The following is a 144179-nucleotide window of genomic DNA, read 5'->3' on the forward strand; positions in this document are numbered from 1 at the left end:
ATTTGGCCTTTAAAATGCCTTGGACTGAGCCTTTGTATTTATTAGTATAATGATTATAATTATGATGATAGTCCAGTATGAATGAATCTGCTAATAAGCTACAGGCCATATAACAAATCAAACTGACTGTTCATGAAAAAGCTTTTTTTTCCCCCTAAACCTTAATGTACCCAAAGCCATTAAATCATCAATTAAATTATGTGACATAAAATAATATAAACTAACAGAATACTGAAGTTTTAAATCTCAAATGATCAAACGTTTAACATGCCTCACACACAAATATAACTGAGGTCTTTGGTATTTAATGGTAAAATCTCAATGACTAAAATGCAGGTGTCCTGATTCTAAGCGGGAGCAGGTCAGTTAACACCTATAACATGCAAAAGGCCACAGAGGGGATTACTGGTAGTTTAGCTCCGTATCCACATGAGATTAAAAATTGATTGCCTGCTAGGATAATACTGTGAGAGTGTTACTGTAAATGCAATTTCCATTCACTTTTATAAATCAAGGGAGAAGTCAAAAAGATTTTCTGGGGAAATCAATGCCATGCCACAGAGGTGATCTGCAGGCAAGCTGAAAATAACTTTAATTAACACTACAAAGAATGAAGAATGTTACTGGCATCAAAAGCAACGATAGCTACCATGTTATAATTAATTGTATAATACCAGAAATTCATTATGCACTGTCAGTAGCTAGCTTGCACTGGGTGCTTATTGTCAATTTTAGATAATGTGTTTATGTGTCTTAATGAGGCTTCTGATTAATTTAGAAGATCAAACATGAATATGACTGTGAAGAATAAATAAACAGCCTAAATCTGATTTTTTTTTTTTTTTTTACGGTAGCCAAACTTTAAACATTGTACATATAATGCATTTATGTAATGCTCCATTCGATCACGAGCATGTACCAGTTCTTAGAAAGTCAACAGAATGGTCTCTTCAGACTATCGTACCTTTGTGAGTTAACAGATCAAAAAAAGTGCCATTTCATTCTCATGCCCTGATGCAGCACTGTTGGATATGTACTTCATCTTCTTGAAGATGCAGAAGGACTTTCCTTCTCCAGCTCTTATTCAAGACTCTCTTGGACAACAGATTCTCATCACTGGCCCCTCAGGAGACGTGTCCTCCATGCTGGCAATCTTGCTTACTTTCTCCACCAAAACCTCAGGACTGATTTTTGGTAGGCCATTGTCTAATGGACACCCCTCCACCAGACTGTTTCATTGGCGTTGGAGGAAATTGGGTATCGTCCTCAATCCCATCGTCCTCAGACATTGTTGTGATTTCACTTCTGTCCTGATTGTGAATCCACATCATCCCAGATCTAGTTCCTCTCGTAGTTTGCCACTTCTTGATATGCTTTCTTTTCCCTCGCCTTCAGGAAGTCCTTGTGAAAATTATGGAGATTACCTTCTTGCTTGCGGGATACTAATGTGTTACCCTGTATAAAGGCCTTCACATCCGTATATGGACTGCTCCATTGGCTTCAGGTCCAGACTGTTGTTTTTTGGCTTTTTCTAGTGCTTTACTCATCTATGAAAAAAGGAAATACAGATATCAATTAGTAAAGTGAGAAAAATCTTTAATTCAACAGGAAGTGTCATTCACAATTTATTTTATTTCATTTTTTACCATTTCAACATTAAAAGACAAACTGGGTTAGAAAGATCTTTTTTCTGATTGGTTAATTCTTGCTGGGAGCGTTTTACCATAAAATACTTTTGATAAACAGACATGTATGAATTCGTTAACGTGAAGAATGTGCTTTGTGTTTCAAAATTATTTTTTCTAGATTTTTTCCTTCCTAATCCGCCAAATATGCCGAGTCATTATAGGTAAGCCATTTGAACTATCGTTCTCAGATAGGTATAAATCAACTGGAGTACCTCTTCCCGGTAGACAGTGCGGGAGCTGTAGACTGCTATCTTTTCGGCAGGTCTCCTTGTTGTCATTGAAAGAGATTGTCCTGCAAACCCCCAAGGTTGGAGCTGTGATTTTGTGGCAGAACTCACAGAGGTCCTGCTGTAGTCCACGCCTCTGAAGAAAAGCCTAAATATTAATAAAAATGATCAGTTGCAAGGTATTTACCACCTGAAAAATGATATCTTAAAATACACACAGATCAATATTCATTTTATGACATCTCTGATCTCTTCTGAATCATTTTTGAAACAATATATCTTTCTGATTAACTTCTTTGGTAATTTGACAGCTTAAATTATTATGTAAAAACATTAAATTTAGTGGCATTATTACGTTGAAGTAATAATTGAGATTCTGTGGGTAATATCATGTTATTATTTTTTTAAAGATATCGTGGACCTTATTTTTTTTTTACTTATCAATGTAAAAAATAAAAAATAAATCTATAAATTTTCCCCAGTCCTCCTTTAGTGTCTTAATATTGTGTGTGTACTAACAAGAGAAGAGTAGAGTCTGTCACGGAGGTTAACGTCTGGTGTAAATCAGTGGTGTGCAAGACGGGCCGCCCAGCCCTGCGGTGAGTCTCTGGTGATGTGTCTGACTTGGAATCAGTTGTGCTTCGGTATTATGAGGAGTCACGAGGATGGACACATGAGCACACTTTGTGCCCACAACAGTAGCTCCTTACATTACAGAATCTACATTTCCTTTCTTCTCTTTGTGAACCAAGTACTGAGGCTAAATGCAGAGCCCAAACACAAGATTCACTTCATTTAGGAGAAAACAGGTCATTTGCATGTGATCTTTCTAAATTAAATTAACATCAGAAATAGTCCGGCTAGAGTGTTTTAGAAATGCTGCAAGTTTGCAATGAGAATTCCATAACATAACTTATTAGGTTATAGAGAGGCACCAATACATCACCTATAATATATATATATAGATATATATATATATATATATATATATATATATACATACATACCGACAATGTATTAATTGTTGGATATCATTTAATTTATTGTAATCATGTTTTTTATTCCTAATAATTACTCTTCATTTTATTGCTTACCTACACCTACCTGCCCAAATATGTATATATAAAATACACACACACACACCACACACGTAAAATGTCTTAAATAAGCGACATGTATGTGTGTATATTTACATTATATATAAATATACACATCCACCACGACATATATTTTGTAAAACAACAAACTTTTATAGTTTGGATGTGATTAATCCGTTTGACAGCCCTCTTTATATTAAGATATATATATAATATATATATATATCAGTATATATATATAATAGATGATATATATATATATATATATATATATATATGACAATATAACAATGTTTTGAAAGTTATTCATTAAATCTTCTCTTAAATACTACCTGCCCAAATGATAAAACCTGATATTCAGCACTGATCAAAACAGGTTGGATGCCTCTTTCACACATATATAAAACAAAGCATCTTTTGTTTACCATGCATAACATTGCTGCTTATTCAGCAACTTGCACTATAAGTATTAGATAATTTCAAGACTAAAAATCCAAAGTTACTTTTAAGAAACAAGATAACATTCTGCATGTACTAGCAAACAATTATTCAGTACTGAATCTACATTTAATAATTAATAAAATTGACTGAGGTGTGAGTAATTTGTAATATTCCATCAAAAAAAGTGAGTTTTATTGTTTAAAACCTCTATCGAAATGATCATATTAGTATTATATAATACTTATTTCATTGTTCCTATGTAGTATTGCAATTAAAAAAACATACACTGTGTCTGTTTGAAAGGGCAAAAGCAATGAAAGGAAAAAAGACGTCCATAGAATTTTGCAACGTCCGATTACAAAAAAGTACTTTAAGAGTAAAGAGTGTGATTAAATCCTTTTAAACAATTCAAACACAAAACACTGATCAGGTGACAAAAAAACATGCAATAATGAGTGACAAAATATCAGCATTGTATATATCTGCATAAATTATGTTTTTTTTGTTTAAAGCGGTATCAGCCAAAAACAATCAAATCAAGACACTGCAAGCTTCAGAGATTGAAGAAGCTATAAGAGGTCAAGTGTAATATGTCAAATACAGCACTGACCTCTAGTGTCATGTAAATGAACACTGACCAGCTAATTTTAGATCCCCACCAGATGCTGCTTTCATGTGTTTGTCAAACGCAGCTGTTCTGTGGAGAGGCCTGAAATACAAAAAGCGTGCCATGAAATTACTTGTGATGATTGCATGCTTTCAAATTATACTGTTTTATTATGTCTACATCAAAGTGGTTTGTGTTCATTAACCTACACAGTAAAAAGACCCTCTCACCTGACACATCAAACGTGGCATTCTGTAGGCGACTGAAAGAGAGCACCCCTCTGAGGCAGTTTGGGAAAACGTTTTTCCAGAAAGACGGCGTACTGGCTGTCCTTAGGGGTGACTTGGCCTGCCTCAGGTGCCATGTTACTACAGTCTTGGATAATGGCACCTGTCAACACATACATTATGCAAGTTAACAAGATTTTATCTTTCTGCTGACATCTCACATCTCTATCAAGTCAAATCTAGAGGGTACCATGAACAAAACTGACTATCTCCTCCGACTAAATGCCACTGAAGACCATGCTGAGCCCATCTGATGTCTAACAGATTGAATAGCAGTCATGCTGCGAGAGCTCACATTCCTCTCTGTGTTTATCACATCGCCATGACACTCACCATATAAAAGCTGAGCCACTTGTTGGTCGAGCACCTCAGGTGCTTTTTGGGCAATGCGCTCTGTCACCAAGGTGGCACAGGAGCCCACGGGCTCCACAGTGACAGGGCAGGAGGGGGATGTGGGCCTCTGTAGGAGGTGATGGTCAATCACTTCCACAACAGCGTCTTCCAGTTCACTGTCAGCACTACAGAATAACACAGATTTAGTATAAAACAACTGACCAAATCTACTGATATTCACTTCAGAACTTTACTGGCATTTCACAGATTTAATAATAATAATAATAATAATAATAATATATATTATTGGCATATTCTAATATTTATTAATATTAGAATATGAATATATTTATAGAATGTATTTATTTTATGAGTTTATTTATTTATATTAATATATCAAAAAATGTCTCACATTTCAGCACGTATCCTGCTTCTGTGGTCACAGGTTCAGTACATAAAACACTTTATATGGTCGCTATTAATGGTGCACTTATCAGATTAATATATAATAACTGTTGTAACAATATACTGATATTTATTTTTTGTTGCCATTAATTTTTAAAGAGACCCTTTTAGCACACATTTACGTACATCCAGGCATATGGTGCAGTAAAATGCTTCATAATTCTATTGCAATTAATTGCTATTATTATAAATGTGTTATATTTAAATATATAACTACTACTGTTTAAAAGTTGGCAGATGAGAATTAGGTAATTTTCTGAAAGTCTCTCATATGCTCAGCAATTTAAAAAAATGACAATATAATTACAATTTGAAAGAACCAGAAGTGTAATTTATGCCTGTGATTGCAGAGCTAAATTTTCAACAGTCCCATTACTCCCAGTCTCTGTGTCACATGATCCTTCAGAAATCATTTAAAATACAATGACTTGGGTGCATAAGAAACTTTTCTGATTATTATCAATGACCAACAGTTGTGCTGGTGCTTAATATTTTTGGTTTTTCAACATCCTTGATGAAATGAATGCTCAATTGATGAATTGAAAGCACAAAGAATGGCATTAATTTAAAACGATAAAAGTCTTTACTGTCACTTTTGATGAATTGAATCCATTCTTGCTGAATATTGCATATGTGCTACAGAACAGAAGACTGACCTGGGCAGAATATTGTGGTCGACCAGCGTCAGCATCCAGTTGTTTATTCTTGTGCAGGCCGTGGAGGTCCACCTCGTCCCTGAACAGCAGGCAGTCCTGCGACAGACCGGTTTCTCTCAGCCAGAAAGGTGCAGTCAGAGCGCAAGGGGAACTCAGCCCGTGGATGTTGAGTACAGGGACCGGCATCTTCTTACAATCAAGACTCTACGAGAGGACAACAATAATAAACAAAACAATCATCCAGAATTATCACCTCTATTACCTCTGCCACAATTCTCAAGTTTTCCAAGAACACCACAGCTAAAGTGGTTTATTAGGTTGGGGATTGCATACCTTTGAAAGGAAAGTAGGCGAAGGTCAGGCTGATACCATGGAGTCCATATCACACAGCCGCATTTCCCAATACAACATGCAGCCCTGTGCTGTTCTTACTACAACCCTGAGAATGAAAGAGAACAATGTCACAGGCTGCTGGACTAATATAGGACATGAATTCATAACTGCAAACCCAGTTCTTCATAATAAGGCTTTGGTGGCCTCTATTAATCCAGGCTGAAATACAAAACTAGAATATCGGTTTGTGGTTTCGGTGACATTACCTACGCATAAATATTTACTGCAAAAGCAGCAAGGTACATGACAATCTGTAAATGCATCCAACAGACTGTGAAGACTTCCATCTCCATAAAGAGCTTCATCTGCGAAATAATGTTGAACTTATGATCACCCGGGTCGCTTCTAATATTACTACACGTGTCAGAGATAAACACACATTTTGTGGCTTCTTCTCACCAGATTTAGTACAGCAGTGTATTCCTTTAACAGATGATAATCATGAATGACAACAAAATTAATACAAATAAACTAATTTTCTGTTAAGGTTTAATATTTGTTCTTAACCCAAAAATGAAAATTCTGTCATCATTTTCGCAACTTCCAAGCCTTTTTTTCTGTTCAACATAAAAGGAGATGTTCTGATGAATGCTGACACTGCTCTTGTTCATACAACAAAACAATACAGTAGCCAGGGGTTATCAAAAAAAAAACAAAAAAAAAACGCTCCATAAAATTAGGCCACATTAACTTATGCACTATATCAGATCAGGGTTATTCAAATCTTACCCTTGAGAGCCAGTGCACTGCAGAGTTTAGCTCCAACCCTGATCAAACACACCTGAGCATGCTAATCAGTGTCTTCAGGATCATTAGAAAATCACAGGTAGGTGAGTTTGATCAGGGTTGGAGCTAAATTCTGCAGTGCACTGGCCCTCGAGGGTAAGATTTGAATAAACCCTGCACTATATAGTCAAATTATGTATTTGTGTGGAACAGATCTGTTTTTATTAGCTGAAAATCTTCCTCTCTGCCACAGCTCAAATCTCATCCACACTTCCACATATTCAATATTGTGAGAAAACATTTAATGCTAAACAATAATGTCTTGGGAAACTATTTTTACAGTAAGTAACAATATGCCTAAGCGAAAATGAATTTTAGAGAAGCTATGATGAAGGGCACCTCAGATTTTCAGAGAGTAAAATAACTTAAATTTCAGTGTTGTTTCCGAACATGATGAAATAATAGCACAGCTTCAGAAGACTTGGAAATATACACTACTGTTAACAAAAAATAAAAATAAAAAGTCTGGAGTCTGTAAGATTGTTTAATGTTTCTGATTATTTTTTTTGCTCACCAAGGCTGCATTATTTAACTTAATTAGTATAAACATTAACATTGTGAAATATTTATTACAATTTAAAACAAAAGAAACTCTCTCTTTTTAAATATATTATTATTGTGAAAAACATTGATTTTATCGATTTTGGAAACAGATGCTGCTGAATAATTTTTTGATTTTCTGGATTATTTGATGAACAGAAATTTAAAAAGAACAGCATTTATTTGAAAAAGAAATCTTTTGTAACGTTATAAATGTCTTTACTGACATTTTTGGTCAATTTAATGGATCCTTGCTGAATAAAAGTATTACTTTATTTAAAAAAAAAAAAGATAGACCAACACTTTTAAACAGTAATGCAGTTATGGACTATATGTTTATTAAAATGTGCTTTTCCTCTCTCTCTCTCTCTCTCTTTCTTTTTTTTTAACCTTAAGAACCCACAACTCTATTTCGAAGCCTATTTGCTGGACCACTTACGAGATGAAGAACACTTTTAATAGAATAACACCAAACGCCATCGCCCTGGATTCAGTAAAACCTTTCATCCCTCCACGCGATAACTCCTCATCCAGCGTTAATTAGCATTTGGCCTGCTCCATTACTCCAGCCGAATTCAGAAGCCATCTGTGACGTCAGCATTAAATGATGTACTCTGATCTGGACTGCCAGCTGGGGTTTGTTTGAAAATGCTGGATGACGGACTGTCAACACAGAGTGACTGAGCTCAAACTGGCAACAGACCGGGGTGAGGCTTGTTTCGGGTGGAGGTTTTTTTTTTTTGGCAAGAATCCCTCTTTCTCATGTGATAATCATCACCAAAATCTCTGTTAGATGGGGAAGTTAAGGAAAAACATGCTTATTCATGTCCATATGTGCATGGCCTGAGGACGGCGCAGGAAGTTAGTCACTGCAATGTGAAATGGACCACGGGATGGTGAGTAAACAGTACAGAACCCTGCGGCTCTTGGGTCAGGGTGGAAAGAGCTCTAGTGTGCACTCTATTTGCAAGCTCACGCTTCGATGCAGACAAAAAGCACTTTGACCACAAGTGCAACCGATAATTTCTTCAATCATTGACTGAATTAGTTAAAGAACCCATCTCTGCTTGCTTCTATGAGATGAGAGTCTCAAAGTAAACATGGGGCTTCAGTATATCTGCCCGGCCGTGGGTGAGTGCAGGTGTCAGGGTGTTTGGGTTTTAAACAACAGTGTTTTGGGTAGAGAGATGCACTGCTGTTGGACAGATGCTGTCAGGATGATGTGCAGCAGGTGTTATTGTCTCTGCAAAAAACAGGGCTACCTTCAGTTTGAAACTGAGTGCATTAAGCTGAAAAATCTAGAAAAGTTGGAATTGTTCTTATTGACTAAACCTACTGACAGCACCTTTAGAAAATAGTCTCCAAAAGATGGATGCATTGGCACCAAACGCTCATTAAATTTTTTTAAACCATTTTTAATAGCACACGTATACAATTATAAAATTGTGTACATTAACATAATATATATATATATATATATATATATATATATATATATATATATATATGAACATTTACTCGATTATACAGTTAAGCCATACTTGTGCCAAATTATTTGAATGTCATTTGATTGTACTTCATATACTTTTTTTTAAAATAAATGATACACGTATAAATAATACGATAAAAGTACTGTAAAAACACATAAACAAGCATGCTTGCGTAGTTTCTTTCAATGCATGTAGCGTTAGTTGTTTCTATCATTGGCGCATGCGGCCAGAGTCTCTACACGCGCGTCATACCATATGACTTGTGTCAATTTCAAGTGTATATCAACACAAAAGCATACATTCTTTATCACACCAAGCCATCATACACAGCAAAACATACTCATGCTTACAAACATTGGACACATTTTAAGTGGGTAAAATGGTAGAAGCAAACATACCACGCGCAACCCTCTTTTAGCGTACAGTAACGTCAGGGGCGGATTTAGTGAATTGGGGGCCCCAGGCAAATATAGGAATGGGGCCCTATACATTTGCACACATTTACCTAGATCAACCCTCGAGGTCCTTTTTTGGTCGTGATGCTTGCTGCTGCACAATGGTGCCACATGTTTGTGTCCAATGTTTCTCTACATTTTTTATGTAACATGTTCTAATGGGATTCTTTAATTTACATTTATGCATTAGTCAGATACTTTAATTGATATTTCAGGTTGGTAGACCACGAAATAGCAATTGAGTTTACCGTTTTGTTTTAGCTTTTACCATAAACAAAATAAATTATAAAATGATAAACCTCACAACTGAAACTTTATATTTCTGGGATTAGTCAGAAGTATCAATTATTCTATATATTTAAAAACAGATTTATGTGATTACATATTCTCATTGGGCTGACACAAAAAACTGCAGACTGGATTATTGAAAATGCACATTCATTCGCTCGCCAGGAGGAGGGGCTTTTTTGAGTCAGAAATATAGTGTGTTTCCCCGTTAACATCTCTAAAACAAAACAGCTCAGCTCATAATGGACGTTATCACGGTACAAATGCAAATGTTAGTTACCAGCGTAAGCCTACATTTTATTTTAGAGTCATGTTAACTTAGGGCTGTCCACAATCCATTAAAAGATAAATCAATGATTAATGGCATGATTGTCATTAGTTTAACTTGTGAATAATCGCAACGTAATGGCACATTTTTATCTGTTCACAATAACTGTACCTTAACATGCATCTTTTCCCATGGTTTTCACACGACACGGCCTTAATCTAGTCGCAGACTAAAAGCATGTTTGAGCTGTGTCAACTGAAAATATCTTGCTCTGACATATGCTTAAAACTCAAGTTTCTGTGTCCAATATGCACACCTGTAACACTTTCATTTTACGGCATTTTTGTAATACAAAAATTACTTATGCAGTAAAGTGTTTTAGTATTAGTGAATACCAGTTAACAGGAGCATGAATAGTAGACATTTTCAATAGGTCATGGATTGGTTTTTTCGCAAAGATACTTCAGGTCTATGTAGACCCATGATAAAAAAGAACAACGAAAATAGCGATCTTCCTATTACTTCTCTTTCTTTGCACTGAGCACTTTAACAAACGGCGAGCAAACCTGTTTGCAGTTCGGCACTCATGACAGGGCAGCTCACTTCGAACTTCAAATGTAGAACTAGTTTATTATTTATTATTACATTTGTTTGCCTGTCGCTGTCCACATACTGTATTTTGATGCAGCAAAAGTCTCAAAACTTTTTTCATTGATAACATTTGACTAGCGTTTTGTTGTCATACAACGGGATGAATATGTGAAAGTGTGACTGAAACGCGACCCATTACATACCTAACCTCTCCCTTCCGAGAAAGTTAATTCTGCACACATAATCTATAAGTCGTTCCGTCGTCTGATATAAATCAAATAGAGCTACAGAAATAGGCTTGAACGACAATATCTGTGCTGTGATTTTCAGCTATACTTATTATAGAAAATTAGATGAAGGCAACCATATCAGTGTTTTAAGAACTGACGCCGCAGGTCCTTTTCAGCCGCGCGCTTGAACTGCAGAGAGAGAAGTGTGCGCGCCGCTGGGTAAAGAGGGACTTCGCGCTCGTAGTCGGAAGTCAGCTTTATAATGCATACAATTTTATTTTGCCTACAGAGCTGGATACAACACGAAGCACGTTCAACTCGGGACGCGCAGAACGATTGGTCGGTGCATAAACACCGTAACACAGCAACCGTTCGCGTGTTCCGCTCTTAATGCGCATCTCCTACTATGAAAAAGCATTATGGGGCCCCTTGGCTTTTGGGGGCCCAATGCAGGCGCTACCTTTGCCTAATGGGTAAGTTTCCGCCCCTGAATAACGTTCCCAATAGTCTTTACCCGTAAGTCACGTCCACTGACAGCTCCGTAAATATGCCTCGCATTGTTTACACGGACCCGAGTTCTTCACGTAACGGACTATCACTAAGGGAGTAGAAAATGCCCTTCAATGGCCTCAGTAACATGTGTGTAATGGTCTCAGACAGTGGGTCTCTCACTGTTTAAGTTTGAGTCCACTCTGCATTCAGTGGGTTTGCGGAAAGCGCACACGTGACCTACGTCACACGTCACACGTGTGTCGGAAAATGTAGTATGTTGTGGACTCACGAAAGCCCCTAAAATAATAGGGCCACGTGTTACCTTGGAGAATCATCATCTCTATGCTAGTGCTCTCCTAATGGTGACTAAATTAAATTACCCGTATATACACGTTGGAAAAAATAAAAATATTTTCTCTTTGAGAGACAAATGAAACAAAACCATGATGACTCCTGCACCGCACAGATGTTTTTTATTAGTTTTTTTTGCCAATCACTGCTAATTAGAATGAAAAGTCCCTCAGTGAACCCTTTAAGTATGTCTCACCCTGTTTTGTTGCGAGTTTCATTAGGAATTTGTCCTTTAAGGAAAGACACGTGCTTGTCAAATGAATTAACAGACATTATTTTTAAAATGTTTATATATTAAAAATGAACCAAAATTGTTTCCAATTGGTTGCCTGAGTATCTGAAAACAGCTTCTCTTGATTTTAATACAATTGTAACATTATCAAGTAAAAAGTAGAAAGGCATATCTTTAAAAAAACACTTTAGTATAAATATACAGTACATTAAAAGTATTGGACGTATCCATTCTATCCCTACTCCAAAAACACATTTAAAAAAAACCTAGTGTTTTACACTGGGGAACATTTTTCTTCCTACATTTTACCGCTAACATTAATTTCTAAGTGAAAAAAAAAAAACATCCTAAAATTTCATCTGATTTATGTAGGTGGTTGGGTGGGTGGTAATTGTAGGAAGGATCCTACTGGAATATTAACGGACATTTTTGTCCCACGTGGTGGCGCCACCTTTGTGTAGTAACATCAGTGTCAGTCTTGAGGATTTGATTCGGCGCGCTAAGTGTCTCTGATATAATGCTGATGCTTTGTTCTTTCTTGACCTGCATTTCTGCTATGAATCACATTTTGTCCAAGTAGCATGTCGGTTTAAGATCTTCTCATCGTAGTTTGCCAGGTAAACATGCCTTCCTTCTCCTCGAAGACGGCCTTGCCACCCCAACCTGAGGGATCTGGGGTGTCAGACAGCCATCTAAACGTCCGTGGTTTAGTGTGCAGCTGATTTCGACTGAACGTCCAATATCATCTGTATAAAGTACATTTTAATATTATAAAAATAGATTAACCTTCAAATAGGATTTCTATGATTTCATCTGGCTTGAAAGCTGAGCTCCATCTGTGTCCTGAGCATCGTAAGCGAGACTGCTCTGCATTGTGGGACCTGTCGGGGTCTGGGGTTGGGTTTGGGTTTGCGGGATTTGGGACGCTCTATAGAGGCCCTTGAAGCGCGCGGAAGAAGGCTTGTAACTCTTTCGGAACGTCTGCAGGTGCATTCTGGAGAGAAAAACACAGAATATTTCCTTTGAAAGACTAAAATCAAACTTAAATAATAGATTGAAATTAAAATAAAAACTAACATATTCTGGTAAAAACTGTGAACTAAATTTCTTTCTATCACTGTATAAATGAACTAAACTAATTGAATAGAAACATTGACATTATTTTTAGTTTTAGTATCTGCATGAAAAAAACTAAGAATGATTCAAATTAAATTCAGACATGACATCAAAAACAAAATACTATAATAAGACCTGAATGAGAGTATTAATTTCTTAATTTCTGAAAGTGCACAATAAATAAAGTTATTGTCTCCCTAAAAGAAGGAATCAACCACAAGAACTCTAGAAAAATAAAAAAACACAGGAAAGAAAAAAAAAAAAAAAAACCAGCAGTGAGCCGCAACATAAACACACCGAGTTGTCAATAATTTCGAATCCCACTTTCCGTGACGGCTTGCACATCATGAGGTAACACATCAAGGATGCAAAGCATCGAGTTGTTTCAAATTAATTTTTTTCACGCGTGCCAAAGTAAGTTACAACCCCAATCTTTTTTTTTTGTTCACCGTAATTTTTTACATGATGACGTGCTTATGTAAATCTCGGGGGTTCAACATGGGATTCACAAAATGTTTGCTCTTGACAAATGGCTCAGTAAGCCAAGCTTTAGTTTGCTTGACGCTAGCTGGCATCACACTGAATTCACAGCCTGTAAAGATGATCAATATAGTATGTTTGTATTTTTTATAGAGCGTTTTCAGAATAACCGGGAAACTATGGCAATGAGCCCTATCGTTTGAACTCTGCGCTAAGCCGTCTGGTTACTGAAGCCACTAAGGTCGTGAGGGTTTGAATCCAGGGTGGTTAATGTTGGGGAAGGTCGTGGCCTAATGGTTATGAGAGTTTGACTCCTAACCCTTAAGGTTGTGGTGTTCAAAGTCTCGGGCTGGCAATAACCACGACTGAGTATGCCCTTGAGCTCTCCAAGCTGCTCCCCGGATCCACTTTGCAGCATAAATGGCTGCCCTTGCTCAGGGTGTGTGTGTGTTTCACTGCTGTGTGTGGCACGTTTGGTATGGGTTAAATGCAGAGGCACCGTGATTCTGAGTATAGGTCAATCACAGACTTGGCTGTATGTCACGTATTAACAGCACTTTCACCAATCAGCTTTTTTTTCTTCGTTAATAAATAAAATAACTTTTTCTTTTTTTTTCCCAACATGCCCTGTATGCAATAAGACCAACTCACCACACAGGTCATTCTCAACCAATCAGAGGCAGTCTCGTAGATCGGCCTAAGACAGCAGCTAGGGGTCCTGGAAAATGGAGGGGTTTAAGGAGACTGAATCTTAGAACTGCTTCAAACACAATTCATTTGAGAAGCGTTGGAAAATTAGGTGATATTAAATGAATATTTGTGATAAAAAATCACGCATTTTTTTGAGGCTTGCATGCTTGGAAAACCATATCGTAGGAGGCTCCCAAAACTATATGTAGAGAAATCTTAAAAATGGCACAATAGGGCAACTTTAAAAATTTGTGTCCATCAGTTCTTAACATACTGATCTGGTGATCTAGTTTTCAGTCAAGCTCATATAAACAGGTTTTTAAGATTGTAGAGGGGGGGGGATTCTTCAAGTCGAGTATGGTCTTGGAGGATATAATACATTTAATTGCATTCATAGCTGGGATTCTGTCATATATTCCATCATCTCACGCCTGCCTACGCCCTGATCAGGGAAACATTCATGAAGCACCATAATCAGGAGTAGGTAATCTGGCTCTCGTGTTGACTGGGGCGGGGTGAGATCCCCTGGAGTCCTGGGAACAGGGGTAGGCTGATCCATACTGGACTGCTGACGGAGCAGAGAGTTCCTAACGGCAGGCTGCCCTTAGGGTTCCTCTTCCTCGACTATCAGACTTCAGGAGGTTCTGAAGATCACAGGCCATAGGAACGTTTCAAACTATTTCTAAAACTGCTGATTGGCAAATTTTGTGAAATATGTAAAATTGTGGTCTTACCACGTGAATACTGGCCTAGACATTGCGCATTTTTGGTATTTCCGGCATGTACCTACCTGCTTTTTTTGTTTCGGGAGAATTGGTGCTACGGCTAGGTATGGTGTCTCTACGTGAAATGATAGTTGTGACAATATTGATTTATATATATATGATATATATATAATAGATATATGATCTATAATTATATATATATATATATATAGTCAATATATAATAGATAGATAGATAGATAGATAGCATAGAAGATAAAACAACAAACACACACACCACGTTATACGCTATCATTGAAATGTTTGACGCTTAATACACGGTCTTTTAAAATAAGCAATGATGCATTACATTGAATTTAAAGAGGAAACACCAGCATTTTTAAATAGGTGCAAAAGGGTCCATTTTTGTACTCAACCGATAACCTGCTATCAAACACTGATAAATAATGTATGTATTGAAATGTATTATATGTTAAAATGGACGTATATTTATATTTCTTCCAAATGATCATCTTGAGAGATGATTTCTGCTGGGGGGAACTTCAGGGCTTTGACACATGGAATAAATTACATTTCCGATATTGTAGGAAAAAAACAAAACAAACAGCTCGATTAAAATTGAAATTGTCATTAAAATAGTTAGATCTGATAAACAATTATGCGTATCAATAAACGATTAATCCAAAAAGGTGCAGGGATAATCACATGTCGGAAAATAAAAGTGTTGTGTTTACATAGAGATGGTGTGTGTGGTGTGTGTGAAATGTGTGTGTGATGTAAGGTGTGTGTGTGTATGGGAATAAGATGCGAAGGTGTGACATTTATTCTGTATCTATAATATCCACACACCATACCATGTAAAACATAATTTAAAAATATTTTATTTATTTTGGATGTGATTAACTTACGATTAATCCCTTGACAGGCCCTACAGAATGATTTCGACAATGATTACTGTTTTTGATCAAACAAATGGCATCCTTTGGTGAGCATATAAGGGGAAAGCATGCACTTTAAGCAAAAATCTTAAACCCGCAGACCCAAAACTTTTGAATGGGGCAAGATAAATGTATAGTCCTGCCATGAATCTCAAAAATCATGACAACATTGGCACAAGAGCACTAAAATAGTGATGTATATAGCCCATAAAGTGTATTAAACACAAAAAAAGTATTTATAAATGATCGACTGTAGAATACAATGCTATCATAGTATGGGCGAGAGAGTAAGAACACTGTATTGATAAGAACATATTAAAAATATTAATTTTCTTAAAACTCAAAGACTTTCAAGAGGAACTCACAGTTAGCGGTTTTATAGGTCGACCGTGGTCCAACACTGTGACAGTCACGGAACCTTGCTGTCTGGGGAACTAATAAAAAACATATGCTGGGACGATACATATCACACCTGACCCCAGTCTGAAACTGGATCTGTCATGAGAGCCAGTCAGATGAAAATGGCCCATCATCGACGTCCTCCTGTGGACTTACACCGTTAAATTCAAGCCTGTTAGAGAAAAATATTGACAATGACAAGACCGCACCATAGTCATACTACTTTTCTGAATAATAGCATGCACATTGTAAATTTCTCAGTGAAGGGGAAACATTGCCTCATCAGGTTGTTTAAACTCAACTTCAGAAAGGCAAGCTTTTGTTATCCCGTGTTTTTTGCTATTTTCCTCTGTAACGCTTGTAGAGTAAGACTGGAGGAACTCGGTTTTAAACAAAGACAGACTGCAGCACTATCTGTCATACTGATCCTCGGGTAAAGATAGCACTATGAGAGAGATAACATCCAACTGTAGTGTGCGTGAGGAATAGAGAGGTAACAATAAGCTGATCATGCCCACCATACCCATATGCAATTTAGAAAATTATGAAAACCTGCTTAAATACTGGTTTAAAAGGCTCATCATTCACATCACGTCGGCCGCACAAAGTTGTTCCAAACCTGTATGAGGTTCTTTCTTCTCTTGAGTAATCATAAAAGAAGCATATTGTAAAAGAATGTGGTGGCAAGCAGGGTTAGGCCAAAGGCTCGTAGCAACTCTGACGTATGCATAAAAAATCAAAAAAGTCTAACAAAATATTTTCTTTTGGTTTCAGCAGAAGAGAAGAACATATTCATATAAGGTGATTGGGATGGTGAACAAGACTTGAGGGTAACAAATGATGACAGAGACTGGTTAATTTTTAAAAAGGAGGCTTAACGGCATCGAGGGGGCCTTTGGGAAAATAAAAGAACTTGGGAGTTAGAAAACATAAAAACCCTTTATTTATCATGGGTCTTATTTAAATGTATTATTATTAATTATGTATATAGAAGCGCTTTAAACTAAGTAGGGAGTAACTAAATTCAATATCCTAAAGTGTTATCATCATGAAAGCAAATATTATAAGATAGGAGAGTACCAAATGAAGAGAGACAGACTGGATACTTTTCCACCTCGAATCATGTCCTCTTCAAGAACCTGGGGGCGCACGAAAAAAAAAAAAAAACTGGGCGCGTTGGAAAGGGTTCTAACATGACCAGTTGTTTCACCTTCCTCACGTCCAATCAAATAGAAGGAACTCTAGGGGTGAGAATGAGTCCACGGCTTGACAGTCATGTTGGTGTTGAAACAGCATGATGAGTATTGTGGTCACATGATATTATGTCAGATGAACTACTATGTGGCAGAAATGAAACATCTGGTGGTTCAGTAAACTAGCACAAAATACTACTAAACAGTCGTTGTCTGCTCCAGTAACTATGAAGTTTCAGAATGTTAAAATGGGACTTGTGAGTGCACGGAGACGGAGTACTTAATCTGTTCGGTCATATTTGACACACGCACTCAGCTAACAGCAACCAAACACCCCTCTCCGGCTACAGAAACCCACCCGAACTGCCGAAATCTTTCGCTGGATGGTTGGTCACGAAATGAGAAGCAATGTAGTCTCCCATGAAAATTGCGGTTACAGACTGTTCTTGCGTTTCTTATCTGCGTCGTAAGCTCTCCTTCTTGGTTCATTCAGCAGCGACGTCAGAGGCTTGAAGTCATTACAGAATCAATGTGATTGAAAATGAAGTAACATTTCGCATTGGTATTCTCAAACCCTATTTATTAACTTTGTAAATTTTCATTGCATTGATACAGAAGAAAAAAGGGGGTCCAATAAGAGACCCTTTATTATACGTAGTATAAACCAAAAAAATATATATATTTCTAAATTCTTTTTATCTGCAACGTAGCAAAGAGAGGAATCTGAATGCTAAGTCCTTCACCTTCCTCTCGCATTTGGACATACTTGCGGCACAGCAATGTGTTTGCGCCAGGGCTTGCTGGATTAACCGGCTAGCATATCCGTTGTATTTTCTTTCCCCTCATCTCCCTCCAGCAGGAACAACTAAAGATTGACATAACATCATACTTATGTTTCCATATTTCATCACTGTTGCATAGCAACCAAAATATTTCAGAATAATCAACAAAAAATGCAATCAGAAAAGAATGAACCAAAAGCACTTTGGAAGTGGGTATCAATCATTAAAAAAGTTCACAAGACAAAAAACAGCCTGCAAAAAACATATAAGGGGTGTAGTAACAATTGATGCACTATACACTTTTCGCCTTCTATGCACAGATAGTACAAATGTACTTCAATCATCTGGGTATATCACATTTTATATATTTATAACTAAATTTAATTCAATTCCAACAGGAGTCTGGTAGCACAACTCGCAGCGCCCATCCCTCCATGGACCAGTACATAACTGTAGTTGAGTGTCAGCGCAGTGTCCCAAAATCCACATTTGCGATATTTTTCGTGTTACTGAAGTGCACCATCCGGGACGACGCCATCTTAAATGCACTTTGTTCACACTACCTTATAATACTAAACTGAATATTTTATTATAGCAAACAAAATTTTTAAAAAACATAGCTATAGCCAGAATCCTATGTGGACACACAGCTGAGCAGAATCCATTCGCGTTAATATCACACACAGAGTTGCTTTTAATGCTCTTCTGCAACCACACCAGCAGGAATAGCATTATAAAAACTGCAAAGCCAATTCAATTTGTTCCATCGACTAAATTAAAATGGTCGCCACCTACAACAGGCAGGAAGATGACCTGGTCCCAAATGTTCAGTTATTCCAGAGTTTATTAATATGAGAAAACCCTCACATTACATCACAACTGTAATATATCTGTTCACATTTACTACCTTCACATTGTTACCACAAAACGTACATAAGATTCTTCTGGGGCCTTGATGAAGATTTTTGGGCTTTGGCCGGCATCTTGGTACTGGTCTGAGTCGCAATATTGACAGATTAAAATAAACAAGGGTGCAGATCCACCCAAGTGTTTCGGCATCTCCATTTCCTCATCGTCGCAGCGAAGGGAGAGCAACTGAAGAGGCAGCCTGTTTCTTTGTCTTAGTCAAGATAGCATATCTGAGCAAATATAGTAGAAGAGTTTCTTAAATATGTCTGTCATCATTATGTAAGTATTTTGCAATTTCTATCAAATCAACTTAGCCAAACAGTCCATATATCAGGCATGTTAGGTTCTTGACCGGCATTAAAGGAAGTGGTGATTGTACCTTTGCAGGGAAATTTTTCTTGCAAGACCGCGTCGGAAGGCGTAGGCAGGCCCTACGAACACGGATTGCTCGCTCACTCCCTCGACCGTCATAAAAAAAACGTAATAATCCGAATGAATCTTCTACTTGTTGTTGTGAATGGCGGCGGCTTTCCGGTGCCCATGTCGTCCGAGGCGTTTTTCCTCGTTCTTGGGCTTGATTTGCGATCGAATGATGAGTGAGGTGTGCAATTTCCATACAAAATTCGAACCCGATTATTTGCCCTTATTTTTCTTCTGTTAAGGGGAAGGGGGAGTAGAAAAAGACAGGAGAATGAACATGAAAAAAAAAAAAAACCAAAAAAAAAAAAAACCTAAATTTAGCAAGTAAGCACACCACATCTCACATATCAATAGGTATCATAGGGTAATACACTGAAACTGTACTTTACACCAGCTATCCACCACACTTCACTAAAAGGCGGCTAAATGGGTCAGTAACTTTGTTAGGGTAACAATTGAATGTAATACATTGTTTTAATCAAATTGTAAAATTTTGTGGGTTTCATTTAAGTGTGCATTTCTATGTTCGTGTAAATCTTATATTTTACCCTTAACTCCTTTGACACCTGCAGTTGGGAGCGAAGCCCGGGACTCTTCTCAGCCTCCACGATTCCTCTGGGAACAAATCTATTGATGAAGGCGCTGTGGTATATGACCAGTAAAAAGAGATCAATGATGTTGTGATTCTATTATTTCATTTAAAGAATTACAGCTAGAATGCAGATGTTTGTGCATCCGTGCATGCTTGCATTATAGGGGACTGTTTGAAGAAAGCTTTGGTGCTACAAACAGCATGGACAATCGCCAAATAACTCGACTTACAACTCACTGCTCTCATGCAAACTCCCCGCAGGAGCTTCGATGATGTCAGTAACAGTCGATGCAGCACATCGCCGGTTGTCTCTCACAGAAGCCGCTCACATCAGTTTCGTTGACCACCTAGAACTAAGGTCTCGTGTATACTCTCGACTAATGAACGTCAATCAATTATCAGAATATGAGTCTAACTACAAATATTGCTGAAAGCAGACTAAAACACTCAGAAGGCAACCTAAATTCAGATTATTAATTTCAAGTATAATTACTGCATGTTACGCAAATGAGGGTTCTAGTCGCGCACCTGACCATCTCAGCTTAACTGAACTCTAGATTAAGAATTAATACACCCTCATTTACAAGAGTTGTGTTTGTTTTAGTCATATATTTTGGCAGTTATCTCGAGTTTTGTTGCTACTAAGGATCTTGTGAGTACTCTTTTATGCCTGTTTAAAAGTTATGTTTAAGTCCATTTTGAAATATACTCCCCCAAATTCAGTACAAAAGATGTGAAAATTTTCGCACATATTGCCATGCCGCGGCCTACTGCCTGAACCAGCCAGGTGCACTTTCTATAAAAATTCACTCTTGCTGATTTGTTTAAACCATTTAATTCCTATTTTTACTTTTTCTTTTTTTATAAGTGCCTCTTACCTTGCCGTGCATAGTTGGTGCAGTTCTATGAAACCTCTCTTTTTTGTTTGCCAGCATGCTGAAGGTGTGCTCATGAGTGCCAATTTGCGACTGGCAGTTTTTCTGCAGCATCGCAGTCTGGTCTGCACCCTCTTCACTTCCTTGGTGCATGCATGGTGGCGCACCACATCATCCAGGATGCTCGATGATGCCAGAGGATTCTGGGTAATTAAGGTGTCCCATTAGAAGGATGCCATTAGTTAAACGGTTCTTATGTCATGCATAATAACACACCTTTTTTGATGCAGAATATCTACAAAGTGTAAACTCACCTCCCCACTTTGGGACTTCGATTAAATTCACAAACAACTTTGTTTGTTAAGTACGTCGCAATGGGGGTCCATTTGAATCCCCGCCTGTACGTACTCTTACCTGGCAAATGAGATGGAGAACAACATCAGCAAACCCTTTCCTAGAGACCTCTGTGTGTAATATGTTTTTGATAAAATTAATTCTGCATTTCCTTTCTGCTCATAATTATTTCATTGATTATCACTCTGCTCTGTCTTTTAGTGTGAGGCTCATATAAACTATCTGCTTGGTCATGTTTTTCATTCACAAGTTAATGCAGAATTTTGCTCAAATGCCATTTTTCGTCAGAGCGGTAAAAGGCAATGTGGTTCCTTATAAAATTGATATAACCGAATAAAAAGCAAGAGGATGCATGTAGAAAACATAACCTTTCCCAATTCAGCTTTAAATTACACCGACTGACCTGAAGATTTCCAAACGCATAGTATGTCCCAGAACATCTCCGCTGTTTAAGTAACTCTTCGGCGGTCTTTTCTGCAATTTTGCCTCTGTTTTATGGCCTTCAAATACAAGCACAACACCTAATTCAAGCTATTGTACTTTTCTTTTGCTTTTTTGAGACATAATACTCAGCACATCTATAAGTTTGGGGTCAGTCAGAAGACTTTAGTACCCTCACCAATGCTGCCATTATTTAATCAAAATACAGTAAATATTGTGTAAATATCATTACAGTTCTATATTGTAAAATGTAATTTATTCCTGTGATGTTAAACTGATTCGATATTAATTTCTTCTAATATTCTAATTGGTCACCATGAAAATGGCCACGTGATGGAACATTATTTTTTATTTTTTCTGCTCCAAGTGCTAACATTATCTTCATTATTCTATCCATGAATGTGGACAACAGATGTGGCTAGGCCGCTTTATGAATTTTTGTCAGGCCTTTCTGGGTTTTTGTGAGTTACTTAGGATGTTTCCAACATTAACAACGGATTGTTATTTAGAATAGAAGTCTAATTTGTTACATTTAGAAGATTTCCTTTATTTGCCACTGTATTGAATCAATTTCAAATGCTCTAAAAAAATCCTATTCAAAATGGAACGATACTGACGCCAAAGCGTTTGAATGCTACGATACAATAACACCATGGGAGACACAAAAAAACATATTTTTTTTTTAGACAATTCCAAGTTGCGAAAAAAAATTCTAATTGAACTCACATCAACCAAGGAGTCAAAGAGTCTAGAATACGAGGGCTTTGGACAGGGAGCGTCTCGGGTGGAAGGAGGCCTGCTCTCTTGGTCAAGGTGACAGAAAATAGTCTCGGTTTTTGCTCACCCCACTTGCGGTGTCGCATTATTGCGACTGGTTAGTTTTGCTCTTTAGACCGTCCTGATTGATTCCCAACAGGTAGGAAACGGGAATGCCAGGACTCGTCAGCATAGTGAGAAAGGGAATGTCATTATGTATCTACGTATAAATCTCCTTATCACACGCGCCTCAAACGGATGTATTGCGACTTTTGAAAACTGGTAACGGGGATAATAACAACGTAAAGGCATAAACTCACAGTCTTCCGTTCTTCCATTCCCCAGGCATAGGTTTCCCTCCTCCTCTGAAAGCAATGTTGCCAAGATTGATTATGGGTCCGTCTATTCCACAATCTGCAGCACAGTGTCCTTGCATTCCAAAGACAACAGGCGGACCCACAGACATCTATACAATGGCTTTTACGCTAAACCTAAATCAATCGCAATATTTATCTTTTTTTTTTATTCAGTGATGTAGATTGTATACTGAACCTTGGCTGAACACAATACAACCAGTAGGTTTCTATTATGGGATTTCAATGCTATCAACAACCCACAATTGTGTCTTTCAATAACTCTTTTTTGGTCATTAACATCCCTCCACGGTGTGGAGGTGTCGGCTATTGTTTAAGTACAAGTAGGTAATCAGGGGGTTTGTGATGGCCTAATATTCTGCAACTTTTGCTCCTTGGTGGGGCCTCCTTGTGCAAGAAGCTGATACTAGAAACAGGTTGGGAAGAAAAACAGTGAGTAATCAAAAAAGAACAACGCATGCACGACTTTTATTCCTAATTGCAATACCCTATCCTCTTCAGAATCACTGACTCTGATTTAGTAATCTAACTATATGACACAATACAATCACAAGCAAATGTCCTTAAACTCAGATTAATCACTACTGCTGAACATGACACAAGACAGTACACAACCATTTGCCAGTTTAGTACACGAACACGACATCACACTACCCTGAAATGGACCTTTTCTTGGACGTGTTTTTCCCTATGAGGTTTTAAACAGCTTTACACTGGTAAGAATATATTAAGTATGGTAAACTTCCTTATCCCCATAGAGATTGGCTGAGACCCCCTCAAGTCTCTGGAGATGTATTCGCCAAAAGGAAGGATTGAGATCTCATGTCCACACGCAATCAAGTTCGCCCCCCTCAGGCTGAAACATACTGAATTGGCAAAGGTTTTGTGCCCTGAGTTTCTGAAAGTAAACTAAATATGGAGCATGCAGTAGAACTTAAAAGCATGTGGGCATGCTGCAAAATTACGGACTCGCATTGGCATGTGTTGGCATACTGGCTGCAGAAAGGAAGATGTAAGCAGTACCGCCCTAGGTGCGTAGAGAAGTAGACAACCACACGAGCCTACACAGCACAAACTAAAACTGCAATCCGATACATCAAATGCCTGTCAGCCAACACGCTAGAAGCATGCTAAGAACCAGCAATACTCCAAATGACATTCTTAGAACTTAGGAAAAAAAGTAGAGACACAAGCGAGATTCCATCAGAGACTACAAACAGCAGAGAGACTTACATGTTGTCTTTAAAAATAGATAATACTAATAATAAAAATATAACTTTAATTAAAATGTCCAATATTATTTTATCATTTACATAATATCAATATGCCTGTTAAAATGATTAATTTTAAAATAATCATCATTCTTTCTGACTCTAAAGACAATTATCACAAAAATAGGGCGTAGATGAGCGAAGGAGGATCTAAATACGGTGCGGTTGTGTAAAACAAATCATTGGCAGGACGCGAGAAGACTGACAAAGGGGGGGGCGGCCTGGAGTTTTTTTGCGGACAGTTTTTTTGCATTCCCAAAAGCTTCTAATGGGTGACTGGAGAATGAGTCTTTAAAACCTGCTAAAGGGAGAGGGAAAGGGGGAAGGAACAAAAACACAATCCCATCAACAGACAATCAAGTTTGCCATTGTAAGATAATGTACGATGTTGCTTCTCTTTATAAACACTTGTTTACCCCTAAACACTCTTCATTGGTTTTTTTTTATTGTATTTTTAAACTACAAAAAATTGACACAAAAAAAAAAAAAAATCAGTTTTTAAATTAGAATATTCATTAAATGTTTATTTGTAATAGATTACTGATGTTGCTGACTTGGGGCATGCATTTGGTGTTCCAGTGGTCACAGACGCGGGAACAAAGAGAATCATTGTCAGGATATATTGTCCTCTCGTGAATCAAGGCAACTACATTTCACGATACAAAGAGAACAGAATGTGGGCAATATTAACAAAAGAAACAGGCATCACAACCCCCCCACGACCGGTTGTTGGGGGGTTTTTTAACATGGATCTTTTTTTTTTGAGTTGAGGGGTTCAATCACACTCTCATTTTTGGTAAGCAAATGGCGCCTTCTAACGAAACGGGAAAGTCAGTCTCTTCCCAAAAAACCTGTTTGTTATGCCAAACCTTCGGTCTATTGGGGTTGACCTAAAATAATTTTACTTGAAAGCACCCCCTAAGTTTTTTTTCTTTTTTACTCCTTTCCCTCCCCCCCCTTTACTAAAGGTATTTTTAAGATTTTTTAAGTTTTTTTTTTATTTTTTTTTTTTTTTAGATATTAAGTTAATTATTTCGAAATTTTATGCAACAACTTTGCATTCCCTGTTTTTCAATTGTTATTTTTTGTTTTCCGTTTGTTGTGTTGTTTTATTTTTTAATTTTATTTTTTGTATTTTTAATATTTTTTTATTTTTTACATAAGTTACCCAGTAACATCCAAGTCAACAACTAAAAGATAATATTCATCTTCTTTTTTTTTAAAGTAATTTAATTATGTTGACTCTTGTTTTTAGGTTGTTATATTTACATTTATATTCTATTAAGTAATTATATTTACGATATTTAAATTACTATTATTTAATGTATTGGTAAATTGTAATAAATTATATTTTCTTAATATAAGTTTAATACATTGTTTTTTTATTTAATACGATGTCTTCTATTTATGTATTATTATTTTAGTATATATATTTATATTTAATTTTGAATGAATAGACTATATATTAAATCCATTACTAAGCTTTTTTCTGAAAACCCTCCTTTCATGAACCCCCCAGGAGCATTTGCAAAACCACCATTAAGGAAACCCTGATCTAGCAGATTATAAACCCCACCTGAAACTTTTAGTGTTGCAACCTCCTGAGACTTTTGGAGATGTTGAGCTCATAATGTACTTGGCTGCCACTGTTCTTTCCTGCTCGCACTCTCTCCCTGTATTATAAAACACATTCCAGAATCACATTATAAATGCAAATGCTTTGTATGAGATACAAACGTAGCTTTAAGGTTGTCTCAGGTCCTTGATCCCTGAGCGGGGGGGGCGGTGATAATGACACCACTGGGTCTCTCCTATTATCAATCATCGGATGTTTCTGGGGGTCACATATGGGGTGGGGGGGGGGGGGTCGGGGCCAGAGCGTAGATGTGGGGGGGATTCTCATACTGCGCCTGTGAATGACAGAATACACACACATCGCAGGGTCTAATACAACTGTCCTGGAAAATTAAACATCACATTTGCATGAAATCGAGGTAGAGGCATTATACACATCCTGATTTGCATATAGCATCTTTCTATGAATAGTGGGGACGACATACTAGGGGGGAAGATGTTAAACAAATATAGATTCGTAGACAGTCTCTTGGAAGGCACAACAGCAAGACCGGACTGCTGCTCTGCTAGGGCCGATCGGCCATGTCTAAAGACTTATTATCCTGCAGGAATGATTAGTTCATCTGAACATTAACTCCATTTATTAGTATCCATGTATTTAGGGCATTGCACGTAAAGCATTATGTACTGGACACTAATAGAAAAAAGGCTATAGATTGTACTTACAGCTCCCTGATAAGAGTTCAAATCTCACGGTCTGTGAAATACGCAGCTGTTTTAAAGGGTAAAAAGGTTCACGTGAGATCAGCACAGGACCAATGTATGTCTGAAGAGTTGTGGGGTTATGGCAAAAACAATGCTGGTAGGTGGACAAAAAGCTCTTAAACAGGTTAATGATATCTGGAGAGCCGGGAAAAGAGGGACAGACTGCTCTAAATCAGATATTAGCACCCACATATTTGCATGTAATACTAGATTTTAAATAAATGTTTTTCCTTTTAAATATATTTTAAAATGTTCTCTTTCTGGTCCAAGTCAAATCAGCCCACGACTCCAACTATCTGTAATATGATAATAGCTGGCCGAAGGTCTCTTATTGCTCAACATTATGAATTGGGTATATTGAATAAACAAAAATAAAAAACAGTTAATATTGTGTGAAATATTTTATTAAGATGTGTTTTATTCTTGGTGAGTGTCTTCATGTTTCACAGATCGCAATCCTTCAAAAAGCCGGATCTATTATGATGATTAGTTTAGTCAAGAACGACTTCAAATTATTTCAAATGTTGAAAACAGTTGGTGCTAAGCTTAATGTTTCTGTGGAAACAAAATATATGTCTTAAAAAAGTAAAAATAAAAAAGTTAACATTTCTTTCATAACATTATGTCTTCACTGTCACTTTTGAAATCACTGTAATGCATCACTTCTGAATAAAAAAGCTTCATTCCTTTAAAAAAAGATTTACCGACCCCAAACTTTTCAACTGTAGTGTATATTCAAGTATGCCAGACCAAATAACCAAATCCTTATTGTTCCATTACAGACATAAGGATACGAAAATGAAAAGTCACCATGTATCTTTTCTTGAGGTTCATCTGTGTGGCATCTTCACTGATCTTGGTGAGAGGAGGACCATGTCATCCACACCACTGACCTTCACATTCTGGGTCTCCAATTTATATCTCTCTTCTCCCCCCTATAAGAGAGAAAAAAAATACACATAAAAACATATCTATGATCACCACCTAATAAAGAACTCACACACAATATTGTTAAATAAATATTATTTAAATGCATTTGACTACTATTTTATTAATACAGTTGGACGGCACTGTGTTAGACAAGAGGGCTGGTGAGTTCATACAGAGTTAATACGTTTCACAAGTTGATTAAAGTGTTAATAAGTGTAAGAAATATATGGATTAATGAAGAGCCAGGGACTATGCACAGAGGAGGATGCACACAACATTTATAAAATACTCTCTGTTATGAGCACTATCATAAGATTTGTGAAGCGTTAAAACCTCTTTGACAGGACTGGACTATGACAATACACAAAACTACTCCTGTACCTTAAAGCTGCACAGCTTTACAACGCGTGCCAGTGCAGGTGTACAACAAACAAAGAAATGTTGATCCATATATTTCTCACCCTCAAGCCTATAAACAATGCAAATGCTTAGTTGGGTGATTAAGAATTGAGTATGGCCAATTAAATCTTTGATTAAATATAATAATAGTATGTTCGTCCTTGCATAAGTCATTAACAATAATTCTGAGGAAAACTTGGGGTTCCCCCTCCCAGATCCTAAATAGAAGGGGAAAACGACTTTGAATTCAAATTACTATTATTATTATAATGTGCTTAAAAAGTGATTACACTAAAAATACAAAATTGGTGACGATTTCCATTGTCCTCTAGTCGTACATAAATTCTCTAAGAATTTCCAACAGGTTATTGTGCTTTACATTTTCTTTGTCAGATTTCTTCTTTATATAATGCCATAAAAACTATTTATATTTTTTTTACATTTGACAGGCACGGCAAACACCTAAATATCAACGTTTTTGTGTTCAGAAGTTATTGCTGATACTAATGATTTGGGATAACTTGCTTAAAAAGGTAAAACATGATTTCTAAAAAGCTAAAATTCTAAATATTCTTCCGATACATTATTTTTTTGTCTACAGTGAAAATGCAGCTTGTCTATGTTGTAGTAGTACTGTAGTAGACAGGTCCATAGAGGAACAATACTAGCGTTGTGAGCAGGATTTAGTCGGCTGCAACTCTTAATTTTTTTACTCAACTTAAAATGTTATTTTAATAGTTTATTTCAGGGTTTTAAAAAGCCATATACCATGATGGATTAAAGGCACTTCCTGTATCACACCCTTGGGTACCTTTCAGGGTCCCGTTGTGGACCATCTTCGAGGAAATCTTGCAATGCTTCAGTTGAAACTACAGCATTTATCTAGGCGTCCATTTGATATTCCACCTATAACCTCCCAAACGATTTCTTAATTCTATCCAAAGACGTAAACAACCCTGAATATAGAGTTGCATGTATCGGGAACACTTGAGAAAAAATTAAATAATTGGTTTTACGGGTGTTGTCCATGCATCGGCAAGTGTAGGCAGGTAGCCTCCAAGAGCCTACTGGAGTTTTCCTTCTTTCTGTTGCGGAAGGAAACGCAATTACTTGCACAATAACGGGCGCCCACCCCCCACGATCCTGAACGGATAATTACCTGTTCTACAGGAAGCACAGCACACGGATCCAGCGGGGACTACACTAACAGGACGGAAAGGCTGACAACAAAAACCGGACGGGTCACAACACAAACAAACAAGAAAAAAACAGACACCACAAAACAACACAAAGACAGTAAAAAAAAACACAAAACAAACGCAGGAAAAAGTGCCTCTGGCCCTCGGCTAGAGATAGTGTGGTGAAACCATTTTAGTGCCTCACAACAATGTTCTACTATTTATAAATGTAGAAATAAAATAAATGTTATTTGGAAAATTTCTAACCACTACTCTGCTCGGTGCAAATAATTTTTTTTATTCGCTTCAAACCAGCTTAGTACACATAAAAGTGTATTTGTGTACATAGTATAAGTGTTAATAAATATTTATAGGCATTTTGAAAATGTATTATTTTAACTAAATACCCATTACTTTATCAATCATAACATTTTTCTAAGTGTATCCAACCCAGACATACACTACAACTAGAAATTCAATAGGGGATATGTAGGATTGTGATATTTCTGATGGATAAAATAAAAATAAGGAAAAAGATATCAATTACAGGGTCTCAAAAGACTTTTTAAAATATAAATTTGTGGCAAACCCGGGGGCGGGGAAAAAAAACATTTAATTTATTATACCAAAGCAACATTCAATCACAGGAAAGGTTAATTCATCATGATCGTAAGAGATGGTCCGTTTTAACAAGTTTCAAAAAAAAGTTTTTATGGCTGAAACAGTAGAGGTAGTAACATAGTAAAGAGAAAAGATAAGCTTGTTGAAAACGAGACACAGTCGTTCTAAACTTGCCCTCGCACAGGCAAACAAATTACAAGGGAAAATTGTGTGCCTCCCGCTAAGAGAATCAATAAAACTTTTAATTATCACAGGGAAATAAGACGAGGGCTAACCACAACTTCTAACGAAAAAAAAAAGAAAAAAAAAAAAAAAGAAAAAAACTAGAAATTTTAGGCAGGGGAATTTTAACACCTGTACATGTGTAGGAAATAAAACAAAAGAAAGACTGTGTTGAGTTGAATGTGGCTGAGTTTCTTCCCTTCGCGTTTTTCATAGCCCTTTCCACATTCTCCTGTGCAACATATTCTGAGAACAAACCTATGTTTTATTAAAAAAAAACAAAAAACACATTAAATCCAGTGGTGCCTCACAGTCACACATTTATAAACGGCTGCCCACCTCAGATTGAGACAAGCTGTAAAAAATGCACATTATTAAAATTCAGGTTAGCAGTACAAAACTAGCACACTAGGCTTATAACATGCTAACCAAAATACAAAATGAAATGAAATCCACAGAGAACGTTGAGAAAGTGTAATTCCATAAGTGTCATTATATGAAAAAATCCAATAAATAGTGTTTATATCTCTCAGTCCACCATATTTCAGTCCAGACCTTTGGAAACTCAAAATAGTTTCTTTATACATTTGTTTTGACCTAGAAAACAGACCAGGTTATTTTAATTAAGTCCTAATCATTTTGTGTCATCTTCTATATATATTAAAGATTAAATCTCTCATATGTTAGTGGAAGTCACTGATCTGTGTCTTTGGTGTTTTGGGGCCGTTTAACACATTCCATATTGTATTAAAAAGCTTCATTAACCCTATCAAGGTTCAACTGCTTCACACACAATCAAATGAGAGCACTTTAAGCAAACGTTCCATGGGCTTTACGGTCTCTTACTTGTGCGGCACTGAGCTGAAGGTCTCTTGAATCAGTCCATGTAACACTGACTTCACAAAGCTGAACAATACAGCAATGTTTACCATCCGATTCCCTAATTACACAATGCAATTTACCGGCATACAGGCGTCTAGATGATTTCACCCTACTGTATGAGTGTGTGTTGAAATTCTGATATCATTAGTGGTTTAGCAACATTAGCAACTCATGATGATGATAAATATGGGTGGTGTTTGAAGTCAGTCAGTACACACCGGGTGAGTCACAGAGCAGCATAGTGTTTAAATGAGGGCACTGGAAAGCTGGATTAAAACTCAACTCTGGGTGATCCAGAGTACTGCAAGCCGTCTTGACAAAAAAAGGGAGGGTTTAAACGAAAGGAAAGGATGTTGAAAAAAGACGCCAAACAGTTACTTCACAGCTCAAAGACTCTTCAGTCAGGTAAAAAAAAAAAAAAAAAAAAAAGGACAACAAAAAAAAATCATCCATCTTAAAAGTTAATCAGTCTGAAGGGTGGTTTTGGGAAGTGGGCATTAGGAGTGGTTTTTAAAGCGGTTGCAGCCTTTTTTCCAGTTTTAGCGCTCTAGTCCATGTGCACCCCGGCCACCGCTCACATGATGCCATTGGTGAGATACTGAAAGCCATCGTACAGCTTGGTAGTGATGGAGCGCATGGAGCCGTCCACCATCTGCTCCACCAACCCCTGCAGCTGCTCCTCCGTCAGGTTCATGTGGAAAACGCTCCTTCAGGTTACGGACATGGTGCTGGAGCCGTGGAAGCAGGGAATCTGAGAACCTTCACAAACATATAAAAAAAGGAATGATAAAGTGTCCTTCAGATGAATATAGAAAGACAAAGATGCTCATCCCCTAAAGCTTCAGCCAAAATCAATACCTTGATGCATGCTTCTACAATCTGGATGACCTTCTCCCCCATGTGCTTGCGTGCAGCGCATGAGGCCTTGGAGCATAAGGCTCCGATATCATAATTGAAACTGGTCTCCATCCAGACCTCCCATTACATAAACAAGAGCTGCACCGCTTTTAAAATTCTAGCGCGATGCTTAGAAGCTGGTCATTATTTTTACACCCTTCTCTTCATACCAATATAAACATAGTTTACATACATCAACAAATTCACTGGTTAGTTTAAAAGCAGATGTCTCGAAGCCCAGGTTACGCGGAGAGCTGGAAAGATGAAGCCAACAGTCGATGTGAATGATGTGGCCCCAGAGTCTAGCAGGATATTTCCATTGTGCCTGAAAAAACAAGAGAAAAATGGTGGTTATAAACTTTTCAAAATTATTTTTCTTCCGACATGATTCAATGCTTGTTCTCAATCACCTGTCTTTGACCTGCAGCAGATAGCAGATGACGTACGTAGCCAGCACAGCTCTGAACAAAGTTGCGCTGAGCGTAAGGTAGGAATTCCTCTGTATGGTAGTTCCCCCCCATGCTCTTGCCGGAAGTAGTCGAGCACGAAAGTTTGACTCCGTGTTTTCTTCACCTGGTGAATGGACACAGCGTTGACCACCGGCTCAATCATACCACTGTCTGAGGAGATGACCAGGATTCTTGTAGGGCTTGATCCACAAGGGAACACCCGTTCTTGTTCCCAGATCAATCTGGAAGGACCACAGTATGGTGAGAAGATACAGTATAGCAACAATGCCTGAGGGTGGAGGCCTCGCTTCAAAAAAACAATCGTAAACCTACTGTTCAAAAGCTAAGGGGTCAGTAGAATAAAAAACCCCACCCCAAAACATTTCAACAGTAAATATCCATTAATATTTTTTAAAACATAACATCCTCACTGTAATTTATACATATTTAATTGAAATCTACATTTAAAAAATGCTGATAATTAAACTAAAAATAAAAGCAGAAAACCTAAAACATCAATCATTATAAAGCCACATGTGATATTGGTATCATGAACAATTATAATGACATAGTGTGAAAGAAATAGGGGAAATGAGCAAGCACAATGAAATCATATGAATAAACTGAGTCTCAATATCTCCACTATGGTACCGATATATTATGCCATCCCTACAGATTACCCCCCTTTGAAAAGACAAAATTATAAAGAGTGTAACCTGCTAGCTAGTTTCAGCACTTGATAGGCAAGAAGCTCCTGTCTCAGGTTCATGTCGCCACATTTCACATACAGACAGTAGAGACACCAGTTGGGCAGGTGACCATAGGGGGTTGCCCTCCCTTATTCGTCTATTCAACAAAACCCAGGGATAATTAAATCAGACTAAAACAAATGAATGAAAAAAACCAACCATGGTGAAGAATGTCGTACACATACCTCACTTTCTCCTGCCATGGTGTTCCTTTAAGGCTACGGCGGCTGAGGGATCCTCTGGGTCGCTCTTAAATGTGTGGTGGGGGTGTGGGCGAGTTGCTCGGACAGGCGTCGTCTGAATAACAAAAAACATTCCAGTTAAAATTAGTATTCTCTTTCTCTTTCGTTTGCAATTATTAATGCGTTAGACTCCAAGTCTACCTGATATCTCCAGCTGCAATAAAAATAGGTTCCTTGCTCTCCTGGCTGGTGATGCTATCTACTGAGAACTGGGAAATGTTGTCACAACTGTTGGTGTGGATCTCTGGAAGCTTAAGAACAAAGAAAACTAAGGTCAGCTCTCTAACAACAGCAAATTTGTAGATGTTGCCCTTACAGACGCTCGTGTCCGAGTACCTCAAACTTGCACGCTCTCACGTATGTCGTCTAAAGACCATGCCGTCATCATCGTTGTCATAATTGGGAAAACGTGTGAGAAGCTGCTGGCACGCTGGTCTTTTCTTTTTTCTTTTTTGCTTTTCCTTTTCGGTTTTTTTTTTTTTTTTTTGTTTTTTTTTTTGTTTTTTGTTTTAGGGCGTGATGCCACAATCAGGAAGATTCTCTACGGATCGCGTGTTGCGAATCCGTGTTTCCCCGGGATTCTCACTGGCACACTTGACGTCTCAAAGTTTCGTCTCTCACATTCCAGAACTTCTACGTAGATTAAGTAAGGTGCCGGAAAAGCACAAAAAAGGCAGTTTAACAATGATTGTGAAATCGGGAAAGGAAGTGTCTTTCAAACCCCATTAGAAAGAAACTAAATAATTCCTTGCCACTTCAAAAGTCTGGATTCTTATCTCAGCATGACCTTACCTTATCCTTCGGTTGAGCACTCTGACGGCCTGCGTGTGGGGCACGCGCACCACGTGGTGGTCAAAACCAGCCGTGGGCAGCCAGACACTTGCAGGCAGCTTGTGGGTTGGAGTAGGGAACAGCTCCGAGATGAGCCTCTGGGTCTTCTGTTCTTTAGTGGGCCAGAGTGGCTAGTCTCTTTTCCGATCCCCATTAGAAGACTTAATGAACTCCCCTCTGAGGGGTCAGACGCAAGGCTGAGAGCAAAATGAAGATTGAGCGAGGGAAATGAAAGATGAGTGGGAAAAGAGAGACAACGTCAAAGTCATTTTAACACACCATTTCGAAGCGTATGCAAACAGATTAGGTATTTGCAGAGGAATCATTCTAACAAAAAGGGTTGCGATGATATACAAAATACAAAAAAGTATTGAAAAAAGTACCACACTGATTTTAAATGTGTACGATACCAATATATTGCAAATTTGTTACCTGATAACAATGTGTGATATTTCAGCACAGTTCAGATATTCAGGCAGTGTGAGCATGAAGCATAAAAAGCAAGTTAAAGGCTCCTATCCCAGCTAAAAGGGCAATTACGTATATATAATATCAATTATATTATTGGTTTTGCATGTTTACATGTTTAATCTATCACTGTCTGATTTAATATTGATATTAGTCAGATAGTAATAGCGAGTAGTATCAAAGGCTGGTATCGTTACCGAAGCACTAAACTTCTGGAGCCAACTTAAATCCAAACTAAAACCAATCACTGAATTTCAATGGGATGTATGAGTAATTGCACATGATTGTTTTATTATTCAGCATAGGAATATATGTAGCAGTGCTCAAAACCGCTAAAAATTGGCATGCATGATCGGCACAGCATGCTAAACTACAAAGTGAAGCATGGACAAAAAGAAATGGTGAGAGAGAGAGAGGAGAGAGAGTGTTTTAGCAAACAGCCTGACCCACGGGGGAGAGGCATGTGAGTCATGAATGAATAGCATTCACACCTGAAATGGAGGAAAAAGTATTAGTATAACACAACTACAAAAAGTTAATCCAAGGACAAGGGAAATGTGGAGAAAAGAAAGACTCATCAAACTCCTCCACATGTGCAAACCTACGGTTCATAGATGTCAAAGGATACATGGATATCTGTAATCCATGTAGAAAAGGGTGTTACAGAAACAGTGACAAAAAAATTACATTTTTTAACTATACTCTAAACCCATTCTCTCCACCCATAGAACTTAGAGTACCCAGAAAACCATTAATCCTTTGCAAATATGAAAAAGAAACACCCAAAACACCAATGAAAAGAATTCATTCCACCAAATTAACACACTTTCAGAGAAATTCTCCTTTGCCAAAGATTTGCAAAACTCTCTGTAAGAAAAGGTCTTGATCACCAAACCCAAAACAAATCTGCCCCCACTTAGAAATGAATGATGATAAACAAGAGAATGAGAGGAAAAACGACACATTCAAATAATTAGGCTCTATACAGCTAAAAACTGAAAAAGAACAACCACACAAGAACAAGTGTTTGCAAGCATGCCATCAGTTCATGATGAAGATATATTCAAGGTATATTCATATCAGATATGCAACACGCGATAGGCATTTTTCACAAATAAGGTACAAATTGGTGTCTCATTACTTAAAAAAATAAAAATAAAGGCCCAAATCCTGCATCCACTGGAGGACTATTAGATATGCTACATAAAATACAAAACTAAAAGTAGTTAATTTTTTATTATTATTACTAAATTATAGGGCTGTGCAAAAAATCGAATACGATTTTTCATGCGCATCTCTTCAGTAAAGACGCTCCTTGTGATTAGTAGTATATCTCCAGCAAGTGCGTTTTCAAAATCAGGTGTGCCAGGTTTCACAACAAATCCTGCCCAGTTGCTAATCTCAAAAAAAACTAGATGTCCAAAACTAGCCCAATCGCGTTTCCAGGAGGTTCCCCCGATAAAAATTGCATCCCGGGGTTAAAATATAAGTTTTTGGCGCAGGGTTGCCTTGGTAATATATCACATTTTAGGGCTTAAATATCACGTTATTGGTATTGGGGTCGCTTCAACCCATGAACATGAAAAAACAACCACAGACTTGGCAACACTGGTTGGATTTACTACACAGAGCCGTAATTCACTGACAATCTACACAAAAAACGATTTTAAAATCGCAGGCGATTTTGTGTAGCTTGTCGGTGGACTATGGCTCTGGTGTAGTTAATGCGCTTCACCTGAACCAGTGTTGCCACGTCTGTGGTTGTTTCTTCATGTTCATGGGTTTGAAGCGACCCCAATACCAATAACGTGATATTTAGCCCCTAAAATGAGAATTTTACCAAGGCAACCCTGCCAAAAAACTTTTAACCCCGGGATGCAATTTTATCGGGGAAACCTCCTGGAAAACGCGATTGGGCTAGTTTTGGGAACTAGTTTTGAGAAGCAACTGGGCAGGATTTGTTGTGAAAACAACCTGGCAACCCTGATCTTAACCCACGTGCTAGAGATATACTACTAACCACAGGAGCGGGTTCTTTACTGAAGAGATTGCGCATGAAAATCGTTATTCGATTTTTGCACAGCCCTACTTAATTATAGTGATGAATGCAATGAATGCTATGATGACTATCATTCAAACCCTATTCCCAAAGGTTTTGTAAATAATTAGTAAGTTTGTAAAACAATTAAATAAATATTTTTCTCAAAAAGAAAAAAAATAAATAAATAAAACTGGGGTTTTTAAACTGTACTTAAGACACCAAACAGGGATGCAAAAAAACAATTATTAAAATTTTCTTTAAAAATCCCTGTAAACGATACAATAAATAGAAAATAAATAATTAACAATTGAAATATCTAGTTTTATCTCTAGAAGTTGACAAAATAAACCTTACTGAAAAAAGACATTTAAGACATTTTCAGATTAAGCCTTTCTTACCCTATTTGTGTGATGGAAATACCCTATCAAACCCTATTTTCATGTGTGAAGTGCCAATGTTATGCCCCCATTTGTGACATTTGATAGCATGATTGCAAATCTTGAAGGAACACATTTGAAGGAATCTGTGGAGGTCGTCACCCCCGCCTGCAAACAGACACAGCCACTCATCCCACTACGCACAGAGGAGCGTTATTAGATGGTGAGAGAGACTTAATGTACCAGCCTCTCGCTCGAGACTGTCGGAGGAGCTGGAGCTCAGATCCTGGGAAAATGAAGATGAGGGAGGGGGGGGGGAGTTAGTTAGTATAGTTTTGCAAGAGCAGGGGAGGGTGGAGGGGGTCAGAACAAGACAAAAACACATCTCAAGGTTACACTCATCCCATCTGTTTGAGCAGCAGGGGGCCACTGGCCATGACTCCACAGGCCTGAAAAATTTACTGTGTCATGTTTATCTCTGGCTGCTGATGGTTGTACATGGGCCTAATCTCTGAGAGCTGCTCTGATCAATAACCATGTAAAAGCAGTGTGATGGTGGTGAGATGAGGGGATTAAAGGAGGACACACACACACACACATCTACACAAACTCCTTCGTCAAGGCCACGGCTCACGATTGTGATTAGTTTATCATCATCTACATATTAAAGTAAAATGGCTATGATTTAGAAGTCCAAACATAACCCTTATCAGGAAAATGGTTTACAGCATTAGCCATCATTGGGGATCTGCCAAACACATACCCCAAAGATTCTTGATCATACCAATTATGGTACTATACACAAAAAAACCTGCTGATCAGCAAATCAACGCAGCACAAAGCATGAAAACTTATACTAACATTAAAACTACCTATTATCCTATTGTAAATTATCCAAATAATAATAGTACTATGTTATCACAACATACATAATAGCACTAGATATTGTTTTTATTGCAGAAAAAAATAATGTTACGCTGGAGTGTGTGGACATGAGACACATATACACGTTATGCTAGCGCCACTATTCATTATTGCAGTGGTTCCCAATCCTGGTCCTGGAGAACCCCCAACACTGCACATTTGAGATGTCTCCCTATTCAAACACACCTGATTCAACTCTTCAGCTCATTAGTGAAGACTCCGAGACCTCAAATGTCAGATGGTCAGATGAGGGAGACACCAAAAAGAGTGCAGTGTTGGGGGTTCTCCAGGACCAGGATTCGGAACCACTACATTATTGCATTAATCTCCAGACTGCGTGAATTAATCATGCTTCTACTCACATGTCACAGATCGTGTGTTCCTGCTCACTAACACATGGGAAAGAACAAAGAGGCCAATGGATTACTTCCTGCTAGACACTAAAGCAGTAAGCGAGAAAAGTCTGCATTACAGTGCTTTTGCCATTGTTAAGGAGTGTTGACAAAAACAATGGGCCTATAATTGTTTCTGCAAGGGCCAAAAAAAAAAAAAAACTGAAACTATGGAAACATCCTGATTGTTGAGCCCATGCCCTGGTCTATTGTGCACTAGCTTGTTTATGCAAATAAACAAATCCACACACAGCCCAGCTGGCTGCATGAAATAAAGTGCAAGCACAGTGACTTAGCCCTAAATCAGAAAGCTGCACCTTAACATCCTGCAACTGAGAAAGGCAAGACTCTACCCTTCCCCTCTGCCATCTGGAAAAAATATCAGCGGATCCAAGTCAGTTTTTGCCAGGCTTATTCCCCCACAGCGTATGATCATTGGCCACCTAAGCTGCTTGCTACCCACCTGAAACTCAACAGACTGGCACTCGTAATTACAACCCTGCATTGGCCACTAATAAACATGCTTTGTGCATTCAACTTGCATGGACCTCTCCATGCAACTCTGCTCTCCAGGGCCGTGTAACAGCTGTCATGTCTCAATTCTCAGGGAGTGTCATACAGCGGTCTTGCTTCAATTTTCAGGGAGTATCAAGCAGCTGTCATGTTTACTTGTACCTCATCCAGCAAACAGTCACTTTACAATTCAGTCTTGTTTACAAGATCGTGGTCATATGTGTCCTGTGGAGGCAATTTTGTATAAAAAAAAGGCAAGAATCAAGGGTTACAGTGTCTTTTATAATGGGTCCCTTTTTGTGGATTAAAAAGTGTATATTTTACATAAAAGCACATACTCATTATTTTGTTTAAAACTTTTATTATTGAGTTGTAAAGTTGTTCTTTATATGGTCATTTTAGGGTTTTAGACATTACATTGTCATGGCAACAAAGTTATAAAAACTGGATTTTTTTTATTTTTTATTTTTTATTTATTTACCATATTTTAATATGATCACAAAATTGACCCCATTCATTTCCATTTTATGCTCTTATTGAATTTGGCATGATTGGGTTGAAAATTGTCAGTCCTTATAGCCAAACAGGGGTCCAAATTCTGCATAACAACACAGTGGACTTTCTCTCATGGCAAACCCTCTATCCTGACAAGCTTTCAAAAAAGAGGGAGAAGATAAACCTTGTTTTATTTTTCTAGAATAAATCTCCAATCTTCACTGTTTGGAGGAAGAAAATCCAACACGCTGAAATATTTACATGATTAGGTTGGAAAAAAACTGCAGCTTAAATGTGTAAAATAAGTGGAATGGTTAATTTATCAGTGCAGTTTGTGTGGGATATAAGATATGGCTCCACTCCTGTTTCACCCAATAGAAAAGTGAGCACGACACAATGCTCAAAGCTATGTGACCAAGAAAAGCTATATATATATTTTTTTTAAATGCATTCGTGCCCAACATAAAATTTATGGATTTTCATTTACATTATACAGGTCCCTCTCAAAAAATTAGCATATTGTGATAAAAGTTCATTATTTTCCATAATGTAATGATAAAAATTAAACTTTCATATATTTTAGATTCATTGCACACCAACAGAAATATTTCAGGTCTTTTATTGTTTTAATACTGATGATTTTGGCATACAGCTCATGAAAACCCAAAATTCCTATCTCAAAAAATTAGCATATTTCATCCGACCAATAAAAAAGTGTTTTTAATACAAAAAAGTCAACCTTCAAATAATTATGTTCAGTTATGCACTCAATACTTGGTCGGGAATCCTTTTGCAGAAATGACTGCTTCAATGCGGCGTGGCATGGAGGCAATCAGCCTGTGGCACTGCTGAGGAGTTATGGAGGCCCAGGATGCTTCGATAGCAGCCTTAAGCTCATTCAGAGTGTTGGGTCTTGCGTCTCTCATACTTTCTCTTCACAATATCCCACAGATTCTCTATGGGGTTCAGGTCAGGAGAGTTGGCAGGCCAATTGAGCACAGTAATACCATGGTCATTAAAACCATTTACCAGTGGTTTTGGCACTGTGAGCAGGTGCCAGGTCGTGCTGAAAAACGAAATCTTCAATCTCCATAAAGCTTTTCAGCAGATGGAAGCATGAAGTGCTCCAAAAATCTCCTGATAGCTAGCTGCATTGACCCTGCCCTTGATAAAACACAGTGGACCAACACCAGCGAGCTGACATGGAACCCCAGACCATCACTGACTGTGGGTACTTGACACTGGACTTCAGGCATTTTGGCATTTCCTTCTCCCCAGTCTTCCTCCAGACTCTGGCACCTTGATTTCCCGAATGACATGCAAAATTTGCTTTCATCTGAAAAAAAGTACTTTGGACCACTGAGCAACAGTCCCAGTGCTGCTTCTCTGTAGCCCAGGTCAGGCGCTTCTGCCGGCTGTTTCTGGTTCAAAAGCACACGCCTGTGCACGGTGGCTCTGGATGTTTCTACTCCAGACTCAGTCCACTGCTTCCCGCAGGTCCCCCAAGGTCTGGAATCGGTCCTTCTCCACAATCTTCCTCAGGGTCCGGTCACCTCTTCTCGTTGTGCAGCGTTTTTTGCCACACTTTTTCCTTCCCACAGACTTCCCACTAAGGTGCCTTGATACAGCACTCTGGGAACAGCCTATTCGTTCAGAAAGTTTCTTTCTGTGTCTTACCCTCTCGCTTGAGGGTGTCAATGATGGCCTTCTGGACAGCAGTCAGGTCGGCAGTCTTACCCATGATTGCGGTTTTGAGTAATGAACCAGGCTGGGAGTTTTTAAAAGCCTCACAAATCTTTTGCAGGTGTTTAGAGTTAATTTAGTTGATTCAGATGATTAGGTTAATAGCTCGTTTAGAGAACCTTTTCATGATATGCTAATTTTTTGAGATAGGAATTTTGGGTTTTCATGAGCTGTATGCCAAAATCATCAGTATTAAAAACAATAAAAGACCGAAATATTTCAGTTGGTGTGCAATGAATCTAAAATATATGAAAGTTTAATTTTATCATTACATTATGGAAAATAATGAACTTTTATCACAATATGCTAATTTTTTGAGAAGGACCTGTACAACTGTTCTTCCTCAAATAATGGCCATCAAGGCTTTGAGAAAACCTATACAGACTAATGTTTGTTCAGGCTTAATGCAGTTCACATTAGACACCTACACTGTACTTCACAAGGTGGAGAAAGTGGTATATTCCTACGTTACCAGCTTCGGTTCTCAAAAGAAGTTCGCTGAAGTGTGTAAATGGCGTGGAGGGGTTGTGGAACAACGCATTTCATAATAGCTGATCTTTACTTCATTTACCAATGGAGTGGTTCACTGCCATGTGAATGGCGACATCACTGTTGCCATAACAGCACAATGCTGCACCAAGATCACGTTCGGAGGAAGGGAAGAAACTATGCTGCAGGAAGATAAAAGAGTAAGGCAAGTGATCATGTCCACATGCCTGAATGTCAGAACAGAGGGTGTGTGCTGTGCAACGAGGTTAAAATGAAGAAAATCTGAAGGTAGATAAAGCTAAAGTACCACATCATAGTAGAATTGTGTTATTGCATAACGTTCTGCCCTGCAGCTTCACTGATACGCTATAATGGTCTGAACACACAAAAGGCAATGGCCAGGTCAATATGCTCTATACTAACATCTAGGCTGGTGAAAAGCTGTTACATAAACTGTAAGCTTAATATAAATTAGGAGACATTGGCGTGGCCAATTAAATTAACTGGATCAGACAAGCTGTGGACCACACATCTGTAAAAATCACACTGATACCCACAAATGAATTAATTTTTTCTTATCAACATATTTACTTAAAACTGTCATGACATTTGATTCCAAACCATAAAGCCTTATCAAAAAATAAATACAGCATGTATTATGGTGTATTGCTAAATTGTAACTACTCTCCAATCCCCTTGACCACACAGATTAGCCTGCTATGAAGGGGAACAAAGATAAATGGACAATTTGAAGTTCAAAGTGATTGCCAATCCTTATGTTTGAACAGAGAAAATCTACTTTTATTAATTGTTACATTAGGGTAAAAACCACATACTATACTAATACTAGTGACCAATACACTTCCGTTTGGGGGTCAGTTATTATTTCAATTAAATTAAAGCTTTTATTCAGAAAGGGTGCATTAAATTGAACAAAAAAAGACAGTAAAGACATTTATAGTCTTCTTATACACAAAAAAAAAAAAAAAAAAAAACTTTACTTTTTATACTTTTGAACTCTCTAATCTGGGAAAAAAGTATACTGAAAAAACTATCATGGCTTCCACCGAAATATTAAGAAACACTGTTTTTTTTTTCTTCTTTTTTTAAATAAACATAATATAAAAAAATCTCTTGAGCACCAACTCAGCATATCTGAAGGATTTCTGAAGGATCATGTGATCCTGAAGACTGGAGTAATAATTGTCTTCTGAAAATTTGATTTTGCCTTTAGAGGAATAAATTACATTGTAAAATATATTACAATGAAACAGTAACAGTAAATTGTAAAAATAGCTTTTGTTCATACAATTGCAGCCTTGGTTGAGCATAAAAGCATTTTAAAAAAACATTTAAAAAAAAATCTTACCATTCTAAAGCTCACTTCTAAATGGTGTATACGTACATTGGTCAATATTTGTTCATTTAGTCCAATGAAAGTGCTTGTTAAGTCAATTAACAGTTCCAAATTAACTGAATAAATAATTGTTAAAATTCTGCAAATAAATTGTGTATGTCTCATCTGCTGTCATTTAAACGTTTAATGTCGGCCACCAGGAAATTCCTGAGATGAAAAGAATAATCTGATTGATGTGGTACAAACAGGATCTGATCTGTCTGTCACACTGACCTCGGATCTAATCCTGGAACTGTGAATCACAAAGTGCCACTTATTAGAAGCATGAGAGGTGACTTAGTGGCATGACAATTAGCCCTGAGTATTATCATCATGACTGTGCAAATGAACAGAGAAAGAAGAGAGGGGCTGTCTTAACAGAAGAGCTGCAGAGCATCTTGCTTCTGGGAATCAGTCAGCAGTGGTAGTTAATTATTTTCTGAAAGCACAACAACAATCTGTTCATCCCCCTGCTGACTTCTGCCTTCACTGTGATTAAAGATGAAAAATTTACATTCATAGGTGACATGTGGCAGACCAACTCAAACACACAAGACGACACATCTCTGTTCCAAAACCTAGTGAGCTAACCCATCTAGACAGCATTTTAAAATCTTGATGAAAAGGAATCAGCGACAGATGTTTTCTTCCATACGAGTGAAACTTATAGTGGAAAAAGAAAAAAAAAATGTAGGGTGGGTACTTGGATCTATCCACTGGTTGTTGATTGGATGAAGACAGATTTTAACATGAGCTTTAAATCGACTGTGTAAAAAAAAAAAGGGGGGTAGCACCATCTCAATCTTTTTCGGATTTCTTTCTCGGAGCAGCCCTAAATAATTATAATGCTTAAGGTGAAATACAATTCATATTTCTTTATTGAAATAACTTACAAAGTCATTTGAAAACTTTCTGTAAGATGTAATTTCACAAACAGTGTGAGTGAATCACCGTGCGTTCTCTCTTTATCTCTCAAAATGCACAAATGGCTTCAAATCACTACATCGCGTCTACACTATAAGCGAACTGCACACTGCACAGTTGAAAAAGGAATTGTCACTTGCACAACTGAGGCAGTGTCGCATTGTCACTAAAGTTTATAATTTGCATTTCTTTTTGTCTTGCCAGTGTTTAAACCATTCAGCACTCACGCGCTCTTCAGAGACACATGCACACTTAAAGCACGCACACATAAGGCTGCCTCACATACAGCTCAAAAATCAGGCTTGTGCTGTGTGTAAGCTATTGTGCAGCAATTTCCCCATTGAAAAACAAAAATGCACTGCATAATCAAACTTTTAGGTGAGATCATTTTTTTTTTTAAATGTCTAAAAAAATGTCCCTCCCATCCTCACATTAACAAATCCCCCCCACAAGAGTCACCTAAGAGGGGAATTCCCCCCACTTTCAAAAATGAAATTCTGGCCCTGAATGAATTTCTGTAAAAATCCTGATTGGAGCATCACTATAAATAAATCTACATCATAAAAAGAAAGCTTTAAAAAGATCTGTATTGGTGATCGTATCGGCAGATACTGCTTCCTGTGATCAGCTCCAAAAATCGAAGCACCCTTACTTTTTCCGTAAAAAAGCACTATTTTATGTAGTTGTTACATATGGAAAATCAGTCACTTTTTAGATTCGATTTCAGTTAGGATGCTGCCTAGGAAAGAAGTTCCCATTGCTCACTGCACATCCCATCTGCCATTAAAGTAACTACATGAATATTTATTTTACAGAGCTTGTCTGAGTGTCAGCGCCACATCAAGTGGAACATCGACAGGCCTTTTCCAGCGCAGCCATAGAAACCACACAAATCTGAGTTGTTTGCCTTCCGCATTTGCATTGAACAGCTGAGAAACAACATCCATGGGAGGTGGAAGCGATGGCCAGAAACGTTTAATCTAAAAGCAGCTTTCATGTAACTAACTAGGTAAGCAAGCATGTGAGTAACAAGTGTCTCACCTCATCCTGGCTGGTCTCTACTTTGGGGTTGCTGGCAGTTCTCTTCAGGTTGCTGCTGAGGCTGATGCTGACGGTGGCATCGGATTTGGAGCGTTGGTGAGTACGTTTGGAGGGTGAGAGGCTGTGTTCGCTCATGCCCTGACTGTGATGAAGGGTTGGGGGGCAGGAAGGGGGAGGCTGCGGCATCTCCCTGCGGATGCGCTGGCTGGAGGGCTTGAGTTCGTCTGACAGGATGAGTTTACGCAGTTTGGTGCCACGGGAGTGGCGCTGCGTAGAGATGTGCATGTCAGAAGAGTAGGCCCCCAGCAGCCAGGCGCACTGCAGGGAGAAATTGATGCTTTGCCGGCAGCGGCAGCACCACATAGGGCTTGATGGCATCACCCACATCCTCATCCATGTGGATGTACATATTGAGCAACTGGGGCAAATAGAAGTCCACGTCTTCGTTTCGGAAGCTAAAGAGTCGATTGCCAATGTAGGCTTGCACGCCGGGCTCCTTGGAATTATAAAGATAGGAGATGGCCATGGAGATGTCAAACAGCTTGGACTCAAAGAGCCGCAGGAGCCAGGACTGCTTGGATGAGTTGTTCTTTTGACGGCGCCGCACATTCTTCACAGGCTCTGCTTCTCCTCCTCACTGATCTTGGTACGTTTTCCTCCATCGGTGGACTCGGGGTGTGCTGTACCATTCACCAAAACTGGCTCTGAGTTGGCTGAAGATACCTCTCCATCGGCCTTCAGGAACTTCACCTTTTGAAGCACCTTCTGGCAGGCTTTTTTAGCCACCTCAGTATCGATGACCAGGCTGAGTTCACCCACCTCCCTCGGATATGACATCTAGAGGGGGGCTGGAGGTGGGCAGGCCTTCACTGGTGTGCTCGGGCTGGAGCTGGTGAGGGGACGAGGGCCAGAGGAAGGAGACGAGGGCAGGGACAGTGAGGAGGTGGTGGAGGTGGAGGAAGCAGATGGGCTCTTCTGTAGCTCCTCAAGCCGGGCGGGGGAGAGCTCCAACTCTGTGTCACCCATGGCCACACACTCCTAGGCCACTGCAAAACACAGAGAGACAACAAAACACAGCTTTAGTAAAGACAACAGAACAGGATGGCAATCACAATGCATATAAAATGCTGTAATGTGAAATTTATGAGTGAATTAGACAATTTAACAGGAAAAAAGCGGGGTGGGACTTTTCAGTGGTAGAGGAATTACCTACATTACCATTCAAAAGTTTATTTTTTTTTAAAGAAATTAATACTTTTATTCAGCAAGGTCACATTAAATGAATCAAAAGTGACAGTAAAGACATTTATAGTGTTACAAAAGATTTCGATTTCAAAATAAATCCTTTTCTTTTGAACTTTCTGTTCATCAAAGAATCATATTAAGCAGCACAATTGCTTTCAACATTGATAATAATAAGAAATATATATTGATTGGCAATCAGCATATTAAAATGATTTCTGAAGGATCATGTGACACTGAAGACTTGAGTAATGGCTGATTAAAATGTTGCTTTGCAATCACAGAAATAAATGATATTTTTATTTCTATTCTAAGTGTATTAAACTTTGAAATCATTGTAATATTGTAATAATGTTTTACTGTATTTATGATTAAATAAATCATGCTTGGTGAGCATAAGATCCTTTTTTTTTTTTTTTACATTTTTTATAAATCTATGTGATCCCCAACTTTTTGAATGGTGATGATAAAAGTAAAAACTTTTTCTTTAGAAAACTCTGATGAGTTATGCACAATAAGACCAGGTACAGTCATTAGGACAGTAAATAGGGTCAGTTCGATTTCATTTTGCCTTTAAAATATCAACTTACATATAAGAGACTGAGAAATCAGAGAACAAAAAGAAGTTTTGACCAACATTGTAACCAGCCATTCAATTATAAAAATCACAATAACCCAGAGGAACAGGCTTTATTAAGAGCCACTTCCCCAGGGTTACGCCATCCCACTGATCCACAGCTATACAGGACAGTGCCGTAATCTGCCTCCAGCAGATTACCTCACCATTACCAGCAGGCCAATATCAGATAAAGCAAAGCATCAGTGTCAGATTCCACAAAGCTGCTACATTAAAAACCCATTGTACATTAAAACAGATCGTGTTGTCAGAAAGAGGCAGTTCACCACATAAAGCTCAGTCACTTCTAGAAGTACCCGTGGTTCTACTGTGATGAAAAGTCCTCAAGTTACAATGGAAAGTCAGATAAGTTAGACCGATTAGTTTAGTTTGTGTTTGTTCTTAGATCACTGAAATTTAAGAGCAGGAACAGAAACTGTAACAGACGAAATCAAAACTGATTCTGAAAGTGATAAGATTAAAGCAGCACATGTCAAATTATGGAGACTGTGTCAGCTTTGACGAAGATGCCAGCTCTCCTCTTACATATCACATGCTGAACGCATCTCTGGTGGATGGTTTAATCTAAACTGGCAGTTTGTATGTTGTCCAAGCTTGCCAGCTCTTTCTTCAAGTTAAATCCTGTGAAACTGGAAAAACACTGCTCTGCAACAAGCCTAAACTGATAACAGTAAGAGTTGCAACACTGATTCACACTATCTAACCACAAGCACAGGCCTATTTCTATTGTTTGGTATAAAAATGTTTCACCAAACTTCTCCGATTGCAATGGAAAGAGTAAATTCAATCAGCCTTTACCCTGAAATGTGAGAGGAAGACAGTGATCTAGAGGAACACAAAACATGTAGACCATGAATGATCAGTCTCTCCTCCTGCCAACACCCACAGCACTTTCCACAATCCAAAACCATTATTATCTAACTATTTGATGAAACCCTTGAGTAACTAGATTACAAGACTGCCACATTATATATAAACCACGAAATCCAATAATCTTGAGATCAAACACACTGAAACAAAATCAACAACCTTAAAGCCAGGTCTATAAGGTTAATGGCTATCGGTAGCTATAATTTGGATTTGTGTGATGCGTCAGCTGGTTTGATCAGGACATAATGATATAGATTAATTAACAATACAATGCTGAACTCGTTAATCAACTCGCCATAAAAACACACTGCCAGCGTTATTTCTTTTTATATCAGTAACATTAACGTTAGTTGAAAGTCTACAGACAACTGACAGTACAAGAACATCAAGCTAAATATTTGCAGTTATGGCTTCCAAAACTCGTAATAACATCCATATTTCTTCTCTAAACTGCTTTATGATCAAAACATTACTTGTTTTATCCTACTTCAGACGTTAAAAATCAGCGGTCTATCAGTCAGATGACTTTTGCACTCGTTAGCATCTGAGCATGTTTAGCTGAGACCTTTAAGAGACACGTCGACTACTTTTCTCTCTTGACGGGCTCAAAAAGATTTTTGCCTTAAAACAGTATAATAGTATGTGTGCTGAAAAATGTATAATTTAATTAACATTAGTTATTATTAAATGTGCAACTGTTATGAAGGCCGAAAGGATAAGCCTCGTAAAAACACAAACGAATGCTATACTTAGCCAAGCCGCTAACGCAACGTCTCTACTTTATAACGTACTTTTGAACCGACCCAGGGAAACATCTAAACATATGACTTACCTCAAAATAAACCGGGTGAAGGCTTAAATAACCGGTTTATCTGTGTTTTAACTGCCCCATTTGGGAGCCGGGGTTCTCCTGTTGCTGAATAGCCGGTGAGGTTCGCTAAGAAAGTGAATGGAGAGATGACACCGAGGCTGCCCACATCAACTGCCTGATTCCGGCATACAACACGAACAGCCCGGGTCTCAAAACACAAGAGAGCTGCCTACCAAGACAGCATTCGTAGGCGTTTAGGCAATGGCTACAAATGCTGTCTAGATAGGAAGCTCGCTAGGCTTTCAGACACAGCTAAAGAGGGTGATAAACATTAGGTTATGAAAGGTTAAAAACATTAGCTGTTGAAAACAAGTCGTTTTGCTTCTCATTTACATAATAAGAATAATAGAAATAAATATTAGTAGTAATAATAAAAGTATAATAACAATTTCTGTTCATTTTTTATATTCCATATAACTTTTTACAATTATGATTTTATTACACACACACACACACACACACACACACACACACACACAAGCACAATCATTACGACTACCGATTTAATAAGTCAATAGATGACATTTAATTTGATGCATGTTAATTTTTATTAACCATTTGACATTCCTATTTATAGTTGTACTGTAGTTATTTATTATTACAGGGGAAAAAATAAAAACCTTTTTATTAATACTTCTTATAAAATAATATTTGTCCCTGTCTTCAGACTTGGAGAGACAACTTTTCATACTTGTGAACTACAATGGCAATAAACAAAACTACCTTAAGTAGTGGTGTAACTCCTGGAAGTGTTTGTTTTTTGTTCTTTGAAGGGTTCTAAGCACTGTAATACAACATAACTGATTGCTTTATTTTAGAACGTATTCCTAATAGGATACTTTAAAATATGTGCACTCACTCGGTGCACTTGCACACGTGTTTAAAATCTACTTTGCAATTCTAATGATTCAGAAAGCCCTTACAACAACAAATGAGAAAGCCTTTGAGTTCACTGGGATACAAAATATTTATAAAAAAAAAAAAAATGCAGAAAGCATATAAAGACAACAAAAATATATTTTTACATTTGAGAAGTGATTTACTCTTTTAATCACTAATAGACATGATATGATTAAGGATTTAGTCCATATGTAGATTATACATGATACTGATGATATATTGTATCTCCACTCAGTTGTGAAAATATGGGAATATTAGCTCTGCTCCTTGGAACGTAATAGCTTGGCCCCAATTTCATAACCAGATATCAGAAGTGCAGTCTCCACCAGGATATCTGAGCTCATGGGCAAGTGCAGGACCATCTGGTTCTGCTCCGAAATCCACAAGGAAATTCTTGTTGAGCTTCAGCCCGCCTTTATCTGTGTCCACGTCAATCTGCATCATGACTGACCCCTCCCTCAAGAGAAATAAGAGACATGTTACAGCATAGCAAACAAATCAAGAGGTTACTTCTCAAATCATTTAAACAGCCTCATGTCTTAATCTTTGATTAACAAAACTCAAGTAACATTACAAACAAAGATTTTTTTTTGTCTCACTTGACAAGGTCAGGGTAGAACTGCTTGTCCCAGGCACTGTATAAAGAGGTGGTGACGTACAGTCGTCTTCCATCCAAGCTTAGCTGGAGCATCTGAGGGCCTCCCTGCACTCGCTTTCCCTGATGAGGAAAGGAACATTTTAACCCCCAACGAATGATGTGCTCTAATTGCTCTGTTTAGGTCTGCATGACCTAATGATTTGGAGGACAGTAAGCTGGGTCATCTGTCAATTAGTTAGTTACCAACAACTTTAGGCTGTTTTCCTCTACATAAATGGCTAACTCAAATGTGTACACAGAGCTCACATGAAGCACACTTGGAAGTAAAAAAGTACCTTCAGTATCCGTGGGGTTGGCTGGCTATCCAGTTCTTTGTCCTCCAATACTTTCACTGGTCCATCTTTCAAAATGCTGCCCCCAAGGAAGATCAAAATATTAAATGTAAGTCCTACTGTACTGACACTTTATTTGTCTTTGACATGATCATAGAAATGTAGACAAAAGTGTCTTGATCCTGCTAATCCAAGCTGTCTTACCTGACCAACCATACGTGGATTCCTCCTGTCAGTGATGTCATACTGTCGAATGTCTCCATGCAACCAGTTACTGAAGTACAGGAAGCGATCATCCAGTGAGATCAAGATATCAGTAATGAGACCTATGGCAAAAATACACGAGTAAATGAGTGTATAATTTCTTTTAAAAATATATAATTTCATTATAGCAGATTGTCAAACTGGAGTCCAGGAAAAAATTGAAAGGGGAAAAATGAGAGAAAAAAAAACTTATTATTCAGACTTTTTTTTTTTTTTTTTTTTTTTTTTTTTTTTTTTTTTTTTTGCAGATTGTTAAATTTGAAAAAAAATGAGAGAACAGCACCCCCCCCCCAAAAAAAAAAAAATCACTAAATGTATTTTTAAGGGCTGTAGATATCAAATATTTAACACAATATTTTGTAAAAAATTACATACATAACAGTTTATATTACTTAAAAAAATTGTCAGAAATAAACTAAAAATAATCATTATTCATAACCATTTCATTCTATTAACAGTCCTAGTTTTCATATACAGGTGCATCTCAATAAATTAGAATGTCGTGGAAAAGTTCATTTATTTCAGTAATTCAACTCAAATTGTAATTTATTAAATAAATTCAATGCACACAGACTGAAGTAGTTTAAGTCTTTGGTTCTTTAATTGTGATGATTTTGGCTCACATTTAACAAAAACCCACCAGTTCACTATCTCAAAAAATTAGAATACTTCATAAGACCAAACAAAAATTTAAAAATAAAAACATTTTTAGTGAACTTTTGACCTTCTGGAAAGTATGTTCATTTACTGTACATGTACTCAATAATGGTGGGGGCTCCTTTTACTTTAATTACTGCCTCAATTCAGCGTGGCATGGAGGTGATCAGTTTGTGGCACTGCTGAGGTGGTATGGAAGCCCGGGTTTCTTTGACAGTGGCCTTCAGCTCATCTGCATTTTTTGGTCTCTTGTTTCTCATTTTCCTCTTGACAATACTCCATAGATTCTCTATGGGTTTCAGGTCTGGTGAGTTTGCTGGCCAGTCAAGCACACCAACACCATGGTCATTTAACCAACTGTTGGTGCTTTTGGCAGTGTGGGCAGGTGCCAAATCCTGCTGGAAAATGAAATCAGCATCTTCAAAAATCTGGTCAGCAGAAGGAAGCATGAAGTGCTCCAAAATTTCTTGGTAAACGGGTACAGTGACTTTGGTTTTCAAAAAACACAATGGACCAATACCAGCAGATGACATTGCACCCCAAATCATCACAGACTGTGGAAACTTAACACTGGACTTCAAGCAACTTGGGCTATGAGCTTCTCCACCTTTCCTCCAGACACTAGGACCTTGGTTTCCAAATGAAATACAAAACTTGCTCTCATCTGAAAAGAGGACTTTGGACCCCTGGGCAATAGTCCAGTTCTTCTTCGCCTTAGCCCAGGTAAGACGCCTCTGAAATTGTCTGTGATTCAGGAGAAGAGTACGACAACTGTAGCCATATGCCTTGACACGTCTGTGTGTGGTGGCTCTTGATGCCTTGACCCCAGCCTCAGTCCATTCCTTGTGAAGTTCACTCAAATTCTTGAATTGATTTTGCTTGACAATCCTCATAAGGCTGCGGTTCTCTCAGTTAGTTGTGCATCTTTTTCTTCTACACTTTTTCCTTCCACTCAACTTTCTGTTAACATGCTTGGATACAGCACTCTGTGAACAGCCAGCTTCTTTGGCAATGAATGTTTGTGGCTTACCCTCCTTGTGAAGGGTGTCAATGATTGTCTTCTGGACAACTGTCAGATCAGCAGTCTTGATTGTGTAGCCTAGTGAACCAAACTGAGAGACCATTTTGAAGGCTCAGGAAACCTTTGCAGGTGTTTTGAGTTCATTAGCTGATCGGCATGTCACCATATTCTAATTTGTTAAGATAGTGAATTGGTGGGTTTTTGTTAAATGTGACCCAAAATCATCACAATTAGAAGAACCAAAGACTTAAACTACTTCAGTCTGTGTGCATTGCATTTATTTAATACACAAGTTTCACAATTTGAGTTGAATTACTGAAATAAATGAACTTTTCCACAACATTCTAATTTATTGAGATGCGCCTGTATATATAACACTAACAGTATGTAGAAAAAACATTTAGCAACCTTTATGTTTTAGAAAATGGGTCCTTTGCTAAGGGGATCATTGTATTTAGTGGTTTACTGTTGTAAAAAAGTCTCAAACCTATTCTATAGTGCTTTTTTCCATTTGTTTTGGAAATTACATTGTACACTGTACATAATGATTAATGTTTGTTAATTTCCCTGAGTTTTTCCATTAGAGGGGATGTCTAATACTATTTCATGCATTTTGACTTATTTACACTGTTAAAGAGTTGGATTCTCATGCTAAACATGGCCAAAGTTTCAAAAAATTAGTTTGGATGTATGACAAGAGTATTTCTGTGCCCAATACTCTCCTTCAGGGTTCTTATAAGTTTCAGAAAGTTTTTTTTTTTTAATTTTTGTAAGACATCATAAAGGGCGGAATTACCTGTATGGGCACTCGCACGTGCACACATCAACCAGAGTCAGTGCAAGAGCACGCCCATCAACATGCATTGTTCAGGTGCACAGCTGCACAGGACTTGCTCAAGAAGGATTTGCCATTTTGATTTTAGACCAAGAAACAAAAAATATCACCAAAGAAGTGTGTATTTGGTTGTGAGGGAAAGATAACCTCATTCAGAACCCAGCATTAAGGGAACAGTGGATGCAATTTGTTTCTCTGGGGCAGCACGGAGTTGTACAAGTGTGTTTGTCATTTCGGTGACAAATGTTTTATAACAAATTAAAATTTAACTCAAAATTTTGGTTCCTGTTTTATTTATGTTAATGTCACAGCTTGAAGATGATCACTATGCAAAAGCTTTGCATGCTCGTGACTCTTTAGCTCCACCCACGGCACACCTCCAGGAGCTCGACTGTTTTTGGAGAGAAGTGGTACAGCTTTATCGGTCTTTTATAAATCTGATAAATCTGAAGACACTTCAGAGATATGAAGGATGCAATACTTTTCTGTAGGTACTCAAGATTAACATGAGATTGCCAGAAACTGTGTTTTTTTATCCCTTTAATATAAAAAAATAAAAACATTAAAAAAAAATTAAACTTAAATAAAAAAATATACTATAGAACATTACTTAAAGTACTCACCTGGCATTTCAGGAAGAGCCCAACCTTCCACCTTTTTGCTTGGAATTTGGATCACTTTCTCTCTGCTGCCCAGTCCCGTTTCTGTAAAATACAAAATCTGAAGTTAAAAACATGCATTGTTTAAAAACTGTGGGGGTTGTTGGCATAAAACTGTCCTTTAAATCATTTTTTAAGGCTTTAAAAAAAGGTTAGAGAAGATTTTAATACAAGCGCTTTTTATGTACTTGCCGGAGTCTTGTAGAAGCGGAAGATGGTGCTCTGAAGTGCACAGCCCACAAATCCTTCAGCCGCAGCAGGGTTGTGCAGGAATCGGATCTCCAGAGGAATAGCACCCTCTTCCCCTAGATCCAGAGTCTGTATCCGCTTGTGCGTGGTCCAGTCCCACACATGGAGGCGCTGTCCATAATGACCTACAGACAGATCTGATCATCACTGCCAGTCGGCTACAACGACTCTTGAACACACTCTTGAACATGAACATACCAGTTTTGACATCTGCAGGGTTGAAGCCATTTCCCAATGCTTTTGGAGCTCCCCACTCAGTGCTGATCATGACGTTGTGGCGAGGCTGGTACCAGAAGTCATAACCAAACGGTGCTGCTTCACCTGGCTTCTCCCAGTTGCCAATGACTTCGAAAGTTTTGCCATCCAACAACACAAAACCACCAAATGAATATAAATAAAAGGTAAGTATAAATGTGTACTGAAAATACAGAGCTGTGAACACAGCATCTTACCCTTGCCATTGCCAGAGGGATCGCCCATGGTACTGATCATGATTTGGCCACTGCCTAAGCAGTGAGAAGTGTGGGGGTTGGCAAGGCCGCATTTCCAGAACAGATCTATGGGCTCGACTATCTGGGGGAGGAGAGAGATGAAAAGAATTCATGGGCTTGGCAAGAACGAAACATTCTTAAAGTCAACAGTCATGTATTAAGGGGCGGTCACACTTGATGTTCAGCATTATGTTGTAGATGTTAAACAAAATCAATTATCAATATGGGTAACAGGGCATGATGTCATGCTTCTGGGCTTTTAAAATAAATTCAAACTGCTAAAATAAATCAGGTTCTCTGTGTGGCTTTTCTTAACAAAAACTGAAACAAATATTTGGGGCACATGACAAAAATATATTTATCGTGGCCACAAATTAAGAATTTGTTCCCACAATTTATTAATTTGTTCCCTTATTCTAGTAAATTGTTGTTAAAACAAGGGTATGAATTTGTAATACGTGGCCAGTATGAAGTACTATAGCATGCAGTTAAAATTAAAAATCGTATGCATATAAGTAGGAAAAGCCCTTTTGGAGCAACTTGATCAAGTCATTTAAGCAACTCTATAGTTCATGAATTGCTCCTGGGTTTTTAAACCTTCCTCAGATTACTAATCCAGATGTTCATCCACAAAATAACACCATTACAGTAAGGTTATTCATACAGACAGGCACTTGTATAACTGAGTGTTTACTAAAATGAACCTTATGAAGCCGTGGGGCCCGTGGATCCGTCCCTACATCAACGACATAGATACGGGAGGACATCAGGGAAGGCAGAATGAGACGATTGCGTCTTTTGGAGGGATCATCATAACAACTGCTACAGGCATTCCAACCAGAATGGTGTAGCTCATCCTTTAGATTAGGCATGGGCAGCCTATGAATCACCTAGACAAGAGGGTGTAAATAGAAAAAATGCTTCTAAAGAAATATGAAAAAAGAAAATGTTGCTGCCACATTCTAATTTTAAATAGTTTTAAGTGTATATTTCATATTTGCTATTACCTTGCAAAAATTAGGAGATTGTGGATTGATATCAACAGTTGCAAGATAGTCAGGTTTCTGAATGTCGGTGTTGCGGTAAATGCATGGCAGGTAGACTATCTCTTCTCGAGGCCCTGTAGGAAGAATTTATGTTTAAGTTTAAAGATTAAATCTATGAATCTTTGTTTCCTATAATTTATCAATAAATTCCATAAAAGGTGTACCATTTGTGTCCGCAACATTGGATAAAATGCACTAAACATGCTATAAAGTACGGAGCCCCGCACATGACATGAAAGAAAAAATAAATAAATTGTGCGCACGATTTACTAATTCGTTCCCTCAAAAAGCCAGTATAAGCCTATAAAAGCCAGTTAAACAGATTTTTTTCATATAAAAACAACTAATAAAAAAAAATAATTTTACAAAGACAACATATATACTGGTTTTTCCATTAGATATTCATTCATATTTATAAAAAAAAAATCATTATAATTTTATACATATAATAATTTCTAAGAATTTCTAAGGTATAATGCAATTTATCATGTTAAAAGTATTTTAGGTTTAGGTTTAAAATCACATAGAAATTTACTTGCTTTTACCAAATTACAAAAAATTTGTACAGTGAAGCTTGAGGTAAGTTTATGGTGTATGGGTGGGATTCTTTTCTTTTTTCAGGGAAAAACAAGTAAGCAAACCAAACGATGCAGAGCAATGCCAATTCACAAGTGAGGAGGACCTCTGCTGATGGGGAGGAGGAGCTAAGATCATGTTCAGTGAGCACAGTTTGACAGTGAGTCTCCAGTGCAGAGGTCACTGCTCCCTTGTAGTGACTTGCAACTATGTATTACCAACTCACATGTTAATATATACTACCACCTTATTGTTTAGACAATATGCTGTCTTATGTTTTAAAAGCAACTCAACTTTCATGGCATCCAGAGGGGTTTTATATCCTGGTCCACATCCTGAACAGGTAGAAGCTGCAAGCAATGAGAGAGAGCATATGTCACATCTCAAATATTTCTATGTGAGCTATAGTCAGTTATTCAGTTATTGAAGTACGTAGGCCATCAGATGCAGTCATATAAAGACATAGTTAAATCTGGGAAGTATCCTATCATAAACTCAATTTTGCTTGTTATGCATTTCATCCATAATAAAAATCTGAGAGATTAAATGAAGGCATAAAGTTTTTGCATATTATTTAAATGTGTGGGTTAGTTAATCTTTTGAACTACAACGTGCACCATGTAGTGCGTTCACTCTTGAAAGGCAAGAATGATGAGTGAACTACTGGATATTACTAGAAAACACATTTTTACTGCCTTGTAAATATTTGGAAATAAGGAAAAACACGCATACAAGCACATAAACCCCAACTACAACACAAGGGCAAATGTCACTATCTAGGAGACACTGTGTCTTGCCAAGAATTGTTCAACATCCTTCCCTTGACAGCCACATGTTTATGGGTTACGTGAAGGTCAGCCCCCTCATTGACCCAAATAAAAACGGTTGTGTAATCAAAGTCTGCGTTCAATGATGTCAGTAAAACTAAATCTACAAGCTAATGAGCCATATTGACATATTGAGGTCAATAAGAAAAAAATTAAATCTATAAGCTTTTTATCACTATTATCAGGGCTCAAGTCTCACGCATTCGCCGTGAGACACACATTTCAACCCGTTCACACGTTTTCACGCCACACCTTGTATTCTCACGCTGAGAAATAAGGGATAACTTGTTTTGTTATAATTAAAGGTGCTGTATGTAGGATTGACACCGAGTGGTTGAACTAGGTATTGCAGTATAAATTCAAAATATTGGAGAGACATGGAAGTTGCCAGATTGAAGACACAAACAGGAACGAGTGCACTTGATGATGAATGAAATAAAATACTCTGTGTTTTCCGCCAACTGGCAACCCAGGGTGCCAAAACAAAACAAAGATCGACATTCTGGCCAGGAACGCACATTTTCAAAGGAGAATAAATGTAGCATTGTTTTTCAGATAAATAAGTATGTTTACTTAGCATGTTTCTTAAATATCTGCAAACATATTATGGTATAATAATACTTAAGAAGAATCAAAATCTTACATACAGCATCTTTAATGGACGAATTCGGAGGGAAGTTCTCTGCCGAGTTTACCTACCAGCCAATCAGAAATTAAAATGTTGTTGTTTCTGCGTAAATTTCGTGACCCCGCTGCAAGAGCGTTCGTTACTAAGCAACATAGATGCGCGCACACACACGTAGTGTAAGTTGAGAGACCAAGACCCGATGAATGCTGTAGGTAACCTTTTTTTAAGGATTTTGATTTTACGATTCCTGGACGAAATCACTTGTCTGTGATTAAAGATAGTGAGATCTGATGTTGGGGAATATAGCTAAATTTGTGCTAAATTATTAATGATGGAGTCAAAAACTCTCCAGCTGCTTTGCAACCAGAAGCTTTAACTTGGCTTTGGTTACCAGAAACTAAGTAGTAGAGATGTTACAACAATTGGTAAATATAATAAAAGACAGACAAATTTGTCCAAATAAAATAAATTGTTTTATATATTTATTTTTTTAAAAAGTGCCCTTTCCCTGAGCATGTGTGTCAAGCTGTGTGTGTGGAGTGAGAGTGAGAGAGAGAGAGAGAGAGAGAGAGAGAGACAGATAGAGAGTTTTTGTAAGTCTGTTTGAAGTGTTTGATTCATATTTTGATGCCTGGATGACAGGGGTAGGGGTTCCCCCTTAAAGGGTTAGTTCACCCAAAAATGAAAATTCTGTAATTAATTACTCACCCTCATGATGAACCTTCGTTCATCTTCGAAACACAAATTAAGATATTTTTGATGGAATCTGAGAGGTGTCTGACCCTTCATAGACAGCAATGCAACTGAAATGTTCCCAAGTCCAGAAACGTAGCAAGGAGATCTGTAAAATAATCCATGTGACATCAGTGGTTCATCTGCAATTATACGAAGCTACAAGAATAATTTTTGGAGCATTTCAGTTGCATTGCTGTCTATGCAGGGTCAGACACCTCTCAGATTCCATCAAAAATATCTTAATTTGTGTTCTGAAGATGAAAGAAGGCCTTACGGGTTTGAAACGACATGAGGGTGAGTCATTAATGACAGAATTTTCATTTTTGGGTGAACTAACCCTTTAAAGCACTGTGGCTTCCCCATTCAAATGCAGATGCAGAGAGAGTGTTCTCCATGGTGGGTTGGAACAAAGCCAAAACTAGAAACAGTTTGGTTTGGACAGAATGCTATCATCTATCATGACAGTGAAAATGGCTGGCCTTGAGCCACAGTGCTTTAAGTGGGAGCCCCCTACCCCTGTCATCAAGACATGAAAATGTGCAACAAACACAACAGGGAAAAAAAACAAAAAACATTCATAAGCCAAAATGTGCTCTCTCTCTCTCTCTCTATCTCACACACACACACACACACACACACACAAAACACAGCTTGACATACATCCGCAGGGCAAGTTCTGCAATCCTACTTTATGTGTACAGTATGAACATTGAGCACTGCTCTTCTTCAGTTGGCTCGCTTGTGGAGAAATGTATTTTTTTATTTTTGATACATTTGCATTTTTAAAATACATAAACCTACCTATTTTATTTGGAGGGTTTTTTTGTTGTTGTTGTTTTTTTTTTTTTGCTTTTTATCATATTTACCAGTTGTGATTTACCAGTTGTTATCATTTCTATTTGTTCAGGTCAATTATGAACAATACGTAAAATTGAACTGCTAGGGAAAACTGCTGCAAATATTTGAATGGCTCCTCACCTTTTTGTGAATCCTCCCCTTTAAGTGGCCCCTCCCCTAAGCTCACTCCAAATTTTTGCTATAACTTGAGAGCCCTGCTATTATTATGTGTTAACATAATTACTGTATTGCACGAGATTAATATATAATAAAACGGTTTAAAATGTTAGGATAGCTGCAATAACAGCGTTTTTTTTTCTTTGATGTAAATCAAATTTGATTACATGTAGACTTTGAATGCTTCAATATGCCTCAGAAAACATAAAAAAGCTAATTTAGTGCACTCCGAAGGAAAGCAACATTAACTTCAACTTCAACTTCAATTTATTTGTAAAGCACATTTATACACAATTTATACTTCACATTTATACTTCACAGTGTAAAATAAAAACACAGTAGACATACAAATTTACAAGTACAGAAATTAAACAAGAACTACTTAAAAAGCCAAGCTAAACAGATAAGTCTTCAGCTGAGACCTAAACACTGATGGAGCTTGTCGAATAGAAAGAGGGAGATTGTTCCACAGTTTAGGGCCTGCTACTGAGAAAGCACGATCACCTTTTGACTTCTTTTTGGACTGAGGAGTAACTAGCAACAGTTGATTTAACGATCTTAAAGACCTAACTGAAATGTAGGGCTCTATAAGATATAATTTGGAGACAAATTATGTAAAGCTTTAAAAACAACCAGTAAAATCTTGAAATCAATCCTAAACTTGACTGGTAACCAATGAAGAGAACGCAGCACTGGAGTGATGTGCTCTCTTTTTTTGGTGCCCGTCAAAAGTCTAGCTTTAGCATTCTGTACAAGCTGCAGACGTGATAGTTGTCGTGGCTGATCCCTACATAGAGGTAGTTACAGTAGTCCAGTCGCGAAGAAATAAAAGCATGTACAACAGTCTCCAAATCATTAAAACTACGAAAAGGTTTAAGCTTAGCAATAATTTTAAGATGATAAAAACTACTTCTTACAACTGAGTTAATCTGTTTATCAAAGCTAAGCGATGAATCAATAATGACCCCAAGATTTCTCACATTGTCCTTCACAGTCATCTCCAAAGGAGCAAAAATACTGACTACGCGCTCTTTAAAATTTGATGGCCCAAATATTATGATTTCAGATTTTCTTTCATTAAGCTGAAGAAAATTATTAGAGAGCCAAATTTTAATTTCATTCAGACAGAGTAACAAAGATTGCAAAGACTGTTCATCTCCAGCTTTAAGGGGAAAATAAATCTGTGTGTCATCTGCGTACATATGGTATGAGATGTCATAACGACGACAGATGGATCCCAAGGGGTGCATACACAAAGAAAACAATATAGAGCCCTGAGGGAGACCATATTTTAAAGGAACCACAGAAGAGGAGACATTTGCCAAAATTAACAGAGAATGTTCTATCCTTAAGGTATGAATGAAACCATTTCAGAGCAGTACCCCTAAACCCAACCTCACACTCCAACCTTTTTAAAAGAATTGAATGATCCACAGTGTCAAATGTGGCACTGAGATCTAACATGATTAAAACCTAAGCCCTCCCAGAGTCAGATGCTAAAAACAAATCATTCAGAACTTTAACACAGCAGTCTCTGTACTGTGACCAGCTCTGAAACCAGATTGAAATTCATCTAAAAGAGCATTAATAGATAAAAAAGGAGTAATTTGTGAAAAACATTTTTTTCTATGACTTTAGATAGGAACGGTAGTTTAGAAATGGGACGGAAGTTAATCAATTCTGTAGCTGCTAGGCTTGGTTTTTTAAGTAAAGGAGAAACCACTGCGTGTTTAAGACAAGATGGGACAGAACCATTAGATGGAGAGAAAGTAGAATTACACGAATTCTATTTTAACAGACCTAGATCTCATGTCTAAATGAAAATAATCTGTTATGAATAAATTCTTTCTTCCAAATTGGAGCTATGGCGTACTAAAAAAATTCGGATGAAAATGTCGATTGCTTAAAAAAAAAACTCTGAGCAACAATGTTCAAAAGTACGGAGCCCCACACATGACCTGCAAGAAAAAAATAAATTGTGCGCACAATTTACTAATTCGTTCCCTCAATGTACTAAAACGTGCACACGATTACTTATGCGTTCCCTCGATTTGCTAAATCGTTCCCTTGATTTATAAATCATGTGCACGATTTAGCAAATCGAGGGAACGAATTAGTAAATCGTGCGCACAATTTATAAATCAAGTGAACGAAATAGTAAATCGAGGGAACGCAATAGTAATCGTGTGCACGTTTTAGTACACTGAGGGAACGAATTAGTAAATCATGCGCACGATTTAGCCTACTATTTTTTCCTGCATGCCATGTACGGGGCTCTCCGTACTAAAGTGCATTAGAAGTGACACTCACCCATAATGCCGCTGATGCTGCTGCTTTCACGGGCGGAAACTCACTGACCCAATAACCCGTTGGGGACTTGCATAAATATTTTATGTGCCTTTGGGATTAACTCTTTCATAGACAGTACCACATGGGACTGTGAGATGCTCCTTATAAACCACATACAGGTATTCAGCTGGAGAATAAAAAACGCCGCCTCGGTCCCAGCAAATCGAGAAGGGTCTGCATCCCGGACTAATGTAGTTCGGTAAAATTGGCAAGATATTCACAGATTCGACTTTTGTGATCAATAACTCGCGAGCAAAACGTTTTTAGTACACGAATTATGCCTCTTTTCACTCGTAGTGACGTAGTAAACGAGCTACAAGCGATTTTGCCTGAAAACAAGCTTTCCTCCTCTCTGTACAAAATACGATGATCTCAATGCGCTGGCGTCTGAGAGACACGTCCGAAGGGACCGTCTGCAAAGTGTGAAACGCGAAAAAGGTTACTAACAAAATACTCAATAACTTCACAGTAACACACTGTTGTGTCACCAAATTCAATTCACGCACTGCTCTCCTGCTGGTTATACTACAACATTGATTTTAAAAATAGTTGCTTTTGCACAATTTTTATGATTTTTTTTTATTATGAAAACGTTAATAACGTTACTGTAACACCATACTTTCACCAAATCCAGGTTACACATCACTGCTCTCCTGCAGGTTATACTACAACACTTATATTGAAAATAGTTGCTTTGGCACATTTTTTATGATTTTATTATGAAAAATAGTTAATAACTTTACTGTAACACACTGTACTTTCACCAAATTCAGTTCACACGTCACTGCTGTCCTGCTGGTTGGATGAAATTAATTGCTTTTGCACATTTCTTAGGATTTTTTATTATGAAATAATAAACCTTTGTTTTTATCAACAGTAAATCATGACACCACATTTCATTTATTGTAGGCTATATACTTTAAATTCGCTTATTGAAAGAACAACAGCAGCAGCAGCAGTATGGTGTAACATTTATTTGAATTTTGTTTGAAATGGAGGTCCAAGTTTTTAGTAATCTAAATGCAGGTGCTGGTCTCTGGCAGGCAGTGTGGGAAACTTCCTGTCCACATCAAAACAAAGCACGGAAGAATGGGAAAAAAAGAGTTTACGCACAAACTGAGTTTATTTACATTTTAATCATGAGGAATAGTCAAAAATGCCAAAAACACACACCACAACACATTTACCTCTTAAATCATTATATATAATATTTTTAGTCCTCTTTACATTTTCATCAAAAAAATAACATCCAAAAGACCCCCAGTGATATCAACTCCCACTTACCTTCATAATCACACTGTTTACATAAAGCCCCAGTATTTAGTTCATATAAATTATATACAAAATTGTTGCAGCAAAAAGAAATTAAATCAATGTAAGCACCTTTTTATAAACATGTTTAAGGGCACCAATAATGTGCTACAGAAAGTCTTTGAATTGAATGTCAATGAATGGCACCTGGAGTGTAGTTATACCATCCTGTGGTTGCTACAGTAATTTCAGATGCTGAAATCAATAATGAATATTCATACTGATCCCACTCCATTCACTGCTGCTTCTGCAATACCAATACTATGACTTTTCAAAGTGTCACATTGTTTTTTTTTCAGTCTGTAAGTAGATAAAAATAACCGAAATGGAAGAATTTCAAGAAAGTCTGAGTCTGTTGCCAGCCATAATGCTGAACTTTAGCACAGCCATGTAAATGTAATAACAGACTATGTTAAGACATGGAATAAAAGTTATATTGTTCAGTAATGCCCTATTCAACCGCAAGAGAGTAAATTAAAGGGGTCATATGACGTTGCTAAAAAAACATTATTTTGTGTATTTGGTGTTCAGTAGTACAGTTGTGTGTAGAAGCAAACAAAAAAACGAAGCAAACCATTGTAAGCTTCAATCTGGCTTGATGAAAATGTTCTCATTACAGCTTTAGAATGGCGCAAAAATGCTGATTTACTTTCTGAGGATATACAATGCGTTTATGTGGTTTTAGGTTAAAAAAAACCACATTATTTTCCACATAATATACATTATTGTTGTCCCATTATGCCCCGCTTTTCTGAAACGCAACGATTTTTAAAAAGCTCATCGTTCTGAAAAGTGAGGTGTACACTGATTGGCCAGATATCAAATGCATTGTGATTGGCCAAATTCCTCAAGAGTGTGTGTCAGAAATGTCACGCCCCTTACCATACTGTGATGCCGTGTCCCGGTCAGAACACTGGCTCGACAACCCAAAAACAATAAAATCATAAATGAGGCTTTTGTTGCATCCAGTGGGGACATAATTACTGATTATAATGACTTATACTGTGTTTTTACGCCTTGCGTTGTGTATCACGCTGCGTAAACATAAAACCATGTCTGCATTTGTGATCTGAGAAACGGCAAACAACATGCGTTACTCTACACTCCTCAAAACTCGCGTTTTAATCATAAGTGGCAAATTCTTTAAATATGAAAACGTACTTACAGACTGTGAGTCAGAAGTGCCAGACTGTCCTTGCAAAAGTTGGAACTGCCCCACTTTATAGAAACAGACACCGGCATTGTAGGTTACTCTCACAAGACAACAGTCCTCGTCCTCTGTTAAAATGCACTGCACACATCTGAATATTTGGGTTGAACTGTTTTGGAACAGTGTTGTAATTACAAACTAACTACTGATTTCTAGTTGTGTTCTCTTTTGGAAGGCCAAACAAAGTAGTTTCGCTTTCACAACGAAACACACAGCATCTCCACAACATGGTGGCGGCAGCAACAGCAACGAGAATAAAAGTTACGCATTCTTTCTTTGCATGAACATTTGGGCGGCATTATGCAAATACTCCCACATCGTGACATAGACGTGGGGGGGGGTGTTAGGATGAGCCGTTTTAGGTAGGAATGGTTGACTCTTAACTTTTATAAAGAATACCTCTTTGGGTTTTGAGACTTTAGTCTTTGCAACTTTACAGATCTTCTTTATGCATGAAGACCTTGTAACACTCCAAAGAGAAAGGAAAATTTAAATTGCATCATATGACCTCTTTAAACAATTTTAAAAAGCATGTATCGAAATAGCATTTGAGTGATTCTTCATTTCAAGTGTTAGATTATTCTTCTGCCTTCTGCTATGTCTCGCACTTTGTCGACACATGCTTTGTGAATACCCATCCTCCAGTCAGCCGTGGAAAACTGAAGCCACACAAACTGTGAGAGTAGTACAGTTGTGTAGAGGCAAACAAAAAAATGAAGCGAACCACTGTAAGCTTCAATCTGGCTTGATGAAAATGTTCTCATTACAGCTTTAGAATGGCACAAAAATGCTGATTTACTTTCTGAGGATATAGAATTTAAATAATATCTGTCCATAGACAAAAAAATCTAACATTGTGGGAACTATTGGATTGTTTTATGCTAGTGAATAAACAGAAAGAACGAACAGTAGAAAACCTTGCAAAAGTCAATAATGCAATGTCTATCCTGTAAATCTATACATTATTTAGGATTAAAAAAATATTTTAAAATTCAGGGGATGAATGTGAGAAATCTGTGGATTCACTTGCAATTTCCAAACATTCATCAGTTTTTTCCTTTTGTTGCATTGTCTTTTTTATTTCAATTGGCATTGCATCTTCATCTTTTGTTTCACTGACTTCTTCATTTTCGGCGTCCTCTGGCTCCTGTGTCAAATCAATTTTCTCAGTTACTTGGACTCACTTTGTCTACAGTATGTGTGTCCATTGGCTCTTCTTCTTCTGCTGCTGACTCTAGATCTACAACTTCAGGTTCAAGTGTGGCCTCAGACAGTTTATTAACAGCTCCAAAGGGTGTACCAGGCAAATTTGCATGTGCTTCCTGATCAGGAAGCAGGCGAGCCAAAGCAGAACGAGTTGTGAATAAATTCAGGCCTACAAGAGAAGCAAGACATGGCCTCTTCCAACCAGGATACGAAAAAGCTCCACCAGATCTTCACGCTGAACCCCAGAGCCACCATCGCTGGGTTGTTGTGCCCAATGAGCTAGAAATAACCTTGCAGCACAGGGCGTACACACATCTCTAGAGGTTGATGTCTGGCCGTACAGCCAGCTGGAACTAAGGCGGGGAAGGTTTTGGTACTACTGACTGTAGATATGATGCTCTCATAAGTTTGGCTATGATGGACTATCCATAAAACCAGTAGGGCATCAGTTTCATTCTCGGAGTCGAGATGCTGCTTCCACACTTTGGTGGCCCAAATTTCTAGCTCTTCCGCTGTGCTGAAACCTTCCTCTTTGGCCATAAGCAGGATTGAGTCTGGTGGGCTTCTGCTCAGCATGCTTGGGGAGTGAGTTGTGAAGAGCACTGCAGGTAGCATTGTACCATTTGCGAGCATTGAAAGGTAAATTTTTATGAAAGGCTTCCCAAAAAACCCCGTAAATTGGAAAGCAGACTCTCTGCTTATTCTGGTATTCTCATTCAGCATTTTTGAAGTCCACAAAAAACAGAAAGCTGGTCCATAGCACCAAAGACACACTGTTGAATGTTGTTTGCCTTTATTTTACTGTGCACCAAACTCTGTGAAGTGATGGCAGTTTTGCTCCATGGCATTAGGGAGTTCCCGATATACTGTGAAAGGGGTATCCAAGCCCAACTGGTGCAGCATCATGAAGCTCACGGCCCACTCGTATGAAATACGGAAAGAATTGTTCTCGTTGGTTTGGCTTTGGAGCTCCGAAGCTTTTTCAAATAGTTTCGCCTCACTGATAGGACGCTGCTGTTCCCGTTGAGTCAAAAACCCACTCCACTAGAACGATCAATGGCCTCTCCACAGCTCCTGCTGCTGCATTCATTTAATTGATTCTCTTTGTCCTGAAGCCAGGTTTTGATGAGCTGAGGTTTGGTGGTCCATTTCTTTACCCGCTTTCTGGACCCCGGAGCACAGTGCAAGGAGTAGTATTCGACGTTGATGTATAGACATAGTCTCCTCTCTGTTTTTCACAGGTTGTGAAAGTGTATTGGTTACTGTTACCTCAGCCTTCTTTCTAGCCACTGTTTCACGTGGCATGTCTTCATCACTTTCAGTCATCTCAGAGTCAGTGTCTTCATCTTCCAGAGGGGCCATTTCTTGGTCTACGTCTTCAACCAGACCAGCATCGGCGCTGCATGAGTTTTTGACATCCACTGAAGACCTGTGCAGCCCTCTTTCCAACATTTCAGTTCTATATTAAGTCCAGGCTCTGTGCCTTCCCTGAAAGGGAAATAGTGCGTCACTTTCCAGAATCTGTATAACATGAAAAATGTGGCAACCTTTGCCTAACTTAACTGCTAGCTGCATAGTTTTTCATAACTTTTACATTTAAATTTATTTTTTAAAAAAGTGCATGCAATAACTCTGAAATTAAATGTTAAATTAGGTGTAACTAAAATGTTTGTACAACACATTTTTGAATTTATCTATCACAGATTGCAAATTTCTATCATACAATTGTCTGAGTTATAAAGTATTTCTGAAACCAACTTTGATTTCTAAAATATGTACCTCTTGGTGTCAATGAATCCAACTTTTGGGTTACCTGTAGAGGAAAAAATGAACAAATTATAATAATCTGGGACAATGTAAACAATGTGTTGATGTTATATCTTTCCTGTTAAAAATATATAATAGAAATGCATTATCACTTCAAATGAATACATGCCAATTAAAAAAGCTGTTTGAAAACAGTAAATTCTTTCATTTTATGCAACATCTGAACAGAGAGCAAGCATTCAGAAATATATTGATTAATATTTAATGTCAGTATTTGAGCTTTATAACCTTGGAAATTGGGTGAGAAACCATGGTAGTCCCAGAAGCAGCAAGAACGGTTTGCACAGATTCACTAGGCAGGCTGTGCAGCCATATACACTCTCACGAACGCATGTTTTTGTCTGGTTGCAAACTTTACATCTCCTTGTCCTACGAGTAATTTTGGCTAATCGATGTCTGACCCCTTCTTGTGTCTCCGGATTTTCTTTTTTTACAATCTGCTGCTCAAGCATGCTATCATGGACTTGGTTCTGGCGAGCATATCTTTCGCCACACTTGGCCAGCTGGTACCCCAGACGTTTTACGGTAGATGGCCTGTGAGAAATGCCCCCTCGGAAACCACCCGGGTGGGTTGTCTTTGCGGGTTTCCCTTAGGACAATGAAAGAGTTGATGATGCTCAAGTTGACAAGGAACCAAAAGAGACGCTGCCAATTGGTGTCGAGAACCAACCCGCCGAGTTGGTTGCACGTCAGCAGCTGATTACAGATGTCCCCACACGCATGTTGTCCTGGAGGAGCTTGAAGGCCTGGGGTCTTTCAACGGGCACAAAGCTCGCCTATCTTAGTGGAGATCTCCTCCACACCACGTCTGGATGGCCTGCATCAGCATTTGTGGAGAGACATACCAGCTGCTTGTTATCTCTCCCATCTGGTGGCGAGAAGCGGGGTGAATTCATACTGTTGGAAATCACCTTGATTGTTCAGCGGAGGTTCATTCCAAAACTCCTTGGGCAAAATTGGACTTTGAGGGAGGACGGAGCTGGAGCTATATATTCCAATGGTCATACAGCTCCTTCATGAGTGGCACAGACACAAGTGAGCTGGACAAGAAAATGTGGTGATGTTTACCTTCAAAGTCCCTCTATGAGTTGAGGTACATAACTGATTTTCCCAAGTCTTTGTGTTTCTCCTGTCGCGTTTAAGACCAGCAGTTTATGGCAGTAGCCTGACTTTGAGTACACAGTAGCCAATATCCTCGGTTGGGAATTTTTACTCTTCTCCTGAGCTATTTCCCTTGTCGTTGTTTTGGTAGAAAAAGCTTGATCAAACTGTCAGACATTTATTGGTTTGTAGGCCTCTTGCATACTTGTCTGCAGGATGCTCAGCATTGGTTGAAAAAAGGACAACTTGTCAGCACGCTGGATATCGTTCTCCACAAGCATGCTGCTCATTCGGATGTGAGCGCCAATCTGCTTGAAGCGTTTGACTGACATGGTCCTGTAAAAGAGCTCCCATGTCCTGGAGCCATAGCGGCCATGGTGATGGTCCCAGGACCAGTATAACTCTGGCTCCCCCAAGCCCTGAATTCCCATGAGGATATAGAGAGACCAAAGAAGCCTTTTGACTTCCTCTATGGACACAGGTTTCCAGGAAGGGTCCCCCTGCCCCCAAAGAGCAGCAGTAAGGGGCCTAGGCATTGGTCTCAAAAAACGATCTGCCTCAAAAAGGATGTTGGGAAAAAAGAAGCTGGAAGTATTCGAGGACATCATTATTCTGGTCATTATATGCTGTGGGCCACAACTGTCCATAAATTCTGGCACAGTTCCTTTCCTCTTTGGGCACACTCCACTGCTTCATGGACAACCAGTCAGGCTGTGTCCCAACATCAACTAGCTTCATCCCCTTTGTGGACCCTCCACCTCCTCCTCAACCTGGCAGAACTCAATATCTGTCTCCAAAAACACTCTGTAGGGGAGGGGAGGGATTACAGGAACACAGAGTTAGTCTCCTCCTTGGAGTCTCTACTATCACCAATAAATCCATTTTATAACACCATGCTCAATGTATATGTGGTTCTGATAGGTCAGTTAGCTTTTTGAAAACAGAAAACAATAAGCAGCTCAGAAGCAGCAGATAATTCCTCGATGGATAGTCCTTGTCGTTATTGTCATGTTTCTAAATTACTCCATTTAGGTTTTTTTTTGTATTTCTTCTGACAATCTCCAGTTCAGGTGGTGTGCAGTAGGTTTTGTGTATACTCATTTACTCATCCAGAGTGCTCTCGCAAAAACACATGCCAGTAAATCCTGTAGAGTCACACCAAGTTCAAAAGGCCCACGTTTGTCAATTTTGACAATGGACATCTTGAGCTCATACCCAAGACCTGTGAGTGTTGTGTATCACATGTGGGCTATTACTCAAGAACTGGCCACTTTGAAAATGTTGTAAGCAATCTGTAATGTTTGAGTGTAGCTAAGAATGCATAGAAAAAATATTTATTAAAAAAATTCTTCTTTATTGTAGGTGTCTATCATCACAATAAATAACATCATGCTGTGAAAATACATATATACAGTGTGTAAATCAAGCCTTAAGATTAACAGTTTGCACATGTACAATGTTAAGATGCTCTGATGTTAGAAATCTACTGTCAAAAGAGTTTAATCCAACAAAGATCTGAACTGACACAATTACTACACACTGTTTAAATTAAGCCTGTAAATATTGATTAAAAACAAAAAGTTATTGAATGGGTCAATAGCAGATGCCTTACATTTACTGAAAAAAGGTAATCCGGCAGTTATACAGTAACAGGTGTAACATTGCGAATTAAACTGTAAAAAATTGTAAATTGTATTTCTTCAGTATTTCAAAAAAAGAACATTTTTTATTTATTTCCCCAAAACGGTTTTACATCATCCATTGGCACTTCAAGTCATTTTGGACCCTTGTTGTTAAGTAAATGTAATTTACAGTGATATTTTGTACTGATAAGTTTTACAGTAGCAGTTTAGTTTGAACTAGGGCTTGGGCGATATATCGCATGCGATTGTCACGCGCATTTTGTCAGTAAAGCCGGTTCCCTGATTGCCGCTAAATTGCCATCACCTGCTTTCAAATGGAGCGGCATTTAATAGACAGAGCCGTAGATCACTGACAAGCTATGCAATATCGCGTTCATTATCGCACATGAATCGCCTTCGATAATGAACGCGATATTGCGTAGCTTGTCAGTGATCTACGGCTCTATCTATTAAATGCTGCTCCATTTGAAAGCAGGTGATGGCAATTTAGCGCTAATCAGGGAACCGGCTTTACTGATGAAATGCGCGTGACAATCGCATGCGATATATCGCCCCCAGCCCTAGTTTGAAGGTATTGTTACTTTGTGTCTACACTATATTATTACTATAATCATGCAAATAATGACACCTACAATAGAGTTGAATGCACTGTAACTACAGGGGAAAGGAAGCAGAGAGAGAAATTTGAGCATGCAGGTTAGGGGACCATGCAGTAAGACAATTTTTTCATAATGAGTTTTAAAGACTCAGTAAAACACACACATGCGTTAATGTTCTGTTGAGTTGGAGAACACCCACCTTTACGAGTGAAGATACAGTAGGAGTGAGTAGGGAACTTAATGAGATGTTTGGCCATCAAGTTCCCTAGAGCAGTGGAGTATTCACAACCTGCACAGCTCAGCTTCACACCACTACAAAAGAGCAACAAAACAGCCATAAGCAACAGTTTCAGATTGTATAAAAAAATACAACTCAAAATTGAAAATATATTACCTTGGTGGCCCCTTTTTAGATGCTTTTTTCTTTTTTTTTTTGGGACTCTTCCAGGAACGTGACTGCTGAAATAAATGAACTGCAATCAGTATGTTGTCACACTGATTATCTGCCATACCAAACTAAAATTTACCACACTAAACTTTATCTTCCAGTTTCAAGTGGCACAATTTTTTCATTTAGAGATTGATCATTTTAGTGTAAGAGGATATAAAGAAAGACATATGACTTCACTTACTTGATCATGTGGTTTGCATAAGCACGAGAACAGCAAGTGCTATAGAAGCAGAGTGAGCAGTGAACATAAGTAGGGTAGTGATTTGCAAAGTCTGGGATGTCAAAAGTGCACTCCACACACTTATGTCTGTCCAAAAGTGTCCTGGAGAGAGGAAGACCAAAAAGTACATACTTCAAATTTCTGATTTCCATTTGAAATGGATCAACATATCTGTTAAAATGCAGAATGGGCTTACCTCTGCTCTTGGAACTTGGACAAGAAGTCAAACATCTTGCTGACCTGTTTCTTCCCAGGTCCATGTCGTTGTGATTGCTGGTCACCACTACAAGTTTGTGAACTGCTATTACTATTCTTCTGAAAGTTAGTGGATGTTTTTGAAGATGCCTGACCTGGTGACTTCTTAAGCCCAACATATGCCCTAATCGTCACCTGGGAATAAGGAGATGACATAAAACATTCATAAAACACATTGTTGCACCTGTTGAACTTGCTTTCAAACAAACAAACAGACAAATATTTTACTTTTGTCCCAGGCTGGAGCCCCTCCAATTCACAAGGTTTTCGGAAAGTCCTGTGGTGATTGATTTTATGCTCAACTTTGTCTTTCGTGAACAGGAACTGAAGACGGCATTTGTTACAGTGGTAAACTGTGGACTTCTGGAGAACAAAAAATATCTGTTTATGTCTATTGGGTCAAGCAATAAGAAATACAGGAGCACAACTTTTTTTTGTCTCTATTTATCTTTCATGACCTTATGATTTATGCTCACCTGGTGACGAACATAGTGCTGCTGGTAACTTGTGGAATGCTTGAAAACCTTAAGGCAGTACTGGCACAGGAGGTGGCGGGTATCCTCATGCCATGTACGAAAGTGGTTAAACACATCCGAGTAGAAGGAGGACCGATATTCACACACCTGAAAGTGTCAAGACATTATAGACTCTGAGACACTATTATACAATGAAAATCTGCTTTTCCACTGTTGGGCCGAACAGTTCTACAAACAGTTAGGACTGGTTCCAGTTATATTTCCACTCGAGCTTGGTCCTCCATCGCATACTTTATGTAAACATTTACGTTACCAAGACATCGATTGGCACATCTGTATTACAAGCTCTGTTATCACCGCCACAGTGGATAATGATACTATATATGTACCGGCTGAGCTGGATAGGCATGGAATAAGAAAGACTTGGCACAATGGTGGAAAAGCGGCTATAGATGGAGACTGGTAATAACATGATTTGCTCTCAATGTACCTGGCACACATAAGGCATCTCTCCAGGTTTGTGGGTGTTCTTCATGTGCTGCAGGAACACTGGCTCACTCTCAAAGGACCACTCACATATCTTACACTTTGCTGAACAGAAAAACATAACCACTAAATCAAATAACAAATGAATTACTGCAGTTTTACAGTCATAGAGGCATTGTATGGCACTAAGAGCCTTGTGAAAAAAAAAGATATGAAAGTTGGCTGTTACAAAACGTTGGCCCAGTGGCCCTTTCAAGTTTGAATTTAGTCAAATAAACTGGTGCACATAGCAAGAGTGTTGTATCTGTTGAAGATGCTATCTGCATATGCTCTTACCAGCATAACCAGTCTTGCAAGCTCACTGTTTTTTCTTGTTGTTTTTTTTTTTTTTAATCTGACACCAACCGGTTGCTAACAAAATACTGCACAATTTACTTTTTTTTTTGGGACAAAGAGTGGATTGATGAACATTACAACCTCTAGAAAGCTAAATGTAGAACTTTATTTGTGCATGTATGACCTGATTCTCTGGGAGGAAAGCTGCTAGTGTTGCTTGAGCATAAGAATATTACGGTATAGGGAAAACAGAAAAGTGCTTTACAGAAATACTGGTTGGCAACTCCATTGTGGGAAGTACTACTGCAAAATCCAATGATTTGAGAGCAGTTGAATAAAGTTAAATTGATTAAACAGGAATAATCTTGATTAAAATATATCACAGCCCATCTATAACTGGATTAATATATTGATTAAACATAATATGTAGTATACATCTTTGTATAATTCTGGTTAACAAACAAATACAGTACATCTGTACACTACCATTCAAAATACATTAAATTAGAGAATAGTTATTATAAAATTGTAATAATATTTTACAATACTACTGTTTTTAAATGCAGACTTGGTGAGCATAAGATACTTCTTTCAAAATCATACAAATAAATAAATACATAAATAAAATAAAAAAAGTATAGACCCCTTACTTTTGACCGGAAGTGTATGCTTCAAAGATTAAAGATTGAACTGGAAATTTGCTCTTACTAGATGTCTCAATAGAGGTGTGAAGCACTCTCCAGGTGGCATTGTAGACGAAATGGTGTGGGAAAGCGGCGGAAACAGTGCAGCAGGCAGGACGTGTGTGTGTCCATCTCCCCATTTTGCTGCTCCAGCTCAACATGGTACCTCATATGGTTCATAAGTCTGCAAGCACAACAAACACTTAATAATGAATCCTATCAACTGCAACTAGACATATATACCAATAATTCCCATCCTAACTTGCCTCTCCATCAACGTACCTAATATTATTCTTCAGTCTCTTGTGGCAGGTGAGGCATTTGAATGATAACGGTTCTTTTGAGTTGTCCATTGGTGCATAGACTCGATTCCCCTCAAATGTACCATAGTAGAAATCATCGACCAGCATGACAAGTCTGTTCTGGGTATCTCCAGTCTTTTGTAGGTGGGCTATCCAGCTTGATAATGGGCACAACAGAGACGCTTTTAGGTGGTGTGGCTGGGGTGTTCACACAGCAGTTGCAGTGCTGCTTGTGTCAGTCTGGACCAGACCTGGGCAGCAGAACTAAAGGGGAGAAGGAGATTAATTGACCACTTTTAATCACCAAAACACAAACACATGTAAATAGGATCTTCAAAAAAAAAGTGTATACTTACACACATATGACTCCGTAGAGCCTCAATCATTTTGAACTGAGCTCCACAACGAGGACACAAATGAGAGGTTGTTGATGGTGTTGTATGTGTAATAGGGATTGCTACAAAGAAAAGAGAGAAAACAAGACAGTGTGGCTGTACTCTAGTTTGACAGTAACTATCAAAAATGCACTGTAAGAACAACCTACTTACTCTGGACAGCACTTTGTGTCATGACAGGTACAGCAGTCGAAAAAATAGGGCTGTTGTTGGTCTTTTGATTGCTCATGACAACAAATGTCTGTGCTTGAGCCCCACCAGGAAGGTTCACGGATTTCACAAGGCTCATTATATTTTGCATGTCCAAGGGTCCATTTCCTGGCTTTATTGTCACTGTAAATAGAAATTAACACAATTTTAATACTGATAATTGCAGTTATTGATGCTGATTGGTCAATACAGTGTTCAAGCTGTGATAAATACATGATATAGTAACAGTTATAATAGGAAATACCTGTTTACATGATTTTATCTTGTGAACAATGAATGTGCAAAACATTTTTAAATGCAATTTTAATATAATTCATATTTAAATCATTTCCCGATAACTTCACTGTTTCTTAAAAATACAAACCATTATCTAAAAAAGAGATTTCTGTAATAATTTTATTTCTGTAATAATTGAATTATTTTAATAACAGTAAGATAACTGTTCTCAACAGGAGCATCTTACCAATTTTAGTTGTGGTTCGTGCTGTGGAGGGCTGGGAAAGGGTTGTAGAGGACACGGTAGGCGGGGTGACTGCTGTTGTGGTACGAATAGTGAGAGTAGCAGGGATCTGCACAGTGCTAAAAGTGCTGGGTGTTTGGACCCTGTTTGCAACCGGAGCTCCAGTCCTTTTTTGAGCTGGCTGGGTAATTATTTGGGTTGCTCCAACAGCTGGTTTGAAAATGTGTGTGCCAGGTGCTGAAAATAGATCAAAAGAAAACATTGTTTATCAATAAGCAAAAAAATCCTGCAAAATAAGCTAGTCCAGAGCAAGTGTAAGTAGTACATTAACATACCCTTGGACTAGTGTAATGGGTCGAACAGTCTGGCCTTGTTGGACATTCAGCACCAAACTCATTGGGCTCTGGCCAGGCCGGACAGGATGGATATTCTGGACAGGAAGACCACAAATCATACACAATAGGAAGCACTTTGATTAATAGAAGAAAAGTTGAAAGTGACCAGAAATGAGCAGGGAAATGAGGGGGGATGGCAGCACCTGTGTAGTAAAGTAAATGGGCTGGCTGTTGGTGCCATTGGCAATATGAGTTGTGCCAGGCAGGAGAACCTGTGACAGAGCCACAGTGCCAAGCCCTCCTCCTCCCGGAGCCAAGAAGACCTGCTGCCCTTGCACTGCTTTAGGAATATCCGCCGGCACAGCAGCAGGAACTACACGTTGAGTCACTGAAAGAATAAAATTACCGATTAAAGGAATAGTGCAGAAAAAAAATGTAAGATGGTGGCGTTGGCACTGATGTACCTTTTTTGTAGTTAATAGTACTTTTGGTGCTCCCTTTCGGAGTTTCGATGTGGATTATGTGATATAGCGAGTTGAATTTCAGTCTGTCACTTACACAAAGCATTTAGCAGACGCTTATATCCAAAGCGACTTACAGTGCATTCAGGCTAACATTTTTTACCTAACATGTGTTCCCTGGGAATCGAACCCACAACCTTTTGCGCTGCTAACGCAATACTCTACCGCTGAGCCACAGGAACACTTGAAATTTATAGTGCACAATTCATGAACTATTTGATACTTTTATATGTTTTTGTCATTTTAGAGCTTGACAACCCCAGTCCTGATTCACTTTCATTAAACGAAAAAAGAGCAGCCGAGACATTATTTTCTCATTTGTTTGTGTTCAACAAAAGGAGGATGTCATTGGAACAACATGAGGATGAGTTAATAATCACAGAATATTCCTTAAATAGCCAAAATAACTGATAGTCACTCAACAGTGCTATAAGGAACAAATACTTACATGCGTTTGTGATCAGCGGAACCGTGTTTGCTGTGTTTACTACAGGTGGTAAGTTTGGGATCACCACGGTTTTAGGCTCAGCTGGAATATCAACCACCGTTGAGGGAGTGGAAGACACTAAACAGCGGAGAAGAACAGGTTTTATTCAGTATAATGGTATTAAAATAAAGAATAATTATTAAAAGAAAATGTTTATTAGATACATTAGGTATCTACATATGCATAAATAAATATAAATCTATCTACAAATGAAATGTTACAGAAAAATCTATAAAATTGCACACCAGTGGGAGCACTGCTTTCAGCATTTCCCACTGAATCATCCATTGAATGTTGCTGTTGCCATGGTTCCAGCTCCTCCTCCTCACACTCCATAAACAAATCCGCATCCATGTTTCTGAAATACAAAATGTTTATTGAGCTACGCATTTGTGTAGTGAACATGTGAAACAGTAAACATGCCTTTACAGTCAACGTGGAAAAAATACAATAATGGCATTTTATTGCACAGGTGAATTCATGTTTGAAATGAAGACCCTCACAATATTCACCGCGCTCTGACAGCATTCAGCTCGGACCGGTTTCAATGTCAAGGCTGGCGTTTACAAAACCACCTCATCCTGCAAATGACATAAATACATTAACGTGTGAGTAAAACCACATTTTGTCTTTACATACATTTGTAGAAAATTGTTAAATATATGCTGCATTAAAATGGGTTTGATATTCAGTGCGCCGCCGTATCACTACAGAAGAGCCCTCAATATATTGTGTAAGTACGCGCAATGTGGTTTCATTGCAAAGAGAAAAGTAGTTCCTGTGCCATTACATCCAGCGCGTCAGACTGGACGATTTGACAGATCTAAACAAAAGCACAAGCCTTAGATACGTGTACAATAACAATAACTGAGGATGAAAATCCAAAGTGGGTCGGAACGAGAGCCAGCGCGATGTTTATTACAAATACTCGGTCACAAATTATGCAGCAGCAACCCCCTCGCACGGCGCCTACTAAGTGCGCACTCCGCATACTGTCCTCTGCGCACATAATAAATGACGATCATCTAATGCTTGAATTAAAGCGCGAATACAACGAATATGGGCGAATTTATAAATAATACTTACCGGATTATAGTCTATATGGAAATATACTCAATGTGATATATTGAAAGAACACAAAGCCTGCCGGTACGTCACAGACGAGACGAATAAGTGCGCTAAATGGGCAGAGGTTCTGCTCTTTCTGCGGCAGCGATTGGTTGATGCGCTCAAAACGCCACTTCCTGTTATGGATTCTGAGCTCTGATTGGTTGTAATCTCTGAAATAAGGAGGAGTGGTTACTGGAACAAGAAAATGGCTTCCTTCCTTGAAACGACAACATTTTGCATTGTTTAACCAACTGCTGGATTACTAGTAGAAAGCAGCTAGTGTTGGCATTTTGCTGGTGTTTTGCAGATAAACTATCAAGACCATCATAGATTGGTCTTTTTTTAACACAATTCTTGATGATCAGTTATTGATTATTACTCAAAATATCTCCTATATGAAAATATTGGCAAAAAACAAACAAAAAAAAAACACATGCACAAAGCACTGATATGGTTAGGAAACAAAAACCCGTACTTTTTCACAATAGGTACTACAACATACCGGAAACCAATGATTTTAAAGACCTTCTGTTCCATTACCCGGTTCTCGAACGTGCGGTCTTCCGCCAATGTGGACAGAACCGATTATTTTTCGAAAGTCAGAAGGAGTGGTTATCGACTTCACCAAGAACTGTACAATGTTTGACTTAAATCAATACAGTTTCTGAATGGTTCTTCATATGGTCTTCATATTTTGTTTGTCTAACATTTTACTTAATTTATAGTTAAATAAAAATATTTAATTATTGTATTGCACTTTTGTCGCCTCTTAAAACTGTGAAACCACATTACAAAATAAACACCTTTTGCAAATTTTTTTTTTTTTTTTTTAAATAATACATTTATTTCTGATCTATGATATATGTTCTGGTTAAATCATTATGCAACAGATCACTGCTGATTTTATTACATGCGATAAAAAAAGAAAGAAGCATCGGAATCGTAACGATAACTCACGGTTGCAATAATAATAATAATAATAATAATAATAATAATAATAATAATAATAATAATAATAATAATAATAAAACAATTCTTTACAGTTTTACAGAGTGCGTGTGCGTTACTTACGCCCATTGTTAATGCGCCACCAATATGTGTGCATTATTTGTCAACATTCCCATTTTCATTACAAGGCTGTAGTCTAAACTCTGGATATTAATACATATACCATCTGATCTGACCACTTATATTCATGCGATAAACTTATTTTCTTATTGTGATTCTGAGATAAACGTCGCTTCATATCATGGAGCATTTAGAAATCTGTTGTAAATGTTTATGAGGCGCGCATAATCAGCCTTTGGCGAAGTGTACAACAGGTACTAAGCTGTTAAGTTGCTTAAGCCTTATATATATAGCAATCTGCACAGAGAGGATTTTAATGTGACATTCATCCAGATTTATTCTGTATTTTGTAGACGTTCACGAGAGATGAGTGATCAAGTCACATCAGCTGATCGAGGGAATTATTATGGCGTTGTCATCGCGCTGGCGGCAATCAGTAAGTTACATGTATTGTTTACCATCTTTAGAATCTTTATTATAAATCTTTAACCTTCATTTAAAATAAAAATTAAAGCCTCTTAAGGTGGTGAAACAATTATTATGAATGAAAAAATTAGTTTAATTTAGCAATGAAAGCTTTAAAAAAATACATTTATTATGTTATTAAAAGATTTAAGCTACATTTAAAATAATGTTGTTCTTTCGAAACATTCTATTACGCGATTGTACTCACAGTTTCTAAAAATTGCAGGCATCAAATCAGCATATTAGAATTATTTCTGAAAGATCACGTGACATTGAGGACTTGAGTAATGGCTGCTGCTGCTTATAGCCATCACAGGAATACATTACATTTGAAAATATATTAAAATAGAAAACAGTTTTATTTACAATGTAATAAATGTACCATATTTAGTATTACTATGCAGCCTTAGAGACCAAGCCTGAACATGAACAGTAGTGTGTGTAGCTATAGGATACACATATGCCTGTATCAATATTACCAGTAAAAGAAAAAAATGCTAATTTTTTTTTTTTAAGATTCTAGAACTGAGTATATATTTTAAAATCTTTTAAGCATTGGGTATGTAGCTTTAATTCCATCTCCCATACAGGCTTTCATGCTGCTGCGGAATGGATAGCTGGTGGTGTCTGCAAAAAGCTGTGCTCGTCTAGATTGGAAGGACAGTTGTGATTGACTGGTGCTAACACTGGGATTGGCAAGGAAACTGCAAAAGATATGGCCTCGTAGAGGTACGGCATATTATTTAGGTCCTCATCTTTTAATTCCCTTACTTTTTACATGGAAGTGTGAATGTGTGTGCATTTAGGGGCTCGGGTAGTGATGGCCTGCCGGGACCTGACTCGTGCCGAGAATTCTGCGGAGTATATCCGCCGCTCCACAGGAAAATGGCAATGTAGTCAGCAAACACTTAAATCTGGCCTCTCTCTATTCGGTTCTGTTTCAGAATTTGCCAAAGAGTTCATAGCAACAGAAGAACGACTGGACTATACTATACAACAATGCAGGTGAGTCACACTGTGGGTCATCATAGTTTGCTTTCATTTTTAAAAACAAGGGGTACAGAGACAGATCTTAAAATTTATTTTATTTTATTTCTTTCTGACAGGTGTGCTGATGGTCCAAAGTGTATTACAGAGGATGGCTTTGAGACACAGCTGGCTGTCAATCACTGGGGGGACACTTTCTTATGACCGATCTACTGTTAGGAATGCTAAAGAGATCCTCCCCCAGCCGTGTAGTGAATGGGTCCATTATTGCACACGTTGGTGGGTAATTTCTTTTGATTTAAAAATCAGAAAATATTTTTAAACCTGTTTTCCGACCAGACTATATTATTTCTTTGCTTGTATTTATGGAAAAATTACGCTACTATTTCAAAAGAGTTGGTAGTCTGTAATTTTGATCAAAAATACAGTAAAACAGTTAATACTTTAAAAATATCATTAAAATAACTGTTTATCTCAATATAATTAAATATAATTGGGCAAGGCTTAATTTTCAGCAGCCTTTTTTTTCAGTATTCAGGGTCACATGATCCTTCAGAAATCACTCTAATATACTGTTTTGGAGCACAAGAAACATTTCTTATTATTATTATTATTAATGTTCAAAACAGTTGTGCTGCTTAGTATTTTTTTTTTTTTTTTTTTTTTTTTGTGGAAACGTTGAAACCTTTTTCCAGGATTATTTTAATAACTAGTAAATTCATTTTATTGCATTAATTTCAGAAGTATTCTCTTACAAAATAATCTTTTCTGATCCATAAACTATTGAACAGGACGTGAACTTTTTGAGGTCAATATATTACCATATTTTTCTCTGTTTTCCTACAGGAAAGATTGAATTTGATGACCTGTTCTTTGACAAAAGGCCTTACAGTTCTTTGCTCAGCTATAAACAGAGTAAGCTGGCCAATGTGCTTTTCTCTAGAGAACTTGCACGGAGAAATGAAAGGTAAGATTTATACTGCAAGTTTTGATATAGTATAGCAAACAATTAATAAACTAACAAAGTTTCTTTGTTTATTTTGAGCAAAAAAGTAAACAATATCTCATACTGTGTCATTGTCCATGTGTAATCCAGTTTTTACAAGATCATATACAAATAAAGCATTTACATGAATACATTTTGTTTGTGTGTGTTTATATTTCAATGGATGCTTCCACAGGTACAGGAGTCTTACGTGTACGCCTGCATCAGGAGTGATTCGAACAGAGCTGAATCGCCATGTTCTGGCATGGTACCCAATACTGAAGACTATACTGTCTCTGCCCTGTATGCTGCTGATGAAAACTCCCTGGCAGGGTGCACAGACCTCTATCTACTGCGCTGTCACTGAGGGCTTAGAGAGGAAGTCTGGCTGCTACTTCAGGTAAATGCAATCATTTGACACTTTGTCAATAATTTATAAACTCAGACTGTCTTGTGTATGTGTTTTATGCAGTGATTGCACTGAAAAAGACCCTTCACCAGAAGGAAAAGATGATGAAGTGGCAAGAAGGTTGGGGGACGAAAAGTGTTCGGCTGGTTGGACTAAACAACCGCCACTTACTATGTCAAACCTCCTACACTCTTCCTGATTGTAAGCACTCCACCTAGTGGTGATACCTGCGGCCCCAAACTCTCACCAGTGCAGAGGCCGCAGATGTGAAGTCATGTCAGAGCTATTGTCAAGGCAAATTACATGATTTGCATCAGAAGATTTATTTACCAGCCGTTTTGTGTTCTTGGAAAAGGAATTATCAAGAAAAACAGTCTCAGAGGATATACATTGCTGTGTTTTTCTAAGAAATTGATCACATTCTTATCATCTGTATATATGTCAGATGTATTAAACATGGACAGATTTAGGGATAGAACGAAAAGCAAATAGTGGTTTGTTTATTAACCCATCCAACAATAAAGTAGTTTTTTCAGAAGCTTTGCTCTCAGGATAATTCTTGATTATGTGATCGTAAACATTCTAGCACATTTCACCTTGTGCCTATATCTTATTACAACTAGCACATGTAGGAATCTAAAAGAAGCTAGAGCTACAGTGTGTCCAGTGTGCGCATACCTATAGATTATATTTGTTAGCATTTATATATAATTTAACCGCTAGATGGCGGTGAAGATGTGTTTTTGGAAGCACTTGTCATGCTATGCATTTTCCCCTAAATTATCTAAATTATCTAAATTATGATACTGTATCCTTCCACAGTGCAGCATTGCAGGACAATTGAAAGGAAATATATGATGTGATGGAAAGAAGCAGGCAGAATGAATCACACGATCACCTTGTGATGTGGTTGTACATTTGCAGTTATGTAACAGTGACTCTAAAATCAATATAAAAACAGTTCCACCTCCTATTTTTTTGTTGAATTTTTGCATTTGTCATTGTCACTAAATTCCATAATTGTAAATTTTTTTCTATTTAAAAAAATACATTTGAAGCCATTTCATGGTTATTCACTTTTATTCATAGTCTTTTATTGTTATGATTGAATTCATTTTTAAGAGAATTAATGTAATATTTGCGATCACAGGAATAAATTAAATTTTAAAATAATATTCAAAACAGAAAACAGTTATTTGTAATTTGTAATAATATTTCACAATATTACTGTTTTAACTGCATTTTTGATCAAATAAATGCATACTTGGTGAGCATAAGAGACTTTTATATTACAGACCAGTATTAAAATATTACAGACCTGTACTTTAATGCTGCATAATGTTAGGCCAACAGTTTTTGAAAATAACTGTCTGATTTAAGACTGAAGATTTTTTGCTTATGAGTTCGCTGCCGGCAAACAACAAATCTATTCAATGAAGCCTTTGTCCCTATGAGTTTTCCTCCAGGGAATAATTTAATGTGTGTGAAAATTGGCTTCTAAACAGCTGAGTCATTTTCTTGTTTTCATTTCTTTGTATGCCAGTTACTGATAATAAGTGACTGGTAATAAATGTGCATTTTCGCGGTAGTGTCACAAATATCGGGCAAAGGACAAAGATTTCACGTAAACATGATTAGTAAAAAAAAGTGATTAATCAAAAGACTTTCACCAGAGAATAAAGATGAAATCCAATTAGAAAACCTATTGGCTGGGCCAATCAAACCATGAGACTCTCAACGCCAATTTAGGTTTTGTAGCATTAGCACCCATCATTTATGGTCGACAGAGACATAATACACAAAACTCATTCCATTGATATTCAGCACCGTAATGCTCGTGAAGGGGCTGTGAAACTCATTCAATGATGCGCTCTGAATGTTTGGCCCCTGTGGGCAATGTCCACGGCGCTGCTGCCTTGTCTCCGCCGGCTTCACACAAGAGGAAAGAGCATTAAACAGAGACGTGCTGTTTCTCTCTTGCACAGTTTTACAAGAAAAAATTAGCAGCATAAACACAAAAATCTACTGTTCATATAAACAAAATAACTAATGTTTTACAAAATCGAATAGATTTGCATCTTCTTCAGTATCCATAATGTGCTAATATGATCAGAGATGGGCATGTGGATTGTAGTACAAACGTGACGTTTGTGCAGGTTTCTCTGAGTATAATTTGCATTGTAACCAATATGAATTTTGCATTCAAATGTGTGGTCTGACGTTGACCTTATTTTTTAGGGGAATTTAAGGATGGCTGGCTCGCGGCATCTGAAATCAGCTTATTTTATATCACAGAATAAAAATATAAAAAGTAAATTGCAACTTTATTTTGACACAATTCTGACTTTAATTCAGAATTCTTCTATTCCGAGTTAACATTTTTGCAATTCGACTTTTTTCTCTGGGTTCTGAGTTTACATCTCACAAATCTTATTATTATAATTTTTTATTTTTTTTTTACACCTGACTTGACTGCATGCACATGCAAATTTCAGAGAAATAATAAAAACAGAATCGCAAGATTTATGCTTAGATTCAGACAAGAAGAAAAAAAAAAAGTCAGAATCACAAAATGTACACTCAGAAATTCTGAGAATAAAGTCAGAATAGTGAAATATAAACTCAGAATTTGGGTGGGAACCAAAGTCAGAATATGAGATAATTGCTGTAAACTTGCAATTTAAAAAAAAAAAAAAAAACATTGGCAACTACTTTTTTTAGTTTTTATTCCGTAACTGAAATAAGCTTCCATAATACTGGTCATCGAAACACAAAATACAAATTAACATCTTAAAGGCATAGTTCACCCTCACAATGTTTCAACACTGTTTGGACTGTCCCTTTAAAAGTGAATCCACACTATGATGCCACTTCATCAACAAACTTGAGCAAGTCTTTAAGTATGAATTGTTTTTATAAAACAACGTCATTATGGCCATATCGTTCGTTTGCCCCAGGGGGTTAATGTTGTGCATAACCACCCTGTATCCATTATATCTTGATGAGGCTTTTGGGAGGATTTGTTGGGAAAGCGAGGGCCATAGTAAAACCTCAGCGGAGACCAGCTGAGCTCTGAAAGCATCATAAAAAAGCTTCATGTTCCTGAGTCCCCAGTCGGTTGGCTCCAAGAGCCGAGGGGTCAAGACAACTGCTGACCCGTTCGGTTGACTTCACTGTTAGGGGCCCCATTAAAGTCAGCCCTTCACTAGCTCTGAGGGAATTTGATTCAGGCTTAAACTGTCGTGTTTTTCTGGCCAACCTAAAGTGCTGGAATGCAACAGACCCGATAATAATTGTACATGGAAAGGGCTTTCATTTGAAAGAATGGACTAGTGTACAGGACTTCATTCCAGGAAAGCCAGTCTGATTTTTCACTGCCTTAGGGGTCATCAGCGGTCTCTCTGTTATGCATGAGTTTCCCCTGTACACACACACACACACACACACACACACATACTACCTCTAAAGCTATCTGAACTGTGCGGGTGCTGGCACAAAGGAGAAGTACTAATAAAAATAGCCTCTGGACAAGCTGAGGGAGTCATAACATGAAGAATATCTCACTCTGTTACTCACAAAGGAATGTTTTTATCTCGGGAGATAATCAGTTTGGCGAGAATACAGTCCATAACAGTCCATGCATAACAGTCCACTGAAACAGAGAGGCGATCATCTTCCTGATCTTGGATTCGACGAGAGTAAACATGTTGTGACCATGAGGGAAGGTGGAGAGACATTTGGGGGCTGTGGACCAAGAGCGAGAACAGGTGAGGGAGAGTGAAATTTGAGAAGGAAAACCAGCGGTTATCACCACACAGCTGACGGGATAGTCCACAAGCAGTCGTCCACAGGCTGCTTACTCAGCATGACACCTGCTTGAAAATACACCTGCTTAGGGATTTTTAAGATCTGTGAGGATACAAACGTGTGTGTGTGTGCATTTGTACTTGTTTTACTAAAGTTGTCAGGGCCAAAATGTCTTCTGATTCTCCAACAGCAAGCCCTAAACATTTGACCGGTAGTATGTGGCATTTCATTAACTTTCAAACTCAATGCAATGTAGTAACTAAAATAAATTAAACAAAAAATAAAATAAAATAAAAAATAAATATTTGTAGTGGCTCAGTAAAAAAAAGTAACTAGTGGCTATACTTTCTTCAGCATGTATGAGTCAATATGGATGCATTTTTATCCTAAAAATAAGCAAATAATAAAGTAAATAATCCTAAATAAAATTAAATAATTCAATATTTAATAATTAAAAATAAACCCATAAATTAACAACTAAAAACCATAAAATGGTTACTTAAATATAAACATTTAACTGAAATATTTGTTAATTAACTGAAAATAATTTATTTAGTTGTCAAGGCATATGAAAAAGAATACAGACATTTAAACAAAGATTAATTATTAAACACAAAAGACTAAAACTTTAAATTTACAATAAGAACTAATTAAAATATTAATTCAAAATAGAACAGTACAGTATATCACGGACACTAAAATAATAGTGATGCTGAATTGCTGCATACAGTGATGCTGTTCCACAGAACAAGAGCGTAATCATACCCAGCACCCCAGAAGCTTCTCACATGCCCTCAATCTGCGCTGGTCTGATGGGAGTTTAAGCTGCATTTAAGCTGAGTTTAAGGCTACTGTGTAATTAACGCTGATCTCGGACGACAGCTTGCAGCTGCTTGGGTACAGTAATCACTGCAGACTGCTTTGTGCTATATAGATACATGTGGGCATGCTCACAAATACAGTATGAATGCTATAGAAACATCTGGCTGCTTTTACAAATGCAGGTCAGTATGCATTGACAAACACACACACCACCCACACACACACACTACACAACACACACACCACACACTACTAGTAAAGATTTTTTTAATGCTTTTGAAAAGAGTCTCTTATGCTCACCCAATGCTGCATTAAATGGTTCAAAAACAAGATTTTAAGACTAAACCCTAATTAAACCACACCTGATACAATTAATCATGTCCTTCAGGCTTATTTGAAAACCATGTAGTAGTTGAGTGTTGGGGCAGGGTTGGTAAACGAAACTCTATGCAGGGCTCAGCCCTCCAGGAATTGACTTTGACACCCCTTGATTAAGACCTAATCAACCTTCTCGACATTCTTTTAAATGGAATAGGAAGTAAAGCTCTTGAAAAAGTAAATCTACATTCCTTTTATTGTGGTAATTAATAGAAGACAACAGTCCCGACATAGTGTGTACTGAATTTAAATTTATGCTGAATTTCATCCATCATACTTCCAGATTCATTAAAAAAATAAAAAAAAAATGATCTCAAATGTTATATTTGTTTCATTTCAAGCTCAGAGTTGAGTGATTGAAAGTCACTGTGACTTTGCTGCATGAATCACGGCTGGTAAATGACGTTGAGAAAGAGAGTGAGTCGTGTATTGATCTGAGAGCTTCGATTTGCGTTATCTAACCTGATGTAGCCGGCAGACATTTTCAAGTGACCACACTGTGCTTTAAATGGAAAAAACACACAAAACTGTGTCTGTCCTGTGATGGGGAAAGAATTACATGGCACACAACAGTGTTGTGCTCTGCAGCGGAGCCAGGTCAATATCTCAAACCCAGTGACCAGGTTTTGAACTGACTGGACATTACTGGAACCATTACGGAATAACTGCTCTGGCAGAGTCATCTTACGTTCTCTGATGAAATGTATAAAAAATTGCAATGTTGAGTGAGAAAAACTAAAAGTTTTTTATTACCTATGCCAATTGTAAAACACAGATGTCCTAGCTAAAAATGTACTATGAGGGACTGTGAAGATGTAAAAATGTTAGAATCTTGTTTTCACATTTTGTACACTTTTCTTTCAAATTCTTACCAACAGCACATGACAATAATACATAAAATAATACATAATCCAAAAATGATCTTAAAGTTTTACCAAAATCTAGCTTTTTGATATTGGTTTGCTTAGAGTCCCTGGGTCTGTGAAGGTTAAAATCCTCTGCCTTGAATGGTATAGTTTTTCTTCTGGTATATGATGGATTGGTCTAATAAAAAGACAGGATCTCTAAAGGATGAGTGAGAGGGCACAGCTCCCTTTTTAAAGCTTATAAATAATTTGCAACCCAATAAAAGTTGCTTAAATAATGAATGAGGGGGCTCTCAGACCACACAGAAACCTCAGAACAACCTGCAATACTAAAATACAGGACTAAAAGGGACAATGTTGAACAGGATTCACTGTAGATTGTCAAATACTGGCTCCACATCCCTCATTAAAAGCCTGAAGAAAATAAAATGTAAAATGCAGAAACATAAAAAGAAAAAAATTAATCTGATGTGCTTATGCCATAAAATGTTGAACCAGACCTTTGTACAGAAAAAAACGGTTCTTGTAATTTCGCGCTGTGCTTGCATGAAAGTGATATTGTGTCTAAAAATATTACATGATCTAGCAAAGGTTCAATAATTCCTTGATGGTATGTGCTGTTCAGCGATGCATGTAGATGCATGTAGACAATCTGGGTGGTAAGAGAAAGAAATAACAAACCTGTGTGCATTTCTGTTATTTCGTGAAACCACAGTGAGACTTGGAAAATGAAAATGCCGCTGTTCTTCTATTGTTTCTGGTATAGTGCCGAAATGTTTTCAAGAGAGATAGCAGGAAGGAGAGAGTGGCACTAAAGGTCCCTGATGTTTTTCTACTTTATAATTGATAGGTCTCCAGAGTTGAATTTATGGCTAGCATTTACAAGATCCAGTTGTATCTCCTTCAGGTAAAGCTATGCTGGCAGCAAGAAGCAATCCATCTTTTGTCCAAAACATTCTCTAAGATACCAGAAGATTTCTACCAGAAGATAGAACTAAGAATTAATTGAATTAACAACAGATTTTTCTTGTTTGTGATCATTTTGTCATATCTTGACTGTCATAATGTGACACTTCAGACAGCTAATGACACTCTGCAGTCAGACGTGCTCTTCACAGGTTTTCGTGTTAACTGGAGTGAGGTATTACAGTAATGTCTTTCCCTGAGACTAACAGACTGTGCAAAAAAGTTTACTGATAAACACAAAATAAAATAATAGCATTTGTTATTTCATACAGTTTACAGGCCCAGGAGAATCAGCAATAAATAAATAAATAAAAATATTGATATTTAGTACATTTATAATTTTTTAATTAGAGAATTGTGTTCATGATTAATATTTTATATACTTTATGCACATTTTATAAACAGTACCAATAAAGAGTACCAATGTTTTGTTTTTGTTTTTTGTTCCAGGGGGCACAGGAGTAGTAAATATGGCTGCATAAACTGACTTGATATATGAACCTGTCGTAAGTCACATATGAAAGAATGGTCTTTACCTTTGAAAGCCAGCATCAGTTTTTATAGCACAGTAGCCTCTGCCACACCCTCCCAAAATCCACCTGCTTTCCTTTATAATCCCAATATGAAGCGTGGAACATTTGCTCAAGAGTCCATTCTCCATGAGGATTAGCATTACTATGACCTTCTGATGTAAGGATGGAATGGAGTGAACTACAAATTGATGCGTTGTTGTGGTAACATTCTGGAACTAAATGTTGAGAAGCAGCTGCTCTTTTGTATGTAACACAGTCATATGTTTCCTGTCTCTGTGCCAATTTTGAATCAATCAACAAGTTTTCCCCCGCCCTGTTCGAAAAGAGAGATGTTAACCTGAACCTGGTTATGTTTTTCGATAGTAAAAGTGCACCTTTTGTTTGCGGGGCATTCGAAGTGGTGAAATCAGACCCTACCAAGTCTGATATTTCCTGAAAATGTCAGTGGGACAATGTCTGAAAAAGGGGATACAGTTCCACAAACTCACTCTACACTAACATTTTTACTACCTGGCCATTCAAAGGTTGATGAGTAGATTCATCAGTGTGAAGGAGATGAAGGTTTCCACTGAAGGTGTTCATTGACTAGTGTTAAATCGGTAACAATACAAATGACAGAGAGCCACCAGTCCTGTCTCTGAAATGATGGATGAGTATTATTTAGCCTTATGTTTGCGAGGCGGCGGGTGTCTTCGGGTGTACTCCGTTATGTCGTCAAAACAATAATGTAAGCAAACGCGAAGGGAACTATAAAGTAGACTGTTAAAAAAAACCGTTCACCCAAACTTTGTATTATATATAGGTGTCCATACAATAAAAAAAGACCCCACGTGCCGAATAAACTCATCACAATTATTGCATGGCACTTACACTGCCCGTTTCCCTGGAACAGGAAAAAAAAAAGTTGCTCGCTGTCTGGCATTGTAATTGTGAAAAGTACTCCAAGCATCCTGAGTCGGATTAAATCATTATTGCCAGTCCTTAATATGTTCCTGGCATGTTCTGCCAATGTGTTGGCAAACAATATTCTCTTTAGCTTCCTAAATACTGATCTGTCAAACATTATTTCCATCACAGAAGCTGCACCTTCATTGGTATTCGGCAGACCACTTCTTTGTATCTGACAATCGGGAGTCGCAGTTTGACCCCCAGCACCTCACGTCTGAATCGAGTCCCCAGCACTCCCTACAAGCACTTTCCCAATAGGCGTGTCAGGCTCCATATTGCCCGCATACATGAACCCACTTTCGTAACGCCGAATCTCATTGTGTGTGTTTCCACCAAATCTGTTCTTGTCCGCGCCTCGATGAATCTTGACATGCGTCACAAGTCTAGTCGGACTAATGGGACCGTGACCGTCTTCAACGCTATTGGTCCCTCCCCCACCCCTCCACTCCTATAATTTACCAAACGTCTACACACTTACTATCTGCTTAGGTTACAAAGGGATACTACCGCCCTCGCACTTTTGCAAAACCACGTACCATTCTACCATGCCAAAAAATCACGTGTATATACTGGTCCACTCTCTTTAGACTCTCAGTATTGCTCATTTAAAATCCAAACTGTTGACTTTTTTTGGCGGCCAGTTCCTGTGTACAATTTTTTTCCTGTTATTGTGGTATGAATTAAAACATGAGGTGGACACAATAGATAAGATACCAGTAATTAATACTCTCTAAAAGAGTATAATGAAAATCAATCAAGGCATACTGAAGGCAGGCACCATTGTCCTGTCCAATACTAACCAACAACACAGTCCAATTGTGGCGTGGAGCCCAGCTTTTATTATTGTGGCATGACTTTTCTGTCGAAATCAGCCCGCCATCACACCCCCGCACGACGAGCTAATTTCGAGGCATGTGGGATGGAGTGTATGTTTTAATTGTTTGTCTGTGTCAGCACAGTTGGCAATGCAACCCTTTGAATGTTTAACAGGCTTTATTTCACATTCCACCTATGAGCGCTACTCACAGAGTTCCGCTTACCCTCTCAGACCTTTTCAAAAGGTACACTTTTGTACATTTTAGCGGTACTACACTACTGGTAAACTTTACCGGTACTATTTATGTACCTTTAACGCACTACTTAATAGTGGAATCCCTTCTAGGTTTACTAATGCTAAAAGGTACCGCACTTGTGCGCCCCAGTGACAACTTTTGTACCTTTTTTTCCTGACAGTGTAGAAACCCCTACAAACTCTTGCCTTTATATTAAGCTTTATGTTTCTGTTCCGTGTGTGAGCGGCCCAATGAGACGTGGTAGAGTACCAAAACATTTAGCTGATTGGATGAAGATAACCTTGAGAGAAGAACATAAACAACAGTTCATAATATAGTTGGCCATTGGATCAATTGCTAGCTGCATATGTCACAAGATTTCACGAAGAATACTGTGAATTACTACAACATGATCCATTCTTTATTCTTTCTATTCTATTCTATTCTATTCTATTCTATTCTATTCTATCTATTCGTGATGCTCTCTGGAGTCTAATCACCACCCAAGACTATATTGCGGTTGCAATAGTGCCCATGTTGGACCGTCCATAATCAGAGTGGTGGTAGTGCTTAAATCTACAGCTCCAGGTCCTACAAAATCAAATTAACAACCAGCTAATAACACAAGAGTGTAACCTTGGATTCAATAGAGCTATTAGCAACTCAGTGGCAAAGAGAAAGCAATGCTATTCTGAAATACAAATCCTCTATAAAAAAACTAGAAATCACCAACACATGAAATTATAATGCGTGGTTTGTTAATAATATTTGAACAGATGGCTATTTAAATAAAAAAAATATATATATATTATATATAATTTAAAAAACTGGATTTAATTATTTGAGTGCATTGATTGTCCCACTTTATCTTAATTTGTTAAATATAGAAAGAATGCTGCTTTCAGGTAAAATGGGACTATTCTGAATTATGCTTATCATACTCTGCACCGTATTAACAGTAAGAACTAATACTACTAATAGTTCATTTTTTGTGACAACTGTTTTAAAAGATTGTGTAGTTCTTCAATAGCAGCATATTACATATAAATTATAATAAATATTGTTTAAATACATTCACTTTTAGGATGAATGAAGCATAAAATAAGCTGACATTAAAATGATTTTATCTGTGCTCCCTCATGAGCTGTCCCACTTTGGAATAATTCACCTTATTTTGCATTTCGTATGCCATTACAAATATTTAAATGCATTTTGTAACACAACCACACCAAACACTGACCTGAATCTTCTCAAAACAGATCTGTACACAGCAGATCCTATCAAACCATAAAATATTTTACAATCTTTGCCAATCAGTGATGAGGAGCCAGGCTAGCACACCTTGCATTGAGTTTGCCAGCAGGCGACAGCGTGACAGACTGCTGATGTTCTCACACAGAGTGGTCTCTTTATACAAAATATGAATGCCCAAAGTGGGCCTGAGAATTTTATAAGACTGTCTGTTCGTGTCTCAGATGTTATGGTGCTTATGGGAACTCTTGAACTGATCAAGTATGATAAAATGAAATGACATTCATTTTAGGACAGAGATGATTAAAATACAAGATGACTGATTATATGTCTAGCTTTCACATGGACACTTTAACCTGTTGAGAAAAGTGACCTTAAGTCTTGTGGCTGTTTATATTTCTTCTTTTTCTGGCAGCAGTTGAAAGCCTAATGAGAGGCAACTCTGTAAGCTGATTTCCGCTTCAGTTGCGCAAGAGCTCTGTTTAAACTGGGACAGCAACGCTGCTTAATTCCACTTCAGTGCTGGATTAGAGCGTGTCATTACAATGATGCTTCTGTATGATTACCTAGGTTTCTAAAAACCAGCATTAACTAAAATGGGTATTTATATGCAAGGACTAGAAAACTAGAAATTACATATAGAACATTCACCCAGCTATAATGTTAACCTTGTAAGGTAACCTAATAATCTCACCTGACTCAATGACACATTTAGTCAATTCCTTACTGTTGAAGTAATACTAGGTAGGGGGTGTTTCAGACCAAAGCTTATCAAGGCGGTATGTATTACTATTTTTAAACACTTAAGAAGGACCATGATGGGTTTAAGACAACAGGTGGACATGTTTGTATTGCTGCTGAGTTACATCACTTTATGGGAGCATTATCTCAACACCACACAGACTGCTTGTCACAAGCTGTTGGTCTGTACAGAACTGCAAAATGTTTTTTTGTATTTTTTTTATCTGTATTCAAGAGTTCCTCATTTACCAGATCACATTTATATATTTATTTATATACTTTATCATTTAATTTCAAAAGTAGAATAAAATTGAAAACATGTAAATGAATATATGTATTTATAAGCACAGAATAAATATGATATTACACTGTAAAAACTGAAATTGTGCAGCCTTCAGATGCTATTCCTATCTCACCTGACATTAAAAATTACTTCTGGCAAGGGAAACCGAATACAGTAAAGTTGATTCAGTCATACTAAATAGTATTTGACTTATAAAACTAGTTAATTTATATTTCACAGCACTACTAAATGTTACTGCTAAATATCTCTGGGTATTTAGCGCCCAAACTCTGGAATAACCTTCCTAACATTGTTCAGGAGGCAAACACACTCTTGCAGTTTAAATCTAGATTAAAGACCAATCTCTTTAACCTGGTTTACACATAACACACTAATACACTTCTAATATCCAAATCCATTAAAGGATTTTTAGGCTGCATTAATTAGGTCAACTGGAACCTGGCACATTTCCCATAACACCCGATGTATTTGCTACATCGTCAGAAGAATGGCATCTACGCTAATATTAGTCTGTTTCTCTCTTATTCCGAGGTCACCGTAGCCACCAGATCCAGCCTGTATCCAGGTGAGATGGTCACTGCAGTCACCTGGATCCAGTACGTATTCAGCCCAGATGGTGGATCAGCACCTAGAAAGGACCTCTACAGCCCTGAAAGACAGGTCAACTAGATGAACTAGATGAACCCCAGAGTCCCTGTAAAGACTTGTCTCAGACGACCACCGTGACAAGACCACAGGAACCAGCTGAGTCCTCTGCACAATCTGACTTTGCTGCAGCCTGGAATTGAACTGCTGGTTTCGTCTGGCCAGAGGAGAACTGGCCCCCCAACTGAGCCAGGTTTCTCCCAAGGTTTTTTCTCCATTCTGTCACCGATGGAGTTTTGGTTCCTTGTCGCTGTCACCTCTGGCTTGCTTAGTTGGGGACACCTCATTTCCAGCGATATTGTTGACTTGATTGCAAATGATTGCAAAGATACTATTTAAACTGAACTGAGCTGGATGATAACATCACTGAATTCAATGATGAACTGCCTTTAACTGAAAAAAATTGTGTTTACTATTGTCATTTTGCATTATTGACACACTATTTTCCTAATTAATGTTGTTCAGTTGCTTTGACACAATCTGTATTGTTAAAAGCGCTATATAAATAAAGGTGACTTGACTTGACTCTGAAAACAGAACAAAACTAGCTTGAAAACTAGCCATTCATTATCCATACATCAAATTATAGCCTACTGCTGTGTACCAACCCTACTGAGAATTTATTTTAATCATAAACCACAATGTGTTGTACATTTTATGTCAATTAATTCTACAAATCCAGGGGGCAAATATTGCTCCCTAATAAAAAAAAATATTTTTTGACACTGTTGTTGAACTACATTTACTTACTGTAATTAATTTTAATTGCACATTATTCATATTTTTACAATAATATTATCATATAATGCTATATTATAATATTTTAGCTAATAATATAGGCAAATACTGTTAGACAATGTAAAATGATAGCAAATACTGCACATTCCTTTTAGTACAGCAAGTCCCCCCCTCTGTCTTTCCAATGACATCATTGTGGTGTCCATAGGTGGAGCTGTGGAGGACAAAGAGAGAGGGGACCATAAAGCCTTTAGTTCTCCAGCTCACTGAACTCCACAAGAGACACACATGAGGGCAGGACATCAATCCTTACAACACGATAATAATGATGATAGCACCAGCACAGACTTATCTGCTGCCCTAGAGAGCACATTTCTTAGATCTGTTTGCGTGACCACAAAGAAAACGCCACTGGATGATAATCTGCGCGGATCTGGAGGACACTGAATGGAAGTAAATAGACAAGAGGAGGCGTAAGAAACAAACGGGGGAGCGCCTCATTCAACACCGAGCTTTCTATGAGTGTAGCGTTTCACTCCAGGATTGTCTTTCTTTGTAGACAACACATTGTGGCACGAAAGGATCTGGATTTAACGGAGGGAGAGTCGGGAAGACCCGTTTTATTGAGTCATGAAGAAGAACGGTTCAACAAAGCGGGTAAGACATCGAGTCCACTCTATTGTCAGCGAGGAGCGCCGCGAGCCTTCGTGCATTATGAAGTATGAACACTACAGCATATACACTTCAGTTTACTAAAACATTTCCAACGCACCAATGCAGTACATGCATTATAACTATTTTATTCTATCTGTAAATGTTTAAGTCGACATGATATTATTTCGCACGCCCTTTTTTGGGAGTAGTTGACCAGGCTCAAAATGATGAAAGGAGTAGCCTAATGCTGACTTTATTTTATAGTTTTATTCACACGAGTAACGTCAAGGTACAACTGAAAAAGTTTGCCCTGATTTATTTTCATATTACATGAAAAATAAACAAAACCCGAGTGCTATAACCAGAAGCCATTATTACAGTTTCTAGATAACGGAATAAGACTGCTGTCATATGATTAGGCCTAAATCAAACTGAATTTTGAAAATTCTTTTTAATTCAGACTATAATTTCATATACACATTTTCTAACAAATATTAATACATCGAAAACATAAATTCTAAAAACCCAAAAGGAAACTCTCATGGGAAAGCATGGTTTAAAAAAAATCTAATTTATCTTCTGGGACTACAAACTGAACACTTAACATGCATTATTGATGAGACGATTAAATTACTGTCCAAAATGAATAAAAAGCATTATAAATGGTACTTCCAATATTTCCTGTCAAGACTAAAAGGCGAAGAATTTGCATTTTTCATATAGAATATGCTGATTGCATGCATAAATAGTGGAGTAAAAGTCTTTTTCTGAATAATAAACAGATTCTGGATATTAATCACTCTGTCTGTGAGATCAGCATAATAGAAATAGTTTTTTTCTTACTATTATTTTGCATGTACACAGTCTTTTTTTATCACACTCAGTTCAGACTGCAAGATCCCAATGTTGAGGAAACACCGGGGTGTGTATGTGGATGTGCTGTGTGAGAAAAGTGTGTAAGTGTTAGGAATGTGATATGATCTGCATGACAAAGTCATGGTCTTTAAGAAAGTCTCCCCCACTCAAGAGACTACGATTGTGTCTCAAAACCTAGTGAACTGCCTTCCTAGACAGCATATTGCGCATCATAGACCTACAAAGGCCTAGAAATGCTGTTTAGGCTTTGAAACACAGACAATTAGATCATAACCAACTTGAAACCTGAAGTCCCACTGGCATGTCTCTGTTTTTTCAGGTCCCTCAGGACGCCAATCAACAGCCCATGCAGCCTGACAAAACTGGCTGGATTCGCAAGTTCTGTGGCAAAGGAATTTTCAGGGAAATTTGGAAAAGCAGATTCGTTATACTGAAAGGAGAGCAACTCTACATTTCTGAAAGAGAGGTTAGTTTTGGACAAAACCTTTTTTCTCTTAATGCTTTTCTCCACATAATCATTTGATTGATGAGATGCTACTTGTGTAACATGCTTACAATCATATTTAGTACTGCTTTCAGAGAAAGGAAGAAATGTGTTCCAGTAGTGTAAAAGCATAGATGGGATGTGACATGCCCTCATCTTTGAAAACCATAACAAAACTACAGAAAGTAAAAGAAAGCACAATCCACACTGCAATTTAAGATTACCATCTGATGCAGATAAACATGCATTAAAATTCAGGAGGCATGTGGAAACCCATCACTCAAACTAAAAAAAAAAAACTGTTGGTGTTTTCTGATTACTTATTACACAACTTCATGTGTATAATGGGTAAATGACAATTCATTTAAAAAAAAAAAAAATTAAGCAATGCGGTTTATCTTACGCGTAACATATGCAATATTTATTGCCCTGATTACACATAGTTATGGGTTTCAAAAGACATGATGTGTGTAAATGATGACAGCCAAAAATAAATAAGTTAAGCCAAAAATAAAAATTCTGTCATCATTTACTCATGTCATGCCTTTCAAAACCCACATGACTTTTTCTTCATGGGAAAGTTTAAGAGAATGAAAGTCGATGAGAACCATGGACTGTCAATCTCCAAAAAGGAGCTTCATAAAACATTATAAAAGTAGTCCATACAACTCATTATTCTTCTTCATTGTATGAAAAAAACTGCAGTTTGGACTTTTGACACACAAAAAAACTCAATGAATAAATAAACCTTTTTATCCTGCTCTGCTCAGGTCAGGCTTGCTGTGGCACACAGAGCTGTCTAACAGTGTTAACACCTTTATTCAGTTGCAGACATTGTTCTGGAAGTGGAGCCGGATGTGCTAAAAGGCCGAACATGATGAGATAAACATGTAAACATTCACTTGGCGGACTGTCATTTCCAAGTCCAATGCAACACATACTGTCAAGCATGTGCGTGACATTGTGGTTCCCTTCACTTCAGGATAAAGTGAAGGTTTAAAGAGAGGTTAAACAAGTTCAGTATGCATGAAGGAACAGGAAAATAAAGGGCCTTTATTCAGGAGCGAGTCTGATTTACTGCAGTGTGGGAGGACGAAGGGAAGGAAAGCAGGATTGAGGTTGAGTCATGGTCACGCAGAAGACTGTTTGCTGTGCTCAGCATCAGATCAAACAATGCCGAGGCAGCATATGGGCTCTGGCTCACAGCTCAGAGGGAGGATTGACCCTTTTAGTGCTTAACAGACTGAGGTTTCATCATGCTGTCGTCTAGATGTTTTTCTCCAGCTGTCTAGACAGACAAACAGATTTTAATGATCCGATGCTGTTGTTTTGGTATCATGTTTCCTAATAGATGAATGCCAAAATGATCCGTATTTACATAGTGGTCCTAGCTTGAGGGGTTAAATGTAGTTTCTACAACATATATACCATCAGGTATCTGGGCTTAAACTTTACAGATTCTTTTTTAAAAGTTTTTCTTACACTAGGAATTAAACGGACAGTTCACCCCAAAATTAAAATGATGTCATCATTTACTCACCTTGATATAGTTCTAAACGCACATGACTTCCTTCTGCAGAAACACAAAAGGAGAATATTTAAAAAATTGTGCTGACTGCAGTTTCAGTGAATAGGAACTAAAGCTTTCAAGCTTCAACAGTGCCAGAAAAGCATCAAAAAGGATTAATTGTAGACTATTTTTGCCAAAAATACCATTATCTACCAGGTATAAATTGCTTTGGAAAGTATAAGCACACCTTTCCTTAACAAAGTGCACAATTTAAAAGTATCTGTAGAGTTAAGGGCTAAAGTATAAGCATTGGCAATAGCAAGCACCACTGATAACCCACTGGCCATTCATTGTATGTGATTCTACTTAAATCAAATTGACATATTTGAGTCAGATGATAGTAGACTGTAGGGTGGCAGTAAACTGAGAATGTGTCCTGTAAAACTCTTCCAGAACAGCTCACAGGAGCAGATGTCATGGGAGTGTTGTTCTGGGTCAGATTCCTGGCCGCTGATGTGGCAGATGTAGGGAGAGTCCAGAGACAGAAGGAAAACTTTTTCCCACTCGGCCAGGACTGTCTTCACATTCACACACTTAATCTAGTACATTGCTCTCTCACGAATGCTTGAATCTAAATTTAATCAGTTGTAGTTTCTTGTCTTTTTTGTCCCTAAATGGCATCTACCAGAACTTCAACATGAAAGTAGAAGGAGATAAGAGCTGTCTGTGTCGTCTTCTTGCCCTCTCAATCCCAAATAAGGAAGCTCTGGTCTTCATCTACTTTGAAAGTAGGGCCTTTCGCACCGCTTTAGTTCCAGAACTAAATGTACAGTACTAAAGTACTGGGAAGATTTTGAGCAAACTATTTCCCAGTACCATTAAAAGCATTCCAACCGAAACTACATACTATAAAATGAACTGCCGGTCGACAGCGACGTCATTTGTCCGCAGCGTTCAACAACAGAAACAAAGAACAACAACATTAATAACATGAGGATGGAGGACGCTGTGATCGGAGCAGTGTTTTTGTTGTGTCTCACGGGTTTCACAATAATGGACTGGAATGTCGACGTATCACGTTTATCACAAGCGAGTGGCGAAAGAACAGAAAGGCAGCCTAAGAACACTCACATACGACACTGATTATTGCTACTTTCTTGCTTATCTAAGCGCGCCGGCACTTCAGCGGTCTGTCAATACTATCGCTGTTAGCCCTACTAGCAAAATAAGTTGACACAACCATAGTTATCAGCATGTTTTACATGCCGTTTAAATTTCCTGGTGGGGAGGGTATTTTCCATACACGTGGCCAATCCATGTATCTTACGGAATAGGTAGTACAGTTGTGCTCGGTCCGAACCCTGCTCTGCAGTAGGAGCTAATATCGCGTTCCGCAAAAAGGCACCCGTCCGAAACTAAATTAACCCACACTCCGGCAGTGCGAAACTTGCAAAATAAGTGGATAGTTCCCCAGTAGGGGTGCATAATGCATAAAGATCGATACACATGAGTATCGCAGACGCAGTTGTTTGGCGAAGTACGATTTCAAAAAACGACGATTGCTGCGTCCGTATGAAGAGGCTCGCGTTGGGGAGCAGCGGAGTGGTATAGGGTCACCATGGGTGCAGCTTTCTCTACGTTGGACGGGGTTTGTGTAGTTGGCGGACGCGTGCGCGCGGTCACTGTGTCTCTGTGAATTCCAGCCGGAACATTATAATACAAACTGAAAAACCCCTGTGAAATCTGTTATTTATTTTGTGTTTTACATTGTTTTGGTTTTGTATGGTAGGCATCCGTACGCATTATTTTTTCACATGGCCTCTTACGCCGATGTAATTATTTTGTTCAGATCAAAAATGTTATGACATTGTATGTTACAAATTGTAAAAAAAAAAAAAACTTAAACACTGTGAAACCTTTTAAGCAGGATCTAAACATATTAATGGGTCTTTTTCTAAAATACAGTTCATACCATATGATACATTAGACCTGAAGGATCGCGCAAGCACTCTTTATTTCCCCCCACTGTACTCAAAACTGACACAAACAAATGTTTTCCCACTAAAACTTGAAGGTTACATTTGCTGACCCGATTATTGCAAAATGCTGGTTAAATAATTTGATTTATTTATTTAGTGCTATGGTTTGCATTTTGGTGGTCTGTCTGTGTTCTTAATGACAGCTTTCCTTAAAAATATCCTGCATTCCTAAAATAAGAAATTTATCCCAATACTATCGCCCCTTGATCTACAGTTTATCGGCAAGTATCAGCCCTATCCTAACTACTGATCGTGATAAGTATCGTATCGCCGGGTAGACATTGGTCTAATGGCCACCAACCTGTGCTAGGCTCTGGATTACTTCTTCTTTCGATGTTCTTTTACCCCTTTGCTCATCTGGTTTTGCCTTTCTAAAATGATGCCATCTGAAACAGCATTGGAAATCATAGTCCTTCCATTTGGGCAATTCCACAATCAGTATTGAAAACCTAAAACGGAAACAGCATTGCTGCTGGTTCTTTTTTTGAACTAAGTATCTTATTTAAGCGACTGTTAAAAAAGTATGTTACTATACAGTATGAAACCGTGGGTAGTAACTAGACACTAGGTACAATTTGTCATGTTGTCACTGCCAGAACTCGGTTGTGTCTCTTCACTGCCATTCCACAACTCCTTGTCACGTAGCCTTTGTGGGGATCGATAGTTATAGTGTCCATTGGATGTACAATTTTTTCCCCCACCCCCAGGGATCTTTCCAGAAAAAGTCACATGTCAGTAGGACTTGTTCCTACTGTTTTATGAATACTGTCAATTCGGACACACTACTCTGCTCCACTTTTCAAAATTGCTGTCACTGTCTTTGATTTGCATTTGGATCCAGTGTGGAAATAAAGCCTATGTATATGCCTATGAAATAAATGTCATGAAAGCAAATAAAAACCCAAGACAAACCACAACAAACAGCCAATTCAAGTTCTTTTTTTTTTTTTCTTTTCTTTTGTTTTTTTTTGTTTTTTTTATGCAGGAGCAATTTTGGACCAATGAGATTTCTCAATGGGCGGTTGCCAACTTAAACAAAAAGCAACCAAGGTAATAAACTAAATTTTCTGTGCAAGTTGTGCTTGGTGAGGGCGGCTAATGAATGTAGTGTTTGGGAAAATTATAATTGGCAAGCAGCTTGAATGTAACAAATTAAATGTAGGTTTGTCAGTTTTCATATGAACCACCGATCCATTATTTCACTTCTATTTTTTTCACATCATTATCAGTCAAGTGCTTGAATTAGTTATGCATTCCTATTTTATAGCCTCACTTCCAGATAACTTGTTCATATTGGTACATATGTATTGCATGTCTCAGTAAACGATGATCTGCAGATCGTTGAATTGCGTAACAAATGGGAAAATGTCATAAAATGAGATCATAGCAGTGTTATTAGTAAAAGTAACAGTGTCTACAGACTTTTATTGTATATATTATATGTCATACAATGTATCCAAATACTACCTAGGGAAAGACGTAGTGAATTTTTACTTTTACAAGCTCGCCCAGCATTCGTTCTCTTGGGTGAGGGGGTCTGCAAGTCCCGTTCCACACCACATTAACATTCAACCCGAAAGAGCAAACTGAAATTGCCCATGGTGTGAATCATTTTCACAACGTCAGGGCTTGGCACAGCTGTGACTCACTTGCTGGAGAAAGCGAGATCAACAGAGGTTGCCGTGACCTTGTATAGTCATCAACCATTTCTTCTCTGTCTGGTTTCTTTAGGTGTTTTCTTCAGTTCTGCAAAAGTATCTCCAAAGGTGATCTTGGTCACACGCTTTGCCAGATGATTATTACTGCAATTTGCAAATTGTTTGAAAGAATTTGAAGAATAGCATCAGGAAGCGCGAACTGAGGAAAGTTGCTTTGAACTGAAATGAGTTATTAAAACTCTACAACAGTGGGTTCTTAACTTAGCTGTTGTCATGGACACAAACATGGCTGCAGGTCTGTTTTTGGTTCAGATGCCCAATACACCATGACAACTAAACTGGGTTAGGAAACAATAAACGTGATCGTGCAAAGTTATAATACAGCAAAATGTAGGGTCCTGCACAGTTAATCAAATTTCTAATCGTGATTACAATTTACGGACTGTGCCACAATTATTCAATTGTTCAAAGAAACTGCAATTAATACTGTTCAAAGTCTTCATTTCACACGTTTATTATGTAGTGCCTTGTGGTTTTTTCTTTCTATGGGTTATCTTAAGGTTTTTCAAGTCTTGTTTTATTTTAGTTTTAGTATAACATTAGAATACCATGCATTTTTATTTACTTTTTTAAAATTCTTTTTTAAACGAGAAGAAACCAATCCCCCCACCAGTGCTCATAGTTAACATGTGCGGCTCACTACCTATAGAAAAGCAATCCCCCCCCCCCCCCCCCCCCCTCCCACCTTCCCCCCCCCTCCTCCCCTCCCCTGTTTGTCAGCTTGTGTTTCAGCTGTTGATTTCATACAAAATTATGGCTATGACGGGTTGCTTCAAAAATTCGGTCCCCCCTAAAACACTTATTTCAATGTAAATTGTGAGCCATTTCTGTATTAATAATTTTTTTTTCACCACAACTTTTTTTTTTGTTTTTTTACAATTTCAAGGGAATATCAACCCATCCCTAGATTTTTTGTCATGAGTCGTGCAGCCTTCTGTTAGCAAAATGCTATGCAGGAAGGCCAAAAAACACGCTTCCCATATCACCACTTGTTAAAGCCCACAACCTGTTTGAAAACCACTGTGCTAGAAAGTCTAGAGAGGAACACACCGTCAAAAATGTCCTTTTTCAGTATGGTTTGTATAACTGTCAACACCCTACATTTAGCGGATCGCCCTTTCTTCCCCTCTACCGTGCAATAACCGCAAACTTGCTGGCATTTGACCCTACAAGATAGATGTCTCTTGCAGCCTTCACATCAGGAAAGAACGCCATTAGTTGTATCATTCACAGACTCTTTAACTGGTTAACAATTTGACAATGAAGATGTTTAAATTGTGGGTGATAGGACACCATTGCAGAGGTAGTATTTACATTTCAAAGTTCCTCTTAGGGTATTTGGCTTCTCTCATACACCCTTCAAACTGCAAAGCTTTGTGACCCAAATGGACGTTTTGAAATGAGCTAGACCGGTTGGTTTACTAGAGCAAAGCAAATATAAATTTGAATAGTGCAAATTCCATTGATACAGAAAAGTTGACCAGTGTCCATTTTGAAAGACAGTGAAAACATGATGAAACGATGTCTCCTTGTCTCTAAATGATTCACCTGGCCTCAGGTACTGAAAACCAAGGACACCTGAACAGGAAATTCTCCATAATTTACAGTTGATTTGTTGAATACGAATTACACACTGGAAACTGCATTTGAGCAACAAGGAACTAATGTGAACAAAAACCACAGCAAACGTTTTAACGGATTTTTTTTTCCAGACTAAAACAAGTTAAGCTCTAAAACTGTTGCCCATTGCTGTCAAAAATAACTGTTGACTTATATGACATAGAGGACAGAAGTAATGGGCTGCTGACCCCAAACTTATTTAACTATATATATGTATGTGTGGTGTTTGTGTGTGTGTTGTGTGTGTCTGTGTGTGTGTGTATAAAACTACACTAAATTACAATGGAACAGTCCAAGGAAAAAGGAGAAATTAGAGCATTTAGACTTTGACTTCTTCGTATAAAAAATTGCTTAATTTGAGCAGTAAAGCTGTTAATCATCCACTTTTCTCTGGATTTAGACGATTTTCTCTCCTGACATTTTTTTTTTCATTGAATATTCTGCGTTCAGTCTGAAACATTTGTGAACAGCAGTTTTGTGGCAGTATTTGAGAAACACGCTCCATAGACTTCCAAACGTAAGTGTCAATACTGTTAAATACAATTTGTGTCAAAAGCTGATTCTGGGGTACCCAACAACACGCCACAGATTGGCTGTTTGTTGAGCTTACGTTTTTTTGAACCTGGAAACATTTCTGTAGAAACTCAACACACAAAAAAAATATTGTTTACCGCTTTAGTATTAGATCACAGAAAGTATCTTGATTACTGAGTAAATTATCAGGCAGCTGGCCCCCCCCCCCCCCAAAAACTGTGCAATAACTATCACAGCAGTACTTCTTTGTCCTTCACAGTTTCTGTTGAAAGACAAGGTTTGGCAAACAATTTTCTCTAGCATTCTTTTGATGTTTTAAGATACTATTCTGAACTATTTTACAGATTCACCATGGTGTGTGTGTGTCCGACATCTCCTCTGCAAGATGTTGGTCTGTTTAAAGTTTTTTTGTATACACAATATTAAATATAGATTATGCTCTTTATTTGCAGTTAAAAGGTAATTAAGGCGAAAACTGGCTTGTTGCTTGAGCCTTCTGCCAGTTCTGTTTTAAAAAGGCTGTTTCAAATGTTCATGAAATACAAAATTGAGCACATGTTGTCGATGCATATACAACCACTTAATTAGAGCATAACTACAAAAGATAGTGGTGTAGTTTCACATTCATTCAAAAGTATTTTTTCTGTATGTTCTTCAGATTACAGATTACTTTAACTGTGCCAGAATCTGTTGTCAGATATATCAGGGTCATTTTACAAGTAATGACAGTGAAATAAACTATCTAACAGCTTTAATGTGCTATCCACACTTTTTTTTAAATTCAGATGATTTTTACCTCACTTAATGACTCATTTTCATTTATTATATAGTGCAATTATAAGTTTATAACAGCATACTAAACAGCATTTTTCGTCTCAGTGTCCGGTATTGAGTGCAAAATACTGTGTACTGTGCCTCTGACTGTCCTCTCCTGGATAAAAGGATTGGATCAGATTGCCAGTTAATTGCTGCCTTTGTACTGCTGGAAACAGTAGATGTACTATTTGTACAGCCATTCCTGTTGTGACCACCCCACTGTGCACTGGTGTGTGATGCCAATCTCTTAAGTACTGCATTGTAGAGTGGCTCTGTAGTACAGACCACACAACCAGATGTGTGCTTGCGTGCATATACAGCTTTTTTTCTTTTTTTTTTTTTTTAGTAGAGCGCTAAAATGAAATTGATGTGACTTAATGAAACATTTGGCAGGTGATCAGGACCATGGTGTTCACTGGGAATCTGGGTTTTTTAAAGGTTCTCTTCTGCCATGTTTGACCAGTGATGAGTAGTAGAAAGCACTTTTGAGTAGTGATGCACCAAAATGACAATTCTGGCTAAAACTGAAAAATTCTGGACACACTGGGCAGTAAAAAACGCTCATTTTAAATTAGCCTTTGTTTGGAATAATTAAGCAAATTATACATATATATATATAAAAGCTCTAATATATTTATTTCTTAATGACTTATGAAACATGTTTTGGATCAGAGTCGTTTTCAAAAATGTACAATTATAAATGTATTATTCTTATTGTTATATTATAAAAGTACAAAAGTATTATATCTCATGATTTTAATAAATAATGACAACAACAACTATTATGATAATTAATAATTTAAATAAAAAATAAACTATTACTAGTATTAATTCATATTTTTAGTCATTACATTAAACATTTTATTACTAAAATCACCCCTTTAAGTTATTTCAGAACATATACATAAATATTGAGATGTGTGTGATCAATTTTAAACCAATTTAAAAAAAAGCACCGTAATAAAACCAAATCTGTACTTTCCCTACAGGTCAAAGATGAGAAGAAAATCCAGGAGGTGGTGGATCATCACCGACTACGAGAGGTATTCTGAAGAACTTCGCAAGGCCAAAGCAGGAGCAAAAAGAATCACAGCAAGTTCACGCTGTCTGCTTCAGACGTTCCTCCGTGTCACGTGGCAGCCAGGCAACACGGTCAGTCTTCTACAGGAAGTGGGGTTTCACAGCAGAGGATAATAGCTAATAGCTTTAGGTATAAGTCAGAACAAGAGCACTGCTGGGATGCTTCCATTAGTCAGTTTGCGTGATAGTCATGCTGTAAGACAGACAGTGATCACCTGTTGCACAACTCAAAGTCTGTGTCGCTTCATACATTCAAAACATAGTAGAGCAAACGGAAAATAATAAGAAAATAAATAATAAAAAAAGGTTCTTGACTGGTTTTTGTTCATACAAACATTATTCAAACTACTTCTGTAATCTGAACAGGACAATTCAAGAGTCACACCTGTTTGTAAACACTGTTTTCAATACCAAACACTGACTGTCTGAACGCAGCCATTAAGTCTCAAGTCTAAGACGATATTAACAATAAATAGTACTCCAGCCATAGTTGGCCACTCCGGGTCTCTAAGCACAAACTTGGAGCGACCTCTGTAGTCATCCTATCTGAGTAAATTGGCTTTCAGTAAGATGGTGATTAGCTTATTGCTTTCACTAGTTACAACCACAGGCGCACGAATATCCTTCATCCCATTTAGAACAAGACAAATAGTACATCTTAACAATTGTGTTAAGGCTCCTTGTTTCTTAAAGGTGAAGTATTTGATTTTTTTTTTGTCAATACTGTCTCCAATTAACCCTCTGGGGGGGGGGGGAGTCGATTAACGCGTATACGCATTTTGGGGTTATTTTCTCCTGATAACCCCGAAAAGAAACTTAAATTACACTTTCAGTTTTGATCGTACAGATAAGAGCCATACATCAATCGAATCTGTAAAGGGTCTACTTTTTTTTGTATACAGACATAATAACAACAAAACATGTGCACTTATAAAATAAAGATAACAAAACAAGGAGTGCTGTCTGCAGCCTTGTCTGCGCTGATCTTCAGATACAAATGCGTTCATTAAAAGGAACTGTAACTCAGTGAATACTCAACGAAAAAGGACATGAGAGAGATATCTATAGAAAGCTGACAATGTCTACTTTTAAACTAAACAAAGTGCTGCTGAAAAAACAAATATTCTGTGATAAAGTAATCCATATGGAAAACAACTCGATGTCCGTTTTCACGTCTCCCTTCATTATCTTTCTAATGCGACACGCCCCCGCGCCCGAGCGCGCTTTTGAGATTCAAATGTTTCAACTGAACGCGCGCGGCTTTTTAATACGCCCACACAACAGAAGACAACGCAAGCGAGAACTGTTCTTCAAGTTTTATTATTTTGAATGTTTGCTTCACGATGAGAGGAATAAAGACATAATTCACCCCAAAAAAGATGTGATGATGTGGTTGAGGATTTGAGATTTGGATTTCCTCGAAAAAAGAATGAAGCACTTTATTCAGCAGAGATCTAAACATGAGTAAAGTTACTTCTTTTTCTTTATTTATTATACTTGTAACTCGTTTTCACATAAACGTGTTGAAACATTTTACTAGTTAGGATTTTTCCCAAAGACTTTTTGTCCAAACTATAATTCCTGACTAAATGTATAATCAAGTGAAATATTATGAAGTTTCAATAACCAATATATTTCCACTACTATACCATCAAAAGCTTGAGGTAAATACATAATAAATAGTAAATCGTAAACAAAATGTAACATATCATTGCTGTTCTTCAATTAAATCCCCCTAAAAAACTAAAAACAAAAATATTCTCAGCTCTTTCAACATTAATAATAATAATAATAAGATAATAATAATGATAATAATAATGATAATAATAACAATAAATGTTTTTTTTGTAGAAAAATAAGATTGTTAAAGGATGTGTTCTGAAGGATTCGGTGTCGACTGGAGTAATGACCTGCAAAAAAATTCAGTTGCATGAAAGTCAGCTTTGATTTTTCCTAATAAACGTTTAACTGCACTCACAAGTGAATATTAAATTATGTTGTGGGATAATTAAATATATTCTAAATAAACTACAAACATAAAATATATACATTATTTAGTCCTCACCATTCTTTCTTGTAACTCATCCCTCTCAGTGACACAGCTGACTGAATTGGCTCATTATGCAGCTCATTATGCAGGCCTTTGTCTTCTCAGGTGGGAATTCATGATAGTTGACGCCTACTCGCATATGACTTTTACCAACAAAAAAGTGTCTTAGAAAATTTTAAATCAATATATTGTTTTCTGTAAGTGAGTAAAACAAGATGATTTTTTAACATCATTTAGAAAAAAAAAAGTCTGAGGCTACAAGCTCCAGTTCTCAAAATTCCTGGGAACCAATTTTCTGTATGTGTTTTATTGCCTTATTGCAAGTGATCTTAACATGTTTTAGTTTTTCACTAACCACGCATAACATTTTTTTTTTCTCAAAAACACAATCTTGTACATACATGCTGCTCACATATTATTATAGCCTAGTTTGTGCTGATTACAGTGAGATTAGATTTTAGCCATTTAGATATTTATAAGAAACTGAAAAAAGCACAAAGGTCAGGGCATGAAAAAAACTTCTCCAGGCCCCAAAATATACCCTTAGACTCCAGAGGGTTAATGCAGAGGGGCTATAGGTTAAATATCTCTCTAGCCATCCATAAACCTAAAAACATTAAGGCTTCTTGAATTTTTTCAGAGCTTGATTTTTTTCAAAGCCAGCATTCAAAGTCAAGACAAACTTTGCTTTTCTATTTAAAAAAATACAAAATAGAAAAATTCAATTAATTTTAACTCTGCTTCCTAAAATTCCAAAAATGCATTTCGGCATTCTGTTTCCCACACTCAATCAAAAATCAGTACAAATTCAGGATCAATTATTCTGATCTCCTGGCTCAACTTACTGTGTGAAAATATGGGGGAATCTAAAGAGAAACACAAATCATTTTTGCAATTCCGTTTGGTGGAAAATGAAACGTTTTAAAATATTATTGTCACCTCTCCAGAAATGCATTTTTTTTTAAAACCAGTATCAATCCTTTTAGGAGTCTGCATTAGTTATATGTAGATTTAAAGCTTTCTGGTTGCTTAGACTCTACAGCACATTTTTAGGATTTCTGACGAAACATTAGGGGTTACGTCTGACCATCCTTTAAAAATCCAACACTGAGACAAGGGGTTAATCCACAGGAAACAAACATAGAGGGTCTTAGGAAAATCCTAGCAGCAGGAACTCTCTCTCCTAAACCCACAGAAACACAGCACTACATGGTTAATAAGTCCCTCTGCCTCATATACAAGAGCTTTTCCACATGCAGCTCAACAGGGGAGCCACCCTAATACATGACCTCAAGAAAAATCACCATCTTTCTGCTTTTCTCTTGCCTGCCTCTTTTTTGCACCTTTAAAAACATGCTTCCCTAAGTAACGATTTAGCACCTAATTTTAATTACTAAAGAATCCAAAAGCCTTACAGAAACCATATTTTTAACATTATATTTTTCCCCTTGATATCCACCTATGGGCGCTAGTCAAGTTTTCTTGCACCCAATTTGTTTTAAATGACATTTGCTGCCCCTCCCGACACCAAACTGAATTAACCAAAGCTACTAACCAAAACACCCTAGCAACCCAAAACTCTTAGCAACAACACTAAAAACATTTTTGAACACCTTCAAAATCTCACAATGCCTCAGCAACCACACACCAGCATGTACAAGTTTTGCACTGGACAAAACTCCAGTCTTCAGTTTCACATGATCCTTCAAAAATGATTCTAATAAGCTGATTTGGTGTTCAAGAAGCATTGCTTATTATTATCAATGTAGAAAACAGTTGTGGTGTTTAGTATTTTTTGTGGACTGGAAACCATGATTTGTTTTTCCAGAATTCTTTGATGAATAGAAAGTTGAAAAAAAAAATTATATAAACGTTACACGTGTATTTGCTGTCACTTTTGATCAGCTGAATGCATTCTTACTGAATAACAGTATTAATGTCTTTAAAAAATAAATAGCTTTGAGCCCAAATAGTTAAATACAGACTGCAGTAATTAGACTGACAAGGCATTTTTTCTGTTTCCCACAATATCTCTCCTTTAATGGTCAAAGTGATTCCATCAACAATAGTACAAATACATAGCATAGGGCGCATAGCAGAGTCTTATCTACACAGCTGCAGCATCAACAGAAGGGTTCCAGCAGGACTGTGTTTGGAAGGCTTGCAGTGTTCTTGCCTAATATGGTGGTTTCTGCCTCTGTTGTTGCATCAGCTGTCCATAGACAGAGCCTTATGGCCGTACCTTCTCATTTATGCTTGGCTCAAGACTGAAGGACTTTTAACCACGTGTGTAGGCTTAAAATGAAAAGCCAGCAGGGTTCAGGGCAACGCTGGTCATACATCACACTGTGTTTGCTCTATAACCTGCACTGGCTTATATGGATGTACTTGGATAAATGAATGTTTCAAACAGCACACTATATTAAAATTATCTCTTATCCACCACATGTAGGTCCCAAATCTGGTGTTTTTGGCTGTCAGTCCAGAAGAGAAGGAGTCATGGATCAATGCTTTAAATGCAGCCATCACCAGGGCCAAGAATCGCATATTGGATGAGGTAAGCTAGACATTTCCATATTTTTGCATATACCACTGCTGCTTGCTATTAATTATTTACAACCAGACTGCAAGTTAGCAATGTATTGACCAGGCAGTCATATTTTGGACACTTCCATTAAGTATGTTTCTGAATATAGGGTCAAATCATCTTAGCAAACACATAGTAATCTGTTAAAAGCACTCTAAATACCTTTTCAACCACACAACATCCTAGCATGTTGGTTGGAGGGTTTTTCTGACTTGGGCCAGTGTGCATTCACCTAGCAACCATCCAACACACCCTAGAAACTGCATAGCAACATTTTAAAAAAATGAAAACTTAGCAACCACATAACAACCTCCCATAACACCCCAGCAGTGATTAGCATAGGCAAGCACCACTCCAATTTCATCAAAAAATGTGAAATGTAAAAAAAACGGACGCAGATTGTCATTTGCAGGTCCTTGGAGAAGCCACTTTATAAAAACTTCTAATCACAAAGTTTCCTGCCCTCTGATTCCCTTATCTTTTCACAGTTTGTTTGCGAAGGAATTTGCTCAATTTAAAGCGGGTCTATAATCATGCTCAGCACACAGTGGGAGAAAATGAATCACTCCACCAAAAAATAGATGACAGTCACAACTTTCAGTGTTTAAAGCAGCCAGATCAGAGCGTATCTACACCTTCAGCTACTGATAACGAACAAGATTTAATCTGGCCTAACCGTCCGTGCTGTCTGAGTCCTCCAGATAAACACTTGACATGTCGTGGGGACCAGGTCATTGTTTGAAACCGTTAACATGCACACAGGCATTTCAAGCAGGCTGACTACGGACACAGCACACCCAATGTACTTGATATTTATTTAAATAAACCAGAGAGACCATGTGCTTTCCTTTTCGCATGTCATTGTGGTGTGATTCATACCCCACATCGAGTTAAATAGTCAAGATCGCTCATACCACTCAACAGGAGAGGAAACAGACGCGTCAGTACTCGATAACATCTGGTTATGTTGTGAAATCTTCAATTGAAGCTTACTAGACTGTTTTTATAGCTATTCAGTATATCAGTTTAAAATGAGAGAATGGTACTGTCACATTGTTCTTTCTAGGGTTGTCACGATACCAACATTTCAGTAGTTCATTCAAATACTTATACAGCTTCACAATTCTCAATACTATGACAAAACCTAAAATGATATCGAAGACACTCTTTTATTTAAAAATATTAACAAATGATAAAACTTAGTCTTCAAATATGGATCAAATCATTAATTTAATATTGCTAAAGAAGAACAAATATCAAAAAAGGTCTTTTGCATTTGCATTTTTTTTTTTTTAAGGCTAGGTATTGATTCAAAGTCAATTCAATTCCACTAGACCTTAGTCAGGGAAGTGCCATATTTCAGTTCCAACAGGAAATACAGAAATGTTCAATACAGTATGTTCAATAGATTAGATACAGTACTGCTGTTCAGCTGAAGAAATGTCTTTCCAAAAATAACTCTCAGTAGACAAGAACTCCACAAAGCAGTTTCGAAAGTTTCTGTCCACAAAGATCTAACTTTAATTCTATTTGATTTTTATGTGATTCTATAATGATTAATTTGGGATTATTTCACTAATGTCAACAGGCATGCTGCAATTATTTTGAACGGTTGTGGAAGTGACAGAGAACGAATGATCATGGCATTTTAAGAATCAATATCAACCATATACTTTTTCTGATCTGCATGGTTTTGGTCTTGCAAATTATAGTTTGTCAATGTGCTCCTTATCTGTTGCCTAGCACTGCTGCATGTTACAAGGATCAGAAATGTGTAGGCAGGTTTAGTGACTAAAAACTGAAAAATATATGCATTCACTAGCCACAAACAACACCATGTACAAATACATACTAGATCTTTACATATTATCAGCTTACTTGTCTGAAACTCACCACCACAAGTAGGGTAGGGGATATGGTACAGGAAGCAGTCACCATGGTTTTGCTAGATGGTTGGTATAGTGTTCTAATCTAAAGGTTAACTAGGTGCTTTCTTAGTAGTAGATCATTCCTGACTGTAGCACAAACAAAGCAATACGGGTAACATATGACATTTTAACATTTAGAAGAGATTAGAACAGATTGCCTCAGCAAACACCATTAATAAATTAAATTCTATTTAACACAGTTAAATCAATTTGTCAAAAAAAAAAAAAAAATACAGAAAGTAATATTCTAAACCAATATTTTGTTTTGTTGTTTACAACCCCTCCCTTATTCCAATAAACCACCGACCAAACACAGTAAGATTAGCCATACACTCCTGGCCAGCATACAAAAGCCATCTCAAGTCTAGGAATGTAGCATTTACAGCTAGGGGTGTCGCAATATACCGGTATTGAAGATAACCATGATATTCAAAGCAACAATTATCAATATCGTGTTAATTTAGTTTGTGACGATATACCGTTATTTGCGATAACCGCAATGTTTAAAATGAACAGTTCTCTTATGATAACACCACATGTAAATACTCCATAGCCAGTACCTGGTTGAGCTCCCAGGTGCAGTATTGTGCCTTAACGCTGACACCTGACACACAAGAAGACGCAACGCTCGCAGCTACTCGAGGAGAGCCGTGTTTGTCAGAGTAAGTTGACATTATTTTACTAATCATAGAATGGGAAACGTTACATTGACCTGTTAACAGCGGTTTTCTGTGTTCATATATTTAAGTAAAGGTGATTATTTTAAAAGTACTGCATTTTCTTTACTCGTCTTATTTTTTTATTTGCAATCAATATGGCCTGTGCATAGTAACACTTTATTTCTTTGTTCAAATCTATTAACAGTTACACGATTAAAACTGATCTTGAAAAACTGAGTGACCACAATTGCTACATTAAAACTCTGCCATGCATCTGCTGTCATTCTTCAATAAGGTTCATTAGTTAACATTAGTTAATTACATTAGTTAACATATATAAATAACAAATAATAATGAACAATATTTCCACAGCATTTTTTAATCTTAGTTCATGTTAATTTCAGCATTTACTAATGCATTATTAAAATCACATGTTGTGTTTGTAAACATTAATGCACTATGGACTAACATGAACAATGAACGACTCTATTTTTATTAACATTAACAAAGATTAATAAATTGTATAATAAATGTATTGTTCATTGTTCATTCATGTTAGTTAATACATTAATGTTAATGTTAAATGACATCTTATTGTAAAGTCTTACCATTAATATTTATTCATCATACTGTTGAACTTGACAGTATTTTCTCTCTGTTTATTTCATAGGAGCTTCAAAGAAGACGGAGAAAGCCAGAGTCTTGTGCCCTGCGTTTATCAGTATTGTGTTCATTGGGTGAAAAAGAAAAACTCAATAAACAAAGTAAAAAATAATTTGACTGATCTCTCTTCCCCCCATGTTTTCAATAGATATCACGATACATCGATATTGTGAATTCTTATGGCCACAATAACCGTGATATGAAAAATCTAATATCGTGACAGCCCTATTTACAGTATAAGTTTACTTGTAAACAACAGGCTGTGCTGACACACTTGATTCAGTTTAATAAATTCTCAGATTATTCCCTCCTCCTTCAGAACTCAGACATTCATCCGCTCTGCCGAACTGCTTGTGTCATTATTTGTACATCACATATTAATAATAAACAGACCCATTGATTAGTCACTCAATATACCAGCTCTCCTCCTGCAGGCTTGCGTGAAACATGTAGCTGCTGCTAGTTTCCATGTTACTGATTTTTTTCAGTTGGGCTTTCATTCCAGCACTCTTTGTCCGACCCCTTTAGGTGACAGTAGAAGAGGACAGCTTGTTGGCCATCCGACGCGTGACAGAGCTAAGATACCCCACACTCGCCGTCTGCCCACCCGCGGGCACCTCATGGCTGAAGACTGGAATGATACATTTGAAACAGTCCTTTACAGTAACAAAGCATGTAGTATTAGATTTTACTGATAAAATACATTCCCTTAAAAACTAGTTTATCAGTTTTACTGATAAAATACTTTCTCCTTCATACTTTTAGTTTTAAGACAATTTATGGCCCAATAATACAAAAAGTATGTTTCTTCTTTCTAGGTCAGGCAAGTCCGCTACTCAAGTTTGTAATTTTTAAACCCATTTTTAGTAATGCTACCATGACAATTCAGTGTTGAAATTTTAGTTACCTCATCTATGTTGGTCAGGTGGATAATTTTACATCCTTATTGTTGAGCCCTTTTTTTTAAAGCACACTTTAAGATTTTTTGCCGACATTTACACTGCAGAAAAATTTTTGGTCTAAAACCTCATCACACTTTTTAGGCTTCTACCACAAACTCGGATGGCATGCTGACACTTGACCTCATCCAGGAAGAAGACATCCCCTTCCATCCAGGGTCGGGGACTCTCATGAGGATACCATCGATAAAGCTGCTTCTCAGCATTCCCCCAGATACCCAGCGCTCCATCACAGACACCTCAAAGCTTTCAACCTGTAATGAGACCTCTGGAAAATCCCAGAGTCTGCCGAGGAAAAGCGAGAGTGCCTTTGACTGGTTGGAGAACCATAGGACGCCGCAGCTCCGCAAAAAAATGCCCACATCTGAAAAGAACCGCTGTGCTTCCATGGATGAGATCCTCACGCACTGTGAGACACGAGCCCTCCCTCACTGCTCAACCTCAGCACCCGTGCAGCCCATCAGCCAGCTACAGGATCTCATCACCCAGAAGCTAGAAGAACTCAAGAACTGCTGACGGAGGTGCGGGCGCAGGGGCAAGGGGAAGGGCTCGCCGGCTGGGAAGAGCTCCAGCCCGGAAGGTCAGCGGATGGAGGCGGAGAGGCTTCTGGAGGAGGCGGCGTCCACTTGGGGACAGGCTCGTGACGTGCTGGAGGAAGTAAAAGAACTCAGAGCTTTATACAAGCAGCTTGACTCCGCCACTTCTGTCACACTCAGTCCTCCACAGAATGGCAAACTAAACAGCCCACAACAAGCAAATCACCGGAAAAGCATGATGTGAGAATACAGAAAATCCTCCATGGCATCATTTTTCAATGGACTCTTCCTGTTCACTGCTTTTGTATTGCTGGAATCAACAAAAAAATGAATAACATGAGCTATACATGTATGTATGAATTGTTAAAGAGCAAATCTAGTTTCTTCCACTCCCTAATATGAGCATCAGAGCAGAAATACGGGGTGCTGGTGGTTTTACCAAACACAAGCTGTTCGTTGTACCCTCTGGTATCAATTTTCACAGTGATGTCAACAGGGACAGTAAAAGCACCAAGTCATTGAGCGGCCTATCAGGGTAAGACAGGGTGAGAAAACACCAGACGGCGGCGGTGATGTGGTTATCATCACTAGCCTATCACAATGTGAATGTTTTATTTCTGTTTCATAATACACTGGAGGATCTAAGTTTCAAAACGGTTGCTGACCCCTAGGTCTATTAAATTCCCTGGGTCATTTTTGTACGTAATAATAATAATAATAATAATTCCCAGCACACTTGCTCTGCTGTTAACACAATCCAAGCTCAATAATAAGATGCAATCAGGGTGCAGCCAAAGGCGATTGGCGGAACGATCATGGATAATACAGCGTGGTCTTTGTCTGGCAGTGCTCTGTATGCCGTCAGATGGGCTCTACTTGTGAACAAAGCCATGGACATGAACACATGTGACGTCCTGTGCCAGTGTTGCTGTGGAAAGTGGATGACGAAACAGCTGCCATTAAAGACGAGACTCCATGCAGTAAAGGAAACTATTAATAATAATTACACATTTGCACTATGGAGAATGCTGTAAAACGAGAGTGACACTGGCAAGCTATCTTTCAAACCTAAGAGGCAGAACAGACAATCTACTGTAGGCAGGGAAACATGGGTCGTGTAACTCCAAATCTTTACACCTAAGTGGTATTTCCGAAAATGTTGGTATCTCTCAAAATCAAAAGCTGCCTTAGTGTATTTTCAAAAGGGCACATGCAAACTGCATTTCAAACTCTTCAAAGACTCTGAATACTTGTGTATATTAATCGTCCAATTTTTTTGCCTACAAGTTGCCTGCACCTCAAAAGAAGCTTTTAAAGCAGGATTTTATTTTGCTTGCGCTTTGCTTTGCAGGAATTTTTTCTCTGGGGAACTATGCAAGATTGCATGGAAAAAAACCAAAAAACTAAACAACAACAACAACATTAATAATATACCACAAAAAAAATTATATAGAAAGAAAAAATAAATTTTGTTTTGCTTAAAGTAAAATGAAGCGTATTTTCTATTTTAATTTAGAAAATAATTAAACTGTAATTTTTTCTTTATTTTGATGAAAATTAAGCACATTTACCCATCCTGTTCTCATTACCCTACTCAATTTATGCTGATACAAATTGTTAAAAAATAATTTTATTGTACTACTACTACTAAATAGTACTAAATATAATTTTGTACTACTTTACTATAAAAATCTGAATCTAACAAATTACCAGTGCATAACCTGCCATAAAAAAGAAAAAAAGTAAACAAGGAAAATATAACAGTCCTGTATAATTCATTTTCTTTATGCAATATATAATTTCTAATATATATTTTTTCGTAATTTTGGTGTAAAATGTGACCCAGAAAAGTTTAGTGAGATTCCCCCACATATAAGCTTGAAATAATCCACAGATATCAGGATTTACTGGCAGTGTGCAGTACGGTATAGCGTTAAACGACCAAATGGTATGTCTTGCCAGTATAAAACACCTTGTTTTACAGTTAGTAGCTAAATAATGTGTTTGCACAATTCTATGGGTACAGGTCAACCTGTTCTGTTATGAAGACTTGATTATAAACAGTGTTATATTTTTTGTACATTTTATTATAAAGTGCTTTTTTGTAGAGAAAGACTTTGAGGAGAGTTTTTGCTTTCTAAACGTTTGACTTTTTGACCACTTCTCTGGAAACGCAACTCAACCGGACATTCCTTGCTTCTGGAATCTTGTCATTAAAAAAATAATTGTAAATTTCCACTTCCAAAGGTAATAAAGCACAAAGCCTATGGCAGTCCTTAGCCCTTTTTTTTTTAAATTGTTTTTATTCACTACCCCTCAAATTTTAAGTTATAATCTTATCATATTATCGCCACGCAGATGCCAAAGTTTTTCTGTACCTCATACAACTCTTATCTCAAACAGAGCAATGTTGTGTGATCTTTTTAGGTTTAATCAGATGAACTGGTTTTGTTTGGTCAGCTGGCTGTATTATGATCTGATTTTTTCTGACAGTGCCAGCAGTAGGTGAATCAAATTACTCAGGCATCTGTCAGGTAGCCAGGATCATATTAGCGTCATATTAGATTACATCAAAACCAATCCTGACATCTTTCCTATCACACAGGTCTTATCACATAGAATAACAGAAACAGAGCCAAATTATTCCTGTATTTGATAGTCATACATGAGTCATTTATGACACGTTGTCGTTTACTTTACGTTGACATCACAAACCATGTGACTGCATAGAGCTGTTGTTTCCTTCATGCTTTTTTGAGCTATTTATGTATGCCATAAGATTGTTCACCTGTTGTCACTATTTTTCTGAACTTCTGCAGACCTTTGATAAAATGTGAATGAAGAGGAAAATCTCTCATTTAGCTCTTGACTGTGTTTTTTTGTGGTCAGACTAGTAATTTTGAATTTGTGAGCTAGTGTGTCAGTGCTGCCACTGGAAAAAAAAAAAGTCTTATGCAATCAGAAAGGAACAAACAACTAATTTTGCCTCCTTCAAATTACAGAGGGTGGCTATTTGAAGGTTTATGTTAGAGACATGCACATTAATACAGATGAAAACCTGAATGTTTTTTGAATTTTTTGATTCCATTATCCTCACAAACACAATCTCTCAGATGGACAGTTAGTTACAAGCTGCTGGTAAATAACTCAGATACTCAAATGTCTTTTTCTGCTCTCGCTTATCACATTTATATTGACAACTGTAAATCTCTGTGTATTTTATTTCACATTTCTGTAGCTAATTGTAAATGGGGGTCAGTTTGCAGTGCGGAGAGCAGAACCCTGTGAATGGGTGTTTGTAAGCTCAGGACCGGCTAATCTCTGATGTACTTGAGACACAACCACTTGTGCAATTAAAGTGATCCTCATTTAACATCCCTGAATTCTGAGTGTTCATACCTTAACTGCAAAATGTAGAAAATTTTGTCTGTCTCATTACATTACATATGATTTATACAAAATCTTAAATTTCACTAGAAATACATAAAATCACATGGGTAAATTAACCAGAATTGTTTATCAGAACAATATGCCTTGTTGACATATCAGTCTATCACATTATATGCTATAAATTGACTCAACATGCATATTATTATATCTCTAAATTGATTACTGATAATTATTCTTGTATTCAAACCAACCTAGATATGACCTAAAATTTACAATTAATTCTATATTACATGAAAATGAAATCGAATATCATTTTTTTTTTCAATATTAATAATTTAATTAAATTGGTAATTATGGCCACAGTCCTTGTTTGGTTTACACATTCACACCGAAATATAGCAAGCAACAAGAAAAACCCAACTTGTACATATATACTAGCTATAAGAACACAACAAAACTCAGCAGGTGCTGTGTGCGCCAAACCCCATGTGGCTTGAAACCTAAGAAGACTGACAGACAAGTGACAGTAGAAGCCACGGATTGGCTATATGAGTCAAAAAATGGGGTGTGTTGCCATGGCAGGAACGTTTCACCTACTAGTTAGGACTGTGTCAAGAGGTGTCAATGCATTCCTCACACCCCACACAGAAGTGAGAAGGTGTTACCAGGCTCTTCCTAATCACAGTGCCTGTAGCTGTAGGATGTCCCCCATGAGTGCTTTATCTCAGACAAGGTTTATTATAGATGAAACCATAAAAAAACAACAACAACAAAAAAACAAGGCTAGTTCTCATTTTCGTTTAGTTTAATCAAATTCAGAATCACAATTAGGTAGTGTGTGCAAACACACAAGGAATTTGTTATGTTTTTTTTAAGAGCTCCTGGTACATACATACTGTACATACATACATATACAGTGGTGATCAGTCATGATTAGGAGTACTAAAATAACTAAAACTGAAAACTGAAATAAAATGAATTAAAAAAACTAAGAAAAATTGCAAAATTACTAAAACTTAAATTATTAAAACAAAAAAACTAATTAAAAATATCAATAAAAACTACAATAGTATCTCTCTATACTATTATAATAAGACTGTCTCAGACAAATGTGACCACATCTCATGCTATGCTGACACAAGTTTCACTTCTGCAAAGAACTGTTCCTTTTATAGGTTTATGAAAACAGTTTACTGTTGTAATATCCAGCTTAAACTAGTGTTTTTTTTTTAAAAAAAAACATGTTAGCTACTAGCTAGTTTCTAGTTGGTCTAAACTGGTCCTTAGCTGTTATACACCCAGCATGTTCCAAAAACCAGCTTGGACCAGCTAATAACCATCTCCGACCAGCTAGAAACCAGTTAACATGTTCTAAAAAACACAGCTACCATATTAGATTTTACAACAGAGAGACAGAACAGATTTTTTTCTGATTATAGTTGAAAAAATCTTCAGTTATCAATCATTAATAGTACCAAGATTCTTGGTGAAAAATGAATAAACAAATGAATAATATAAAAACATTTGCACAGTTTCACAACCAAAACCAGCACTCTTAAACTGGTGAAAAGGGTTTCCATGGCAACTTCCATGGGAAAGGATACATTGGTACCAAGCAATAATTAATCTCAAAGGTCCAGTAGGGCGGAACCCCACAGCTGCTGCGCTTGTCCATATGTTCCCATAAGACACTTCAGGGAGACTGATGGGGGCATCAACACACACTTAACAGAAAGGAGATAAAGTCCAAGTAATGTTTAAATGCTTTTTTGTCCACATTTGAGGATGTTTATAATTAAATGAATCTATAAAGAAATTGTTTGTGATTTGGGAAGCTCCAATCTGGACAGTTGTCCACTAACCAGTGACCTCTATACGGCAGAATGATTTGCTGATGGAAACTGAGGGGGAGGAGTCAGTTCTGCAGTCAGAAGTCTCACTAATGCCCTGATGTTGACATTAGGAGACATGTAATATGCGTTATCCATTTTTCTGTCTTTGTATAGCCTTATGTAAAATGGTTGGCAAGATGTATAAAAGATGTATTCCTCACCATACATATTCATCTTTTATAGAATGACCATCATGTGCTTTGGAGAGATGTTATAAATACAGCCTATAGATTGCTACTGATTGCTTAGGAGGCAGCACTACAAACACCACTTCTTATATAATATCAAATGAGAAGATTGATGTTCTGATTGATGGTCATTTTTTTTTTCTACAGACAGAGGGCATTATTGACTGACAGCCAAAATTTTGACATAAAATCACCCGATTTGCAAAAGGATCCCCTCAAAAGGATCCCAACATTAAAAAAGCATAATCTAAGTCACTTAATATTAACATTTTGCAGTATGCCACATTATGCTATATGATCTGCGGTTTGACTTCTTACAAATGCCCCAGCTGGAGTTGTTAAAAATTATATAAATAATAATATGTGCTTGTTTTTCATAAAGTTAAGTACAAAGGTGCGTATGCAATCATGGCTAAAAAATGTTTAGTCACTTTTTGGATTTGTACTTTGCATTTGTTTTTTATGCAGTTTAATTAGCCTACTTCAAAGCTGTACTACTCCAGTAAACAGAATAATTAGCTTGTCAACAACAAGTGTGACATCTATGGAGAAAGCAATATACTATTCGTATTTTTGTATACATAGGCTATGTAATGCTAAAAATAATCATCTGTAATTTGCCAATTAAATTAAAACAGGAAAATAAACCGATGGTGTGTGTACACTGAATGATTACCATACACAGTTGTATTGACGAAATAGGCCTATACTTCAACAATACCACAGTGCTACCATGTTACACACACACAAACGCAGGCATATTTTTTATGGTGTATAAACCGTATATTTTATCATACATAGGCTACATAAACCTACCCCTCACATAAAACTTTCTGCATTTTTACATTTACAAAAAAATGAATAAATAAATAAATAAAAATAAACAACAACAACAACAACAACAAAAAAACCTTCTGATTTGTAAGCTTGTTTCCTCATGGGGACCTTAAATTAGGTGAGTCCGTGTGTATTCAGGTTTAAGCTCTTTCTACTTGAAGTGCTTTTGTGTAGTGTTAATATTTTGGTAGTCTTGTGGCTTTACCTTCAGAACCTCATGCACGTGCACTTGCAGCTGTTGTAAGATCTTTTTCGTGACTGGAATGTAGCAAAAGATAGCGTGAATTACGCGTTGAAGGTATCATTGGGTTGTCGGTAAATATACCATTGCTCTTTCTGTTGTAAAACGGTCCACAAATTCTATCTATCTATCTATCTATCTATCTATCTATCTATCTATCTATCTATCTATCTATCTATCTATCTATCTATCTATCTATCTATCTATCTATCTATCTATCTATCTATCTATCTATCTATCTATCTATCTAAACTTAAACCTTTTACAACTACACCTATATAACGTGGGGAATCTTGAGTAAATTGAGGAAAAACTACAGAGACGTGATAGCTGATCCTGAAAAGCATGTAATTGTAGTAGGCTATTTAGCGTCATCTTGTGGAAAGATTCAACCTCGACAGCCAACCGACCTTGATCTTGTTTGCACCAGAATGTTAGGCTCCAGAATTTGACTTCACCTGATTGTTTTTGATTAGCACATTGAACACTGATTTTGAATACCTTGAATAATGTCATCCTGTCCTGGGGGTTAATGTACTTGGAACAAAATGGACCATATGAAAACTGTTCAGTCAGCAGGCTGGCTTTTTTTTTTTTTGCATTATTAAAATGAAATCAATCACAACCTGAAGTTGTGGTTGGCAAGGGAAAGTGGGGACTTCAAGATATTTGTCAGAACTTGTCCTAACATAATTTATTGGATGATGCTGGCCAACAGGTTTACCACAACTGCTCACATGAAACTTAAACAGCAAAAACAATATATTGCATCCAGATATTTGAATATACAAGCATTTGTACAATACAGTATTTGGAAAATAAAACAGAGATGTGGACAAAATTGAGAATAAGAAAAATGAACCTATCTTCTTATGTTAAAAATGTATGGAAGTCTTATTATAAAAAGGGTAGAAAAGAAAAAAGAAAAACAGAAATGGCCTTAGAAGTAGTTATCTTATGTGAGACTGTGAAAACAATCCTTACAAAGTAATATATTTGCTTAAAAACCATCTGATTAGAGCCATCTCACCTTCCCAGGATCCTTTGTTTTCATTTCATTCAGGGTAGTCTGATGTTTATGTTAAGAACATTCAGTCCATGAAAGTGTGAAAGCTCGTTTAAGTCAAGTGAAAAATGTCAAGATGAAACTACTGGTAAACAGCTAGATCGTGTTTGGATTTGTCAGTGTGCAAACCTCATGGTTTCATATTCTTTTAGTGGTAAAAAAAAAACAAAAAACCTCAAGACACTTTTAAAGAACAATAAAGAGCATAAAAACGGAAGCAATGGAAAATATTTGAACCTTTAGACAGGTTTTAAGAATTACTAGATGCAAAATTTAATCCAATTCAGACGGTCAAGGTGTAATAATATGTAAATTTATTAAAAAGAATATAGAGAACAGAAACCACAAATCATAACTTGGAAATAAAGTTCTGGATAATAGTAACAACCTTCAAATATAGAAAATGTAAATCCAATGTTAGTACATTTTTAATAACAATCCATTTATGATGGATTGAACCCAACCAGTATTAATCAAAACATTAATACAATTGTAATTAAAACATAAACAATTATTCTGTTCAAATCAAAAGTACCAAAATATTAAATATTCAAATATTAAAATATCAAAGTATCAGAGTATCAAAGTATCTGAATTTCAAGGTATCTGAATTTGAATAAAAACCTGTAAGAGTTCTAAGTCTGAGTCTAAGAGTTGTCGAGTGAAGCCAAAGAAGAGGAAGTGAGCTGAAAAGATAGAGAGACCAGAGTCTCAGAAAGTCAAACCCTATTCTATTTTGCAGAGTCTATCTTATATACGTCTCGGTTACGTATGGTAACCCTCGTTCCCTGAAGGAGGGAACGGAGACGCCACGTCGGTGACCGACGAAAATGGGATATCGCTTCGATAGACCAATCTACTTCGAGTGTAAACTAAACGAGCCAATGCACATTGGCATGCAATTATTGCATCCAGCTGCCGCTGATCACAGCGTGAGTATAATAAGGCAGCAGGTGCAATGCATACCAGGTTTTCGCTGAGGAGCCGAGCCGGAGACCCGGCGGCTCAGCGGTGGTACAGCAACCATGGCGACGGGACGTGGCGTCTCCGTTCCCTCCTTCAGGGAACGAGGGTTACCATACGTAACCGAGACGTTCCCTTTCAGTCGGTCACTCTCGACGCCACGTCGGTGACTGACGAAAATGGGATCCCTACCAAAGCGCCATGGGTGCTGCCCCTTCCAGTGCCCTGTGCGAGCCGCCTGCGCCCCTATTAGGTGTAGGCCGGGGCTCGGAACAAGTAGCTCCACTCACCATTGTCAAAGCACTACCTCACTGGGTGAGACTGGATAACACTGGGAAAACGTACCCGTTCCACTTGGAACAGGGACGCTGTGGAGGCTCCATCCTTCCCGAAGGAGGTCTCGGGAGCAAATACACATATAGCATCCGTTTAGGACTATACACATAAAATCTGAGGTGATTCAAACCCTCCTGGAAAGGCAGAAGTCTGCCGGGGAAACACGGGCTCTAAGGCTATACCGTGGACTATACACATACGAGTACCGCTTAGGTCTCAATATGGAACCCAGCCTTCCATGGTTCTCACGGATTCATCATGAAGGCCTGGCGCCGGACGTTCCGCCGCGTCCAGCTGCCTAGGGTGATGGAGGATCTCAACAGGGTCTACAGTACGGACACTCTGGAGCAGTTTTAGCAAGCCGACACTAACCGGGGCCTCTCGGTGCCACTACCCGTTTGAGGTGAGAACACAGGAGGATACCGGCTCTACACGAAGGCTATAGAACCTAGCGAACGTGTTAGGGGTCGCCCAGCCCACAGCTCTACAAATATCTGTCAGCGAGGTGCCACGAGCCAGCGCCCAGGAGGATGCAACACTTCTTGTTGAGTGAGCTCACAACCTGAACGGGCAGGGCACACCATGAGCCTGATAAGCCAGGGCTATGGCATCCACAATCCAGCGGGCCATCCTCTGCTTAGAGACGGCATTCCCCTTCTGCTGGCCTCCGTAACAGACAAAGAGCTGGTCTGAGGTCCTGAAGCTTTGTGTCCGGTCTACGTAGCATCTCAATGCTCGGACGGGACAGAGCAAAGCTAGGACTGGGTCTGCCTCCTCCAGGGGCAGCACTTGCAGGTCCACCACTTGGTCTTTGAAGGGTGTAGTGGGAACCTTGGGCACGTAGCCGGGCCGGGGCCTCAGGATTACCTGGGAGTCAGCCGGCCCAAACTCTAGGCACGAATCGTCGACCGAAAATGCATGCAGGTCCCCTACCCTCTTGATAGAGGCCAGTGCAAGCAGGAGCAGAGTTTTCAATGAAAGAAACTTTGGCTCGACTGAATGCAAAGGCTCGAATGGGCCCTGCTGTAGTGATTTCAGTACCAGAGTCAGGTCCCAAGAGGGTATGGAGGGGGGCCGGGAAGGATTTAACCTCCCGGCCCCTCTAAGGAACCTGATGACGAGGTCATGCTTACCTAAAGACTTCCCATTCACGGGGTCATGGTACGCAGCAATAGCGGCAACCTGGACTTTGAGGGTGGAGGGAGACAGCCTTCGCTCCAGCCCTTGCTGCAGAAAGGAAAGCACAACCGCAATCGGGCATCTTCGGGGGTCTTCTCGGCGAGAAGAACACCACTCGACGAACAGGTTCCACTTCAAGGCGTAAGCGTGTCTCGTAGACGGTGCTCTTGCCGAAGTGATGGTGTTCACTACCTCCTGGAGCAGGTCACCTAGAACCTCCGCGTCCCGTCCAGGGACCAGACATGGAGTTTCCAAAGGTCTGGACGCGGGTGCCAAATGGTGCCCCGTCTCTGAGTCAGTAGATCTTTCCTCAGAGGAATCAGCCAGGGAGGGGCTTTCGCGAGGAGCACTAGTTCGGGGAACCAGGTCCGGGTGGGCCAATAGGGCGCCACTAGCAAGACTTGCTCCTCGTCTTCCCGGACCTTGCACAGTGTCTGTGAGAGAAGGCTCACTGGGGGAAACGCATACTTGCGTAGGCCCCGCGGCCAGCTGTGTGCCAGTGCATCCCTGCCGACACATCCCTCGGTCAGGGAGTAGAACAACTGGCAGTGAGCGGTCTCTGGAGAAGCAAACAGGTCTACCTGAGCGGCTCCGAACCGTCTCCAAATCAGCTGGACCATCAGGGGATGGAGTCGCCATTCTCCTGGGAGCATTGCTCGAGACAGCTCGTCGGCTGTACGGTTGAACAGGCCTGGAAAGTGAATGGCACGAAGAGACCTCAGAATCTTCTGACTCCAAAGGAGGAGGTGGCGGGCGAGTTGTGACATGCGACGGGAGCGCAGACCACCTTGTCGGTTGATGTACGCAACGGTCGCTGTGTTGTCCGTTCGGACCAGCACATGCTTGCCTCGTAAGTGACCTTTGAGACGGTTCAAGGCAAGGTGCACTGCTAACAACTCTAGGCAACTAATGTGCCACTGCAGCTGCGGGCCCGTCCAAACCCCTGAGACTGCATGCCCGTTGTACGTGGCCCCCCAGCCGGTGGTGGAGGCATCCGTGTAAACCACAGCATGCCTGGAGATCTGCTCTAGGGGCACCCCTGCCCTGAGAAACGCAAGATCTGACCACGGGGTGAGGGTTTGGCGACAGGCCGGTGTAACTTGGACCCGGTGAGTGCCGCGATTCCACGCCCACCTCGGGACTCGGCCATAAAGCCAGTGCTGGAGCGGTCTCATATGTAACAGGCCGAGCGGTGTAAGTGCCGCTGCGGCCGCCATATGCCCCAGGAGCCTCTGAAAGAGTTTCAGTGGGACCGCTGTCCTGCTCTTGAATGTATTCAAGCAGGCTAGCACCGACCGCGCACGTTCCTCTATGAGGCGTGCTGTATGTTCGACCGAATCCAACTCCATACCGAGAAAAAGAGATCCTCTGCGTTGGCAAGAGTTTGCTCTTTTCCCAGTTGACCCGAAGGCCCAACAGGCTGAGGTGCCGGAGCACCAGGTCCCTGTGTTCGCACAACTGATCCCGAGATTGTGCTAGTATCAGCCAATCGTCTAGATAGTTGAGAATACGAACACCCTGCTCTCTGATGGGAACAAGAGCCGCCTCCGTGACTTTCGTGAAGACACGGGGAGACAGGGACAGCCTGAAGGGCAGGACCTTGTACTGATAAGCCTGTCCTTCAGACGCAAACCGCAGAAAAGGTCTGAAGCACGCAACCATCAACACAATAAATTAAAATCAATCCAGGTCGAACGCTGCAAACCAATCTCGGAGACGGACGCACCCGAAGATGCGTTTCTGCGTCAACATCTTGAACGGTAGCCGATGAAGGGCCCGGTTCAAAACTCGCAGATCCAAGATCGGTCGTAACCCACCGCCTTTCTTGGGTACAATGAAGTAGGGGCTGTAAAACCCCGTCCTCATATCGGCTGGAGGGACCGGCTCTATCGCGCCTTTCGCCAGTAAGACTGCGATCTCTTCCCGCAGAACAGGGGCATCGGACGCTTTCACTGTAGTGAAGCGGATACCGCTGAACTTGGGGGGACGCCGGGCGAACTGAATCGCATAGCCGAGGCTGATGATCCCCAGGAGCCAGCGAGACGGGCTGGGTAGCGCTGACCAGGCGCTTAGAAACCCGTACAAGCGGGACCAGCGGAACCACAGCCGTACCCGCAGTGGGGCAGCGAGGTGGAACACAGGGACCCATCTCGGGCAGCTTGTGAGCAGGCCTGAGTGTGGTGCGAGTGTGGGGTGCAGGGCTCACCTGGTTCCACGGGTTGGCAGAGGGTGCGTGAGTAGGGCCTTTGTTGACGCTCTCGAACCGCCCGCTGCTGCCATCTGGCGAAGAAGGAGGATGAGTGAGGTCCGGTGTTTGGCCGTCCGCAACTCTCCGTGCCCTCCTGGGACCCAGAGACAGAGAAAACCACTCTCTAGTCGAGATTTCCAGATTCTCCCCTGGCCCTCCTCCAGGGGAGGGAGAGGTGCTTTCACCATCCCCCAGAAAGCGGCTACCTCTCTCTGGGCCACCCATCCCGGGGCCTCCTGCTCTTTCACTCACCGCCAGGTTTGACGGGGCCAGGACGGGTGGGGCGGCCTGCCTATGCCCAGCTCTACGGCGCCACTTGCTGGAGGCTGCTGCAGATGCGGCGCGGGAGCGGGTGGACGCAGGGGGCCACCCTCGATGACGAGCAGGCTGGGGCGTTGCAACCGGCGGATGGGTGGAGGCAGCAGCTGCCCGCCGGGCAGAAGGTTGGACCGCCTCAGTCTGCTCCCGTGCAGCCAAGAACTGCTGGGCCAGGTTCTCGACCACGTCACAGAAGAGGCCGGTCTGGGACACAGGCATTAAGGAACTGATCTTTGTCGGCGTCCCTCATTACAACCAGACTCAGCCAGAGATGGCGCTCCTGGACCACAAGCGTGGACATCGCACGACCCAGAGAATGCACGGTGACCATCGTCGCTCGGAGCGCGAGGCCAGTGGCGGTTCTGAGTTTTCAGAACTTCTGGATCGTAACCACCCTCGTGCAGGTCCTTCAGTGCCTTGGCCTGGTGCACCTGCAGTAACGCCACAGCGTGTAAGGCAGAAGCAGCTTCCCCGCAAGCCATATAGGCACCGCTGGTTAGACCAGACGAATGCCTATAGGCCCGGGAAAGAAGCACCGGGTCTCCCCGCCAGCAGGAGGCAGACTTAGGACACACTTGCATCGCTACCGCCTGCTCCACTGTGGGAATCACCGAATACCCCTTCGCTGCACTGCCATCGAGGGTGGTGAGGGAGGAGGAGCCCACCAGCCAGTTTCTGGCAGTAAAAGGTGCCATCCACGACCTGGTGAGCTCGTCATGCACTTCCGGGAAGAAAGGCACCAGGGTGGGGCGCTGAAAACCAGCGCGCGCCACCCTTGAGAAACCAATCATCCTGCCTCGAGGGCTCGGGACGCGGTGGAGATTTCCACTCGAGCCTACCCTCTCGGCGGCCCGGGAAAGCATAGCTGTCATCTCCGGATCCAATTCAGGCTCCGCCACCGTCCCAGAGGGCAGCAGCACAGTTGAATCTTCATCTGACAGCTCTCCCTCCGATGCTGAGATTGACATCTGGTCAGGGGGAGGCCCACTGGATACCACTGGTACGCTCTTTGAAGAGGGCCCAGCGCGTTCCGTGGGTTACTCCTCTGGATCGGAGATGCAAGAGGAGTGATGGTCCCCAGAGGGTTGGTTCCCTGCGGGGTTTGCCACCACTATAATCCTCAAACCGCCCGTGCTACTGCTGGAAATGGTTTTCGTCTGTCGGCCGCCAGAACGAGCCCCAAATCGCGGCAGCAGCAACGGGACTCCGCCCCCTTTTTTGAAGGAAGCAGAGCCTGGTTCGCAGCTCCGAGACGGTCATCTTCCCGCAGAGAGAAGATGACTCATCCACGAAAGCTACCTCAGCGTGTTTGCCCAGACACGTGAGGCAGCAATCGTGACCATCGCCCGTTGCCAGGTAACGACCGCACCCAGAAACGCACGGGTGATACGGCATCCTTATAAGGACGATCCGTCGTCTTTACAAAGACGCACCCATGAAGCTCTTTTAGAGAAATTTGCTCTTTAGGAAATGCTCTTTTAGTGCTGAGGCGCACAGGGGAATTGGCCGCTTGCAACACGACAGGGGGTAGTGCAGCCTGAAGTGTGCAACCCACTCGACTCTGGAACGACCACCGCTGAAGCGCCATCTCGCCAACACACAAAGCTTCCGAGAGCGTGCTGAACTCGTAGTTCACAGCAGACACAGTTGAGCAGAACAATACTAACGCTCGGCTCCGAAGCGAAAAGCTGGTATGCATTGCACCTGCTGCCTTATTATACTCACGCTGTGATCAGCGGCAGCTGGATGCAATAATTGCATGCCAATGTGCATTGGCTCGTTTAGTTTACACTCGAAGTAGATTGGTCTATCGAAGCGATATCCCATTTTCGTCGGTCACCGACGTGGCGTCGAGAGTGACCGACTGAAAGGGAACTGTTGTTCCAGTTTGTTTCAACTTCATATGCAAAACAGACTCAGCTGACTACGCAGTTAGAAATACTGTGAAATTACATATGAAATATACCATAAAGTTTACCAAAAACATTTTTGAATATAAAAATGAAACCTGTTAATATATATATATATATGAGACAGATCCTTACCATGAAATATTAATTTTTAACTTTTGAAATGAAACTTATTATGAATAGAACACATTTTGAGTACGTGACTTCTCAGAATCTCTCAGCAACACTTGGGTTTAATTTAAATACGTGGACTTCTTCTCAGAATCTCTATCACCATGTGGATTTCTTAGAATCTCCACACACCAATCCCCCACTCGAGTCTTATCAAAAGACTCGCCACAACCTTTTCCTTAAATCAAAACCAAAAATACAGAAATACAGAGTAATTCAAAAGAAAAATACATGATGCATACATGAAAATATAGAAAATCAATAAAACAATTTCAGATAGATAGTACTGTAGATACCTCTCTAACCCCAGCTACCTTAAAATTAACAAAGATCTTCACCAAGATGGCCAGACGAGAACTCCTAAGGAAATTCGACCCCTGGCGTCCCCTGGACTTTTGCTGGGTTGAGGACTTACCACAGCCTTCCATCTTTCCCAACTCTAAACTCTATCATCGTTCTTTCTCTTCTTGCCCTTGGGAGATAGTAGTTGAAGATATTTGTCCTTATGGTACCATGTCGTTAATTTCCAAACTTTCGTTGATCATTTTCAACATCTCAAACCTTTCCTTACCCTTCACAAATGTATATATATATATGTCGGTAGACTTAGCACAGGTCTCTCAGATGGCGTAGAGTTAGTAAACGAGTGATGTTATGATGATGCAATGAAACACTGATGTCCAGCCACGAGCACAGCAACCACTCCCAGAATGTCAATGAGCTGCACTGTTGCAGAAGTCACATCAAAGGGTCACCCTTAGAACCAGTCGTGTGTGGTAAATATACGCAGAATATTTCTGTGACAGCATGCACTCGTACCTTTTAGAGATATAGAATAGTAGGAGCAGAAATTTTTGGATAAAAACACAACACACACAACGACACATAGACAACCAAACAGGACAACACCAATACACATAAACACAAACACCATGGTTTTCAGTTTCTCTTTTTTTATATATATATATATTAACACAACAGGTCCGGATGGAATCATAGTTGAGAACCTAAAGAGAGGAAACAATTAGTCATTGTTCTTCCTTAGAAGCCATTCCTTGGATATAAAGTACTGCACCTGTTGGACTAAATCATATTAGAAAGAGAGTTAGTATCGGCAAGCGGCGACAGAGGCTTCACTTGTGCAAGATGCATCCATCGAGTCAGCCCTGGCTCGATTTCAACAAGAAGAGATGTTGGAGTAGTCAACAACACCGAAGAAGGACCCTCATACCTGGAGGACATTGGTCCTAACATAAGTTCCCTATTTTCTGTATCATCACTTTGTCCCCCACTTGTACGTGATTTTTAACCTTTACATTGAATATAGCGTTTTTAAGATCTCCAGCATTTTGAGCACTGAGGGCACTCAAATGGGCATTCTTCAATGCGCACGTGAGTACTTTAAGATACTCCTGTAAAGTGTCCTTCAATGAACCCGAGGGACCTACGAGCAATAATGGAGCTGTAGGGGAATGTACAGTTAAACCCAAAGACCTTTTTAGAAAGAAATTTGACTTATTTGAATTCTTTTTATATGTCTTATACAACTATGATGAATTTTGATTAATTTGTTATATCGTAAAATAAATTTATTGCCATAAACATATATATGTATTATTCTCTGGAAGCCGGGCTAAATGAATAATCACTGTTATTGCATTCCTGACATAGGTCAGACCCTCAGTCACCTCACAGTTACCAAATACAGACATTGCTTATAAACCTAAATCCCAGTAAAGTTACCCCTATTTTATGAAAATCTATCATTCCCGAACCATGGTGCAATGAGAGGGACTGAAAATCCAATATACCCTTTCAGAGCATCTGGAAAATTTACAGACAAAAACTAGTACATATTTGTACCCATAATCAGAAGGTAACCAAATAACATCCAATTGTAAATGTGTGAATGGTCCTCACCGGCGAGGACTGTGACCAATTGGGATTTTACCTTTTCCAAATTATGGCTTCGTTTTGCAAACAGTGGATACATCTGGACAGTCTATCCTTCACAGTTTGTAACATCTCTGACCAAAACCATGTTTGTTGTAACATAGCATATGTTTTCTGAACCCCTTGGTGTGCAATGCTCTGGTACAGATCAATTAGTTCAGTTTGGTTTGATATCCGCTAGGCGGAATGACTTTGTCATTCAGAGCATAAACCCCTTCTTCAGTTAAGGTAGCTCCTAATTTTTGACACATTTCACGATCCTCAGTTGTGTACAATTTAGATAAAGTTTCGGAACCCATGCAATCAGGATGAACAGGGAAAATAACAACTACTTCCTCAAGTGCCACACCCTTTGCAGCTTCTCTCGCAGCCTTATCAGCTAGAGAGTTTCCTTTCGCCAACCAATCATTGAAAGTACTGTGACTTTACACACCGTGACACTGTTTGGTGGAATTTTCTCACACGTGTCAAGAATTTCTTCAATCATGGTTTGATGACTTATTGGAGTACCCGCTGTGGTCAAATAACCACGATGTTTCCAAACAGGGACATAACTCTGCAATACATGGTATCTGTATGCACTATCAGTAAAAATATTTATATTAGTGGAGCTATTTTCACCTGCAGTTAGTTTAAGAGCCAGATTTAAGGCAGCTTTCAAAGCATGCAATTCAGCTATCTGAGCACTTCCTCCCCGAAGCGACCCCTCAGCCAAGACCTCGCCCGTCTTCCCTTCTACTACCGCCCAGCCCGTATAGCGCGTGTCACCCTCGTAGAGTAGAAACTGCTGCCATCCACGAACATGACCAGAGAATCTGAAAACAGTTAATCTCTGACAAAATGTCCCCTGTCACAGATAATTACCTCAGCGCAGTCGTGTGCACTCCCCTCATTCTCCATTAGGGAGGCAGAATTTGTCCGGTTGTCTGCAACAACAGTGAGCTGAGGGTTCATGAGAGCAGTTTCCCATTTTGCACGTCGTTGATTTGAAATCGACTTTATTTTTGTCTCTGCGAGCAGGCATAGAAAACGATGGCATCTGGCATCTGTCCATTCATGGAAGAGGGAATCAAAGTTGAATAATACCCAACAATGCCATAACTTTTGTCACCTTTACATTGTCCCAGCACACAGTTATAAGCACTTGGGCCAACATGTGTCCATACATGGAATGTCTTTGTCATGTCGGGGTGATATAACGCGGGAGAGGAGAGTAATGTGGATTTGAGGAGAGTAAAGGACTCAGCCATGTCTGCTGTCCACTCCAAAGGGGAAGCACCCGGAAGGCCTCCTTTAAGAGCCTCTGTTAGAGGTTTAGCCAAATCAGAAAAATATCTGGGATATACATCCGATTAAAATTAAATAGCCCCATTAATGATCTTAAACCAGTAACTGTGGTTGGCTTATTGAATTGAGTAATGGCTATGACCCGGTCTGGAAGAGGTCTCTTTCCCTCACGACCTATACTTTGACATAAAAATGTAACTTCCGATTGAAACAATTGGGCTTTTCATTTGTTCAAGAGGAAACCCACCTCTTGGAGAGCTTTCAGCAACCGAATGAGTACACTCAAGTGTTGTGCTTTGTCTTGAAATGTAAGAAGAATGTCGTCACAATATTGAAAGGCAAATCTGTATTGATCTTCTCTTCTGATAGGACAAGACCAAAAACCATTGGTTATGTCTACTGCGCTAAAATAGCAATGGTTCGGAGAAATGTCATTGAGGATGGTTGACGGGTTAGCAACAATAGGAGTTATTTTAGGAGTCACAGCATTCAATGCGGTGTAGTCTATAGTTAACCTATAGCTACCATCTGGCTTCTTATTTATTTATTTTTTTCACACAGGCTGCATAGGTAAGTTCATTGAGGAAGTACACCTTACCAAAATCCCTGATTCCTGAAGCTGGTTCACAATTTCCTGTGCAGCTCACTCTGCTTCTCTCTAAAGAGGATACTGGAATACTGGAGGATGTATAGGATGGACCGACCTGAAACATTCAAAGGCTCAATCCTGCCAAGACCAACATCAAGTTTAGAAGTTGACCACAAATTTGGAAATTTCTCAGAGAAATATTGTATCACTGAGGAATCAGTAGACCTCTGTGACTTCATTAACTGTGATAGCTCCAAGGCTTAATTTAGAAATTCCAGTTTTATTAAACACTGGTATGGGAATTGGTAAACACTGACTAATTAATTGACCCCTAGTCAGCAAAACATCTGCTTCCAATTTACTCAATATATCCATTCCATTACCATGCCAACTTGGCTTTCTCCAACCCAGAATTGCACACAAAAAGGCTGTTCAAATGGATATATTATTGGAGAAATCAATAGAGACTGTGTGAAAAGACTGTGACCAGATATACCTTGAAGATGCATTTGTTTGTTTGTTAAAGGCAAATTTAATAACAGTTACTGAGATGCAGACCCGGGGGCCCACAAGAATGTAGCTATCCTGGCCTCCTAGGTTAGAATGTAAAAAAATGGACGAGGGTCTTCATGCTCATATAAAATGGAGGCCACTATCTGTCAGTCTGTATTCTCAAAAGCTCTTGTCAATTTTTCAACCTGCTGCATGAGTTTGTTTTATCTGATTCTCCATGTCAGCACCCTGCTTCTCTGCACCAGGGTTATTTTTAAGCACAATCTCGAGGAAGTGGTTTTGGTGTCTGCTGTTGTTGAAAAGAGGAACTAGGCTTTCTGAAATTTCGCTCTAAATTTCGATCAGGGCACCTGTTTGAGTAGTGACCATCGCGCTGGCAATGATAACAGCGAAATGCTGGAGCAGAGGGCTGACCAACTGCAGCAACCAGTCCCTTCTTTTGTTGTTCCACGATGTCTTGAGCTCGTGTCCCCCATGCTACAAAAGAAGACCAGTCAATTATTGTTGGCAGAGAAGAATGAAACAACTGTGTAAATTTAGCATTCATATTTGACTGCGCAGTGTGGAGCATGATTGGAGAATCTAAGTCAGGCCCCCCCCTCGTGCTGCCACAAATTCTTTCAGTGCCTTTGTGAATCGCTCAGTGTAATCAACAAATGGTTCATTAGGACCCTGCCTAATCATTGTCACATTAGTGAAAGTTTTGAATTCCATTTAACATAGGCTATGGTATTCAGTACGGCACTCTGTACTTGCGTAATCATCTAGATTAGCACTGGCTGTAAAGGAGGGGTGAGATTAACAATCTGTCCCGTGGTAGACGGGGCTGACCCTGCGTACAAATTGAATACATCTTTACTGCGAGTAGATTCGGTTGACTTTGCCATTACCCACAAAACGGCAGAATGGTACTGTTAGATGAGGCAGTGTATTACAAATATAGTCAAATCTAATAAATTGTCCAGTGCCAGAAGGGTCACTATCGCGGCGGTCATTTTGGACGCAGGTCAAATCTCGCCCCACCCTGCTCGGATACAAACTTGACCACCGCCATCATTCGTCAGATCCTCACTATAGGCGGTTGACGCACTATTCCTGACGCAGGTCTTCACATACGTGCCCACTTCATCTGCTCAGTTTCCTAGTTACGTCTAATCCCCAGGTGCGAAATAGCGGCTTGTGCCTGTATATCCACCTGTTTTCAGAAACACGATATGTCAAAGACCTTCTCTTGCCTGGCCCTGGCAAAACGCTGCTTTCAGTTTTGAAAGCATCATTAACTTATAACAGCTATCGAGATCACGCAATTTTATTGTGATCTACTTTCCTTGATAATATGTAACCTGCTCTTGGTTCTCTTATTTCTACAATGTCTAATAAATCCCACATATCTTGATGTAGCATCTTATAGCGGCTTGTTAGGAGCCAGTTTATCATACACATTAGCAATTACTTCCAGGCGATATGTTAAAAAAAAACCTTTTACTTGCACAATCCTCAAACAACACAAAACTCGTGCATATTTCTTTTGGTGGTGTTATCTTACTTGGAATCATTAACTTAATTAACTTCTTTCATCACCCCGAATTAACACTTGCATACTTAGGCACCAGTGGTATTCTTCTTCAAACAATTATCTTTAGACATTTTCTCTTAATCGCCAAGGTTCTTTATTCTGATGACTGCCGAGGGTCCATGAGCAGTGAGACTTTCTGTGTTTAGAGATATTCACCTTTCTCTTGCATGACACCTGAGCTGCAGTACTTCGGTGTTGACCCCCCGTGTACTCATAGATAAACTTTATTCAATTCAGATACAATCAATGAAAGCGCACTTACACTTAAGGTATTAACCTTAATTAAATTGTTACATTGCTGGTGTTCACAATTCTCAAATGTTGTTAAACCCATTACCGCTCACGACATTATTCAATGCCGCATCACAGCAGTTCTACAACACAGTTACAATGTGGTCTTCCTCACCACATGTCAAAACACCCGTAAAAATACAGGGATTTAGTTTTTTTTTTCGCATTTTGGAATTCTTTTAGTGTCAAGACTGCAATTATGTCCCCCCTTCCCAGAGTTATAGAAAAACTGAGAATCGAATGGCGTCCGGATATAGCTCTAGCACGCTGCAGTTAATCCCTGACAACGCGAGTTCTCAAAAACTAGAAGTAGCTGAAGTAACCTGGAAGGCTTCTAGCAATTTCCTTGCGGTAGCACCCCGAAAATGCCATTCACTACGCGTCATCTTAAATTGCTATCACTATATAAACAACACCCTGGCCTTTAAAAATAGTCTAGTCGATGTCTCGATTTTTTTAGTTTTTAACTTTTAGATTCAAAGTATCATACTGATAATTCTAAGAAATATTGATACAAAACAACACATGCAGTTCAACTTCATATGCAAAACAGACTCAGCTGACTACACAGTTAGAAATACTGTGAAATTACATATGAAATATACCATAAAGTTTACCTAAAACATTTTTGAATATAAAAATGAAACCTGTTAATATATATATATATGAGACAGATCCTTACCATGAAATATACATTTTTAACTTTTGAAATGAAACTTATTATGAATAGAACACATTTTGAGTACGTGACTTCTCAGAATCTCTAAGCAACACTTGGGTTTAATTTAAATACGTGGACTTCTTCTCAGAATCTCTATCACCATGTGGATTTCTTAGAATCTCCACACACCACTAAATTAAAAAGGATAATACTTTTGGCCATGAAATGTTATGCAACTGAAAATGCATGACCAATCTAGCTATGGTATCACAAGTCTTCCCGTAACCGTTTCAAGCCCTCCCCAGTCATGTGTCCCACCCTTTCACTTCAGCATGTGCATATATATAGATAGTAAGACACACAGCAGGATCCCAGTCAGTTCTCCTGTCTCCTCCAGCATGTTCACCAGGCTGCTCTCTCTCTGGATGACTGGGGCTTTACTGCTGCCCCTGAACTGGGGTAAGTACAAAACTGTTCACAGAGCTAGAGGGCATTCACACATATCATAGGATGCCATTATGTCTGTACATTTCTTATGCACAGCAAAATATTTTATGTCTTGGAAATGGTTTTCCCTTGATAGTTCTTCAACTTTACTTGTTTTCCTTTAAGAATGGATTTGCCTTAAAAAGTAGACCACCAATTAAATGTCAAAATGCTTTTATGCTGTTTTACAGCTTCTCTTAACATTTTGAGGAACTAAATGTGATAGGGTGACTGAAAACAAGTGGTTAGAGAACACAGTCTCATACTGTGTGTCTGTTAAGGAGAAATATCACATTTCAGGAACTTAAGTTGATGTGCTTACTTTGACTTTCAGCACACAGTCATTGAAATAGAAAATATGACCTTAAATCGTTACAAAAAACAAAACAAATTTTTTTTAAATAAATTCTGTTCTTTTAACTTTTTATTAATAAAAAACATATTTAGCATGGTTTCCACAAAATTATTAAGCAGCACAACTGGTTTCAACATTGATAAAAACAGGAAATGTTTCTTGAGCACCAATTAGCATATGCAAGCAATTTCTGAAGGATCATGTGACATTGACGACTGTAGAAATGGCTGCTGAAAATTCAGCTTTTCCATCACAGGGATAAATTACATTTTAAAATATATTAAGATAGTAATCAGATATTTTAAATTGTAATAAATATATCACAATATTTCTGTTTTTACTATATTTTTAATCAAATAAATATAGCATTGTGAGAATTCTTTCAAGTGTATGAATAATAACTTAAACTTATTTTTTTATTTTAACTACAATTCTACAGTTCTGCATCTTGTTTCTGATGTGACAGAAATGTGTTTTGCTTGTGCTGATGCCCATATAAATGGGTGACAGAAATGAGCCAGCTTTGGTCCTTATCTGTGGTGGAGGGGCATGACTGGCATTGTTCACATAGATGACATTTGCAGGGAATTTCCACCGCAATATTGCAAACGTTATCTTCATCCTCAAGAATCACGCAAGAATTTGAGAACGCTTCTTGGCACATCCTGTTCTTTAACACCGCAGCCAATATGCCAACAGCACTCCACAGCAGTGCCTAAGCAAAACAAAAATGATATTTAAAGGGATCGTTCATCCAAAGATTACTTTTATTGTTTACTCATTCTCCTGTTGTTCCAAACCCTTATGACTTTCTGATAGAGAAGTTTTGTAAAAATAAATAAAATGATTGATGGTGAAGTGAAAGTCAAACAGGTTTAGAGTGACATGAGGGTGACTTAATGATGACAGAGTTGTTATTTTTATGGTAGAACTCCTTTCACATTTTAGTAGCTTTAAAAGGTGAATCAGAGGCTGAGTTTTGCAATGACAGCTCTTTCAGTGTATTGCAGGGCCTGTGATTTAACCAAGAAAACATGAAGAAACATATCTGTACTGGCTTCATCTTACACTCAACAAACTATAGCCCAAGGTAGTGTGTCTCAGTAACAAAAGAAAACAAAAAGGAGGGAATAAAGGATAGGTATTTCAGGGAAAAAAATGTGTTCTTTAATCTTCTTGAAGAATCTAGATCGTGTTTCTGCCTGTTGCAAATGAGCCTGCCAAAATGACAGAGTTTGCCAAGGCCTGTCTCATTTGTTTCTGGTAGGACAGCTGCTATGAGGAGGTCTTTTCTATTGGACCCTGTGAAGGTCCAGTTCACCTGAGAATTGGAGACAGTGGGCTTGCAATGGCATGCTTAAGAGACGCTTTGCTTAAATAAATAAAATGGAAAAGTACCAATGAATGAAAGAAAGAATGTTCAGATAAGAAGGCCACAGAAGTTGATTAGTACAGAAAAGTCTATACAAACAGGAAGGTCCATTTGATCTTCATCTCTAAGGCTAAAACGGTTGTTGACCCATAAAATACAGACTCCACATGGTGCTGTCCTGGAAATCTTTGACTCAGTCCTCTGGCCGTTTCCTCTCTTTGAGTGTATCATTTATTGGAAGGCTGGAGCATAGAGAAATAATGACGTCTCCATTCTTGGCCGAAGCTAAAGATGGTTTCAACACAATGGATAATGGTTACCCAACAGCCAAATAGTTTTACTTAAAAAAAGTGACATTGGCAATAACATGATTCAATTATGTATTTTTTTGTTTTAAAGGGGTCATATAATGCTGCTAAAAAGAACATTATTTTGTGTAGTTGGTGTAATGCAATTTGTTTATGCGGTTTAAGGTTCAAAAAACACATTATTTTCCATATAATGTACATTATTGTTTCTCCTCTATGCCCCGCCTTTCTGAAACGGGTCGATTTTTACAAAGCTCATCAGCCAGAAAAAGCGAGGTGTGCTCTGATTGGCCAGCTATCCAGTGCATTGTGATTGGCAGAATGCCTCAAGCGTGTGACGGAAATGTTATGCCACTTAACATACTACACCCTCTCCCAGGTCAGCAGCACGAGACTCAATCCAGCTGCTCTGCTTGGTCACATCCCATCATCGTTCTCTTTTAGCAGTTCAGTCACTGATCTGTAAGGAGTAACTGAATAACTCGGGATATTGGTTTATTTCGAATCATAGGGAGCGTAAGACACGTTTAAAAAACGAATAACTTAAGTCATTTGTGGATTAGTGCATACTGGAGATGCGAACCGTTTAAAACGATTCAGTTCGATTTGGTGAACTGGTTCGACCGGTTCACTAAGAAGATCCGGTTAAATAGAACGATCCGTTCATTGGCAAATTATTTAAATATAAAAAACGTACTTACAGGCTGTGAGACAGAAGCGCCAGACTGTCCTTGCAGAGTTTGAACTGCCCAACTTTATAGAAACAGCCATTGTGCCACAGACGCATTGCAGGCTACTGGTTCAGGAAACAGTCCACTAACTCCATAAAATGCGCTGCACACATCTGAATATTTGGGTTGGACTGTTCTGGAACAGTGTTGAAATACAACTTAACCACTGATTTCTAGTTGTGTCCTCTTTTGGAAGGCCAAACAAAGTAATTTCGCTCTCACAATAAAACACACAACGTCTCCACGACATATCTCCGGCGGCAACAGCGAGAATAAAAGTTAGGCCTTCTTTCTTTGTGTGTACATTTGGGTGGCTTTATGCAAATCTTCCCACATACTGACGTAGACATGTGGGGGCGTGTTAGAACGAGCCGTTTTAGGGGTGTGTGGTAGACTCTTAACTTTTATAAAGAATATCTCTTTGGATTTGAGACTTTAGTCTTTGCAACTTAAAAACTAATTTGAAATATAAAAACTATAATAGTATCTCAATGACACTAAAACAACCCCACTCGACTGATTCAAAGAATTATTATTATTGTTTTTGCAATAATGGTTGGTTAACTGTACATTATCACTTGCAAATAAAGGTTACTGTTGTATAAAAACTATAAAGCTCTTTCAATAGACATTTCCCAAGATGACCTTCAAAATCAATAAAAGAGAAATGTGTTTGTCAAATCTTCTCAGGTTCCTCATCAGACGATGATGATTATGAAGATGTGACACCTACACCAGATTACGACTACAATGTTACATTCGATTACTATTTGTACAGTAAGTTACCATGTTATTTTTGAGCACTGGTGAGCACATATGCCAAACAGCAGTCCTGAAGTCTTCAGAGGTCATTTTAAATACAATCTGAAAGTGTCAATCTGTGGTGTGACGAGATGCATAATATACCGGATGGATGGTCTGACAAACAACTTTACAATGGACGACCGCAAATTTTAAGAAATATATGAACACTGAATGATGCAATTTTTGAACATTCAGAGTTGAGTAATCCAGAGATTCATGTAGTAAAAATGCATAATGTATAACAAATAGCCATAGCTGCTGTTTTAGGTCTGGCTTGATTCTGGTATGTAACACCTTACAAAGTTTTTACAATCCAGTCAATTCCTGATGGATAAAATTACTCCTAACATTGTTCCTTAAAAAATGTGTAGTGTTACCCAAATAAAATCAGTTGCAAATAATGTCAAAGTATGTATATTACCATAAATGTAACGGTTTTTTATGGCTTGTTTCCATTTCAGATGGCACCGAAGAGCCACATGTTTTAAATGTTGAGTCCAAAGTTCTCCCTAATCAAGGGAATACGGTACAGTGGCATAAACTCTCTATTGTTTGTTATCCACAGGCATTTGATTTCAAAAAGCCTGGTTAACCACCTTCTTCTTCTTTTTTTTTTTTTGGTTCTTGTGACAACTGAAATTAATAGAACTAAATTGGCTATGATCGTCATGGGATAAAATGAAGGAATGAATAATTAAGCAGACACATAAAAGGAAGGATGACAAGAAAGATGCCCAGATTTGCTAGAGCAAAAACGTGTCTGTAGAAACTTCAAGGAACATCTTTTGAACAAGCATTTGTTTGATGGCTTTGGTTTACCAAGAACGCTGCAGGCAAAACAGCAAATCAAAAAGCAAACTTTCTCAACATTTGACTGGGAGAAAATATCTATACTGACTGCTTAATGAACTCTTGCTGCTTTTTAGGATTCATTGTCAGTGTACAGACACTACGGAATATTAGCAGGACTGCTGGTGCTGCACATCTGCCAGCAAACATGAAAATGACAGTCAACAATGGACCAAACAAAAGTGAGTTGAACCAACTAGCCACAAGCTTTAAAAGTGCACTAAGTCACTGGCTCTCATTCATCTTTCTTCTATGATGCTTTACAGTACATTCACAGCCTAGAGTGATTCTCATAGAAATGCATTGTTCTTGCATAAATCTATATTTAGTCACAGCTGTCTATCACAGGTTTTGATGAAATCTCGATTTAGTGCACCGTTCTTCACTGTTAATATATCATAATAGCTACAGCAGTGTGATCATTTATTATTGTGTTACATGTCGGATAACAGTGCTACACTCATTTCTTGCATCTTTTGTTTTATATTTCAAAGATACTGAGCTGCTGATGTCATCGAAGAGGACCGGAACATCCTCTTTCTTTGCACACAGTGACATCAATACTGACATTTTCACTGAATTAAAGTCTGGAGCTTTGATATTTCTGCTAAATGTATGTGTTGTTCAGGGCAGTTGAACTTTTTTGTAATTTGAAATTATTACATATTTTATGCTGTTTTAGATGCTTTATTGGGTCTATTAATTAGCCAAAGATTATTATCTGAGAAGCTTTCATGAAACTGTAACCGTCTTTTACACTTTTTCAAAAAGGATGAAAAAAAAATATTAATAAAAATATGTAGCATATGGTAGTAGTTTATATTAATTGCTTTTGCAGTCCGGCATGTCTGATGAACAACTTGTTCATATTTCACAAATTCATAATGAGGTACTAATATAATAAATTAATAATAATAATAACTGATTAAAATAAGCAAATAAACAAACTATTAGAAAAAATATAACAAAAAAATATTCCATAAATGAATTTTTGTTATTTTATTAAGATAAGATAAACTAAATGAAATGAGAAATGTTATCAACTAGCTGTTGGTGTTGGTATTGGCCACTACAGTGTTTGAAAAGTTTACATATTAACAGCTTAAACTTGTTATTAGCCTATTCAAAAAAGCTGCCATGTGTTTTTAAAAAAATGGTATTAATTAATGTCTTGTTGTGTGTCAATTTGTAACGTGAATGTGCGAGGCTTTTTCCTAGACAGTAATAGTGTAAATGCAATTTTGTTTTTGCAACCAAGACTAATGTTAGTGCAAACACAGTAAGAGTAGAAATAAAAAAAATACAACAAAAACTAGGTTATACCGGAAATACTGATTGGATTAAAAAGTTTGACAAATGCTAAGCGTATATTATAAATGTAAAAAAAAAAAAAAATAGACTCTAAAAAAATTAAAAAAAAAAAGAGGCTCGTGAAATCTCTCCATTCACAAGCGAGCTGATGGATGTAAGAGATGCGAGATCTCATTATATATTCAGTACATTCTCTCGAGACCACTGGAGACCTCACGAGTAGCGGTGATACTTAGCTACAGAACGCCCACCTACACCACATTTTTGACTCTGTCTTTTGCCTTGGAGCACGCAGACGTGAGATGATCGCAGAATAAGGATGAATTCATTGGCAGTATCGGTGTTAAAACAGCCGCTTACGTTCTCAGCTCTGAATGCAGCAGATGATTGCGTTGCGTGGACCGCACGCACTGACTTCTCTGAGAAACTGTGATGTTTCTTTCCCCTAAGCGCTGTTATCAGTATTGATCTGTGATTTAAGATGCCGAGGTTCCAGCATTTAAACACCACTAGTATGCCAAATCACAATTATGAATGGAGCTACGAATACTACGACGACGAAGAGCCCGTGTCTTTTGAGGGACTCAAAGCACATCGATGTAAGTCTGTTTGCTGCAGTTTGTCATCTTTTTGTTAAACTGTAAGGCAATGGAAAAATACTATAAGAAGCATACTTACATGTAAAAAAAAAAAAAAAGCTACTTTAAAAATGTGTAATGAGCAACATAAGTTTATACAGCACACCGTACGGTAACAGACAATAATGCAAATGTTTATGAAAATATATTTAAAAAATGTATGCGTAAATATAATAGTTTATAGCTACACTGAATATATTATGACACTGAAACAGCACTGTCATCTCTACTAAGCATGCAATATGCAACCTTGTCAATTAAAAATCTATAAACAGTATATATATATATATATATATATATATATACACATATACATATATGTATATGTATATGTATATATATATATATATATATATATATATATATATATATATATATATATATATATGTATATATATACGTATATATATATATATATATATATATATATATATATATATATATATATATATATATATATATATGGGATAATATGAGTAGAGACAGCAAAAAAAAAACAAAAAAAAAAAACACACACATTGGAATTAATAATAATAATAAAAGAACACCCTTACATTACTCAGCTTTGTTTCTCCCTGCAGATTCCATCGTGATTGGCTTTTGGGTGGGTCTAGCAGTTTTTGTCATTTTTATGTTTTTTGTTCTGACTCTTCTGACCAAAACAGGAGCTCCACACCCAGAGTAAGTATATTCTAAAATCTGTGAAATACCCGTTTTGTTTATCAGGCTTTGTGGCAAGGACAGAACAGACTTAAAAAAAGTACAGGCAGTGTAAATTCCCAATAGGTCAATTCATCTCTCTCACATCTGCACCACAATCACGATGTACTGTACCAAGC

General features: G+C 38.3%; 2 protein-coding genes and 4 pseudogenes across 2 annotated transcripts in view; 3 read left to right on the forward strand and 3 right to left on the reverse strand.

Moving 5' to 3' along the window:
* Positions 1-1084: 1084 nt before the first annotated feature.
* LOC122133991 lies at positions 1085-12910 on the reverse strand (annotated as a pseudogene).
* Positions 12911-31237: 18327 nt separating this feature from the next.
* Positions 31238-45820, reverse strand: LOC109105576 (annotated as a pseudogene).
* A 3103-nt stretch (positions 45821-48923) lies between these two features.
* Positions 48924-61599, reverse strand: LOC122148023 (methanethiol oxidase-like). The gene is given in 13 exon segments (XM_042772921.1): positions 48924-49751; positions 49894-50012; positions 50228-50320; positions 50429-50550; positions 53625-53685; positions 53688-53705; positions 53853-54034; positions 54108-54290; positions 54362-54482; positions 55105-55290; positions 55408-55520; positions 56316-56372; positions 61537-61599. Coding segments are annotated over 13 exon segments (1422 nt in total). The 5' UTR covers positions 61541-61599; the 3' UTR covers positions 48924-49588.
* Positions 61600-76558: 14959 nt separating this feature from the next.
* LOC122147937 lies at positions 76559-81331 on the forward strand (annotated as a pseudogene).
* Positions 81332-94405: 13074 nt separating this feature from the next.
* LOC122148024 lies at positions 94406-115176 on the forward strand (annotated as a pseudogene).
* Positions 115177-142813: 27637 nt separating this feature from the next.
* The window catches only part of LOC109057439 (melanocortin-2 receptor accessory protein 2A-like), a 3444-nt gene continuing 2078 nt past the window's right edge, over positions 142814-144179 (forward strand). Inside the window, exons 1-2 of the mRNA XM_042772923.1 lie at positions 142814-143301; positions 143922-144021. Of these exons, the coding sequence (XP_042628857.1) occupies positions 143184-143301; positions 143922-144021 (218 nt within the window). The 5' untranslated portion in view covers positions 142814-143183. The remainder of the gene's footprint in view (positions 143302-143921; positions 144022-144179) is intronic.

Source organism: Cyprinus carpio, chromosome A16 (genome assembly GCF_018340385.1).
Source record: "Cyprinus carpio isolate SPL01 chromosome A16, ASM1834038v1, whole genome shotgun sequence".
Taxonomy (NCBI): domain Eukaryota; kingdom Metazoa; phylum Chordata; class Actinopteri; order Cypriniformes; family Cyprinidae; genus Cyprinus; species Cyprinus carpio.